Genomic DNA, 144,179 nt, shown 5'->3' on the forward strand with positions numbered 1-144,179 from the left:
TCAGATCTTTCTAGGGAGAGTATATCTGACCTCAACCTGTGAGCTAGAAGTGTCCTTTCTCTTTTCTTGGAGGCTCCTTCACTTATCAGCCTACCCCTCCAAGTTGCCTTCGCCGCCGCCTCCCATACGATATCCCGATCCACTTCGCCCGTGTCATTTAGCTCAAAATATTCTCTGATAGCCGAGGACATTTCTTCTCTAAAGACGGCGTCCCTGAGCAGGAAGTCGTTGCATTTCCACAAAGATTCCCTGGCCTTTAAGCCAGAGATGCTTAGGTCTGACCAGACCATATCATGGTCTGACCAACTGACAGGGCGAATATCACACACGTCTATTCTACCCATGAACTGGTGACCTGTGAACAGATAATCTATTCTTGTCCTTGTCCCATGGGCTGCTGAGTAAAAGGTGTACCCCTTTGCTCTTGGGTGACGTTCCCTCCAAATGTCCACAAGTCCCCTTTCCCACATCAGGTCTCTGAGCCACCATTCCGGGCCTCCCCCCACGCCGCCTGGTTGGGTGGCCCCCCCGCTATGGTCTAAATCCCGGTCCGCCCACATGTTGAGGTCCCCACCCAGTACCAGGAGACCTTCCGCCCTGCGCATCCCCTCTCCCATGGCCTTGTGGATGAATGCCTTCTGGCCTACATTGGGGCAGTAAATGGATACCAAGGAGAATCTGGAGTTGTGGAGATTACCGATACCATCAGAACCCTCCCATCCTCCCTCTCCCAATGGGAAACCTCTGTTAGTTGTTGGTGCCTGTGGATCGAGATCCCAACCCCAGCCTTTTTAGTGGTGCAGGACGCCCAAAATACCTGGCCCACATGCGATCCGGGGATGGCCCTCTCCTCACCCTTCACCAATCTGGTCTCCTGCACGAAGAGGATGGCTGTCCCTGCGTTCTTCATTCCTCGCCCCAGAAGAGAGCGCTTAGTTGGGGAGTTAAGCCCTTTGACGTTGAGTGAGCCAATTCTGATCATCTCGACCCGGGTTTCTCCCATGGTCTGCCATTACTCCCATGCATGGTGTTCATCGGCTTCCCGATTCGGCGGGAGCTGCCCTGTCCCCTGTTATGGCTGGATCCGAGGAGATCCCGAGAGTTCCTTCCTCCCTAGCCCGTTTTCCCCCCTCCCCTTTCCCTCCCCTGTTTGTGACGCCTGCCAACGGACAAGCCGCCATAGCCAAAACATGATTGTGCACCGCAGTTCTCTTGGTCAAAAAAAATCCTGTCCCCGGCCGGGGTTGTACCACTAGGGACCTGATGTATCCCAGGAGTTCATAATCATTTCATTAGTCTCCTCCAGCCTCCGACAGTGGGGTGCTGGGTTTTTTAAATTTTCTCCTGCCCTTTGTTTTCTTCTTTGTCGACCAGGGGCCCAACGGTCCCCTCTCCATTTCTGGTCTGGGCTGAGTTCCCGCTCCTTCTCGCTCCTCCGGACGGTCCCCCTTGAGCGCCTGTAAAACTTGCGTAGCCTCCTTATCACTGATCACCCTATAGTCCACCCCCACCCATTCGAAGGATAGGGCGAACGGGAAGGACCATCTGTATCTCATGTCCTGGCTTGTCAGCCATTGTGTGGGTGGACGGCACTCTCTCCTACGGGTGAGCGTGAGGGTTGAAAGGTCTTGATAAATATTAATGGTGTCCCCTTCAAAGATGAAGCTCCCCAGCCTCTTTGCCTTCTCCAGTACTTCCATTTTCTCCCTGTAGCGGAGAAACCTCACCACGATGGATCTTGGGCCTTCCCCCGCACCTCCTCCACCTCGGTGCGCCCTTTCCAGCTGGACCTCTTTGCCCTCCTCCAGTGCGAAGAGTTGATTGATTAGGCCCTGGACTTTTCTCCCCACATCCGCGGGCGTCTCCCCTCTCTCCTGAGTCACCCCCATAATGCGCAGGTTGTTTCGACGTTCCCTGTTCTCTAAATCGTCCATCTTAAGGATCATGTCCTCTTCTCTCATTTCCAAGTCTGTTAACCTGGCCTCATATTTCATGTCGAGGAGGTCCGCCTGTAGATGGTTGTTTTCCATCCCCTCCATTTTGTCTTCCAGGGTGTCCACTCTCCCCTTGAGGTCTACAATGGAGGCTTGTATATCTTTGCGGAGAGCCCTGATCTCCTCGAGGATATCCTTGAGGTCATCCCTGGTCAGTGCTGTCGGGGGTGGGTCCCCCACGGCCGGCATGATGACTCCGAGGCCCTCGGGCTGGGTTGGGGACTGGCGGCAAAACCGCTGGAGAGAACTGATAGCGCCGGAGAGTGGGGTCTGCTCCAGGATCGGGGCTAGGGCGGGCACCTGGGAGGTGGCGCCGCTGTGCAGGGTGCCCCTGGAACGTTCTAGAATCTCAGGTCCGGGATCACGGCCCCTTCTTGTTGTAGGGTGCTGCGTTTTCCTCTGCTCTATGTGGGATTAAGTCCAGGGCAGCAAGGGAAATCTATGGTCAGGGCAGGTGTTTTCTTATCCGGCTAGGTTCCTTGCGCAGTGCCAAGGCCTGGGTGTGCTGTATTCCACTTCTCCCCCGCCGCCTCCACTCGCCGTCCATACACCGTATAGCTCTGATAAGGTCGGGGGGGAGCTCCGGCCACAACGCCCACACCAACCTGCTTTCCCCCCCTTCGGCTCCTCACCTTATATTGGCGGCTGATTTCGGGCCGAGCCCCTCCATGGGGCCCGAGAGCAGCGGGAGCGAGGTCCCTCACGTGTGCGGCCCTCCGGGCCCGACTTTCTCCGGGTCCTCTGTGGTCCAGGCACCCAGGCTTTCACGCGGGGCGCGGCCGAGGAGCACCTGGATCGGCGCGGGGCAGTCCCGTCCTCTCTGGCCAGGGACAGGTCCGGAGCGGCCTCGTCTTTCTCCCCCCTGCGTTCTGGTCACTGGCCCCTGGTGTCTCGCTCCGGGCTGTGGACGTGGGGGCGCCTCCCCCAGCGCCCCGGCTTCCCTGATATTGTGGTGATTGTAGGAAAGGTAATTCCTGTCCCGCTGGTGGTTCCCGTGTGCCTCCAAGGGGCCTGCTCGGCGAAGGCGCAGAGGTGTCTCCCGGGCTGTAGGCGGGCTGTGTCTTTCCCGCTCCCAGCGACTCTCTCCGTGGTTGCGCCTAGGGAGGCTGGCGTCTCAGGCTGCTGGGCGAGTGGGGCTTACCACTTAATTTGAGGACAGTGGTCTCCTCTGGGGCTGCTTTAAAATCCTGGCCGGGGATCCTCGAAGCACACTAGGCCCCGCGGTGCTGATGGAGCGCAAGCTTATAGGTCCGTCATGTTCCGCGCCCCCTGGCGGTCTCCTAGGTTGCTATTTTTGATGGCCCTTCAATTTCTTTTCATGATAGGTGGCAAGTTGTTTGGTTGTTTGCTTGTTGGTGTGGCCAGCATGATCATGAAAGGTATTATGAGGTGATCGCTCCAGAGGATCTGAATTGGTGGTGCTGTGGTCATTAGGTTTGTGTTGGCGAAGATTGCGTGTAGTGTATGTCCTGCAGCGTGGGTTGCTCTTTCGACTAGTTGATATTGTTTCATTGTCTTCAGTTGTTTGGCTAGGGATTTACGTGTGATGGTGCTTTCTTCATCAAACCAGATGTTGAAGTCCCAGAGGATTATCAGTTGTTCTTTGTCGATGGCTAGGCTGGTGATTGCTTCCATGAATGTGTCCATGAACGGTGTATCTTAAGTCAGTGGTCTGTATATCCGGATGAATCAGAGGTTTGTTTTGGGGTTTGTTGATAGGCGGAGGATTAGAGATTTGCAGTTTTTGATGCATAATGGGTCTTCTATTTTAATTTTTAGGTGTTCCTTGTACGATTTTGCCAGTCCTCCCCCTCTTCTGTTTTTCCTGTTTGCTTGTGCGCACTTGAAATTGTCAGGGAGATTGTTATGGAATGTGATTTTGTAGTTGTGGTCTAGACAGGTTTAGGTGTGAATAGGATGTCGATTACTCCGTCGCAGAGGAGGTCGTATATCTCGGTGGCATGATTGGACATTGATCGAGCACTGATGAGATTGTAGTGTATCTTTTTGCTGTGGTGGGTTTTATAGATTCCTGTTTTGACTTAATGGTGTTCAGTTGGGGTGTTTCTATGTTGTTGCCGATCGGTTGAGGTTCTGTGGGGGGTGTTGGGGGGGCTGTTTCTTCATTGAGTCGCTCACTTAGGTTGATGGTTGGGTTGATGAGTTCTAGTGTGTCGTCTTCTTTTGTGTTTTGTTGTGGATTGTGGCGATGTCTATGTTCTAGTGATATATGGAGTGAGGGCATTGGCATCATATCTTTCTCTTCATGGATCCTGTCTTCTTTTTTTGCAGGGTTCTAGGAGGCTGATTTCTTGTCTGGACGTGTCAGTGGTGTTGAAGAGTCTCAGTTCTGCGGTTGTTGTGAGGTACGGTGTGAGGGATAGGGATTATTCTCTTATGAAGTTTTTTCTTGTGATTGTATTGTTTGCTGTGGTGCATTCCATGTCTGTGTCATTTTCTACTCGAGGTGAGCAGGGTTGTGGATCCATTGGCTTTGGTCCTTGTTCTGGTTCTCTTTGGCAGCGTCCAATTCTGTGTTGAGGTATTATGTTTCTTATTTTTTTGGGTGTTGAGTTTACAGTTTGCCGAGAAGTGGTCCGCTTGTCACATCTTGAGCCCGTAATTGGTTGTTATTCTCCTAAGATGCATTAGTTGAGTGCCATCTTTACCGTAGATGTCCACTAATTGGGTTGGGTTCGGGAGTTCCTTTGTCTATGGGTGGGTTATGTGGTGGGGTACTACGGTAGAAAGGTGTAGTGCTATTAGGTATGGGAGGACTATAATAGTAGTTAGTGAACAGAGAGATCCTATTGATGTTGTTCTTGGGTTTCGGGCGAGGCCTAAGTTTCACCCAATGGTCGATAGAAGACAAACAGCACGTATATTTGAGATTGTTCAGGGGTGGGGGGATAGTTGAAGGTTTTTAGTTTGACCGGTCATAGGTAGGACACTTAGATTGGGATTCTTGGATAATGGGAAGGCCTGGGTTTTACAGAGTGGCAGACACTCAAACACCAAGATTTCAGATACCCGGATGGAGGAAAAGAGCCTATGCGTCGCACAAATTGCGGATATAAGTGCACCTAGATTTGTGATTCCTGGACAGAGGGAAAAGGCCTATGGGTCAGAATGCAGATATAGGTACACCTAGATTAGAGGTTTCTGCATCGTGGGAAAGGCCTATGTTTCACCCAGAGCGCAGATATAAGTATACTTAGGTTTGAGATTCCCGGATAGCAGGAAAGAGGCCTATGCTTCACACAAATTGCCGATGTAGATATACCTAGATTTTAGATTCCTGGATAGTGAGAAAAGGCCCATGGGTCACACAACTTGGAGATGTAAATACACTTAGATTTGAGATTTCTGGATAGTGGGAATAGGCTTATGGGTCAACAACTTGGAGATGTTAATACATCTAGATTTGAGATTTCTGGATAGTGGGGAAAATGGCTATGGTTCATAAATAAAAGTTTATATAAAGGTTTTACATGTTAAGTTCGGATTTCTAGGCAATAGTTGAGTTAGTGGTGACTGAAGTTCTTCCTATCTTGTCCGTTGACGCTGGTTGACGGCTGTTCAGTTCTGGTTTGGAACTTGTGGTCACTGTCCGTGGTTGCTTATGCTGGTTACGGTGTGGTTTATTGGCAATCACTCAAGTTAGCAAAGGAGGGGAGGGCTTATGGGTTACCTAGCGTTGGCTCTTTCCAGTGTCATCCAGGGTGTTATGATCAAGGCACTGCTTACCTGTTCTTAGGGCCAGGCCTTAGTGACAGGTCTGGTTTAGGGATAGTGCAACTTCTTAGAGTTTTGTATTAGTGTTAGCAGACTGGGGGTTTGGGTTATGGTTGTTAGTGGGTGGCTGCCTGCTTCCGCTGCTGACACCTGCAGACAGAGTATGGAGCCGCCAACTGTAGGAGCCGCCGTTTGCCTTGAACCCCTTAGCCACAGGGGCTGGAACAGGCAGAAGGCTGTCCTGGGGCGACTCCCCAAATAAGACTCAGTCAGCCAATCACTTCCCTGTTAATGAACTTCCAGCCAATCACAGACCAGGGGAGACGGGACAAAGGCAGGCAATCACACTGAGCCGAAGGAGTTGCACACGAGCCCAGTAGCTTTTAAAATTAAACGAAATGGCCAATTCTTTGGCCACTTTGGTGGGGGGACCTCACCGCAGCTTCAGGGGACTCAAAGTTCCCTTCCTTTTTGTTGGAATAGTTTTTGACCAATTTACACCTCTTTCTGTTTCTTATTAGGTGGTGGCGGAGTATCTCATGTTCACATCTTCTTACATACCCGCCCCCTCATTGTAGGAAAAATAATGTCTTCAGTCCTCTCTCTGGAATATCTCATGAGCGTTACACTCAAACACATTTTGCTTGCAGACGAGGTTGCGCAAATAGAGCTTGAATCACTGCTGTAATTCCCAGCCACGCACTGTAAACACCTGCCTAACACTCCCCGGTTTTTAAGTAAGCAATTCCAAAAGCTAAAAACACTTGATTAAAGTAAACGAGGACAGCATGCGTGAGTGTGATGAGACGAGCGATGCGCTGTAGGTGTGAATTTATTACCCAATTAGCTCCTAGGAACATGTTGCTGACTAAATTGAGGCCGTGACCTAAAAGGCTCTGACTGTGGATTTTTTTGGTAATTATTTTTCGAGACGGATTCACGTGTGATGACAAGAAAGGGAACCAGACCCAGGCCCCATTAGGTCCCCAGGAGTTATAGCTGAAGACAATAATTAAACCTAAACATCAAGAGGTGGAAGGAAAGATCAGTTTAGCGCCTTTATCAATGGCAATTTTTCTTGTAGCCAACAACCAGTATGGGACACATTTTCAGCAGGGAGGGATTTAGCACAGTCTATGCTTGATTGGCTGTAATCCGGAAGTGTCTGTGGATTTACTGCCAAAATGGGTTATCTTTGCCTCCATTTGGTCTCATGGACTTAGGACAGGATTCTAAATGGTGGTATGGCCGTGTTAGCCCTCATTTTTGGGGTCCATGGCACTCAGTAGGTATTTTGGAGGATTTACCACAAGCGGTAATTCCAGCATGGTAAATCCTCTTATATTTTTTTAGTTAAAGTACAGGATTTACCTCCAGCTTCGCACTGGAGCTAAATGCTCCACTTCAAGGCCAAATTCGATGTTTATTGGTGCGGTAAATGCAGCAGTAATTTCATTACCCCCCAAAAAAGTGGCAGCAATGGAATTAACTTCACTTTTTTACCACACTGCAATGACTTGGAACGAGGCCCCCTGTAATATAAGAGGAGTATAAGTGTGAGATTTACCGGCAAGTAATAGGGCATACCTAATTTGAAACGACAGTGCAACGAGTCTGCAAATAATTATATACATTACAATTGAAGAATAACTAGATCCTGCTAAAATTGCTGTGACTTCATATCTTCCATTATATTGCTCTAAATTTGCAGGATGAATCTCTGTCAACATTATTCAATGCTTGAACCAGTTTGAGGGAAATTTAAAACACTATAATTTCAGCTGGTTGGACGTTTCTGTAGCTTGCAAACATTTCCTGCAATTTATGGCTGAAAAAAAGGTAAGGGTTCAAAGCAGGCCATGGCCTTGCAGAGGAGAGCAGGATGCTGTCGCCCTGCAGGAACTTCTTTTTATTCAATTCCAAACGCGAGTACCTGTCCAAGCTAGATTGCGGAAACAATACTTTTTCTATCTGTAGCGTGAGGAGACACAGAAAAAAGACTACAATATTTTTTTTATTTCCGGCACACGTACCTGTGTGCTGGGATTTGTAGCGCAAGCGGTTTGCTGATGCTAGAAATAGAGGTGTGTGCCTGCTTCCATGTGCCTTCGCCCGTGGGGGAGTTTGGGAGGGTACAGCTTCACTCTCATCCTTTCTGAACCTATTACTGCATCCTCAACGAGTGCAGGCTAAGGGGCAGGAGACGGAACCCGGGCAGCTCCTTAAGTCGCTGGGCGTTCTCTATTCTGAGTTTGTTGGCATAACTATCATGTGAGCGCCACATGTGCAGGTGTCTGTGGAGGCACCTGCCCCTGAATTCGAACCTGGATCATGACTGGGGACCAAACGGAAAATATTGACTCTAAAGAGGAAAAAGCAATCTTCAAATCTAAGTACCCCGGTCTTCCAAGGAGCTGATGACCTAATAGACTCTAGAACAGTTGATCCTAGGAGTTCTTTTGGTGATTCCCACCTGCTAATTAGTGAAATTCATCCGTTTTTGGTTGCACCTAGCACACCCACTAGGTTGATCTCAGGGGAGGGGGTAATTATTGATACCATTGACATCATTTAGGTAGTTAAAAGCCCAGTCGCTCCAATGTGCTCCATTGCTGCCAATATGGATCCTGAGCTTTCTTTGGGGGTTGGGGGATACGTTGATAGCTGCCCTGTCTCTCACGCCCAACAGGCTCAACAACTGTGCCTAGGAGGCTGTCTAGCGATGCTGGTCTGGCGGCTCCACTCTTAACCCACGCACCCGCACCTTCGGAACTATGCATAGTGATAATTTTGTTGGTCCCCCCCTTTGCTCTAGTTTGTCGAGAGGGTCACTGCACTTTTGGTCGAACTGAAACTTTGTCACCAAGAAGGTGTGGGGGGGCATATCATCACCAAAAATGATTACTGAAGAGTTTACCAATCAACTCCCAGCCACTAACCATTAGCGTGGCCAGCGAGCTCGCGTTTCAGGGGCAACTAATGCAGATTCTTTGGCCAGTACATCCAGTTCAGCAACTAACTCTATGAAAGTGGCTTTTGCAACCCCTGAGCAGAAAGAGGATCAGGGCCCTGGGACTAAGAAGTGTTGTTGTACTTACAGCACAGTGCTGTCTGAACTTCTCTTAATAAAGAAATCTTTTTTCCCTTATTGAAACTGCTGGAAAGGGAGTAGATGCAGGGAAACCACCAACTCATCAGGGGGGTGCAAAAAGGGCCTTAAATAATTTAAATGACCTGACAGTTGGACCCTGTATCCAAAAATCATGACCTAAGCCCCGCGAGACGAGTCGGAGAGACAGTGGATGCTGTGACGGGAATAATGCAAGGTCTAACAGTGCAATTGCTCAAGAGGGCAAGGGGATATCCTGTAAGTCAGTACAACCCAGCCCTGACCCCAAAGGGTCTTTGTATCTTTCTGCTCCCTTCCTACCGAGGCAGGCTTGTAGTTCAGAGGTAGACAGGATCCCTTGGGTAAATGTGATACCCGGTAAGGCAGCTAGTGTGCCGGCCCAAGATTTCCCAAATCTTCCTGATAAATCTAACAGGCCATTTGCATCATGGCCATTATTCTTGCATGGAGTTTCCAAATTGTCCTTGAAATGTTATGAACCCAGGGAAGCACTTCACAACAAATGCTTACATTGACTTCGATCTGTCGGGGTTGTTATTTTGTAACTAGGGAACAAATTGTTAATTGTATCAGGATTTCCAAAATGGGGCTGGATGTTACCGATTCTGTTGAGATAAAATTTTGAGACCCCAGAGTGGCCAGCGATATATTTAGCATTAATAGGTCATGCAATCCCCTGGTAAACAGCGCAATAGGACTGCGCCCATATTTTTGGAAAAAAACATTAACAGGGTCTCTACTGTCAGGAGCGAATGCAGTCCCTCTGGGGGGCAGGCCTGTAGGGTCTTTCCTCGCCCGTGGGCCCTAATGGCCATTGTTGTATTATTTAAGCCGATAAATTATTGTTTTACCATGAGATGATTTAGGATTCTAGGCCTATTCTGTTTATGCTATTTATCTGTGTTATTGATTGTAATGGGATAGTTTGGCGACGCATTATAGTTGCTGTGAAACTTTTATGGCTTTTTGCTGAAATAAAGTTATTATGATGATGAGATATATCTATATCCTGCTTTGAAGAATCAGAATAAAAATTCAACAGCAGGGTGTGATGTTCGTGATCGGGTCGATGTCCCTCGACGGTTGCCATTTCTGCGTCCACACATGATGCCGATCACAGTATAAATAGCATGCACTGCGCCATTGCCTCAGTTCTGTTTTCCCGCATGCACAGCACGCTCTCTGAGCAGTTTAACTCACCTCAGCGAATCTCTCGAGTAACGTCTTTATCCTTTTTGAGTAAAATGTTCAGGATGTCTATGCTGAAAACAGGCTTCAAGAATGTGCAGACTGTGATTCGAAGATGTTGATCACAGATCCACACAGGATTTGGCTCTGGTTCCTTGGCGAAGAACACAAAGCCATTGAGAGCGGCTCCTGCCAATCAAGGGCCAGCAAGGTCTTTACGGAGAGAAGATCGAAGCTCACCCTAGGTTGGTCGGTTTCAAGTCTCCGTCTTCCACACCTTCAAAGAGAAATTTTTCCGAAGGTAGAAGTTCCACCGGAGATGAAGAAGTCTCCAGAAAGTCCGAAGAAATGATCTCGACATTCTAAATCGTCAGGATCTAGAAGATCTTCCAATCATTCTTCCTCTTCATCGCCACGAAAGCAGTTGAAGAAACAACGGCATCATTCCTCATTCTCTGACTCCTCGCCTGACAAGCATCACATATGTTTTCTCGAAAAGATCTCTTCTGCGGCCGATTGGGAAAGTTTAAAGAAAAGATGATGGAGGTATTTTATAAGGCAACCCCTCCTGGTACCTCAAAAAAGCTGAAAAATGCTGCTAAACCCACTGCGTCTTCCAAGACTGGCAGGGAATCCAGCAAGGCTTTGACCCGCACTCCCCAATTACGAGTAGCGCGGTAAAAACGGGGTCATTACCGGCATGGCGGAACGAGTGAGTCCGTGCTCGTATGACGGGTGATTACGCGTGCGCGAGCACGCGTGAACCCCCATGCCGGTAATGGCCATACCGGCATGCCGCAAAAGGCCTTCCAACCCCCCGATAGCGCCATCACAGGACACGCCAGTACCGCCACCGCTTAGGAGGAACCCCTAAATACCGACCCGGTAATACCAATATGCTAATACCAGGCTCGTAATACCGGACCCGGAAATAACGTCATCGCGTGGGAACTTGAAATGGGCCGGTGGCCATCTTTAAAAACACAATCCATTGCAATCCTCCCAAACCACCAGTTGTTTCCTGGAGAGCTCTGTGCTAATACTTCCATAATGTTCAAGGCAACCCGGAAGACCACCCCCCGGCTGCGGAAACAGCGCTTTTCTGACGCTGAATTAAATATGCTAGCGGACACCTTTGCTGCACATGCAGATGTCATCAAATCCCAGAACTTGAAGCGTGAGGTGCAGCAGCAGAAGAAGGACATCTGGCAGGAGGTAGCCCGCAAGGTGTTGGCTATAGGAACCACCCCACGTAGTGTCAAGGACTGCAGGAAGAGGTGGGATGACCTCCGCCTGAGGGTCCGTAACATCATGGCAAGCAACAGGAGGGAGGCCATGGCCACAGGCGGGCGTCCCCACTCTCCTGCCAAAATGACCACCTGGGAGGAGACCGCAAGCACCTTCATTAATCCAGAGTCCATCGAGGGATGTGGGGAGATGCAGACGGGTGAAGCATCATCACCAGAAGGAGGTGAGTGACCCTGCAGATCCCTGTAGGGGAAACCATGACGTAGCACAAGTGATGTGAAAGAGAGTCTAGGCAAGGCAATGCATGTCCCAACACCCACATAAACACATCCAAGTCCAGATGGTGGGCCAAACCCTGCCAGACAAAATTCATGCTGAGTGCCAATCCCACAACCAACACACAGTCAACACACAGTCAACACACATGGACCGTGCCCATGTAATACATCACACAAACCCCAAATCAAAGTCATGCCACCTGCCATGCAGCAAATGCCAAAATGCCCCCTCAGACTACCCTGTGTGACACACCTGTAAGACATGAATGCATGATTAAATGAATAATGAACAACACCATAGTATGCTTCTGGCATGTAACACCATCACTGATGCCCTGCATCTCTTCTAGCCCCGCAGGCGCCGATGGAGAAGATGCCAGCCAAGACACCACCGTGAGGGCATCCACGTCCCGCACACAGAAAAGGGCTACCGCCACCACCACCTCCGGGGGAGCCAAGCAGGCCACACCTACAGCCAATGTGCCTGACACACCCGAGACACAGCTGACAACACCTACAGCCAGTGTGCCTGGCACAGCCGAGACACAGCTGAAAACACCTACAACCAGTGTGCCTGACACACTCGAGGCCCAGCAGCCCACACCCATACCAGTGTAAGGGTAGTCCCTAGTAGCACTGGCCACCACTGAAGATGACTTGGAGGAGAATGTGGACCAGGAGGGAGTCACGAAAGTGACATGTCCACCCATCCCAAGCCCCGTGTCCATCACCCCACCCCAAACTCAGCCCTCACCCACCTACAGCAGTGCTGATCCCTGCCTGCATGATTCGGACCTGAGCCACTTCCTGGAGGAAAGCACTGAAAATGCAGGCCCGTGAGAGCACCACCCACCACTCCTGCTCCCACCAACACCCTCGAGTCACGGCTGGCGAGGGTGGAGGCCCGACAGGAGTCGATGTTGGAGCTCCTGAGGCAATACATAGCAGATGGCGAGGACACCAGGCAGGGAATAGCCACTGCGATAGCGGGGACCACTGCCGCTATTACAGCCAACACAGCCGCAGTGAATGCATCGGCAGAGCTGATGAGGGACTGTCTGGGGACAATAACACAGGTATTAACATCCATCCTGATCCACATGCAGCGGCCATGCCTTGCAGCAGGCGTGGAACCTGCCACCGACTCCTCATCAGCCACCACACCTGCTTCCTCAGTCCCCACCAGCCCTGTGCGTCCTACCAGAAGGAGTGCAAGGCACACTGAAATGCTGCCCCCGGACAGCAAAAAGTCCTGCAAGTAGTGTGGGCCGACAATGGGAGTGGGATACATGGTTGGGGGTGAATGGGAGCATTTGGTGGAGTTTATTGGGGGGTTTGGAGTTAACTGGGGAGGTTTGGGAGTTCACTGGGGGGGGGGTTGGGAGTTCATTGGGAGGATTAGGGGGCGGGTTGTCACATTTTTGCAGTTTGATCCAATACACCCGTTGTGAGAAAAACATAATGGCTGGACATTGGTGATTTGGTGTGTATCCATTTATTGTAGGACGGTGTTCAGTGCCCAAATCCCAACATTCCCTGGGTGCATGTCCACATGGACCCTGTGTGTCACTGACACATGTCTGTGAAAGTCCCTGTGGTTCAGAAGTATTTGTGAATCAGTGATTGGCGTACTGCATGGCCATCCTGTGCATCACATACTGGCAGGTGTGCTGCTTCACCTCCGTCTCCATCCTCATCATCCTCACCCGGTGCATGCATGTCAATGTCAGGTGGCAGTGGTACATTTCTCCGGACGCACAAGTTGTGCAGCATGACACAGGCCATGGTGATCTTTGCCACCTTCTCAGGCCTGTAAAGGAGTGCTCCACCAGACCTGCTTAGGCAGCGGAACCGCGCCTTCAACAGGCCAAAGGTCTGCTCAATCACAACACGGGTACGGGTGTGTAGCCAATTGCACTCCTCTTCATGGCTGTTCTGTGGGTTCCGCACAGGGTTAAGTATCCACAGCCTCAAGGGATATCCTCCATCACCTGCAAGCATATACAAATAGGTGTGTGTTACTCTGAGCTGCCACCTTCAGAAATCACAGTCATGGGCGCAGCTATTTGGTGTGGACATGCACATGTCGCTGTACATATGCACGAATATCATCTAGATGCATACTGTACTGCTATGAGGTGTGGTAGTCTGGATGGCATTCAAAAGATGATGCAGGGTGAAATGATGCATGCTGAGGGGGATGTACTGTGGTTGTACGACAATGTTTAGCCTCCCATTTATGCTGTGTATACTACACTGTGCATGGACACAGTAGCCACATTGGCACAGTTGCAATCCTCTTTAGTCAAGCATTGCTTGACATACACGTGGTGGTCAGGTTGTGCGTCTTACATGTGGTCATTGATATGCGTTAATGGTCAGATGTGTGCCAATGATGTGTGCTGTTGGGGTTGGGGGGTTCAGGTCAGGTGTCATTAGTTCTGCGTGCATTCTCCACTCACCGTCCATTCCTACCCAGGTGGGGTATGCATTCCCCCCCTTCCAACCCAGGTGGGGTATGCATCGCAACACATCCCTACCCCAATGCACTGCCATGGCCTACTCACACAACTTACCAAGCAGCCAGGCAAGCTGTCCAGCATGTTGCTCCATGTTAAGGGGTAGTGTGGAGTTCTGCAGCACCATGGCATCATGTGTTGATCTAGGAAATCGGGCGCAGCAATGTGTGGTGATCTTGCTGGAGTCACATACCATCTGCACATTGATGGGGTGGTATTGCTTGCGATTGCAGTGCACCGCCTCTACGGCATGGGTGACAACCAATTCGACATGGGTGCAGTCCAGGGCACCAACACAATTGGGCATGCCTGCCAGTGCATGGAAGCCTACTTTGGTGTCGGCTTTCTCCTGGCCAGTCCGTGGTAGGGATATGTGTGTGCTAGCGTACTTCAGGAGGGAATCCAGAAAATGGGTCAGCATGCGTGAAAATAGTGGTTGTTAAATGCCATGCAGCTGGCCAACTGTGTGCTGTAGGTGCCTGTGGCCAGGAAGTGGAGTACAGACACCACCTTTAGTAGCGGGGGGATGGCAGTGCGTATTTCTATGAGGCTGGCAATGCCGTTGCCTATCATGCCCACTATGGTGGTGATGGTGTCCTGGTCCAACCGGTACAGGGTGTGGATCTGCTCAGGGGTTAGATTGAATGGACTGTGTCTGATGCGAGGGATTGGCGGCTGCCTACGAGGGACTACTGGCTGCACTGGTGGTAATTGCTGGGCCTGTCTCACCCTCCTTCTCCTCCTGCGTCTCCTCTGTGCTGCCTGTTGTTGCTGCTGTTGTTGTTGTTGTAGTTGCTGCTGTAGTTGTAGCAGTACAGGTATGTCCTCCAGCGCCATGATTGCAACAGCTAGTGGTAATATTTTGGTGTAGGAAGGGGTGTGGTGTGTGGGTGTACTCCTTTTATACTGGGCCAGACTCCATTGAGTCCACCTGTAGTGATTGTGTGCACCTGTGTCAGTTGGCTTGATTGCTGATTGCTGTTTGCGGGTGGTCCGCGATGCCTGTATGGCCGGCACCGCGCAGCCCCTGATTACCGCCTTCGGGATGGTGGTATTTGCATGTCCGCGTGGGTTGTGATGTCCTCCTATTACTGGCATGCCGGTATTTGCTCCCTGAAGGGGCGCGTGTACGCGCACATGCCGTTATGAGGGGGCACGGTATTGGCGGTGCCGGTATTGGCGGGTTGTCGGGTCGGAATGCCCCGGACCCGTTAACGATGCTGCTATTACCATTCCGCCTTCCTTTTTTCATTACCTCCATTCTCGTAATGGGGCCCCTAGTCTGAAGACCTCAAGGATGTTGTCTTGCGTAGCGTCGACCCTGTCAATCACAAATACTTCATTGAAGCAGAAAGCTTCTGTGACTTGCTCCTCAAAGTAGTTGAAGTTGAGGGGGCATTTCCACAAATTGGTCTCGGATTCAACTTTGAGTTTTAAACCCAAATCGAAGACTGATTTCTTCAGATCCTTTGGGTCCATCTTTGAAGAAGATGAGGAGGAGGATGACATTGTACCCTTCGGGAATTAATGATTTGGAACTCCCAATGTTCAAGAAGAGTTGGACTCAGTCTTAAAGAAGCCAGTGGTCTGGATACCTCTCCTTGGGTTGAATTTGAAACACCAGACATACACTCTCACTCAAATGTGGCTAAGGACATTACCCAGGATGACCACACAGACATTTTGGATAGGGGCCCTCTTAAGGAGCTGTGCTGCCCTTCCATACAATACTAAGGAACCCAATTATGTACAAATCTGGCAAAAACCTGATAAAAATCCTACTGTGAATAAGGAGTTGGTGAAGAAGTACAGACTTTCTTCAGTTGACCGTGACTTCCTTTCTAGGCACCCTTCACCAGAAGGTTTGGTGGTATAAGCGGCTACTTCCACCCCAAAGGCCGTCATTTTGTCTGACCATCCCCCCTGGATAGGGACGATAAAAATATGATGCACTGGCAATGGGTTATTCTCTGCTGGAAGCATGGCACTAAAAGCTATCAATACATCTTGTGCTCTGGCAAAATACACTTACACATTATGGAATGTAATTTCCCAGGTAGCAGAAAACATTCCTGAATGGGGGCTGAGAGATGGCTTCAAAATAATGGTAAGGAGGCTTCTTGCCAGTGCCTTCAGTCAAACCTTGATGCGTCAGACTTGGCTGGTGTTTGGGCTTGAGTGTGGTGATCAGGACATTTGAGTGGTTACACAGGTCTGGTTTTGCCCCCGATACCCACTCAAGGCTCCTAGACATGCACTTTGATGGGTCCAACCTTTTTGGACCAAAGGCAGATGACAGCCTAGAAATGTTACAGGCTACAAAAGGCTGCAGCAAAATCTTTAGGGGCAGCCATTTGTCAGCCACAACAACAATACACACCTATGCAGGCTTGGAGAGGTTGTTCCTTTCGCTACTACTGCTCTTTTTGCCAACGGGGAAGAGGTCAGGCCACTCAGAGAGGACAAATGAGATTCTCATGTGCCCCCAGAGGCTGAGGAAATACTACTCACACAGCCACCTCCTCACTGCCCTGTGCCATAGCCACATCCTCAGCACAGAACCTCTCCAAGCACTTTGCTCACAGGACCCGGTGGTGGCAGGTTGACCCAGCATCTGCAAGAATGTCATTTCATTACTTCAGATGCATGGGTACTACAGACAGCCGCCCAAGGGTACTAACTCCAATTTATACAATGAACCCCAGATTATTCCCAGAGCAAGCAATCTCTTCAGGAACCAGATCCATGTTTTCTACAGGAAGTTCTTTCCCTGTTGGAGAAAGGTACAGTGGAAAGGGTACTTGCAGCAGAACAATATCAGGGTTGGTACTACACCTATTTTCTGGTTCCCAAGAAAGGCAGAAGATTGCGACCCATCTCGAACCTGAGACACTTTAACAAGTTCCTCAGGAAGGGCAGATTCAAGATGGCCATTCTTTCACAGATCCTCCAGGCCCTTCAGCTCGAGAATTGGATGGTGTCACTCAATCTTCAGGATGCTTACTTTCATGTGCCTATTCATCCCAAGCAAAGAAAGTACCTGAGGTTTGCCTTCGGCCACTCTCACTATACATTTTGAGTACTGCCTTTCAGGCTTACCTCTGCCCTGAGAGTCTTCACCAAGTTGATGGCTGTGGTGGCAGCAAATCTAAGGAGGGGAGGGATTCATATCTTTCCCTAACTAGACAATTGGCTGATCAGAGCACATTCTCCCAAACAGGCTCTGGAACATCTCAACACCCCCCCCCCGCTCTCTGCACAAACTGGGCTTCTGCCTCAACTCCAAGAAGTCCTAGGTGACACCTTCTCAAAAGCTGCAATTCCTTGCATCGGTCCTGGACTCTTCCTCGTGCAAGGCTTCAACCTTCGAACGCAGGACTCAACATATCTTAAAGATGGTAATGAGATTTCACCAGCATTCAACTTTCTGAGGTTGTTGGGCCCCATGGCATTGTGCATTTTCCTGGTGTCAGAAGCCCACCTAAGGATGAGGTCCCTCCAGTGGGCCCTCAGATCTCAATAGTCACATTTCTTGAGCAGGATGACAGACCATCTCCTGTGGTGGGCTTGCAATGAGAATGTGATGATAAGGGAACCTTTTTGGCAACCCTGGCCGAAGACCAGGTGTAGGGTTACTATCACTGTGTAGGGAGGCAATGCAGCACTGATATCTGGACTCTACAACATGGGGTCACTCTGTCGACTGTTCATCTAGCTGGAGAAGAGAATACAGTGGCGGATGCTCTGAGCAGGCAGGACACAATCTCCCATGAGTGGGAGTTGGCTCAGGGAGTCCTAGCGATTTTTGCCTTTTAGGGGAACCTCTCAAGTAAATCTGTTCACGTCCAGTACCAATAGGAAGTGCAACTGTTCTGGGAATTTCCTCAGACGGAAGCTGTGGGGGACGCATTTATAGTGGACTGGGATTTTCCACTCCTGTACGTGTTCCCACCAGTCACTGTCATTCCTCATGTCATTAGGAGGTTGAGAACGTTTTGGGAAATCTATGATCCTGATTGCTTTGGATTGGGCAAGGAGGACCTGGTACCCGGACTTGCTAGACATGTCCATCTGCTCTCCATTATGTATTCCCAAGAGAGTGGATCTACTCTCACAAAAGGGAGGTCATCTTCTTCACCCAGGAATCATAACTCTGAACATTCCCACCTGGTTTCTGAGAGGTTAAGATTTAAAGGGCCCCATTACGAGTACGGCGATAATCCTGCTGGTGCTACTGGCGGTTTGCCGCCAGACTCGTAATATTTTACCTCGCCTGACTTCCCGCTGCCATCGGGAGATTCCAAGTCCGACGGCCCGGGAAGTCGAGTGCCAGGAAAATGTAAGTCCCCATTCCGATACGACTCTATGGGAGTGGAAACTCAGAAGCACCGGCACTGTTGTTAACGGTGCCGGCGCTTCCGTGAACGGTCTGCCTATCATTGCCGCTGCGTCCGGCAGGGTCAGAACTGTCGGGCACAGCAGCCACAGCAGGCAGACACGCAGTTTGCTGGTCCTGAAACAAGGCTGCTGGTGAGCTTACCGGCACCCTTGTTTTTGGACCGGCAAACTTGTAATGAGGCCCACAGATTGGAACCTGCCGGAAGATGAGTTGCTTTCGACTAGAAGACCAGCAACAAAAGCACTATACCGCTGCCGTTGGAACAAGTTTTGCAGCTGGTGTAGTGCTAAAGATAACATCCTTTCACTTGCAATACACCTGCAGTGCTTTCACTGCACCTAGCCCATCAGAGGCTTCAGGTGGCTACTGTCAAGGGATACCTGCCAGTGCTATCCATTTTAAAAACGTACGCCAGAACAAGTCTCTTACTTTAAGATGCTGATTGTCATATAATTCCTAAAAGGACTGACAAATACTTTCCCACCCGTCCCTTTTGTGGTTAAGTCCTGGGATTTGAGCCTGGTATGAACTTTTTTAATGGGAGCTCCATTTGAACCTCTGCATTCTTGTCCTCTCAGGTTATTAACATTGAAAACTATCTTTTTGGTAGCCGTCACTTCTGCTAGAGTGAGCTTCAAGCTTTGTCATGGAAACCACCATTTATTATATTCTCCAAGGAGAAGATAGTCCTCACGGCTCATCCCTCATTCCTTCCCAAGGTGGTGTCTGAATTTCATCTGACACAGAAAATAACGTTACCAGCTTTTTAGCCACATCCTCGCCGTTCTAAGGATGAAGAGAGGTTACACAGTTTTGACCCGAAAAGAGCTCTTTATTTCTACATTTCTAGGATGGCAAATGTCAGATAAGATGACCAACTATTTGTTGGTTATACCGGCCACAGGCTAGGTCAAGCCGTAACCAAACAAACTTTATCACGTTGGATCAACCTATGCATTTTGGAGTGCTACTTGAGGAAAAGATGTCCCTGAAATCCTAAGAGCCCATTTCGCCAGAGGAGTGGGAACCACTTTGGCTCTCTAAAGAGGTGTTCCAGTGCAGGACATTTGCAATTCCGCAACTTGGTCCTCACTCCACACGTTTTCAAAGCATTACTGCCTGGATACTGACGTGCCGGGACGCTCAAATTTGAAGACCAGTTCTGCACAATATCTATCAATAATCAGAAAATTATACAAAATCCACTTGTCCCTCCTGCATTCACAAAACTGCTATCGGAGTCTATCTAAGATGAGGAATCTGTGGGAGGACACAATCCATTATAAAAACACAATCCTGGGTAATGTTCTTTCTGGTGAATGTTCTTACCACAGATTCCTCATCACCCTCAGAGTCTGCCCCTCTGACTGTGGGTACTTCTCTCTTTTAAAGCCCATGCGGGTTATCTAATCCTGAAGACGGCTGAGCCGAAAGAGGGGACAACTAGGAACTGAGGCAATGGGTGCAGTATGTGCTATTTATACTATCATCAACATCACATCCAGACACAGGAATGGCAACCGCCGTGGGTCATCGATTCGATGCCACACAGCGTCCTCTGCTGTTGAAAAATTCCAGGATGAGGAATCCATGGGAGGAACAACCATCAAAAATAACATTACCCGGGGTAAGTAATTTGTTGTTCTAGCTGACCGTAATTTTGGCATCTAAGGGAAATAAAACTTAGTGACATACAGTGATTTTGTCAAACTCAGCAGCCTTAGAAGGAGTATCAGTAATATCCACAACCTCCTCCGCTTCCTCCTCACCTGAATCCTCAGAAGAAGTTAAATGGCAGATAGACTTCTTCTTGGTCTTCTTCTTTTTTGAGAAGAGGTAGGGCCGTCCGCGGTGGGAAGCCACCCTGGTTCCCTGCCAGGCAGGGAAGCAGGAGGCTTCCTTCCCGCAGGGACCGAATAGAAGAGGGAAAAAAGCAGACGCTCGAAAAAAACCTCTGTGAGTAGGAAGGCAGTTCAACAGGTCCGGGAGGTGAAGCGATGAATTCCTGCAGACCCAGTGACAGATGGAGGATGCCTGATGGAGCTTTTCTGGACTGAAACCCGAAGGTGAAGCAAGTCCTTCAAAAGGTTCTGGGAGAGACGGATAATGGAAATAATCCGAACGTTGGAACAGGAGCGTCCACAGGTACAAGCAGGAAGGGAAGACAGGAGGACCAGGACGGTGAAGGAACGCCGTGAGAAAAAGGTGAGGAAGACGGAGCGGCGAGGGGATGCCGCGAGGTAGAAACAGGAGAGAAGGGACGGCTAAGGGACGCCGTCAGAGAGCCAAGGGGCAGAGCGAGAAGCACGGATGAAAAAACACACGGAGCAAGCAACGAAGTAGATAAACAAAGTTGCAACGCGTCGAACCCGGAAGTGGGCGGAGATTAAGTAGTGAAAGCCAGAAAGACAGAGCAAAGACTAGAGCGGGAAACCTCAAAGTGGATAGAGAACCCAGAACATTCTAATGGCGCCGCCAGCGCCAGGCGTTCCATAGCCCCCACCGGCGACTAGAAACCGGCGGCATGACAGCATGCCCCCTCCCCATGGAGACCCCCCCAGGCTTGCCCGGAAAGAGACGGTGAAACCTCTGAACCAAAGATGGGGCATGGACATGAGAGACCGGTTCCCAGGAGTCCTCAGAATGGGGGTACCCCTTCCAATGGATGAGATATTCCAGGCGACCTCCCCGAAAGCGGGAGTCCAACACGGAGGCCACCTCATACTCCTCCGGGGGTAAAGCAACAGCGATCGGCACAGCCGGTATGGAGCGATGAGAGGGGTCCGGCCTATACTCCCTTAAGAGAGAGGAATGAAAGACAGGGTGAAGGCGGTGCATATGTTTGGGTAATGAAAGCCGATAGGCAACAGGATTGATCCTGCGTAGTATGGGGAAAGGTCCCAAGAACCTGGGAGACAATTTAGAGGGATGCAGCCAACGCGGGAGGTATTTGGTGGATAACCATACCTTAGTCCCCTTTTGCCAAGTGGGGAAGGGCAAACGCTTGGGGTTACTCTGATCGCAATAGCGCTGGCTACTAGCCCGTAGACTATCAACAGCAGTTTTATGGGCCTCTGTCAAAGTAGTGAGAAGAGAATCCACAGAAGGAACAGTAGAAGGAGCAAGAGACAGGGAAGGAGTAAAGCTGGGATGATACACATAGGAACAGTAGAAAGGACTAAGACCAGTGGCGCTGTGTACAGAGTTATTGTAGGCAAACTCAGCAGTAGGGAGAAGGCTAACCCAATTGTCCTGCTGGTTGTTGGTGAAGCAGCATAGATATTGCTCAAGGGTGGCATTCGTTCTTTCCGCCTGTCCATTGGTTTGGGGATGGAAGCCGGACGATAAGGCACGGTCGATGCCCAGCCTCTCACATAGTTCCCTCCAGAAGCGTGATGTATACTGCGAACCCCTGTCCGAGATTATCTTGTCAGGAGTGCCATGCAGGCAGAAAATCTCTCTGGCGAACACGGTCGCCATCTCAGCGGCGGTGGGTAACCCAGCCAGAGGTGTGAAATGGGCCATTTTAGAAAAACAGTCAACTGTAACCATGATGCAGGAACATCCCTTGGAAGCTGGCAGATCCACGATCAAATCTGTCGAGATAAGACTCCAGGGTCTTTTCGGTACCTCACCTTGCTGTAAGAACCCGATGGATCGTTGAGTTGAATACTTAGATCTACAACATATCCGACAGGAGCGAGCATACGAGACCACCTCTTTAGACATGTTAGGCCACCAAAAGCTTTGTCGAAGTAGTTCCAGTGTGTTCTTTACCCCCCTGTGCCCGGCCACAAGATTGTCATGACACCATTTTAGCGCAGTGCGCCGAGTCTGTGAATCGTTGTTGTTTGAATCCCAAACCATCCTGGATGGTTATGTCTTCCGAGCGTAGAGTGGTAAGAGGAAGACCATCAGACTGAGTGACTTGACGTACCTTCTCCAAGAAAGCATTGACGGTACATATGAATTTGACGTCAGAAAGCAACAAACTGGGAAGTTCCCTGGCAGGACAACCGGGACATGGTCTCCTGGAAAGGGCATCTGCTAGAATATTCTTGGATCCCAGCAGGTAGGTCAGAAGAAAGTCATATTGTGAAAAGAAATGGGCCCATCGGGCCTGGCGTGAGTTGACGCACTCCATATTCTGCAGGACTTTGAGATTTTTGTGGTCTGTTCTGATCTCGAATGGATGAATAAACCCCTGCAGAAGGTGTCGGCATTCTTCACAAGCAATCTTCATGGCCCGTAGTTCCTTCTCGATGACGGAGTAATGAGTCTGTCTGACATTCAAGTTCTTGGAAAGGTAGGCTACAGGGTATTCGAGACCAGCATGTTCCTGTAAGAGAACTGCCCCCAAGGCATCTGAAGAGGCATCGCTTTCCACTATGAACCTTAACCCTTGGTCCGGTTGCCGGAGGATGGGAGCAGAGCAAAACTTCTCCTTTAACAGTAAGAAGGCTTGGTCAGCTTCTTGAGTCCAGGAAAAAGGGTTGGAAGTTTTCTTAAGTAGTCTAGTAATGGGAAGAGCTGTTTCCGAGAATCCCTGAATAAATTTGCGATAAAGGTTTGCAAGACCAAGGAACTTTTGAATTTCCTTCACTGATCCCGGAGGTGGCCAGCACAAGATAGCTTCGGTCTTGGCTGGATCCATGCAAATGCCTTCCGAGGACAGTATGAAACCAAGGTAAGATACTTGAGGGACTCCAAAGACACACTTTTCTGCATTGGCTTTGAGGTGGTTGTCTTGTAGCCTTTTAAGAACTTGGAGGAGATGAGTATTATGGATCTGGGCGGTCTTCGAGTATATCAGAATATCATCGAGGTAGACAATAACACAATGAAAGAGAAGATCCGAGAAGGTTCGATCCATAAAGCGCTGGAAAATTGATGGCGCATTGACCAAGCCGAAAGGCATGACACAGTACTTATACTGTCCAAACGGAGTGCAGAACGCAGTCTTCCATTCGTCTCCATTCGCAGAAGATGGTAGGCTCTTTGGAGGTCGATTTTGGAAAAGATCCGGGCTCCCTGGACCGCCTCCAGAATATCCCTTATGAGAGGCATGGGGTAACAATCTCTTATCGTCACTTGATTGAGGTCCCGGTAGTCGATGCAAGGTCGTAATTCATCAGCGCCTTTCTTCGAACAAAAAACAGGGATGCCCCTGCAGGAGAGTGGGAGTGTTGTATGAGACCGTGTTGTAGGTTGGAGTCAAGGTAGTCCTTAAGTACTTTCTTCTCTTTGAGGAAAAGAGAGAACATACTTCCAAATGGTACCACCGCATTGGGTGCCAGGGTGATATGGCAATCCGCAGGCCGATGCGGAGGTAGTTCTTGAGGACCCTCATCATGAAAAACTTCCTGATAGAGAAGACACTCCTTGGGAATGTTGTTCACAGATAACACATCTGTCAGGGTATGAGGATCAGGCAGTATGTGTACAGTAGCAGCCAAGGGTTGTACTGAGCAGGATCTTTTACAAAAACTAGAAGAGAAAGACAATTGGTTCTTGGTCCAATCAATTGTAGGATTATGTTTCCGGAGCCAGGAAACCCCCAGAATGACGGGGAAATGAGCTGCTCGGATCAAGTCAAATTGGATGGTCTCGGTATGATGGAGCACCTTCATTATCATGGGAGAGGTGGCGTGAGTGATGAGACCGGAGCTTAAAGGCGTACCATCAACACCCTCAACCTTTTGGTCTTCTTCCTTCTCCATGCGGCTAATACCTGTCTTGTCTGCCCAGACGACGTCCATGAAGCATCCTGCCGCCCCGCAGTCCAGTAGCGCTAGGACTTCGAATGTCTGATGTGAGTGGTTCAACTGGACTGCGATAACCATGAGACGGTTGTCATCGGTGGCGCTGACTGTTGGTGTGATAGACAAAGAGACGTAGGTACCGGAATATCCCCCTCGGTAACTGGTCCCCACTAGTTCTGAGGTAAGGCGTTTCCCGACCTGCGGGGTGGTACATCTGGGCAATCCCTTAAGACATGGGTGTTGGAACCACAGTACATGCAAAGATTGAGGTCTCTGCGCCGCTCTCGTTCTTCGGCCATAAGTGGACCTCTAGTGGTTCCAATCTGCAGGGGCTCTTCTTTCGTTGAACCCGTAGGAGTGGGGCAAGACGGAGCTGGGTCAGCAAAATTGGAGACCCACGTTGCCTCCGACGCTCAGACCGTCTTTCAGATAGCCGGAAGTCGAGCTGGATGACAGTAGCCCAGAGTTCCGACAGTGTGGAAGGACGATTAACCCTGGCTAGTTCATCCTTAAGGTCTTCTCTCAGACCTCGAGGAAAGATAGTATACTGAGCATTCTCCTGCCAACCTGCATCAGCGGCCACCCTCTTAAAGCGGGATATGTAGGACAAAAGGTCCATGTTCCCCTGACAAATGTCTAGTAGCTGTTCACTGGCTACTAGAGTAGTCTCTTGTCGTTCAAACGCCAGTTTGAACTGGGCTGTGAACCCAGCATAATCTTGAAGGAGAGGACTGGCACTAGTTACCAAAGGGGCTGCCCATGACAGGGCATTCCCGGTCAGATTGGAAATCAGAAACCCTATGCGCGCTTGGTCTGCAGCGTAAGTATGGGGTCTGAATGTGTAATAGATCACACAAGCCTCCATGAATTCCTTGAATTTGTTGAGTGATCCGTCGTATTTACCGCAGGATAAAGGCTGGGAGGAAGGTCACTGCGAGTCTGCTCGAAACGGTCTAACCTCTGTCTGAGGGTAGTATTTTCCGTTTTGACTGCCTATAATTCCTGTGTGAGAGTATGCACAGCTGTGAGCAGTTCTTGCACCTGCTCGGGAGAGGCCATAGCTCTTAACTGTTGGCATTGCAAACTGTCAAACTCAGCAGCCTTAGAAGGAGTATCAGTAATATCCAACCTCCTCCCCTTCCTCCTCACCTGAGTCCTCAGAAGAAGTTAAATTGCGGATAGACTTCTTCCTGGTCTTCTTCTATTTTGAGAAGAGGTAGGGCCGTCCGCGGTGGGAAGCCACCCTGGTTCCCTGCCAGGCAGGGAAGCAGGAGGCTTCCTTCCTGCAGGGACCGAATAGAAGAGGGAAAAAAGCAGACGCTCAAAAAAACCCTCTGTGAGTAGGAAGGCAGCTCAACAGGTCCGGGAGGTGAAGCGATGAATTCCTGCAGACCCAGTGACAGATGGAGGATGCCTGATGGAGCTTTTCTGGACTGAAGACCAAAGGTGAAGCAAGTCCTTCAAAAGGTTCCGGGAGAGACGGATAATGGAAACAATCCGAACGTTGGAACAGGAGCGTCCACAGGTACAAGCACGAAGGGAAGACAGGAGGACCAGGACGGCGACAGAACGCCGTGGGAAAAAGGTAAGGAAGACAGAGTGGCGAGGGGATGCCGTGAGGTAGAAACAGGAGAGAAGGGACGGCTAAGGGAGGCCGTCAGAGGCCCAAGGGGCAGAGCGAGAAGCACGGAGGAAAAAACACACGGAGCAAGCAACGAAGTAGATAAACAAAGTTGCAACGCGCCGAACCCGGAAGTGGGCAGAGCTTAAGTAGTGAAAGCCAGGAAGACAGAGGGAAGACACAGCAAAGACTAGAGCGGGAAACCCGGAAGTGGACAGAGAACCCGGAACATTCTAATGGCGCCGCCAGCGCCAGGCGTTCCATAGCCTCCACCGGCGACTAGAAATCGGCGGCATGACAGATTTGCCCCACTAACACACTTCAGTCAAGTAGGAAAACTGAAATTTGAGCCCATGTTTCTTGTTTCCACATTTTACAATTTAAGTGTGAGCTTATACCTCACACTATCACATCTTTAGTTGTGCACCAACATATAACTCTGTATAGTTGTCTTTCAAAAGAAAGCTACCCTCTGTTTAATAAAGCTACATTGTAAGCATTAAATCAACCTAACAATATATATTAATTCTTAATAGAAACAGACAAAACACTAGTGCAGAATTGATACTTCATCCAGATGAGGTTCTTTATGGGTCAACACATAAAAAAGCGTGAATACAACGAACATAGAGGCTCTACCCATTTCCACAGTCCAGCCATTTGCTAATGTTTACACAAATACACCGATTAAAAAGAAACCGGGAGATTAAGGAGGACAGTGTGCAGAAAATGTCTTACCTTAGTGTTGGGCTGCAGTGAAATGAATGAGCAAAATGTAAACTGCATTTGGAATGGTACAGATTTCTCCTGCCATGAGTGTGAGGTGGGAGTGGAGATTAGTTACGAGCATCGGCCATTGTCTCCTGTTGCTGGTGTGTGCATTAAACGAGCCCAGAAATGCAGCCATCATAAAACATGGTGGGAGAAAGAGCAAATTAGGGAGGGATGTTTTAACAATTGTCGGCCCGTTCATAATGAGTGCGGGGGCGCCGACCCACCAGTACCCTAGTCCATTGTGGCGGAACTGAGCCACCCCATTGTAAACACTTAGTGCTCCCTGAGTTGCTTTCTGCAGCTGGGGGAGAGCTCCAGGACTGCCTTAAATTGTCAGCAGTAAACATGGTTTCCCTTTGACAGTTCAGTAGTCCCCAGCTCACATAACACATGAGTCATGCAAAGAACGGGGCGTTTTTGCTTCCCCAGCCTTTCATGGCCCGCTGTGGATGAAGGCTGGGGCATTGCAGGCTTGAATGTGTGAGGGGGTGCTCTTGCGCCTCCCTGTACATCCAGTGGCTGAGGGACAGCAATATGGAGGTGCTCCGGCTCTACTGCACAGGAGGCACTTTCTACTTCCTGTTTTATGCTGCGCGGGAGCCAGAGGACCTTCACTAAAGTAAATAGCCAGAGGCTAGGATGGCCCCTCACAGTGACAATTTGGATTTCTAGGAATGTTAGTCACTGAAGATGACCTTGTTCTTGCTTGCATTTCGCAAACATTTCTGCCTTGTGGCCAGCACTTGACAGTCAAAAGAAGCTTTATCATGGGTGCCCAGGAGTCATATCTGCTCTCCAGGTGCCAAAACCAACAGAGGACCCCCCACCCCCAACATCCCTCTGTAAGCTAAGCCCCTGGGAGCATGACACCAAGCCAGGAGCAGCTGTGGTCCTCTCGGCAGCCACACATTACAAGGGGCCTCCTTAGCACCATTGGAAGTACCACTAGTATAATTTGTTATGATGGTGCTAAGGACGCCACTTCTAATGCTAGGAAAATGTGTCCTGATGGTGAAGGTGTGGGCGCAGAGTGAACGCAGTCCATTTGAAAGAAAAAGAGGTCTCTGGCTCCAGGAAGGGTGTGGAGGTATGTGTGCCTAATTGGCCTAGTGCTGCCAGCGATGGGGGGAATGGGGGAGCAGGTGGCCTGGTGCTGCTAGCGAGGCTGCAACGATACACCTTGAAATGGACGATGGCTTGCTCTAAATCATGTGGCATATCCAGTGCTTCAAGTGGGTCAGGGCCTGCTGGGGCAGGGCCCCGGCAGTCTCCCAAAAGTGGGGTTGAGCCGGGGCCCTGCTGGGGCCCCCGGTCCCACCACAATATTAGTGGGATGCATTATCCCATCGCAGCCACAGCCGCGACGGGCAATGCGCCCGCCATTAGGTCAGGCAAGCTGACAGAAGTGTCAGCCAGCCCAAGCATCGCTGTAGCTGGCTGGCACTTCTGTCACTCACTGTAACTTCCTATGGTGACCTCTCATGCGAGGGGTCACCAGAAGAAGTTACTGTGCATTCATTTACCCAGGTCACCGAGGCGTCTTTAACCCTACGCGAACCTGGGGACTCCTCGACATATTTCGAGATTTATAAAAGATGGCTTGAAAAGTACACAATTCAAGCCATCTTGTATAAAGCTTTGCAGAAGGACAAAAACGCTTCGGGCTTTGTCTGTCGGGAAAGCTTTATAAAAGATGGATTGAATTGTGCACTTTTCAAGCCATCTTTTATAAACATAGAAATGTTTAACAAAGATGGCTTGGAAAGTACACAAACCATAAGGTACGCACACAAATATATAAATGCTATATATATGTGTGCATATCTTGCTAGGGTTTATGTACTTTTCAAGCCATCTTAAAGTACACAAACCATGGTAAGGCACGCAAACAAATATATGTAAGCATTTATATATATATCTGCTTACCTTACTATGGTTGGTGTAATATGCAAGCCAAATTTTAAAAACATAGAAATATGTTACATATTTCTATGTTTATAAATGATAAAAGATGTCTTGCATACTACACAAACTATAGTACTGTACGCATACAAATATATAAACAGACAGAGAGTCAGTATTGCCTTTGGAGCAGGCGGCAGGCCAGTTTGTCAGAGAATGTACAGGATGCCAACCATTTCCTCTCAGCCATCCAACACTTGCATTTAAGGGTGACGAGGTCTGAGTCGTGCCAGGAGTTGCACTTGATTTTATGCTTCATGCAAATCCTCATGACAGGGGCAAGTATGTTGAGAGTATCAGAGATAGCAGAGTGGGGCAGGGAAAGGACTGTGTCAGGGTGTGAGTAAGCCAGAGGTGCAGGAGGGGGAGAGAAGGAGGCGGTGAAAGCCTCAACCGACACACGCTTCATGGGACGAATGACTGAGAAAGTGGGTGGCAGTGTGGGGTTAGGCTTGGACTGAGGGGTAGAGTGAGAGAGAGATGAGAATAAAGGAGAAAGTGGTCACTCCAGGATAGAGGAGTGGTGAGAGGGTTAGGGAGGGGGAAGTCAGAGGAGATAAGAACATCAATAGTGTGCTCTGCAAGGTGAGTCAGGCTAGAGGGAAGAATAGAGAGAGAGAGAGAGTTGCAGAGGTCGCGAAAGAGTCTCGTAGTGGGACAGGAATCATCCAGGTGGATGTTGAAGTCTCCAAGGGGGAGGAGTTGAGTGGTCGAGGGCAAGAGGGAGGAGGAGAGGTCAGACAACTTGGAGAGGAAGGAGGTGAACTGACCAGGTGGCCGGTAGATAGTAGTCGCTGTGAGGGAGTGGCCAGGAGAGAGAGAGAAAGCCTACAGACCAGCCATTCAAAGGAAGAGTAGGCCTGCATAGGAATAATAGAGGCAGGAATCCACTCAGGGAAGATCAAGGCAACACACCCACCGGAGCGGTTGGATCTAGGCGTGGAGAGGATCTTGTAGCCATCAGCAAGGAGAGTGTCAAAGCTTGTGACAGAGCTGGCCGTGAACCATGTCTCGGTGAGACCAAGGGCCTCACACTGGGTGCCACAATTAATGGGAGAGGAGGAGTAAGGAGAGAGCACAGAAACTATATGAAGAGTCCATATGTCTGGTGAAGGAACGACAAAGTGGATGTCAGTGAGGGTCTGTCTGAGTAAGCGCTCGTGTATGTATCAGCGATAGGGAGGCCTGGGTTGGAGACGAAGGTATCCTTTTTGAACCTCTTCCTACCAGACTTAGTGAGAAGTGCAGGAAAGTCGATAGAGAAACAGTAGGAAAAGATAGGAGAAACAGAGAGCACCATGGGTGAAGTGGAGGGGGATGGGTGGGGAGTGAGAGAACAGCAGATGGGGGTGGAGACACAGGGTGGAAACATAGAGGGAGGGGGGTGCAAGCAGAAGAGATGGAACTTGACTGGGAAAAGCATGGCAGGTAAAAGCGCAGAGGTCACTGGGTGGCTGAATGTACAATAAAGCAAGGAACATGGAAACAGTGGTCACTGTGCACAGCTAGATACGAAATTAGCAGACTGGATGGAAAAACAACAGTGAAAACAACGTGCAGCAACTGGGCACAGTAAGGGGTAAAAAAGAGTGGAAGTCCAGGTGAGATGGAGCGAGGAGGGAAAGTCAGAGGTGTGGAAGTGATGGTCAGTGATGGCAACAATCCACAAGGAGATGAAATGGACCCAGTGTTTTCAGAAGGCACTGAGAGAGTGCATGGGGGCTAGCAACAGGCCCGCCAGGCCCGGCCAGGCAGCAGACAGGGGGCAGACAAGGACTGCCGGTCCACCTGCTGGTCCACCAAAGGCCAGATTTGTTGCAATGCTAGCCAATGGCAGGCTGATGATAGAGGTCGCCGGGAGGCTGCTTTGTAGTAGAAGAAAGTGGCGGCCATATTTGAATAAAATGCAGCTTCAAAACTTCCAACAACTCTTCAGGGAATACAAGACTTCTTTGTGTGCTCTGTGACACCTTTGTCACAATAATGCTCCTCTCCCTCTGTATATTTCACTCTCTCCGAAGGGAAGCCGTTGTTATAGTGGCAGGTAGAGATGAACCTATGGAGATAGTCACTGCAATGACTACACTCTCCCAGAAACTTTAAGGCTTTGTACACAACCAGTGTCCAGCCCTGAGGACGGAGCGAGCTCTGAAATGCATTGGCAAATAAGATTGGGACACAACATTGTGGATGTACAGTGCCTCTCCATGCAATTAAAGTAATTGGGAAACTTTGTACCAAAAGACTCATGAAAACCATTACTAAAGCTTTATGAAACTTAATGGGAACAATTAGTAAATGACTGCAGCCTGTTGAGGGAGCACAGCGTGAGCGTATCATGAACTAGAGATTCCTTCCTAGTTCCTTTTCCTTTAAGGGTTTTCCACTTCCCCTTTCTTTGACTTGTATATAGTGAGTTCACACCAACTTTCACCAGTTAAACATATGAGCTACATTTGCCACTGTCCATAAATCTTTCAATGGCCCCTGGTTGCAAATGGCAATATTGGTTATTTGGTAATTGCCTGTTTTAGCTCTTTTCTGGCTTAGGTAATGTATGTTCCCTTCTTTCCATATTACCCTGTTATAATGTAGGATTTCCATAAACTCACATTTATATCACAGTCTGTTGGCTTCTGTGTAATTTGGTTTCATTGCTTTTTAGAGCGTGAGTATTTCTCTCACTCACGAGTATAGCTTTTGCTTAGCTTTAACAGTGCGAGTTTCAAAAATTCTCTTCCAGTCTCTTTCAACCACACGTGAGCGTCTCTCACTTGCTGAACACTTTCCTTGCATAAGCAGATGAGGAAGGACCGCTCTGGGGTCACATGCAGGGTGTGGACGCACTGGGTAAGGCCTCCTCCTCTCGCCGCTTGCAGGATTCTTCTCCTCTTGACTTCTCACGTGGCGATAAACCTCTCCTTCGAGTTCGCCGCCACATACTCCATTGGGAAATGGAGCCTTCACTGCTCAAGAGGTTATTTGGTACACGCCAGCCACCATAAACCTCAAAGCTTTGAGGTGCACGCCAGCCACCTGTTTCGGTTTCTGGGAAGGGAAAACTTCTCTTGTCTTCTCTTCCTCCTGCACAGCCTCTGCAGACTCGAACACTTCCCACTGCACAACCTGTGCAATTCTTTATTTGAGAGGTACAGACCCTTTCTGGACCGACAGTCTGCATTTGCTATGGAATGGTCCCAGCGTCTTCTCTCTCCTCCCACAGTTTGCAGGGTCTGCCTACACCATGCTGCTTCTGCTTTCTGCTACTGCTGCTACTCCTACTGCTGCCCTCTTTGGACTGCACCCTAGGGGGCTTTTTAAGCCTCCCAGTCTCCCTCAGGTGTGGGTCATTTTCCTTAATGAACTGACCACTCCTATAGTACTGTGCCCCTTCAGCGGTCTTCCTCGTCCCAGTACTTAAAGGATTATGGGACTTGTAGTTCCTAATAATAAAATTAGGGTTTCTTGTTTTTAGGTTTTTACTTTCAAACTCCAATTTATTCTTGATAACATGTGTTATAGGAATAGCAGGAAGATTGGTTGTTAAACCTGATTGTATAGAAAAAGGCACTTCTGTAACACTGTTGTTATTTCTGACTTTCTTTTCATTGCCTACTTGGGTGTACGGGAAGTTCTTAGTTTTATAGTTTTCATGAACTGTAGCAGAATTTCAATTTCTTTCCAAGTCCAGGACTGTATGGGGGCTTTTACTCTTATTGGTGGGGAAATCTCGTGGTCCAACCATATGTTTGTTACACCAAGCCATGACAGACTTTGGCATTGCTTGATCATCCTCCATAAAGGATGCTGAATACCACTTCTCATCCCACAGATTCCTCTCACCCCCCTGGGCCCTTTCTCCTCCCAGGTTTTCTTCCCACAGAACACCACCTCGAAAGTCAGGATCAGAAAGCATCTGCCTTTTCCCTGGCCACCTGGCAGGAGACTTTAGGGAGGGTTTTAGTGAGAGATCCATAGGATTAATCACAATAATCAGAGGTGGTGTTTCACACGGCTCATCCTGATGACCAATGTGCTTCATCATCCACATGGATCCCCTTATGAAACTCATCAAATGACACAGACTTACATGCTGCACATATGCATATGACACTCAAATTATCTACACAATCACCACCAGCAAGCTAGAGACCAACCCCTTGTTGATTGCCTCTCACAAATCAATGCATGGATGAACAACAGCAACCTTTAACTCAACCCGGAAGAAATTGAAATCATGATCACGCCCAACAACCCTTCTATTCAACCGCCCATACCATAACTTATGGAATTGGAAACCAGTGCAGAAGCCTACAAAGTGGTTAGAAATCATGGAATCCTGATGGACAATGAGCTAATACTAGAACCTCAAGTTAAGGCAGTAATAAGGAAATGCTTCATCCACCTATGATCTACCAGGCAGATATTACTCTTTCTCGCGTTTCCACACATAACACTTGCCATTATCTGACTTCTTAAGTCAAGAATAAATTATGCCAACAGCATCTACCTTGGCATACCTGACAACCTCACAATCTTGGCTAAATATGTGGGGAATAAGTGGGTCACCTCACCTCAGACCTTGAGATATTGAACGAATGCATGAGGCGTGTGGCATGGAAATGATGAATGAATTCTACTCAATGTTGTAGCAAGAGCTTACATTTGCAAGTACTTCTTATAAAAATGAAATTTTAGCAGCAACAAGATACAGAGTTTCTTTTAGGAAAAACCATAAAAATAATAGTAGGTGCCTCTCTTCACATCTCGGTGTCATAGGGGAAGTAATCACCGGTATGAGACTCTGGCTGATAGATTTCACCCATCCTGGGTCAGGATACCAGGGATCTGTTTCACTCTGTTTCTGTAGAAGGGACTAGACCCTTCTTAATGGCAATTAGACCCACTAATTGTCCTAACAATCCACATCCATCTACTATAGTAAAAGAACGTGCAGAATCGTTAACTCCCTTTATATGTGAATTTATCAATGCTTCTTTTAAAGAGTGTCATTTCCCAGAGGCCTTGAAACAAGCCTGGGTGACTCTGATAATAAAATAATAAAATGTCCAACTTCCCACAAGCGTACTTTGCAAGTTACCGGCCCATAACCATTGTCCTCCTCCTTCAGTCACTTCAGTCTTGAGAACACCGCCGTGAGATCGTCAATCCAAATTTCAACCAGGAAGAGCAGTAGAGTTGGCATTGGTAGATGTGAAAGATGCCCTTCTCCAGATAATAGGCCTCATCACGAGTTGGGTGGAGCAGTAAAATGTGGTGGTAACGCTCATACTGCTGCATTAACCGCTCTGCCCAATCACAAGGATGGCACTGCCTGGACGCATTCATCTCCAGCTCTGAGCTGGAGGTGAATGCACCTGTGCTATGGGCATTTCCGGTGCTATTACCGGCAGGGAATTTGTGCCAGCTATAATTGCGCCACCCATCCCCATTGGGTCCAATGTACCCAATGGGGAATGGGGATTTACTGCCTTGCCACTACTTGTGATTCAGCGCAAATTGCGCCAGACCGAGTAGCAGTAATGCTAATTGCGTTGGGCCGTACCTCAGCGCAATTACCGTCGGGATACCTGTCACGCTCACCTGAATCTTCGCAGGAGCGATGGATTCCTTCGACCTCTGCTCTGCTCTCCTCTCACCCGGAAACCAACTCTTTCTCCCTTCACCGGGGTTCTATCTGTGAGACAAAGAATGGGTTTAGAATAGTGCCCAGACCCAGAGACTCTCCCTTGAGACTCCCCGTTGGTTCAAGTGCAGTGTTTAAAGGGGGGGCTCACCTCGTGTTTTAGGAAGATGGGCTCTCCGTCCTGGCTCTTCAGGGGCGCTATGGTGTGGGCCGGATGATTACCGTGCTGGCTAGAAGCTGTTCTCCTTGCTTGGCACAGCCGTTCCCCTTATGAGCGTCTGGAAAGCGTTCAAAAGTCCCGAATAAAGTTCCAGGGCCAGTTACTTCACTGACCCTTAGTGCATATAATGTCCAATGTCCTCGGATTTCCCAGTTGCTTCACTGGGTTCGAAAGGAAGATGTGCAGGTTTGTATTGTCTTTGTGGATATTGCTCACTGAGTGTCTATAAAGACTAACCTGTCTTTTTCTTGTGTTTTCTTTCCCTTGCAGATTGCCAAAAGAAGGTCCAACGGGCGGTGAAGATCAGAAGACCCGTAACTTGGACAGGCGGTGATGATCAGAATGACCGCGAGTGAAGAATGAAGCTGCCGACGCCGTCGGAAAGCCGCGGAAAGGGTGAGTAGAGACTGGCGCTGTACTAATGGTTCTGTTCCTTTCTCTTTCAGATGCAAAGCTCGTAGTAGCGAAGATGCAGGCCCAGCCGGGCGCCGGAACTGCAGGTAAGCCGTAGAAGACTCCAGGGATTGGGATCAGGTAAGCGCGTGCTCGATGCAACAGAGGAATACACAAAGCAAGTCTTGTTCTTTGGGCGTGGCTTTTATAGGGAGCCTCGCCCAAAGACTAGAGTGTTGCATTAGTTCTGGATTGGCCAAAAAGGGGTCCATGCTAGTGGAACAGGAAGTCTCATGTTATCCTATGGCCGCAGGGGTTTTCATTGGCTGACATGGATATCAATCCTGTTTTTGCTCTCCATGCTTTCACCCACAATGCACCTGCCTGTCTTCCCTTCTGCCTACCATGAACTGGATATGAGGGCGACTTGATAATGTCCCCTAGTCTGGTGCCCATGACAGTCCTCCCCCTCAAGAGCCTTCATAAGTGTGTGTTTCCAGGGCCAGGCTTAGTGGGATTGTTCTTGTGGAATTTGAGTAATAATCGAGGGGCATGAATGTTCTCACTTGGCTCCCATGACCTATCTTGTGGGCCATATCCCTTCCAGTCTTCCAGTCTACCAGTCGCACCATTTTAGAATCTAATATTTGTTTGACCTCATATTCTGGTTCCTCCCCTTTTATTACTATGGGGGCTGGCGGAGCTAGTGTCCTAGTCCCAGGCTGTACAGGTTTCAATAAAGAAACATGAAAAACTGGATGTATGAGCATTTGTGGAGGTAGAGTCAATCTCATGGCGACAGGAGTTACTACACTTTCTATGGTGAATGGGCCTAAGTATTTAGGTTGAAAATTCCTGGCCCCTTTCAACGCTATATACTTTGTCGATAACCATACGGAGTCTCCTGCATGATAGTTAGGTGCCTTTTGTCGATGGCGATCAGCATACCTTTTTTGTGTGTCCTTGGCTGCCTCAAGGTGCCTTACTGCATCTTTGTTTGCTTGTGAAATTCTTTCATGTAAGGTCTCGATGACAGGCATCTCAATTGCTTTAGGTGGATCGTATGTTGAAGTTCTTGGGTTGCGGCCATAAAGGATGTAAAACGGCGTCATGCCTGTGGAGGTGTGTATTGAATTATTGCATGCGTGTTCAGCCATCCACAGGATTTCTTCCCAAGAGCGTTCTGTCTGGTGTAGTAGACAATGGAGGTACTGCTCCAGAGTTTGATTGGTATGCTCTGTTTGACCGTCTGTTTGTGGGTGGTGACTGGTGGACAACCCGATTTCCATTCCGGCCAGCGAACAACAATGCTTCCAAAATCGTGACACAGATTGGCTCCCTCTATCGGAGATTAATATGGATGGAAATCCATGGAGCTTCACAATGTTATGGAGGAAAACTTGAGCCAAGACCTGTGCTGACGGAATGCCCTTTAGGGCGATAAAGTGGGCCATCTTGGTGAATAGGTCCACTACCACAAGGATGGTGTTAAATCCGGAACTGGGAGGCAAGTCCATGATAAAGTCCATCGATACTGTGTGCCAAGGTGTGGGTGGTATGGCCAGTGGTTGCAGTAAGCCAGCCGGTTTTGTCGTGAGGCCTTATGTTGAGCACAAGTTCCGCATGAGTTGACGGAATCATGAGTATCTTGTCGCCAATTGGGCCACCAGTAAGATCTTTCAATCTTTTCAATGGTCTTTCCCACACCTGGATGACCTTCCATTGGTGAATCATGGTAACTAACCAAAACTTCTTCTCGTAGGGTACGTGTTGGAAGGTAGAGGCGGTCTCGGTAACATGGTAAACCATCTTTGATGGTAAAGTTCACTCCCTTTCTTTTCCATGTTTCTAATTCCTCTATGGATAAACTTTCCTTTATCTTCTTCTTGAATGCCTCCCACGAAGAATCGTCCCCACACAGACCTAGGATCTTGTTCTCCGGGATGATGTCCACTGGATCGGGAGTTCTGTAGGCTTTATCCCCTTTGCCAATGCGCGATAAGGAATCTGCCTTTCCGTTCTTTACTCCAGGCCGGTAAGTGATCACAAAATCATATTCTGATAGGAACAGAGCCCAACGAAGCTGTCTAGAGGATTGTGCTTTAGCCGACCGTAGATACTGAAGATTCCGATGGTCCGTGATTATGGTAACAGTATGTTTGGCTCCGAGTAGATAATGCCTCCATTCCTTGAGGGCCTCCTTTATTGTAAGCAGTTCTTTATCCGTAACCGCATAATTTAATTCCGCTGTGAGAACTTTTTTGACCAGAAAGCCACGGGGTGTAGATGACCGGTATCAGGGTTCCGTTGGGACAAGACCGCTCCCATGGCTACACTTGAACCATCGGTCTCTACGATGTAAGGGAGGTCTGGTTGCGGATGTTGTAATACGAGGGCTGATGTGAACCTGTTCTTTAGAGCCCTAAAGGCTTCTTCAGCTGTGGGGGTCCATTCAAATTTCCGATGCTTGCGTAAGAGGGTGGTGATAGGATGCACCAGGTGTGAAAATCCTGGTATGAAGCGTCGGTAGAAGTTTGCAAAGCCTAGGAAGCTCTGCACTCCCTTTAGAGACGAAGGTGATGGCCAAGTGAGAATTGCCTCCACTTTCCTGTTGTCCATTCGAATCCCTTGTGGAGACAAGACGAATCCTAAAAACTCAACTTCGGTGACATGGAAAGAGCACTTTTCAAGCTTGGCATAAAGATGGTTTTCGCGCAGCTTGTGGAGAACAGCCCGTACATGTGATACATGCTCTTGTACGGTAGCTGAATAAATGAGGATGTCGTCTATGTACACAACGGCACATACATCTAGCAGCTCTCGTAGGACATCATTCATGAAGTGCTGGAACGCCGCTGGTGCGTTGCACAACCCGAACGGAATCACCTGATACTCATAGAAGCCGTACCTGGTGCAGAACGCGGTCTTCCATTCATCACCCTCCTTAACATGCACCATGTGGTAGGACCCCCGAAGATCCAATTTCGTGAACACTTGCGCTTGTCGTACTTGGTCGAGCAGTACAGGTATCAGAGGTAATGGGTACCTGTTTTTCACCGTGACCTGGTTTAACGCGTGGTAATCGATGCACGTTCTAAGATCCCCCTCCCTCTTCGGGACGAAGAAGAGGGGAGAGGCCGCGGGGGATTTGGAAGGGCGGATGAAACCATTTGTGAGGTATTGGTCCAAGTAGGCTTTGAGATGGGCGTTTTCCCCTTCCGTCAGGGCATATATGCGGCTACACGGAACCTTTGCCCCTGGTACCAGGTCTATCTGGCAGTCATAAGAACGATGCGGGGGCAGAACATTGGCTTTTTCTTTGGCGAATACATCTCGGGATTCCTGGTATTCGGGGGGTAAAACTCCCAACATCCCCAACACGGGGAGTGTTTTATGAGATGCTGATATAGGCTGCTCCGGCGACCGACCTGGCTCGTAACAGTGTTGGAAGCCCCTGGGAAAGGTTAATGATCTCCTACACCAGTCTAAAAGCGGGTTGTGTTTTGCAAGCCAAGGTATGCCAAGGATCATTTGGAATTGTGGCGCTGAAATCAGATCAAATGAGATTTCCTCCTTATGCCCGTCTTGACAGAGCATTAAGATCTTGGTGGTGCAACGGGAACCGGTCCTGACAGCAGCTGAGTTCTGTCGACCACAGTTACGTTGTCAATAATTTCCTTTGTACAACTTGGTAACCCAATTCTGTCGGCTGTCTCTATATCCAGATAATTCCCAATGGCTCCACTATCCACAAAGGCTTCTAGTGCGTGTAACCTGGAAGGCTGACGCTGTTCCACTATGGTCACCGGAATGGTAAAATGGGAGGTCGAGGGAGACTTAGTTGCGCTCAGCAAACCGACCTCTAAATTTGACCGGTGTTGGAGTTTTCTGCCTCAGTTGCTTCCTTTGCTCCATCCATTGCCCCAACCGACTTTCGGGGCGGTTTAGCTGGACAGTTACGAAGAAAGTGGCCGGATTGCCCGCAGTACAGACATAATTGCTGTTGCCACCTTCTACCACGTTCTGCTTTAGTGAGGGGGCCTCTAACTCCCCCTAATTGCATAGGTTCAGGATGTGCTTTCATGGACTGGCGAGCTGACGTCTCCTTGGGCCGCATATAGAATGTTCTGCTCTCAGAGCGTGAGCGGTCGGCTCTCCGGTTTTGCAAACGGTGATCTAGCTGGAGTGCTGGATCTATGTATTCAGCACACCCCTCGGGTGGGTTAACTACTTGTGCTAGGACGTCTTTCAGCTCCCCCCTTAGGCCTTGGTAAAAGAGAGTTGTACGCTTTTCTTCTGGCCAACCTGTTTCGGCTACCGGGCGATTAAAAGTTGCCACGTAAGCCAAAAGGTCCTGATTCCCTTGTCGTAGGGATAACAACTCATCATCCAAGGCCTGTCCTTGTGTACTGCGGGCAAAACGCTTTTCCAACTCACTTTGGAAGCCGGCAGAATTTCGAAGTAATGGATCGTCCCTATTGACTAATGGTACGGACCAATCTGCTGCATGTGCCCCAAGTATGACAACACAAAGGCCACTTTAGACTGATCAGTGGGAAACAGCCCTGGCTTACACAGAAAGTGCAGACAACACTGATTCATGAAAGTGCTGAATTTTCTGGGCTCTCCTGAGAACCTCTCCGGGGGCACCAGGGGTATGTTCCCAGGAAAGACTACTTGTACTGGGGCTGCTACGGGTTGGGGTGGTGTCAACAGCGGAGCCGTGGCTCCTCCCAGTAATGGAGCCATACCTGCTTGGCTCTCTAGCAAATGGCGAGCTATCTCATCCGTTTGATCCCTGTTCACTGCCAATTCTCGCCTTAAAGCGTTTGTCCCCGAACGAGCTGCATGCACCTCAGCTCTCAATTCCCCAAATAACTGTGACAGTTGATCTACCTCCGAGGTCTCCATCGCTCAGGCGGAGGTGTTTAAGGTAGGCTTCGTGTTCTGTCATGCTCACCTGAATCTCCGCAGGAATGATGGATTCCTTCGACCTCTGCTCTGCTCTCCCCTCACCTGGAAACTAACTCTTTCTCCCTTCACCAGGGTTCTATCTGTGAGACAAAGAATGGGTTTAGAAAAGTGCCCAGACCCAGAGACCCTCCCTTGAGACTCCCCGTTGGTTCAAGTGCAGTGTTTAAAGGGGGGGGCTCACCTCTTGTTTTAGCAAGGTGGGCTCTCCGTCCTGGCTCTTCAGGGGCGCTATGGTGCGGGCCGGATGACTGCCGTGCTGGCTAGAAGCTGTTCTCCTTGCTTGGCACAGCCATTCCCCTTATGAGCGTCTGGAAAGTGTTCAAAAGTCCTGAATAAAGTTCCAGGACCAGTTACTTCACTGACCCTTAGTGCATATAATGTCCAATGTCCTCGGATTTCCCAGTTGCTTCACTGGGTTCGAAAGGAAGGTGTGCAGGTTTGTATTGTCTTTGTGGATCTTGCTCACTCAGTGTCTATAAAGACTAACCTGTCTTTCTCTTGTGTTTTCTTTCCCTTTCAGATTGCCAAAAGAAGGTCCAATGGGCGGTGAAGATCAGAAGACCCGTAACTCGGACAGGCAGTGATGATCAGAAGGACCGCGAGTGAAGAATGAAGCTGCCGACGCCGTCGGAAAGCCGCGGAAAGGGTGAGTAGAGACTGGCACTGTGCTAATGCTTCTGTTCCTTTCTCTTTTGGATGCGGAGCTCGTAGTAGCAAAGATGGAGGCACAGCCGGGCACCGGAACTGCAGGTAAGCCGTAGAAGACTCCAGGGATTGGGATCAGGTAAGCGCATGCTCGATGCAACAGAGGAATACACGAAGCAAGTCTTGTTCTTTGGGCGTGGCTTTTATAGGGAGCCTCGCCCAAAGACTAGAGCGTTGCATTAGTTCTGGATTGGCCAAAAAGGGGTCCATGCTAGTGGAACAGGAAGTCTCATGTTATCCTATGGCCGCAGGGGTTTTCATTGGCTGACATGGATATTAATCCTGTTTTTGCTCTCCATGCTTTCACCCACAATGCACCTGCCTGTCTTCCCTTCTGCCTACCATGAACTGGATATGAGGGCGACTTCATAATGTCCCCTAGTCTGGTGCCCATGACAATACCGCCCAATTCATGATGAGGCCCTATAGATCAGGGTCACATTAGATTGGTGATGCTTTTGGATTTATCAACAACGTTCTTTGCTATCGACCATGCTATATTGTTACATTGATTTAAAGAGGTTGCCTATGAGTCAGACACGTCTGTGGGAGGGATGCATTCCATGTTATGGAATAGCATAACCCAAGTGAAATTTAACCACCAAGTTTCTCAAGTAGAAACAATGGATTGTAGTGTTCCTCAGGTGTCCTACATCTCCCCTATTTTGTGTAATGTTTATATGAAACCCCTTTATGACTTATTGGTTATGCATGATGTCATTGCTCAGAATTATGCAGATGACAGCCAAATCGTGTTCCAATTAGATGTGTACCCCGATGCTAATATAATGTATGTTCAACACATTTTTGGACTTGTCGAAAAATGAATGAGTGAGAAACGGTTGGGACTTAAGCAGGAGAAAACAGAGGCCATGTTTGTAGCTTATCTTTAGGAGAAGTTTTACACTCTTCTCTTTCATTGTTCTCTCAAGTGAATAAAATGCTCAGCACTTCTCATTATCAGTTAATGATTCTGAAACCTCTTTTGTCTGGGGAGCACTGTGCCACTATAACTCGAGCTATCAAGGGGTCATGTTTAGATTATTGCAATGCTCTATATGTTTGTATTACTAAATCTGCCCTGAACCGTATTCAAGTCATACTGAATTCAGCTGCACATATTATTCTAACACACTAAGATATACTCATATCTCCCTGGTGTTAAGAAAACACTGGTTGACAGTTAAATCCTGGATAGAGTTTAAACCTTTGACTATGGCCCATAAAGTCTTGTATGGCTTAATGCCCTAGTATATCCAGAAGGATTGGAAATTGTTTATTTCCCCTAGACCCCAGAGATCAGCCTCTTGCTATACTATGACCCTGAATCGTTTTAGGCTATTTAAAAGCCTGGGTATATCTTGTGCAGCGACTACTACCAAGTTGTGGGCTGCCCTACCAAAGGAGATTCAGTGTATTGAGAATGCGTTGACTTTTAGGAAAAAGAGCAAAACTGCTCTGTTCTAGATTAGCACCTGATTGGATTTGCCTGTTTTAGACGAGAGCTTAGATATCTGATGGTAGTAGCACCTCTCCCTGGATATAACATAACATAACAAGAGACTTCAATGGATCCAGAATGCAGCAGCAAGACTGCTTATGAGACTCGGCAAGAGAGAACACATCATGACAGCACTAGGAGGGCTACATTGGCTACCAGTCAAGAAAAGGATCTATTTCAAAACCTTCTCCATTGTTCACAGAGCAATTCACGGCCAAGGAGCAAAATTCTTGCAAACAAAAAGTCAATCTATAGACAAAATAGAACCCTCAGGTCTAGCAATGACATACACCTTAAGCTCTAACACTATTCAAAAACGAAATCTGGTGGCTCAGCCTTTTAAAACATCTCAACGAAACTCTGGAAGTCCCTCCCCAAAGGATTATGCAAAATAGAGGAACACCTGGAATTCAGGAAAGTAGTAAAAACATGGCTCTATAATATGCCAAACTAACTTACAACTTAGGGCCATTATCAAAGAGAGATACGAAATAGCTGACCAGGGCATACTGGGTCTCAGCAACCCAACAAGCTACCTGCGAGTCTGTGACTTATCCTCATGTCATGAGGATAGCACTTTCTTCCTCCACTAACCCATATTGAAACCCTTCATACATACCACCCAACATACCACCAAACATACAACACAAACCAACAATGTCATGCACACACTAGCATAAAACAGCAGAACTTCACACCTCCTCCAATAAATTAAACAATGGCAACACGCCAATGCACCCTTACGCCATGAGCACCCAATGCCTCTCATATGGACTCAAGCACTTGCACATTTACCAACCCAGACTATTTAGAAGCAAACCCAGACACAGGGCCTCATTATGACCCAGGCGCTAAGTGTTTAACGGCGCCGTAAAAGGCTGCGGCGCCGTTAAACACTTAGCGGCTAATTACGAGGTCCCTTTGCGGGGCCCGACCTTAACAGCTGGTTTTACCAGCTGTTAAAGAAGGGACCCGCAAAGGGACCTTGGTGCTGATTACGGTACTGCAATTTGCGGTACCGTAATTAGCGTCTTCCCCATTCCCATTGAGCCCTATGGGGCAAAAATGGGAATGGGGAAGGGCCATGGCGGCATGGGGAATTACCGCCCCACCAACCTCGGAATGGGGTGGTATTTCCCCATTCCGCCATGGCGGACTCCGTCATGGCCAGAAAACAACAGGGAAAGCTTATACAGCTAAGGTGCATGGTACACCGTGTTCATCCTTTAACCGTTAACAAGGTAACGTCTGGTAATACAACAAAAAACGGTTTTGTGGGAAGGTAGGTATTCAAGGTGCATCAAAGGATTGCAAAACAAATGAATCAATTAGAGTGCTCGCACTCAACACACATGAAAAGGGGGGGAGGACCACCCGACTCGGCGTACCTGACCCTAAGGAAGAACACCCTGAACCTGGCGGGGGTGCCTGTCCCTGGGTGGCGTGTGGTGTATCGCCTACTAAAAAGATATAGAGGAGAGTGCTGTCCCTCAACCTTCTATACTAATGGCAGTGTCTGGAAACAGACACGGGTCGTCCAACAAAAAACGTTTAAAACAGTGGTAGACTCCAGAGGGTAAAGCAGCATGCACCAAGACAATGAATAAGGTCTTGAGACTGCTTAATTTTGAACGTGGATCCAACCTGTGAATCAGGTCAACTGCTTACGTTCCGTCCAGAGTGTGCAACTTTAATGGTACCCGTAGGTCACTATGGTTTGGGTATGTAAGAGTACTGGTGGAGTGACCACTGGTGGGTAAATAAAATGACCAGCCAGGGGGCTGGAGGGCTAGAAAAGGCTCTTATAAAAATGTGTGGCTCACTCAGTAATAATGAGTGTGCTACAGTAGGTCGTTTCCAGAGGATTGTGTCTCTTTGGTAGGTGTATAAGAGATCAAACATGGGTCATGAGAGCCCTCATGACCGAAAGGGGTCGACCGGTTTCAATGGCGTAGGAGATTCAGGCCATCTTCTTCAGGACCGTGATTTGGAATACAAACGAGTTTGCCAAGTGTTCAGTGAAGTGCTGAACAGGAAGGAAGATGCTGGTGTCTCCTGGAGGGAGACAGAAAATGGGGGGGGGGGAAGGAAAAAGGGAGAGAGATGGAGAACAGTCAATGAGGAGGGTGGGGGGGGTGTGGGGGGTGGGGGGGCTGTTTGGGGGCACCAGGGATTTGGTGCAAGACGCTTAGGGGTGGTGCTTTAGACATGCCTTGAATGGAGCATGTGAGAGCAAGGACATTAATTAGTCAAAAATGTCAGGACTAGTGAGGGTGCCTGTGCACCAGTGGTGGGACTCGTCGCCAAAAGGAGGGGGAAAGGGGGTTGGGGGTGCCAGACAGGGTCGGTCATGAGGACTCCGTCATGGACCATGGTGCTAATAGCACCATGGTTTAGCGCCGGAGTCCTAATGAGGCCCACAGTGACCAGTTTTTCAAACTGAAACTACCAACCCCACAGCAAAAATACTCCTGCACTCTCCTTCTCCTCCCACTAACAATCCAACCCTCTCTTATTTTCAGATCTGCGAGAGCGCCAGGAGACCATGCAAATGGCAGCGGTGCACAGTATATTTCCAACTAATGTTACATCTGTCCTGCCATCTCCACCAGGGGGAAGTTTCAGTTACAGAGCCCAGACTCATCCCTCAAAGAACCGTCAGCATATAGTAAATCCATTCCAATTCGATCTCTAGGAGGCTATACATTGCAATCTCTTTCAGCTATTGATGCATTGGTCGTTAGATGGCAAATCTCTGATCTTTTTCATACCTCGGCTTCATCAAATGTGTCTGCAATGGCTGAAGGGTTCTTTAATACAGCTCCTTGTACTGATGCTGCACTGTACCCTTTGAAACAGTGGGTCTCATTCCGAGTCGGGCGGTAGGGGATATGGGCGCCAGTAAGGAGACCGGTGCCGGTAATCCCCTACCGCCCGATTCCGAGGTCCCCTAACGGGAACCGCTACCACACGTCCCTCATGGGTCCCGTTAGGGGACCTGACCGCTAATTACGGGCCTGCTATTAGCAGGCCCGTAAATAGCACCTTCCCCATTCCCATTGAGCCCTATGGGGGCTCAAATGGGAATGGGGAATGGTTGGTGCAATGGGGACTTACCGGTCCCGCCAGGTTTGGACAAGACCGGTAACTCCTCATTGCACCAAACCGGACACGGTCACGGTATGGGAGGCAGCCATGGAGCTAATTGCTCCATGGCTACCACCATACTCGTAATGACCCCCAGTGTCCTGGGGCAGGTAATAAAATAGCGACTGTGCGTGTGCCATGGAGCTTCACCAATCATTTAGTATTGTACAAAGGGTTCCTAAAAATAATAGTGCTGCCATTATTTACCAAACTAACCTCACCTGATATTTGAGTGCTGCATCTGTTTTCTTTGACACAAGGACATAGTATTGGAGTCTGGACATTGCCACTGCAATTTGTGATTATCTTCAGTAGTCAGGTCACTACACCTACATAGAAATAGATGGCAGTGGGCAGATTATAGTACTGCAAGTACCTATTGGGAGAAGAGCAGCTGCCATTCAACCATTATGCCCAGATTCTTTGACCGACTCCACAGGGACTGGTGGTGGGCCAAAATAAATAGACCATTGACAAGGCAGTGTGACTAGGTGTCGGCAGCCAAGAAGCAACACCTCGGCCTATTGCCACAGTGGAACCATTGGCCCATTTAGATTAGGCTTCTGAGTGGGCTGATTTACAAGTGATGCCCATGTTTTAGACATTGCTTCAACCATGGCGTGCCCATGTTTTATACATTGCTTCAACCATGGGATCCTATATTATATAAAATAATGAATATATGGCTATAAAGCCCCAGCGGGGGTAGGAGGGCGGACATAGATGCTAACATCTTGCCAGCCCGAGCCATGGCAGTGAGTGCTGTGGCGATGGCTGTGGGCTGTTTCTGGCCATGTCTGCCTCCCCTCCCCCAAGGGGCGTGAAAGCCATTTGCATCTGGGGTGAGAAGAGAATGGCTTTCTTTTTTTTCCCCTCTGGAGATTGGCTGCTGTAAGCGACGCCAATCTCTGAAGGCAAAAAAGAAAAAGAAAATTAATCCAAGATGGCCACTGCCATAGAGAAAGGGGACTTTGAGGCGGTGGGGAGGCAACAGGACGATGCTCCATAGCTGTTGCCTCCACACATTGCAACAAAATAAAGATAGCACCACCCAGGATGGGCTTCGGGTGGCTGGAACAGCGGGCGGGGAATATGTACGATTGGCTGAGCACCCTCCCTGGGTGCACATGCTTATTATTACGTTAAATCTGGTAGTTCACTTGTAAGAGAGAGAATGTGTAGTGACATCTATATGTGTGTGTGATGATGTACTGATGGAATAATAATGTTGCTGCATGGCGTACGCATGTAGTATGTAAGGTTTCCACAAACAGACCGTATAAGGTTGACATTTGGGAGAAGAGTCTTGTTGGGAGAGGATATGCCGCTGCCCAGCTATATCTATGACGCTTGTAATTGCCACCAATGCTGGAGCAGAATCAAGCAAACTCAACCTCGCCACACGGTATTGTGTTGTGAAGGACGTCAAACCAACAGCAATATCTTTTCAGATGCTTTACCATGTAAAAGTGTGGTCATGAAAAAAGGATGGGGCACTAGGCTTGATTGGATGATCAAACATCAGGTGTCTGTCATGCCATCACCATCGTCCTGAGAGGATGACAAAACTGATTGGTATTACGCTTATTTCTCCTCCCCCTTCCAAGGGTTTGGCTGGCATAGTTGGTTTAACTATATATAAGGGTAAATACAAATACATTTTTCACAGTTGCGCACTTGTCTCTTCGAAGATTCTAGCACACAAGATATTAATGACTTTCTTGTACAAGATGATTTGTAGTTGCAATTTATTAACAGCTTGACTGTTTCTCTGTAGCCCATTTGTATTTCGACTTTCTGGTCGTTTTCAAGACTTTGCTCTATGCAGTCAATTCACATGATAAATTATAAAAAAATAAACAATAGTGTCAAAAACAGTAATAAATAATGAAATAAACCAATTATACGTTAATTGACATTATCATTCAATTTCCAAATTTCATTATTTGACAGAAGTCGAAAAGAGTTTTGGAACATGAGATGAATGTTTTCTCATGAAAAAGGCAATTTTTGTCTATAGGTATCATTGCACTTGGTTTAGACAAAGAGAATGTTAAAAAACAATGTAATACCGTCTTTGAGAATTGGTTTTACAGAATTTGGAATAAGATTAGTTGCTCACCCGGGCCGTGGTTTGATTAAGTGTGAATTTGACTTAATGATTGGTATACTAGAAGATTCAGAACCCGTGTGGGTGAACCACTCTTCATTAATCCAACCATTTGGTGAATCTTAATATTTTATTTATTTTTAGGAATATTGAATATTCTTTATGATGTACTGCATCTGGTGAACCTGGCGAATCGGAGTCTTATTCATTTTTAGGAATATTGAATATTCTTTATGACAAACTGCATTTAATTTATCAACTGTAACTTTAATAACTGAACAGCAGAGCTGGAAGGATATAATTGGTAACGGAGCTCTTTACCATTTTCTTTATTATCTTAATTTGTTTATTTTGATTTGCTTCCATTTCCCAAACTCTCCTCAATTTCTGTCAAATTATGAAATTTGGAAATGGAATGGTAATGTCAATTAACTTGAACATGACCAGAAGGTCGAAACACCTGTTGGCTACAGAGAAACAGTTCAGCAATTAATACATTTCAACTACAAATAATCTTGGACAAGAAAATCATTAATATCTTGTGTGTTAGAATCATTGAAAGGACAAGCGAGCAGCCGTGAAAGTGTATTTGTATTTATTATTAATCAATAGGTATTCAGTGGGTTAATCTCTACTTTCACAGGTGTGCAGCTAACCAACCCATTGACTATTGCAATCAGTAGCTTACCACCTACGCGCTTCTTCTATCCATACTTAGCCCACAATATTTTATCCCACTAAATATAGCGCCTTTACAACTCGTGCTCAGGGCCATTTAGACAAGGCCATGCTGGAAGGTGGTGACGTCTGCTGGTGATTCGCTAGCGCCTGTGGGTTCCTTAGCTTGTGCCAAGTTGACTGAATCATGTTGGCAAAGGACAGAGCCACTCCTCATTGAAGTGGGTTACCTGCTTTCCTTGCATTCCCTAATCTGGCACCACTGATTGACAGCTCCAATATAAACGTTTGCAAATAAGTGATTGTACTCATTCAATCACTCATTTACTGACTCGCATTTAGATAGAACGGGCTGCAAATTCCTATCTGAACTTCCTCAACCAGCTACTTCAGCCTTGAACAAATATGATCCTATTTTTTCCTTTCTTTGCTCCATTTTGTGAACCTCCAAAGGGAGTCGGTGGGAGGCATGTGGAAAGATTTCAGCCAAGAGTCACGGTTCATGGATACGTTGCTGTGACTGCGTTTGTTGGTAGACTGCCTTGACAAATAAACCACAGTTTCTAAGTTAGTGATCTAAGCGCTGGTGACATCAGACTGTGATGAGGCGATGAGAACTGTCTGGGCTTATAGGGATTCCATGAAGGGGTGAAAGAGGGAAAAAAAAGGAATACCACGTCAACTGGCACAGGAACTCAAAGATGGGCACAACTTCGGAAAGGGCAGTGGCTGGGACATGCCAGTCAATGGGGTCTAGTCTACTAGAGGAGATCTCCTGTTGAAGTTCTGAAGTCTTATTGCAGAAGAAAGAGATGAAATCATTAACTTTCCTCTGGGAGGGCAGAACTGGATTACGGATACAACTAGGGGCGAGTCCACGATCTCAAAAAGTGCTTGAGGATTATTATCACAGTTTAATCTGAGTTTGAAGATATTCCTTCTTAGCTCTTACAATGATCTTCTTATAGGCTTGTAAGGCAATTGTTCAGTTGTTAAGGAGTCCAAATTAGGCATTTTCTGCCAGATTTTCTCTTTTTATCGAAGTAGTCAAGAAGAACCACAGGGTGGATTTTTTTATTTATAAACTCAAACAAAGAGGGGCAGGGAGATTTCAGGCAGAGGTCAAAGCAGGCTGACAAGTATCAAAGTTATCCGAACAGGATTTCATATGTGAGAAGGGATTAAAACAGGCAGAGCATGTGCACCTGCTTTATATATTCCTAGAGCAGACACATTGGTTTTAGTTGCTATAAACAATGCTTTGTGCTTGCTTACATTTCTTTTCCCCTTCTGTTTATTCTACAGCATCGTCTGTTTGGTTAGGTGACACAGTTGTGTAGGGGGAGGAGTACCATTTCTTGTTTCGAAGGTTTCCTTTAAAAGTCACTCTGCTTGTTAGGTCTAGCTTGCTCATCTGCTGCAACAGCTCAATCACATTCTCCCAAACTGTACAAAATAAGGGGGAACTTAAGCCATCACCCCTCCTCCTCCTGCCGGCACAATGGCAAACCTCAGAATATTTAACCCTTTTGAAAAACACCATCCAGGGATGGTGATTAGCAACAACCTACTTCATTTTTAGGTTTGGCCTGAGAACCCCTCAGCTTACTTACAGTGATCTTGCAGCAGTGTGCAGATGTGACTGGTGTCAATCAACTGCTCAGGGATGCAAAAAGAGAGCATTATGTTAAAAGCTCTGTTACAGTGCAGGACAATTATTTTGTAGAAGTTGGCGCATCTGTAGCCCTCATTCCAGGGTTGGAATTAGCGCCATGACTACCACCAATAACGGGACCGTATCCGGTCCCATTTAATGGTGACTTACCGGTCCAGTCCGACCTTGGCGAGACCGGTAAATCCCCATTGAAAAAGCCATTCCCCATTCCCATTTGAGCCCCCAATGGGGGTCAATGGGAAGGGGGAAGGCGCTAATAACGGTACCGCAAATTGCAGTACCGTTATTAGCTCTGAAGTTCCTTAACGGGCCCCGTCCATAACGCCTGGTAAAACCAGGCGTTAAGGAAGGGACCCGCCAAGGGACCTCGGAATAGGGTGCAAAGGGTGCAAAGGGGTTACCGGCACCGATGTCCTTAACGGTGCCCGGTATCCCTTTGCGCCCACCTCGTAATGAGGTCCTGTGTATGTTGGGGAGAGAGTTCTCGAATGTTGCCTTTGCAATATTCTCTTGTTTCCATGCTGCTCGGTAGACTGATGCTGTTGCTACTTGTGGGCTACATTCCAGTGTGATCAAAGACAGCAGGGCACCCAATCCGGAACAATCGGTTGATGCGTGGAACCCTCTATTTATTGTAGTGGCACATGTTCACTCCCAGATGTGTGTTCTTTCAAGATGGTGTAGTTGCTTCCATGGAGTTTTTACACATCTGCCGGAGGTGGGAGGTGGTGGCTGTTGAGAACATTGCTCCTGTTAAAAGGGTTACATGTCTTTATACGGAAGTCTTTTATAAAGAATGAACATATCTAGAATATAACTAACATTTTTATAGATAATGCACTTTTTGGGGGGCGGGTCCCCCATTCCATTGTTTTCCACCCCTAAAAACCCACCCCAACCGTTTCCCAAAAATATTTAACCCTTTACCCCACCCCTAAATGCATTCTCTATAAAAACGTTCGTTATAAAATATTCGACATATGTCCATTCTTTATAAAATATTCGATATAAAGACTGCATACCGTTAACAGAGGTTGTGCTATTTCTGGTTAGTCCACTGTATTTTTTTCCAAATTAGAATAAATTGGTGCATGTAGAGAGCCCCATTTCTGAAAAATGTAAATTAAAGTGGCCATGCGTATTCGCACACCACTTCCCGGCCAATCAGCTCTCTTCCCCTGCCCGTTTGTAATCCATCCTGTATGGAAAAGACAGCATGATCTACAGTAAGAAACTAGCAGTATCTAACCCCAATATGGCTTCATGGGAGTGCAACTCAGATCTGGATGATTTATGGGACATGCCAGATGCATGCGACCACAGAAATGAAGGCACCCATGAAGCCGGAAGCCAATCAAGGAGCTTGGAATCTGGTAGTTGCAGCTTTTTGAAGTGGAAACAATAACACTCACTGGCAACGCCCACTGCTCTAGCATTGCAACTGTAGAGGGAAAGTACTTTTTGTGCCAAGATCGTACACTATACATTTACAAAGTCAGACATTTTGGCTTTGCAAATGTTTTTGTATTTCCCGAGGACACCACTGGGATCTAAATTCCTGACATAGTGTAATTAGCGGGGATGGTCCCAACTGATTTGATTGGTCAAAAAAGATGAGCATACTTTCCAGTGGGATGCATCATCATACGAGCTACTGCAGCTGGAATATCCATACAGTTACTGTCATGATATATGCACTTTATTCCAGAGGTAGGAGGGGTGATATGATATGGCATTTATAACGCGCCTGCAAAAGGCTCACACGTTCAAGTCCATATTGTACCACCAGGCAGGCTCGAAAGCACATACATACAGAGTTAGCATTGCACAGCCATCGTAGACAGTAAATTGTAGACCACCACAGTGTGCAAGTAATTTTACCACAATGCATGCTTCAGGAGCCGCTTAAGCTGTTTTGGAAGCCTCCTGGCTACCTGGGTTATGTGGTGGTCCGACTGGAGCTTTCAAAAGAGGTTGCTGGTGCCAACCAGAAAATCACCCTTCTAGCTTTAATCGGCCACAGAATTTGGGTTACAGAGGAACAGCAAGAAAGAAAGCTCCCTCTGTGAGGTCCAGCATCAACAGGTAACTATAGATCATGAGCCATTGAGAGTTTTAGCTATGCTTGGAAGGAGTTCTCGAGCTTGGTGTAAGCCATGCTTCAACCTTCATTCAAAGACATTGTGGCCTGGGTACTGAGATTCTGGTTTGGAGACTGTGCACTCCAGGGGAAGACTAGCGATCGGTTCTCTGTTCATGATGTGGATTGGCGCTACAACTGGACAGCATAGCGCATGTGTGCACAGTGGGATACATCTGAAGGAATGATAAACTTCAAGGGCAACGAGGCATGATGCCGCACGAAGTATGACGAAAAGGATATCACTTAGCATAGCTTAAGATAGATTCGATCTGTTCATATGTATTCTGGTCATGTTCAATGGAATGGGATTTAAACAGTGTGCATGACCCATGCCAAGGAGACCTTTTGTATATCCCCAGCACGGTTACATGCCTTATTAACAAATCCTTAAATAACAAATGAAAATATAACGAAAGATAAAGAACGACACGACTAATAAAATTGTTTTGTCTGTTTTGGGGGAGGAGGGAGCCCCCAAACTTCTGTTGGGGGGAGGGTGTTCCCCCTCAAACCTCTGTTTCCCTCCAGCTAAAACCCACCCCAACCGATTACCCACAAGATTGAACCCTTTGCTCCACCCCCACATATATTTTCGTTATTGTTTTCCTTATTTATTTTTCGTCACACAGTCCATTGTTATTTATTTTTCGGTATAAAAACTGTATACCCTCCAAGCACAGAGACACTGATCAGGGGCATTCTTTAGAATGTCCAAAGAGAGAAGGTCATTGTGAACTCATTGTTTGGAATGAACCTTTCCGCTAAGCTGTACCCCTTTCTATCATGAAGGCCTGCTGGAGTTCACAGTAATTAAGTTTACTTGGTTGGAGTGTTCTTCCTAAAGAACAGACTAATTATAAGAGCTCCTTTCCCCGTTATGTCAGCTTAGGGTCTTCATTGACTGCACCAAATCAAAGGATACTATCCTCAAGGGCAGTTAGGTTCAAGGAAACCTCTTTATGCTATTGTTATACCCAGTGCCCAGCTTGTTTAGTGAGCCACTGGCGCCTCTCTGTCTCAAACAAAATGCTCAAACCATGACATCATCCATCCCATGAATGAAGTAAACACATAAGCACTGTGCCTCGTTGAAACAATGTTGGATGCTATGCTCACCAAATATTGCCAGGACATGGCGGGTGCGCACTATATCAGAAATGTGGAAGTACACATTCTGTATGGCCAATGCTATCTTCAGATCAATGCACAGAGAAGGGCACCAGATGTGGGCTGGTAAAGGGGCAGTCCATCACCAATCCACTGGAGCTCTGCAAGCTGGTGAACATAAGGTGGCATGGCAGAGGTTATACCATGCAGCAGCTCATTCCATATGCTCCTGAACTGGATGGACCCCAGCCGGCCCATAAGACTGGGGGTCTCCAAACAGCCCTTTAAGATGAGCAGCAGCACCCTCGAGATAGATGGGGATGCAGATTCTTACTCTTGCACCAAATAATAACGACAACTCAATAGTTTGGCAAACGGAGTCCGTTTAATGACAAGTACAAAAAACGTTCAATGAACATCGGCAACCGCTTGATCTTCCTTCTCGCTTAAACTCCAATTAATGTCAGAAAAAGCACAATACCTATACCAAAAACTCATCATCATTGACGTGTAATCTTAAAAACCTAACATGCAACTTGATTGGTTATAGGAAGGTAACTTTAGCAGAGGTACTATATCTGTATATGGTAACAGGGAGAGGGGATTGGATAATAAACGTCAGGTGGGGCAACTAAGCCCTTCCTTCAAACTGGCCACTGTAAACATCACTAAAAGTACGATGTCCCATTGGCTCTACTCTCTATAGGACCCTAGATTACACGGTCCACTATGATTGGGTTGGCATCAATCCCACTCATACTTTTCTACTTGTGCTTAACAGCATGCAGAATAATCAGTCAGGTGCAGGGAGTAAGTCTGCACCCCAGCTTCCCTCCAATTATTTTACAATCATCCATCACCTCAGTGGTCATGTGTCAATTACTGCTTTGTAGTTTGGCCTTGAGTCTGCTTCTTGGTGTGAGAATGTTAACGAGTATGGGTATGGCAGGGCTTCATGCGTAGGCGTGAAAGTCTCATCCCTTCCTACCTGTCTTGTCATGTGATTCAGACACCGTGAAATCAGCCTCTTCTTCAGGCATTTAATTCTGCCAGTCTTCTACCATCTGCGGCTTATCTCCGACTTTGCTGAACAGGATACTCTGTTCTTTTTTTCTTAATTGTATCCATTACTAGCATATTCCAGCCTGATACGACCTTGGCTTCTTGGCATGGTTACCTTCAGCTGGGATTCTCTCTGTCTTAATTCTTGATTTGTTTGCTGCAACACTCACCTCTTGAGAACTTTAGTAACCTCTGTTCAATTCTGCTCATGTGCGTAGTGGATTTTCATTCATCTACAAAGTGCTTTTGAGGTAGATATATGTATAGTTGGCTCTTGCCGCTATCTAGTTTACTACTAAGCATAAGCAAGCTTTATGATTTCTTTACTTCTTGCGGTTTCTTGCATCTGTACACGTTTAAACTAACTTAATATCTTCATCGTGCATATGGCATAGGTTTATGCATCTTGACATCAATTTCTTCATCTTATTCTCAGGATGGCACTCATCCATGGTATCTCGTCTCTTTATCAGTATTCTCAGGTCATTATATATTTTACTTGTGCGTCAGTCTGATGTCTCATGACATCACCATTCGTCTTCCTTTAGTATTTTCTTGGCTTCTTCAGGAATTTCATTCTGACAACTGTCCTTATTTCTTCTCTGTAGATATGGTCTTCTAAATGGGTACTTTACTGCCAGGTTTGCTTAGGTGTCAGTACTTCAATAGGTGGTGTTACTCTGATAGGGACTGGGCAGAGCCCAACTGTGGCTCGCTGCTGGTTTATCTGTTCTCCATACGTCACATATTTTGGTGTAAACGTTCCTGGCACTTCGAAAGGGTTGGCTGGAGTGCGGATGATACCTGGCACTTCCTCTTCACTCCCTGGCTACCCAAGCCCTGCAGGGCATGCTATGCAGATACATTGCCACAACTCACCCAGCACTTTGCCCCTGGATTCAAAGTGAACTATTCCTAGTGCCATAAACCGAATACCTATTGACCCACATAGGTAGACACTGCTCGTTCAACAGAAGACATACTGTACATAGGCCTTCGGGTTTGGGGGGTATTATAGGCAATCATCATAAATATCTGTGTCACGGTTCAGGAAGATTCCCCAATGTCAACATGAAATTGTTGCCCATGAATGTGTTTCATGAAATCTGAGTTAATATCGCTGATACCGTTATTGCACACATTCAAGTGAAGATTTTTTATTTTATTAAGCTTGGGAAATCACGTACATTTTCTAAAAAGGTTTCCCTAGAGACAAATTAAAGTATGGATTCCCAGTCTATGTGTTGGTGGCACTTGTATGTAGTACAGGTAAGAGTAACCCTAGAGTGGGTAGAGATGAGGCCTGTTAGATTTGAAGGAACAATTAATGCCCAGCTTTTCAATTCTGCAAGCCCCTAGGCAGGCTATCTAAGGACACACATCCAGGACACCATCCAAGTCATCCTTAATTCGTGTAACGCGCCTCAAACAAGTGTAATGTGTAAATTAGGGGTATGCCCTCCACTCCCTGCCTCTTATATATGTTCCCACTTTTACCCCTCCACCCCAGTATAAATCCTTCAATCCAAGAATCATTTTATATAAAGGCGCCTTTCCCTAGAACTGCCTCATTTAAAAAAAAAAATCCTGTTCTTCAATAAATACAATAACAAATGTGTGTGCAACTGGTAAGAAGGAACCATTCACTGCTGAAGAAGTAGCCACTGGACGTAGCAGAACAGATTCATAAAAGCAGGAAGTAGATATCTAATGTTCTTGAATGCTTGTGATTCACACTTACATCTCTAGGGCTGTTTACGGACCCCAAGAAAGTGTGGGTGGTTTTTGATTGACGACCTCCAGTTTGTGCTAAATAATCCCAATGCTTTTTAGGGCTTTCAAATGTTTAAGATGCGAAGATGCAAAGGAGATAAGTGTCGGATCTGGATGTTAAAATCTCCACAGGTGTCCTAGGTAGCCCCACAGATCCCCCCTAGACGGTCCTGCCTACTACCCATGTGATCAGTGTGGTACTCTAGACTTGTAGGGGAAAGGGGAATAAAATAAACCTGTAAATGGTTACAGGACGAAGCAGAAGATGGGTCCTTCCTCTCAAAGGGGAAAAGGTGAAAGACAGTTGAGAATTTGATTAGGATGCCAAGTTTAGAAAATTCGTAACCTAGCGCTCTTGTGAAACGTGAGCATATCCACCATGTTGGGTTGGGAAAACAGCTTTCCTGGAAATCTAGTTACGGAATTCTTAAGAGATTCTCAAACACAATATAACCAAGACTCACCCCCCACCCTGGATGAAACAGTTAATAAACTAGAAGCATTGCCTTCACTACAGCACCCATATTTACTGAACAATCCTGGCTGTTCTTGGCCAGCGCCAACCCAGAGCGTTGCCTCTTGTTCCCATCCCAGCCACTCCAACACATTTAGTGGAAGAATCAGCACCAACGTACCTGGTAATAAGTCATTCTGTCACTGTGGGCGACGTGTTTTCAAATACACTCACATGCGTATGGCATGAAACGCCCTACTGGAACTGGTGCATTGGTATGTAGCGCTGCCATAGAATCCATCGCTTCATGTATGTGTGGTGCGCAGTGGGGCTATGATATGATATGACATTTATAACGTGCCTATACACAAGTGTTTCAAGGCACGACGAGGCAAGGGAGGGGAACAAAGAGAGGACATGACAACGATCTTACTAGACCTAATGACATTGAGATCGCACAAGTGCAGGGGATAAGCCTGATATTACAGAAAGGAAGAATGACGCACAGGCAAGGTCACTCCAAGTGCAACAGTGTTTTCTTTGGATGCAGCAGGGTATTTCCTAGGCAGGTGACTAGTTTTCCTCAGGTTGGAAAATGGGCTGACACTCCCTTTTCTTCTCCTGCTGTCCCATCTCTCCCTTCTTCAGCTTCTTTGCTTCCCCCTTCTGCCTCCTCCTTGGCTACCTTGCCCTCTCCTCCTTCCTCTCCTGCCCCCCTCTGGCTCCTTCTACACCTCCTGAGGGCATACCTCGGATTTGTACGCCTCCCTCTCCATATTGCCACTTCCAGCTCTCGCTCAGCCGTCAAACACTCCTCTGACATCTGTCGCCTCCTTGAAGAACTTGGCCTCAATGTTATCGGTCTCACTGAGATATGGCTCACAGCCGCTCTGTCACAAACTTTGACACTCTCCTCCCAGATGGCTACAAGATCCTCTCTGCACCCAGATCCACCCGGTCTGCAGTGGGAGAAGCTCTGATCTTCCCTGAGTGGATTCCTGCCTCTGTCATCCCTATGCAGACCTACTCCTCTTTCGAATGTCTTGTCTGCAGGCTTTCTTTCTTTCTCCCAGCCACTCTCTTCCCATGGCCACTATCTATCAGCCACCTAGTCAGATCACATCCTTCCTCTCTGAGTGGACAGACTTCTCCTCCTCCCTCCTGGCCTCAACCACTCAACTCCTACTTCTTGGAGACCTCAATGTCCATCTGGATAGTCCCTGCTCCTCCTCTGGACTCTTTCATGACCTCTGCAACTCTCTCTCTCTCTTTCTCCCCTCTGTCCCGACTCACTCTGCAGGGCACAGGCTTGATGTTTGGATTTCCTTTGACCTCCCTCTCTCCATCCCCATGACCACTCTCCTGGAGAGATCACTTCCGCCTTTCCTCCCATCTCTCCCTCTCTACCCCTCAGGCCAAGCTAACTCCAATACTGCCACCTACCTTCTGGGTCATCTGACCCATAAAGCGTGTCTCTGTGGAGGCTTTCACCACCACTTTCTCCCCCCCCTCCTCGTGATGACTCTCCCCCTGAAACTGCCCTATCTATGCTCTACTCTTCTATCTCTGATACTCTGGATGTTCTTGCCCCTGTCATGAGGATCCACCTAAAGACAAAATCCAAAGTCCAAAGCCAAGTGCAACTCTTGGTACGACTCTGACCTAGCCACCCTTAAACACAAGTGTAGGGTTGATGAGAGGAAATGGTGGGCTTCCTGTGCATCCTCTGACAAACTGGCCTGTCGCCTGCTCCAAAGGCAATACCGGCTCCTTATCCAAACTAAGAAGAGAGCCCACATCCAAGCCCGCGTCTCTGTGGCATCTATCAACTCAGCCAAACTTTTTAAAATCTGCAAGGAGCTGGCTTACCCTGCTGCAGTCTCTACCTCTCCTGTTGCCTCCCAGCCCCTCTGCAATGCCCTTGCCTCTCACTCTCTCTAAAACCCAGGACATCCTATCCACCCTCTCATTGTCTCCACCTCCTCTCCCTGCAAACTTTGACCCTCCTGCAGCCACCCCCTCCCCCCTCCCTCCTTCTCTTCCTTTTCTCTGTTCTCCCCTGATGAGGTCTCTAGACAGGTCCGATCTATGAAAGTCTCATCAGAACAGGTTCTTCCCTGTTCAACTAAAACCATAAAGGACCACATTGACACTCTTGCTCCTGCTCTGGGTGATTTCTGCAACCATTCCGTCGCCTCCGGAGCCTTCCCTTTCCCTCTGAAGCACTCCCTTCTGCACTCTCTTCTGTAGAAACCCACAGCCGATCCCTTATGCCCGGCTATCGCCCAATCTCCATCACTCCTTTCCTGGGCAAACTCCTGGAAAAACTGGCCATCTCCCAGCTTAATCTTCACACTGACTCTGTTGGCTGTCTCATGACCATCAGTCTGGCTTCAGAGCTGCCAAAAGCACGGAAACTGCTCTCCTAAACATCCGTGAAGACCTGCTCTCCAACCTTGATTCCAAGAATCCTTCTGTCCTCATCCTACTTGATCTCTCTTCTGCCTTTGAAACGGTTAACCATGCCATCCTGCTCAACAATATCCGTGATAACCTGGGTATCACCGGTCAGGCCGTGGCCTGGCTGACCTCTTTCCTCTCTGATCAACACTCTTGGGTCCAACTGGGGTTGTTCCTTTCCTCTATCTCACTTTCTACCTGTAGTGTTCCCCAGGGGTCTAACCTCTCTCCCTGGCTTTTCAACCAATAACTTACCCTCCTTGCACAATGCATTGCCGCTCTCTGCTATAACTTTCAGTGGTATGTCGATGACCCTCAGCTTGTTTTCAGGCTTCCCTCTGCCATCTCTTCTCCTTCTCTCATCTCCGACTGTCTGTCTGCTATCCAGGAGTGGTGTGCCGCCAATGATCTCTGCCTTAAGGCCAGTAAAACAGAGATTCTCCTCATCGGCACACCTGCACCCTCCTTTCCTGTCACTCTCTGGCTGGCCTCCCTTGGCCCTCTTCCTGCTCCCACCTGTATCGCTGAGAACTTTGGTGTCATCTTCGATTCCACACTCTCTTTTTCTCCTCACATCTCCAACGTCTCTAAGAAGTCAAATTACCAATACACCTCCTCAGAGGTATTCTTCCTTTCCTCTCCTTCCACCAGAAGCTTACTGTCCCTACAGCTCTGGTTCTCTCCGGGCTGGACTATTGCAACAGCCTCTTTATAAATCTTCCAGCTTCTACACTCCGCCCTCTGCTGCTCATCCAGAACAGGACTACAAGACTTGTCCTTGGCCTCAAGCCCTGGGATTGTATCTCTCCAGCCCTGAAATCTCTTCATTGGCTCCCAGTGGCTGCAAGGATCAAATTCAAGACCCTCTGCATTGTCCAAAATGCTTTCTGGGGCCTGGGTCCAAAATACCTTCAACTCTCCCTGCGTAAATACCTTCCCACTCGAGCTCTTCGCTCCACCACCTCCAACTCCCTCAGGGTCAGTCGCTTCTCCAAGCAACGAGTTGATGGTAATTTTCGTTCCTCGGCAGGGTCCTTCCTCTGGAACAGCCTCCCTGCCACTCTGAAACTTGAGGAGAACCATCCCTGGTTCTGGAAGCACCTCAAAACCTTCCTCTTTGCTTCTGCATTCGAACTCCCTCTGCCCTGTTGATCGGTTCTGCTTCGGCAAAGTGCACCTGGTTACCCTCTGATTTCTGGCCAAGGTCCATGCCCACCCAGCCACTCACCCATACTGACCCTGACAACCTTTTCACTTGGGTCTGTATCTGTTACCCTACAGTCCCCCTACGTGCACTTACCAGAAAACCCTGTCTGCGCTCAAAAACCTGCACTTGCCACCCTGTTGGCTGCACTCATTTTTTTTGTGTTGTTTTTATCCCGTGCTCAGCATTTTCCACTTCTCCCCTCTCCCTTGCACTCTCTCCCCTCCCTCTCCCCTGCTCTCCCCTCTCACAATGTCACTGGGACTAGTAAGATCGTTGTTTTGTCCTCCCTTGTTCCCCTCCTATGCCTCGTCATATAAAATATCATATCATAAATACCTCCCTTACCGTTCCTAAGTGACCACATAAACACAAGAGTATGAATGCAGGTGAACTCCCATTGGGATCAAAGAGGGGGGAAGGGCTCTGACTGCAAGTGCATGTCTGTCATTTTACCCATTGTTATACTCAAAAGTTTTCAGCCGCATTTTTAAGCCAGCATTCTCTTTGGTGATACTCTCTAGTCTCTCAAAATAGAGGTGTGACTGCCGTGGTGAAGGGCATGCTTTGTGAGTCCTGTGGGGGTGGGTGTGTGGCACAGCGGCAGTGGTAACGCGTTCAGGATATGCCCAGTGTGCAGTACTTCCAGGGCATATAGCTGCGGCCCATGCCTGGTGAGCTGATTGGGCAGTGGGTGCAGGGTATGTCCTGTGCGTAGTACCCACAGAAGATGATTTCATGCGTGAGGCCATTTGTGGTGCTGTGAATGAGGAAACCATGCCGGGGAGCGGGGCGGGGGGGAAGGGGCGGTTTGGGAGCGGTGTCTTCTAGGCCACCGCAAAGCTTTGACTGGGTCCGGAAATATTTTCATACTTTGCTATCAAACACAATTTATTGACACAATATGAAGTATAACAATGATGGAAAATAGACAAAGGGCGACTTTCAGAGCTGCGCACTGCTGCTTTCCACATATATCAGTTCGACAAGCGGCTCAGGATGAAATGAGCCAGCTCAATTTATCTTTCTGACCAACTGGGGCCCTTTCCATGGGGTGCAGAGGGCCTTGTTTCCATGGATACGCAGGTACAGTGCTGGCGGTGTCACTTGGGCTGCATTCGTGGTCTGCATGTAATGAGCCTTTGACTGTCGCTTTATTAAATGGCTTCACTGCTCTGCTGAATGAGATCCCGTGTAAGCCGTGGACATTATTTGCATAACGTTGCCTTCGGAAATGAGAGGCTATCAACAAACTTGCCCTCTTCTTTTCTCCCCTTCGAGTTCCGTGTCAGGCCTTTCAGCAGGCTTGCGTGGCACGTGAAAGTACCTCATTCCGTTTCTTCTCACCTGGTCACGGTGTCTCTCTTTTTTTTTTTAACGACCTCATATTGCCGCCTCCACTGTTGTGCTTGGGTGTTTTTCATTTTCGCAGGGGCATAGCTGAACATATCTGTATGCCTCGCTGACAAAAGAAAGGGGGTGCCTGCCTGGCCTGTTAATCGCTGCAATCATACGCACATTTAATACGAATGAAGGTGACGAACGGGTGAGCAAAGAGAATGGAGGAGGCACCCCGATAACCGGGGCAGGGGCCTTCCTCCTTCCGCTCTCTCGCCCCTCCCCCCACAGGGGCAGGGGAGAGGGCGGCAAGGTGAGCAGAGGAGAGGGCGCCAAAAGCCCACAAAAGCCCGCGAAGGGCAACAAAGGAAGAAGGAGGAGCTGGGGCTACATAAGCGGCGGGCGCCCGGCACAGGAACACTTGCAGCTCGTCCAGCAGCCGGGCGCCCGCCAAAATCGGAGGATTTCGTTTTCGTTTCCAGTGGAGGACTTCGTTGTTGCTGTTTGGGAGGCTGTGATCCCGCGATGCTGTGGCTGCAGGAGTGCTATTTTCGACACAGAGGGACGAGGAGTGGCGATGTTGGGGCGATGGCCAGTGAGGTGTTCCAGCGGGGAGATTTCCAGCGAAGGAGTGGATGGTGTTTCGGCGGGGAGTGTGCTTCGGGTAAGGAGCGGGGTGGAGATAGCGCCATATGCGCGCCGTTGTCGCTTCGGAGGTAGCTGGGTGCGCTTCCGGATTAATAGGAGAATGGGGTTTAAGTTTTAGCGCTTTTAATGCGGCGGCGGGCGCATATGGGGTTAACTCCGTGACGGGCGGTCTCCTCGGTTCATAACCCCTGTGCTAATGAGTTTGGCAATGGGAACTTCCACTCGGGAAGAAACGCGGTTTAGCTCGTGATGAGTGCAAGTGGAAAGTCCCCGTTACCTGTGTGCCGCTATGGAAACTCTGTGTTCTTGGGAGGGAGCATATATACCAAGGCACTTTAGTCTTAAGGGCAGTCCCTTGGTTGCATGCAGAGTCCTTCCTTGGATTGAGAGATTGCGGCCTGCTCCATTGTTGTCGGCAGGGGGATTCACGGGCTGGCAGGCCATTTATACATTGAAATCTTCAGCAGTTTGCATGGGTCGATGTATAGGAATAGGGTTCTAAGTCGGATTTCAATTTGGCATTAAACAGGATTTTTATATTGAAATATGAACTTGTGAGTCATGCCGCCCACATGTGTTTGCGAGGTGGGCTGGGCATCTTGCCTGCATGCTGACTGTGCATGGCGAGGGATTAGGTGGTTACTTGTTCTGTAGCTCTTTGTGCCTTGCTGTTTCACCATGTTGTGGAGCTTGTGCACGTCTTGAGCTGTTTAGAGGTCAGGTGGTTCTCCTCCATCTAGTGGTGTCTAGGTAGGTGTGGGGCCAGTAGTGGAATGGGTACATGCACCTATGTATGAGAATTGGAAAGCACAAGGCTACCAGGGAAGCAAGAGAGCGCTGTACACAGAGGAAACGCACTCTCGGTTACAGGCAGGAGGAGCAGAGGAGACTTGCAGGGAACATTCAACGATTGGCGAGATGTGGCGGCGAGCCCGATTAATTTTTGTGCTGCAACACAAGCAAACCTAAACGTTAAATCAGCCTCGGTGGCACAGTCAGTAAGTGTTGTTCCTTGTACCTGATAGGTTGGGGGCTCGCGCCACTGCTCCAACTTCAAAATTCTGAAAGCGTTTCGAGAAAAAATTACAATTTTTTACCGGGAGGCTAGCTCAGCGGCAGCGTGCTCGACTTGGAAACAAGAAAACACGGAGCAACACAGGTTCGGTCCCTGGGTCGCCCTTAGAAACATCTGGGTATTAAGCGCATTATAAATAACCTATCATAATACTAGTTGTCACCAGTTTCATGTATTATGTTTGGAATTGTGTCCTGATAAAAAGGAAAGGGGTGTCCATTTTACACTCGGGCTTGGTTTTGGGTCACGACATCTCCGCGCTGGGTCTACGTCACTCCGGGGGTATGTCCCTCCGGGGTACGCGCTCGTATTAAACGACAATAAGGGAGCTGGTCGGCGGTCGATCTTATGGGAATTGCTGCAGGGGTTAAGGTTTTAGGTGCTTTTGATGCAGGGTGTCCAGTCCAACAGCTCAGTCGGGCTAAGCTGCGTTAGGGCATTCGTTGTGGAACTAAGTAGGAGTATACAACTAAGGAAGAATTGTGGGAGTAGTGGTCCGATTCGCACATTAATAAGCGCTGCAGCAGAACTTGCGGAGTAAAGTACATATGGCACCTTAGGGGCCAGACGTGGGTACCGGTCTAATGCCCACCCAGGTGGCACATTTTGGGGAAAGTTGAAGTTGGGAGCTGAGGTTGTCCGCAACATGCAGATCAGGCAGGTGGTTTCTGTTAGCACAGCACTGGGTGGGTCGGCACACACGAGTGGTCCCGGTGGCCTAATGGATAAGAAACTGTTCGCCTAATCCGGCGGTGGTTCGGGGCAATCTGGTTTTTAAGGCGGCATTCTTACTTTATAAGGAGGAGGATAGCTCAAGGGGTAACGTGCTCACCTTGGGAGCAGGACGGTACAAAGCACTCCAGGTTCGTCCGCGCATAGAGGCCTCTGGGTATTGAGCATGGTATGAGTAACCTAACATAGTTCATACACAATTATTAAGAGGCTCTAGAAAGGCGGGCATGACTTCTTCCATTACGGTTGTGCGGGCAGTAGTAGTTGAGGTCAACTGGTTTAGTATTGCAGGCACGGGAGGGCGTCAAGAGAGTGACAAGGCGTAGAAGCTACTATGGTGTGTTACTTCACTGTGCGAGTTTTGACCAGTTACTGTACGGTAGTCGTTAAATTGCACAACTTACGACACATGTTACTGTCAAACGCCTCCTTGGGAACTATTTAAACTGTCGGTACGAAAAGGAAAGATCTGACGCATGCAACGGCGGGACAAGCAGATACGACTCTCCCCAAGGGATGGGGGAGGCCTCTGGGCAGGGACTACAAAAGGGCACTATAAACAGTATTGAATGACGCCTTACATTATGTGTGGGAGCGCCACGAGGCAGGTAGCACCCAGTGGCGCTACAAGGATTATGGCATGCCGCTTTCCAACGTTAGGGGGTGCATCAAGAGGCAGGGGGGACAAAATATGGTTATTAAGCACTATGGCTGGACTCTGGTGTCGGGTGTCAGAGCGCCGCGAGGCAAGATGGTAGGACTGAGTTGCAGGATGGTGCGACATGGGCACAAATGTGGACTAAGAAGTATAGCAGGGACGTAATAGCAAAGTGCGGGGGAATTTATGATAGGGCAGTTGTAACGCACCGGTAGGCTAGTGTTTTAAGGCGCGATTTTGTGGCAATACGGTGCCTTTACAAGTGAGGTCCAGGTACGGGCACAGCTTTAAAGAACTGCTGCAATACGTGCGGGCTGAAATGAAATGGGGCCAGTGGCCATGTTTAGGAGTTTGCGTCTAATGTTTTGAGCCCATTTGGGTGCATTATGGGAATGGTAGTTGGGCACAGGATTGGTATCAGATTGGCTTTTATTCGGTAAAGTAAGGTATGCCAGACGCAGTCATGCCCCTGGCCGGGGCTTAGTGCCTGGTATATCTGCTAGACTAAGTCCCGGAATGCGTTTAGGCATTTGCCATGCGCATTTCTAAGTAAGGCGGATTCCATGCAGCTGCTACGCATTGGTCAAGGTGCTCTCTATTGTTTGGAAATGGAAAAATGGCGGCTTTACAGTGAAGACATTTTCTGTCATTACACAGGCATGGGATTGGTTTTTCAAAAAACAAAAGTAATCAGTTGGTTTCCAGTAATGTCCTCACGAATAATGGGGAAGACTTGCTACGAATAGGGATTTTCGGACCATTGAGGCTAGTAGGTGCAAACATGGTGTAAGTGCATGGCCACGGGATATGGTTTCCCGTGGTATTACTGTACATTGATGGTAACAGGTGTATGCACAAGGCCATGGATATGGGGGTATTCACTAGCCATCGATGGTAGCAGGTGCAAGAAGGGTGCATGGCCAGGGGATGGTGCCTGGCGTACCCCTTAGGCGTATACACAGCCCACAACTGTTGGGTTTGAGAGATGGGTGCGGGGATATCTCCTGGGTTGATCGCCTTGGCTTTACGTCAGGGGGGCATATGGCCAGGCGATTGGGGGGACAGCCCCGGGTACGGTTGTGTGGGGGGGGGCACTGCTGCGCGTAGTGAGTCACTGGTCCCTCCCCCGGGATAGCACGATAAGGGCACGGAGGTAGATGGATACCTTTGTAGGCGGTCATACTTGAGCAGAAATTGGTGTCTCGGTATAGGGTATAGGTTAGTTGACCAGGGGGTAAAGGCTGCTGGGGCGCTCAGGTCAGTTGCGGGGCCACCGAGGTGGACGCACAAGAGGGCATACCCTGCAAGGCGGGAGGTCCAGGTTGGGAACATGGTGGGGTACCTTACCACGGCATGACCTAGTAGTTGCAAGGGCACCAAAGCGTGGGAGATGGCTCAGGCTATCCATTGGGCTGCTGAGGTGGCCACGATGGAGACACATCGCAATTTATTGGGGATTGTGTGCACGGGTCAGTTAAGTTGGAACAAAGATAACACCAGTATGAAGTGGCCAGGGGTGAAGGTTGCTGGGGCACGCAGGTCAGTGGCTGATGCACAGGAGGACATACCCTACAAAACAGGTTGTCCAGGTTGGGTCATGGTGGGGTACCTCATCACTGCAGGGCCTGGTAGTTGCAAGGGCAGCGATGCGGGGGAGAGGGCTCAGGCTATCCATTGGGCTGCAGAAAGTGGCCACGAAAGTTACTAATACACATCGCAATTTATTGGGCTGACGCACAGGGGTTAGTTCGGTGGAATCAATATAACATTACTAGTATGTAGCAAAAGGGGGATAAGTTTTGAGCCAAAAGACAAGTCAGTACGTACAGTAGCTTCGTGTATAGACTCCACTACTCGGGAGTTGGACTAGCGCCTCTTGGGAGCCTAACACGGCAGGGGCGTCTGGTGGTGGCAACGAGGGCTCCGCTTCCTCGAACAAATGGCTTTCTCTCAGCCCGAAAACACCTGTAAGGGCAGGGAGGTATCAGGCACGGAGGGTGGAGAGAGTTGTGTCCACGAAGGGGATGGTTGGATAATGCAAGGAACAGAAGCGGACCAGCGCCTCTTGGGAGCCTAAAAACGGCAGGGGCGTCTGGTGTCGGCAACGAGGGCTCAGCCTCCTCGAACAAATGGCGCTCTCACACCCCTAAAACACCTGCAGGGGCAGGGTGTTACCAGGCACGGAGTGTTGGGAGAGTTGGGCCTAGTAAGGAGATGGTTGGAAGAGAAGGAGGCAGTTGGCTTCAAAGCAGTGGTAGAATCAGGAGCCGGTGGTGCGAGAGGATGGAAATGTGGGGTGGGACTGAGGTACCCCAGGATCAGGCACAACTGGCTAAGGTGACATCCCTGGTCAAAGAAGGATAGAAGGACGGGCACCGGGCAGCAAGGTGTACACGGAACTTCTAGAGCTACAAACTAGGAAAAGGGGGAGCCACGGTGGGCGGTAACCCACCTTTGGCGTGGCGGGTTGTGGCAACCTATGATAAGACAAAGACTCCGAATGAGCCATTGCTAAACCGGAAGGGGCTTCGCCCATTCTAGACAGCGCCTCCTGGGAGCCTAAACGGCGGGGGTGTCTGGCGGTAGCAATTGGGGCTCAAACTTCCCCCCAACAAACGGCGCTCCCCCAGTCCGCAAAGACCTGCAGGGGCAGGCGGTTTCTCAGACTCGAAGGCCTTGGGGGAGTTGTGCCTGCAAGCAATATGGAGGTAAAGGGGGAAGCAGGACGAGGAGCAGTCGCCACACCTTTTGGAACTAAATTTTAATACCTGTTTGCAGTGGTTATGTATATGTAAAAATAAATCTGCGGCCTTGTTATGCCAAAACAAGAGAAATGTCTCATGAAGCACTTTACTGGAGGGGAAAGGAAAGGGGCTTGCAAAATGAGAAATGGTTGATACAAATGCCCAGGTTATGAAGGTGACGAACGGGTGAGCAAAGAGAATGGAGGAGGCACCCCGATAACCGGGGCAGGGGCCTTCCTCCTTCCGCTCTCTCGCCCCTCCCCCCACAGGGGCAGGGGAGAGGGCGGCAAGGTGAGCAGAGGAGAGGGCGCCAAAAGCCCACAAAAGCCCGCGAAGGGCAACAAAGGAAGAAGGAGGAGCTGGGGCTACATAAGCGGCGGGCGCCCGGCACAGGAACACTTGCAGCTCGTCCAGCAGCCGGGCGCCCGCCAAAATCGGAGGATTTCGTTTTCCCACCCTCCCACCCTACAGTTATGAGGAAACCTGGACGTCGTTGTCGCAGGATGACCAGGCGGGTTGTGGCAACCTATGATAAGACAAAGACTCCGAATGAGCCATTGCTAAACCGGAAGGGGCTTCGCCCATTCTAGACAGCGCCTCCTGGGAGCCTAAACGGCGGGGGTGTCTGGCGGTAGCAATTGGGGCTCAAACTTCCCCCCCAACAAACGGCGCTCCCCCAGTCCGCAAAGACCTGCAGGGGCAGGCGGTTTCTCAGACTCGAAGGCCTTGGGGGAGTTGTGCCTGCAAGCAATATGGAGGTAAAGGGGGAAGCAGGACGAGGAGCAGTCGCCACACCTTTTGGAACTAAATTTTAATACCTGTTTGCAGTGGTTATGTATATGTAAAAATAAATCTGCGGCCTTGTTATGCCAAAACAAGAGAAATGTCTCATGAAGCACTTTACTGGAGGGGAAAGGAAAGGGGCTTGCAAAATGAGAAATGGTTGATACAAATGGCATAGCTAATGGACAAATGCCCAGGTTATAGCGCCTGCTGTGCTGAGTGGCTCCCTAACACCGTATCACAACCTGGATTGAACAGCAGCAATTTGCGATAGGATGGATTTCGAATGGTGAGGAGCCGGTCCACTGTACCTCAGAATTTAGCTGATGGGTTGTCCCCCTCTCTGCTGGGCCCCAACTTTATTATTGTGGTGGGTGATTTTAATCTTCAACTAGAACCTCACAATGATTTTATAGGAATTTGGGATGAGCAGGATATGGCTTGGGATATTCCATCACCCAATGTTTCCCCCCCTTGTCATGTGCATCATCTTGCCCTTGAGTCTGTGTGAATTTAGTTCAAAATGAACTTACAGGCTTGTAAAGGCCGTTTTAACAGCGATCAGCCGGCCAAAAAAACCTTTCGTGGTACCAATTGGAGTTCCCTTATTTATTACATATTAGTCTCAGGGAAAGAGTGGACCAGGATTGGTGACTGTGACCTCCGAGAGACTAGAAAGTGACCATCATCCCCTGGTAGCAACAATTGGGGGAAATAACAAGGAGGTGGCTGGTGCCAAGGTTCATCACACTGCCCAACCGCTGGTATTAACCGGTCATTCTCGTAACGCGGTTAGGTGAGCTAACTTACTGAAACAGGATTTGTAATCACCCATTTATGCGGCCATCCTGAGTAAAATCGCTGCATTTGGTGGTTCAGACTGCAATGATAACATTGTATTACAAGAATTTGCGCAGCTTAAAGTGAATTTATTTCCCCTTGTATCTCTTCCTGGCCGTGTTGCAAAGAAACACTCGCTGATAAAGGTTGGCTGGTTGGTGGGATGCTGCCTATTATAGTTATAATGCTAAAAGGGAGATTGTGTCTTGTGTAAATAGCCCATTGGGGACTAATGAATTGCTTCTGCGATCTCTACGATAGAAATACAAGGATTTAATTTGGAGGAAAAAAAGAGGTGTTTGTTACTGAACAATTGGCTCAGTTGCATGGTGCCTTACAATCAAGGGATGCTTGTTCTTTCTGGAAGTTGGTCACTGACAAGAATTGGAGTGGGGAGAATGCTTTTCCCTGCAATATTGGCGAGGTTGAATGGTGCACCCGTTCATCGAACCTCTACCAAGATGAAGCGTAACCTTCTCCTAGTGTGCCAGTTTATAGACCACCAACTCCTGCCGCTTTCCGATTTTCTGTTGGTGATGTGGTCACTGCCCTTAATACTTGGAAAAACAATGATATGATCTGATCCCTGTAGATTTGTTTAAAGATGAGATAGGGTATGGGCCCCTGCATTGTCCAGACTATTTAATGCTATTTTGTCCAGCGGAGAGATGCCAGGCTCTTGGCGTAGGGTGAAAATAGTGCCTATATACAAAAAAAGAGATAAAGAATCTCCAGCTAACTATTGGCCTATTTCCCTCCTGTGTGGTGTTGGCAAACATTTTGGGAAGCTTATCCTAAATCTTCAGGAGTAGGGTGAACATGAAGAAGTGATTAGCTACCTGGAGGCTGTGTTTAGGCCAAATAGGGGCGCAATAGATCACTGTTTTATCCATTTTCTGAAAATGGCCAAATACCCTATCTTAAAGAAAATGTATCTATTTGTGGTCTTTTTGGATCTAAAAACAGCTTTCGACACTATCGAGAGAAGTTTTGTGGCAGATATTGTTGAAACGTTGAGCCCCCCCCCTATCTGGTGGCCATCAAACGCTCATTATATTCTGCTAACAAGGCCAAGGTTAGATATGGGTCGGGGGGTGAGCAGGCCCAGGAGTTTGGGGTAAATGTTGGTGTAAGGCAATGTTGTGGCCAGGCCCCCTTTTTATTCAATGTATATATGCAAGAAAGTATTGATGCATTGACACGAGGGTGCCATGACTGTCCAAGGATGGATGCCGATAATTATCCTGCCCTTTTTTACGTGGATGATGCTGTCCTTCTGGCTACCACCCCCCAGGGTTTGAGACATGCTCTGTCTATATTTGATCGCAAATGTACAGAACTACACTTGTCATTAAACATTGCTAAATGCAAAGTGATGATTTTTAAACCTCCACGTGTGAAAGGGAGATTATTAACACTGAATGTTTGTGACTCCACCATTGAGCAAGTTACTTATTTTGACTATCTCGGCCACAGGTGGCCAAATCAGCCTTATTCTTAACTAAGTATTTGGGTGGTACTTTGTCATTTTGTGTAAACATGGCAGAGGTGCAATCTCGCCAGCCTTGGAATTATTCCACAAACAAGCAATACCTTTGTCTACATATGGCTCAGAATTGTTGGGCCACTCCAATATTTCTAAACTATTTGTGAGAACACATTTTAAAATAAATTGTTGCTTTTGCCTCTGTCTGCTGCGACTGCCCTGGTCCAGCTGGAACTTGACAATAATCGAGTATTGGCTCAGATTTCATTCTAGATGATATAATTCTGGGTGAGAGTTTGGACTGGCGAAGGTCTGGAGAAATACAGAAATGCTCTGTCCTATGTTATGAGTTTAACTGGGGGAGAAGCTTAAATTGGCTCGTACACGTAAAGTCATGTGTTCTTCAGCTGGGGATAACTGATTATTGGAACAAGGCCAAGAATACTAATGCAAGGGATGTGAGTATCCTGAAAACCAAGATGAAGATGATAATGTATGAGAATTTGATAGTCCATGGCAAGGGAGCTGCAGAGAGTTGCTCTGCAGTCAACATAGTCTCCCTATCGCTGCTGTTGCTGTTTCTTTGTTACTGCCTTTTACTGAACAGAACATACAAATGATCATTGTCATTGGAGTTTGTTTGGATTTGCCTAATCTCTGTCTGATCTGCGCTTACCTGCTTGGACCTGTAGTTCTAGATAAGGGCCACAAGAATGCGTCAGCACGCGCATCTGTTGCCAGAGAGTTGCAGAGAGTTGCTCTGCAGTCAACACACTCTACGCGGGAGAAGCGGGTGAAGTACATTCTGCTTGCCTATTTGCTGCTTAATCATACATCAAAAGCGAACATTGAGCTTTCATTGGTGCACTACAGTATCATATTGGGAAACGAGGTTTACACATAGCTTGTTATAACCCTTATTCAGTATCTTTGGAAATTAAGACCAGACCTCTGTCTGCTTTCTCAAGACTTCTTTAATCTTTAAGGCTCTGTCTGTTGGCTGTGAGCTGCATTGCAAATGATTTATTACGGGAATGTGTGCAGGAGTATGGAAGCCCATAGCCCGCCATAGCCCATACTAACCCCCAGTAGCACTACAATCTTAATCAGCCATGCTTGAGATGGACTCCAGAAGATCAAAAGAGCAGGTGATTCAAAGGACGAGAAGCCAAATGCATCTCCCGAAGGGAACGCTTCCTCCACCTTCTGGAAACATGGCGTTATCTGGCCTAGGGGGAGGGGGGCCCGCTGACGGCTGCCAAGGCGCCAGAGTTTGAGAAGATCATTACTGCTGAGTACTTTAATCCAGCAAATCCATATACAGTAGGGGAAGTAGCAGACCCCGATTCCTCACCTTCTCCCCCCATACCCCTATGTCTCGGCTTCACATGGACAATATGAGGATACCGAGCCCATTGATGCTGATCCCCCGATTTCTATGCCAGCGTTTGTTAATCATCAGCTGTCCTTAGCCTCACTTGATTTGTTAACCATGACTGTGGGCCCGGTTATGGCCGGGCAGAACCTATTGACTACTGCAATGTTCCACAAGGCCTACAAAGAGGAGATTCCTCCCCTGCAATTGTCGTCACACCCGCCCCACACCCTTTTATGTTGGCCCCATCAGGGTCTGTAGCCTGTTTAAGCTTGACCCCCTCAATTGGCCGCCCACAGTCCCTTGGGCGAGGGGGCACGTGTATCAACAGATTGCGGCCTGAAAAATTAAGGTTCTTTTTTAAGGGTAAGGCTACCCTCCCTCTCATGAAAAGACTGCCACCGCCACCAGAGAATCATGATATGGACAAAGGAAACACAGTGCCGTAAATATCTTTGAAAATGAGCCTTTAGACAAAGTATTGTTGGAAAATGTGCACCTATTGGAGTCGTTCTCTGAACAGAAGGAGAGCCCTGTTGCGGGGGAGGGCAAAAATGCCTCCACCGTTGAGCTCAGTAAATCCAGAGCAATCCATGGGGCCACAAAATTCAGATAAAGGAAGCCCAGCGTGTGGCATAAACCCTACTTTGGTTCAGAAGAGAAGGTTTGTAGAGGACATTCAGGAGGTTGGGAGAGCCGGTGTGGATGGGGACTCTGCCGTAGCTGCATCATGCTCTGCCAAAGACTCAGAAACCAGTGCAATAAATGTCAGATTAATTAAAGATATTTCTTCTCTATCATTATTAATTGAAAATAGATGGAAAGATCAGATGAGAACACAGTTAAAACTGCCACAAAAAGATACCCAGGACTTGGGTTCTCCGGAAGATTTATATGGACAGCACAGTAACCTCAGTGCCAATATTTCTGGTAGAAAGTCCGGCCTAAATACCAACTCATCTAGAGAGACGCTTGAATCGGTCTCTGGCTCTTCTTCGTCTTCAGAACAGATACAACGCCCCAGTCCTTACAAAGCTTTTAGGCTAGAACAAAAGAAGAGAAGAGCCCCAAGAGGCAGAGACAACTCAACTACGCTACAAACCCAATGTAGCCTAATGTCGGCCTTGACAATCTCCCTTGCACCTTTTCTGAAGTTATACGAGGCCATAAATGACAACTATAAAGACCAAGCCACTATTCTGGCCATGACCCACTGAAAGCTGATACAAATTGAGGCGTTGTCCACTCCCTGCAGAGCCCTCTAGATAAAGAACTTACATCCGAAAGTGTCCTGAAAAAACTCTTTGGCGACCACATTTCAGAAGTGGGAGTAAATAAAAAACTCCAACTAGAAGCGACAAGATAGATCCTTAGATGGGGGAAAGCTCCATCTAAAAAAACACTTAAGGGAATCACCAAAGAAACACAAACATGTCCCCTGGACTACAATCTTGCCCCAAAGAATCTGCCATAGGGGCCAGTCGTTGACTTGACAACATCAACAGTCACAATCAAATCTGTCTCCGCTTGATTAGAAAAAGATGGGATAAATCCGGGCTCTAGTGCCACACCAGGATACCCTGTGTCTGAAAATCGAGGGATACTCGCCATGGGAGTTGTAACGACAGATAGTAGCATGATGATCAGTGGGTAGGAGAGCCCACCCCTCGCTAACATACCGGTTGAGGAGGTAGAGGTTGAGGAGAACACCTATGAACTCTTCTACTCAAGAAGAAGAAAGAAGAAGATGGGGAAAACCATCCCTACTATGGCCCTGCCCCAGCAACAGAAAAAACCCAAGAATCAACTGCCAAAAAAAAACAGCTAAGTCAAATAGTACTCAATGCTTTATTCGAAACCTCAAACCCCATTTGCCAGAATTGGATCTAGTAACGAAGAATCCACGAAGCAAAATCCAGCAAAAAAGGAGGACAAACCCTAATTGATGCTCTTCTGAGGACAACACAGCAGCTGGTTCGGTGGTAAAAGTGAGTCAGGGGATAGTGTAGACTTATTCAATTGACCAGGATCTTCTGGATCTTTCAGTGTACAAGAAAGAAGATGGTTACGAGCCGACTGCTCCACCACCTCGGCCATTTACTAATCTCCATTCAGCAGCCCCCACAACAATCAGTTTTTTGACATTGGAGGAGAGGCGCAGAAAGGTGGCGGCTACTGTAGAAGATGGGGATCGAGCTCCTTGCCGATCCGTGGGAATCGCCACGCATGAGATTGATCAGACCATTAATAAAGCGATCCCCGGGATGACAAACCTCGCTAAGAACAATGTGGAAGGAGAGACCTACCAAAGGTTCCACGGTGGGACGGCGACTCAAAGATCCCCACCAAGGTCACAATGCACTCCCAAGGAAACTAATAAGGAGCCTTATTCCTAGCCCCATAAAGAGAAAAGAAGCCCTAAAGGTTACAGCTGTTCAATTCAGAGGGGAAATACTAAATAACTTGTACTTGGACAGACTACATAGGTCAATGACAGGCTTTACTTTACTTTAAAGATGTATATTGTGCATGAACAACAGAAACACCAAAAAAGAATCAGAGACCTAAAACAAGAGAACCAGGTAGGGAACAAGCCAAGAATTAAACAAATAGAAAAGTTTCTTATTGAAAACCTCAGTCGACTTAATGCTCCTGAGTTCCAGAGGCAGACTATTACATGCTCTAGTGGCTGCATTCTGAAATGCTCCCTTTGTGGCTTTAATAGTCCTGCATCTGGGGAGAATCAACTGGTCCGTATTTCTGGGTCTCAAATTTCTCAAATGTCATCTGCGTAATTTGTGAACACCACCTCGCTTGCTCTAAAAGATGTTGTAAAGACAGGGTGAAATATATGAATCCTGAGGGACGCCAAATTTCAGCGTCATAGGCAAAGCCTCTGCCTCCTCATAGTAAACTCTGCAGTCCAGATTATTCAAAAATGAGGAGACAAATCAGATGCTGCACATCAGAAATTAGCGATGTCCCTCAAGCTGGTGACTATGATGGAGTGATACACCAGTTCGAAGGCTGCTGAAAAATCCAGCAACATCAAAATAGATGCCGCTCCCTTGTCCACACATTCCAGCAATCTGGCTTGAAGTTCAAGCAGCTCGGTTTCAGTCCCAAATCCCGGCATGAACTCTGATATGACAGGGCATCTGACATAATCCGCCGTGGCTTCCTCTGCTGGTACCTTCGATGGACTCTCTCTTTTAGTGGGAATATCTGCCTTAATTTCACACAGTTTGCCGTGCATAGCATCCTGGATAGCTGAGCACCAGCCAGCATCCTTAACAACACAACTAGGATCTCATGTGTAAGGCGTTTCCTGCTCCTTAAGTATTTTGAAAAGTTTCTTCACGTCAGATTGGGCTGTCTGGCTTCTCCTATTTAAAGTATTTTTTTATTTGCCTAAACAATAGCTGATTTGTAGGCGTTTGCCGCTCCTTTATAGGGTGTCAAAGTTGACAAAGAATTATTAGATTTCCACTCATAAAAATGCCTAAAGCTAGAAGCTTTAAGTATCCTGAGTTCTGTGGAGAACCACACATTGCTATTTCGTACTTCCTTATGAATTTTCTTTTTTAAGGGTGCCAGAGTATTGGAAATATTATCAAAGTAGATGAAAGAAGATTCAAAATCTTCTCAACTGACTTTGAGTAAGAGGAATTAGCAAGAGCTGGACCCAAGAATGGTTCAATGTGCTCCACCGTTAGGTTCTTCATGTTTCTGGCTAAAATCACTTGAGTATGGGCTCCCTTCTTTTTCACAGGGAATTCTGAGTGCATCATAAAGTTCACAAAATAGTGGTCTGATCACAGACAGGCCGAAACTCGGAAATGTTTTGTAACCACGTTAAGTGTAGAAACCCAGTCAAGGATATGCCCCTTACAATGAGTAGGAACGTGACCCTTCTGTTCAAAATCTATGTTCGATAATACTGTCTCCAACTCTGCCGCTGAGTTATCACCATCCTGCCCTAGCCAAAGATTAAAATCCCCCAGAATTAAAAAACATCTTGAGTTTCAAGAAAGGAAGAAGATAGATAAAATATTGGCAAAGAATTGCGTATGAATCGCACACAGATCTTGAGACTTTTATATCATATCCCATCGCTGGAGGCATTCGACACCAGAGACATTGCCGCAGTCGAATTCCCAACTCTTCGAAAATTCGACTATGTCTGTTTGCACCTAGATTCAAAAATTCTTTCTAGCTTGCTCTTGGAAGCTGCTGATCTTTTTTGGCCCCTGGGTTTCAATATAAGCAGCAAAAGGCTCTATCGGGAAAAAAAAACAGCCCATTCAATGATGAAAGAGATTGGTCCCTGAGACCCAGAAGAGATCTTGAGGGGAGGGTGTTCCCCAGAGGGAAATTGTATCACAGTCTGAAACAATGCCATCAGGGAATATAAGCCCGATCAAAGTTACCTTTGATCAACAAGCAAAGTCTAAAAGCGTTATAGTTGTGCACCCATCTAACAGTGGCAGCCACCAAGAGGAAGAAAACTGGGGTTGGGTGACTGGCACCCTTAACTCTAAGAGGACCTGTTAATGCCAGGACTCTGCCAATTTTCGATCATATGGTTTTGAGCTCATGGAACAAGAGGGGTTTAGCCATCTATTCAATGACACAGCAGGAGGCTTTGACGATTTTGACATTTTGTGTCTTCAAGAGACTTCGCTATCGGCAGTGCCAGAAGCAAAGGGATTCCACATTTTTGTAAACCCTGCCATTAAAAACGGTAAAGGCTGACCGATCCCAGGCCTCTTGACATTAATCAAAAAGGATTTGGGTTTAAAGTCAGCTAAGTCCAGTAACCAAAACCCTTACATACAAATCACACTATTGGAATGGGATGGGACGAGTAAAGACCCCTCGTCCCACCTGGCAGTCCTCAATATTTATTGGAATCCACGGGTGTGGGAGGACGTGGTTTTTATGAATTTTATAATGGAGGCGGTCGATGACCTTTTGATAAACCTTGTTAACCCGATGATAATAATCTGTGGGAATTTCAATATGAACTGTTTAAGCTTAGAGAAGAAGGTTGGGGAACTTGTCTCCATTTTAACTGCAGTAAAAAAGAAAAGGTCTAGGTCGACATCTTGGATGCAGGAAGTCACAGAGCGAGATTTCCATATGATGAATGGCCATACGCTGGGGGACATCCCACAGGGCTGCAACATGGAGTAGAGGGTCCCACAACTCCACTTTAGACTATTACTTAGTCTCCCCGGGAACCGTCTCCCTAGTTAAAAAGTTGAAGGTGATCACTATGACACGCAGCGATCATGATCTAGTACAGCTGACATTGGCTCAACCGTTTTGTAAATGGCTGACCCGTTGGGATGTCAATTTACAAGTGGTGCATGGCAGAAATCACCTTCGTCTAAATCGAGATGAGGTGGCTTCTCTGAAAAAACACCTGTTGGCAGATTTGACCAAGTATAAGGTAAGAAGTGATTATGTATCGCTCTTGAGCGATTACTGGGAGTCTAAAGGGGTGGGAGCAAGATGTAAATTTAAACCAAAATATCCGTTCGACCAAGACATGGTGGCCAAAAGATGAGAGCTGAGAAGTGACATCAGAAGACTAAACCTCATCCAGGTGTTGGACAAATGCAATAAAATTAAAAAGAAAACAACAATATAAAATGTGGCTCCTGTCACGCAAAGCTATTACATCACAGCTTGATTCAGAACAACTGCTTAAAACATTGTTGGCCAAGGATCTTAGAGGCCTCTGGCTGCTGTTAAATGATACAGGGGGCCCAAAGAGGGCCCTTCAGTCCAATTCAGTAAGTGAACGGGTCTAGGTAGTGTTCTTCAGAGCTCTATATCAGAAGCAATTAACATCATGGATTCCAACCATGTCCACTCTGTCCATCTCTAAGGAAGAGATTAAGGACCTTATCCTGAAGGCTAGTAACTCTACGGCCCGTGGGCCTGATGGTTTCTCCAACTAGATGCTTTAAATAGCCCTGTAAGAGTGGGCTGAATTTTGCATGATTCTTTTTACAGAGATTATGTCCTGCAGGGAGACTCAGAATTCCTGGAAACAAGTAGTGGTGATCCAATTTTTTTAAAAAGGGATCAGAACTGACCGGAAAAACTACCGCCCCATTGCGCTCTTGGATATTCTATGGAACATCCTGGCCTCTTTACTTTTAACAAGTCTGAAGAAATGAGTTAAGGATTTGGGTCATTATGACTCAAGACAAACATGCTTTGTAAAGGAGGTTGGATGCAGCATAGACCTTTTACTGTTGAACATCCTAAAAATCAGAGCTTTGAGGAAGAAAATCTACACCGCTTTTGTTTATTTCGTCCCAAGGTTTTGCCAGTATTGATCGGGACCTACTGTGGTTAAAAATGGAAAAATTGAATTGCCCTAAAGACATCCCCCATAATATTGTTATATACCACCAATTCGATGCAGGTAAGGCTAACAGTAAATGGACTGCTTTCCGAAGAAAATCCTACTTCAAGAGGGCTAAAACAAGGCTGCCCCCTCGCTCCAGAACTTTTCAATTTGTTCATCTCTGATCTCAAAGGGGTGCAAAGGGGGGGGAGATGTCTTTCCTCCAAGAGCAAACAGTGAACAGATAGGCTGGTTACTCTATGCAGATGTTTTAATTTTTCTGGACCGGATGTAGATTGGTCTGCAACGGAAACTGAACGCCTTACAAAAATATGTACAGTCTAACAGTCTAAAAATAAATGTTTCCAAATCTGCAATTTTGGTCCTTCAAAACCTAAAGGGGAAGAAAAGACAAAAATGTATCTGGTGCTTGGAGAACACACCAATTAACATGTTAGACAACTCAAAGTACCTGGGAATTGATATAAATTCAAGTATTTGTGATGCTAAACGTGCATCTGAACTGAGATCAAAAACCAGGAACCTGGCTACCCAGGCTTGTGTGATCCTTAGGAAATATGGAAAGTTCTCCCTGATCCCAACCCTTAAATTCTACAAGCAAAAGATAATCCCAATCCTGACGTATGATGGGGAAGTGTCTCTGAGCCTGCCGTGGGATATATGGCCAAAATTGGAAGGGCTTTTCTAGAGGAAGATCCTCCGGTTACCACACTATACTCCTGTAGCATTGATAAAACATGAATTGGGACTTGTTTCTCTATATGCTGTGATGACCTGGAAAGCTCTCCTCCTTTACCGTAAAATACTAATGGAGAACTCTCCTTCTCAGTTCAAAGTCTTGAAAAAAAGAAGACAGTTTGCTGGGACTGGGCTTTAAAAACCTGGGCCAATCATTGTACAGGAATACTGACAGAAATAAAGGTGAATGAAGAACTGTTGTTATCCAACCCTGAAGCGGTTAAAAGGAAAATCTTGCTCGAGGACAGGATCACAACAGTAAATGAAAAAACACAATTCAGTATGTCCTGTCTCGCAAAGATATGATCAAAGCCTTACATGTTGTACCAATGTATTTGACAAAATGTCCCTGCCCCCACACAGAACGGTCTTCATGAGGTTCAGATTTAATTTGTTCCATACTATAGAGATTCTAATTAAACAAAACCAGGAGGAGCAAGGAAGACAGCCCGTAGATTATGTAGTGAGTCAAGAGAAACGCGAAAGCACTTACTCCTTCTGTGCCCAGAGTTGAGGGACAATAGAACAACCTACTTGAGTAGGTTGGTGAGCGCGTTCCCAGCTAGAAGCGTGTGAAGAATGGTGGTTTGAGTTGGAACAGATCTCAAGCTGATATTGACATTAACAATGTTTTTAGAGGTCATTTAACCAATTAGGAAAGGTCAAAATTATGCAGTGATTTTAAAGAGGCCTCTTGTAGGATTGTTTGGCGTGTTTTGGGAGCGCGGAGCGCAGCACCACTGCACAGGATCAATGTATAGCATGTTTTTGAAGTGCAGCGACACTGCGTGGGTTTGATGCATTGATATAATGTGGTACAGCAAGACATGTGTTATTGAGCATTTTTTTTATGCAGCGCCACTGCATGGGTTTAATGCAAATGCTTCAAGCTATGTGTTGCCAGTGCAACATATGGAGATTTAAATGAAGACAGGCTACACAGGTTAAAAACAAACCATTTTCTCATTTAAAAGCGCATTTTATTTTTCATATTCAAAATGCACACAATTTTTTTTCTTTTTACCTGAAATTCCTCTGTTGCAGGAGACACATTTGAGGATTAATGAACTAACCTCATTAACATAAAACTAACACGCTAACTCATTAATAATATAATGTGTTCTACACTGCAAAATGAGGCAGGCTGAAACTCATTTTAAACGCACATTCAGATTTTTTTTCTTTGCTTCTATCTGCGCTCTGTCCACAGTATTTGCAGGAAGCAAAGACTCGAATAAGCAGGAAATCAGTTTGGTTACAGTTGCAACTGTATAAGCCAAGCCATTGTGTGCAGAGGGTGGATAGGGCATGATAGAATTTTATTGGTTAGGATCCTTTTGTAGGAGGTAACCAGAGTTTTCTTGTATAATCTCTGGGAAGAAGCTGAAGAGAGACATCTTGACACAGCTCGGAGAAGGACTGGGTTGATAGCTAGGGATGCCTGATTCCTAAAGCAGATTCAACTTGGTTGCAGAGACTGGGATTTCCAGTCAACAAGTCCCAGTTTGAGTGACAGCAAATGCTTGTCCTTGCTGGGTAAACCCCTCCAGAAGGCGACCAGCCAAAGAAGGTATATGCTGAACAAGCCTGGTAATTATCTCGCTGAAGTGTGGGGGCTGAGTGTGTGTGCGAAAATATTCAGTCAGTGTAGGAAAGGAGATTCCTGTGCTTTACCCACGTGTTTAATGTTACAAATTGAATTCTTGTTCCCCACCACTCTCTTCTCAGTGTATCACAAATAATGTTGTTACTGTGCTATTTCATTTATTTCTGTAAAAAGAGAGAGATTGTGTTTAAATGCAACTTTTATAATACACAAAAATATCTGAAAGCAGACGGGTGGTGTGTTTTATTTTCTCTTTCCTTTGTGCATTTACCAATACAGTGCTGATGATGTGGGGAGATGTTTAGACAGTGCAATTGTCATTTTTAAGGTAGCTAAAAATAAGATTTGGCTGCAGCTGTGTGCACAATTTCATTCAGTATGAGCAATTATAACTGACTGTGTGTGTTATAGTCTGCCGGAGGTCTATGAGTCGGCAGAAAGAGAGGCCCTGGACATAGCTCACCAAACAAAAATAAGTTGGTGATAGATACCGCATGATAGCTCGCTGCCGTAGATAAGACAGCGAGAAATTGCCCATGGTGGCACGCTAAAAATGAAAATGTGGTGTTCCTGAAATGCAAGCCTGAGGTCTCTCTAGTGATTACACGAAATTTCTAAACAAAAATAAGGGGTTCTGGATATTGGGGCCACAAATAAAACAAAGGAATTATGCTCACCAAAAATACCACCAACCACGCATACCAACCACGCATACCAACCATGCATGTCTGTGTACTGAAATAATGCATATCCACTGCATTATTATTATACATAACCCAATCGGAATACAAGGAGTGATTGTTGCTAAATTATTTTTTAGCAACAGGCCCCAAATCTACACAAAATACCCAACATATTTATGGTGCGTTGCAGGCCGGGAAAGTGATCACAGAGCACCTACTGGGCGTGGCAAGTGTGTCTCACACTGCCATCTGTACATTAAAGGGAACCCATTTCATTATAGCAGTGTGCTACTAAAAACGAATTTCAGAATGTCACAAAGGGAAACCACATTCTCAGACTTAGTGCAATATTTAGAGGCAAAGTTGTTTGCACGTGGGACGTGGTCATCAAACAGTACCTTAGAATGGCATGACCGCATTCAGGGTGAGGTGCAGAAAGAAAAACTAGACAATATTTTTGCAGAAGGCAGCATAATTCAGGTCTGCCTTACAAGATTATTGAATGCAGCCGATAAAAGTGCAGAGAAAGACTGTTTAATACGGCTATGCGCCAAAATATGGTTTATTTTGAATAGGTCCCTGCGAATGCAGGAAAATGATACCCAGCTCATTAACAGGTTAAAGACTGTATTAGATGGGGCAAGTAAAAATCAGGAAATGTTAAGAGCAGAATTGGATGTATGCCAAAAAGACATGCAATTAAAATGCAGAGATTTTGATGCTCAGTTGTCCAAAAGCAAGAAACAATTTGAGGATAGTGAGCAAGAATTGGTACACTTAAAAGCCTTAGTGAACCACATTAGACAGGATAAAGATGAGATTGTTTCAGAAATGCAGATTTTACAAAAAGAAAATTTTGAAAAAGAAAGTGATCTCCAAGGTGCAGAGCAAGAAATGGTTAAAATGATTCAAGAAAAAGACAAGAGAAACAATGAATTCAATCAATGCCAAATGCAAATGTGCGACATGCAGGAGGTAATAAATAAAATGAGTGATGAAAACAACTATCTGCAAAATGAAGCACGCAGGCTCCTTAAAAAGTGCAAAGACTTAGAACAACAAATGTGCATTCCCAGGTCCCAGGAGAGGCGGCAGGGTACTACATTCAATGGAGTGGAGGTGAATTCTAGTTCTACCCAAAGAGCTAGTGCTCCAGTGACTGGGCCGGTGACTGAACTTGGTTGCAGCGCCCTTGGGGGATTTGATACTCCCATTGGGGGCAGCCACCAATCCCATACACCTGAAACCAGGATTGAATCACAAAGTAGTGCAATTCCATGCATTGCAACAAGTAGCCCCATAAAAATAATGAAATCCATTAAAGCCCTGATCAAACCATTTAAAAAGGGAGGTGAATGCTGCATTGAGGATCACTTAGAAGCGGTTCATGACATTTTTAAAGCACTCCAGATACCTAAGGAACAGTACAGACAATATTCTCATTTAACTTTAGATGCCCCGACGGCCAGCATCATAAGGGGATTAAATGAACAGCAGAATATGACATGGGTGGAGTTTGAAAAAGAAATTAGGCGTCATTTTTCTCCTTTTCAGTCATTGCAGGAGGCAAAGAAAGTCGCTTACCCAATCACTGCTGGGCCTAATACATCCCCTCGCCAATTTTTACAAGACTTAAAAAGAGCATTTTCTCGCTTTGATGTATCTTTTGACCAAAATTCCAATGAGTTTAAAACTGCATACTTCTATGGGCTACAGAAAGACATCATATCCCAATTGGTCCGTGAATTTGACCGTGACAAGTCCTTTGAATGGACTGTACATCAAAGCACAAAACTATATGAGGTACTCTATTGTCAGGGTAGAGAAAGTGATAAAATGAAAGATACTAGACCTAAATCTAAAGAACCCTCAGCAACAGTGATGGAAATCAGGTCAGCCAAGATGTCCCTTGAGTCTGCCCAAAGTTCAGGTAAAAATAATTTGGCACCTGAACAAAGGGTGAATCAACAAAGGTGACCACAACCTGCACCAATGTTTCAATCACATGATCCTAGTAATAGGGAGAGTTACATTAGCCCTAGGTACTATGGAGACAGACCATGGGCAGGATATCGGCCTGATGTGTCAGGTATGAATAATAATCAGAGACAAAGCCAGGATCAAAGAAATGATGGTCCCTACCAGACATTGGGGACACAGAGCAGATTTGACCCCAATACCATGATATATGGTAATCAGGATAGGTCCCGATATGTGGATCGATTTGCTAATAATGGGAATCAACATAGGGGCCAGTACTCACAACCTGAGAGACAGGACATGAGGCAGAATATGAACTACACTCCACGTCAGTACACTGATTCCCCACCAGGGGACTATAATCAAAGGATGGGCGCACCCCGCTCCCCTCCTCAAATGAATCAAGAGTTCAGGAACCATCCCAATAGAAATCACTCACCTGAGAGGTATTAGAATAGGTCCAATCAGGGGGAAAGCAATCAATATCGATCTAGGCCACACAGAGAGGATTCTAGAGAGATGGAAAGATTCCAGTGCCTTGAGGCCCAAGTGAAAATGTTAGCTGAGCAAATAGGAAAGCTCTGTACAGTGCAAAAACAGCCATCCAAGGAGGGGGCTGATGGCCATAGCAATGACCGGGGGGCGTCTGAAAAGTGACTAAGTACTCATGATACCTGTGGTGCCAAAAAGACAGATTGCCCTGATGTAATTTCGCATGATGACTCTGAGATGTCTAATGATTTAAAAGTGGAAACGCCAGTAAATGAACATGTAACAGAAAGTGCAAACACTTCTAAAAAAGAGGTACGGTTTAATCTAGAGCTAAATCAAACACTGAAGGTTTGTGCAAATGAGAAAGAAACACCTGAAATTCCAAAAGAAAAAAGGGACAGATTTAAGAAAAATAACTCATGCATGGGGAATACCAGTGAACAGGGAGTAAGTGGGGATGCTATAGCTCCTTCCCTGGACAGTCAAAATGGTGAACAAACACAGACAGAAAAAGGGAATACTCAAAGGGAGGGTACAAATCAATCACCTGACGAATTCTTTGAGCCAAGTATTTTTGAAGAGGCTGAAAGGGCTGGTGCCACACTAAATGATCACAAATGCACAGAATTAAATAATGACAAATTACTAAATGATGTTGTTACACATTTTCAGTTGGTAGGTTGTAATGTAGTCCCTGATGATACCCAGATGGATGGGCGAACAGTGGCCACACTCCAAAAAACCTCTAATCATGGAGAAATGAATAAAGTCTCTCACGCAGAAATGGGTAAAAAGGAGGGAAAAACGTCTTTCCATTTACCAATGTGCTTAGCCAAAAGTGAAAAAGGCCTGAGAAAGGTGAGCCCTGAAACCAGTAAGAATTCACACTGCTTGTGTGTATTAGAGGAAGTTGAGGACAGATAATATGCACCCATCACTGTAGAAGAAAAATGCCAAACATTTGCTATGATTGACACTGGCACAAAGGCCACAATTATGTCCAAGTAGCTGGTAAAGAGTATCAATGAAGGGAGACCCCCAAAGAATCAGATCACAGTGAAGGAAAATCAAGGTCCAGTGCATAATTTTAATGGGGGGAGCAGGTGCCCATCATAGGTGTAACTGAGGTTGACAAAAAAATAGGAAAGCACAGAATGAAACAAGAGGTATTGATCACATCTATTTGTGAAATGCCATTTCTGATGGGGACAGATTGCCTGAAAAGATTGTCTCCTCTCATAGATGGGGTGAATGGAGTGCTGTGGTCCTTAACCAAAAAACCATTGAGACCTAAGAAACTAAAATCACAAAACAGCAACATAAATGAATGTCACACCGTTGGCAAAACAAATGATGCTGTGGAGGTATATCTCCAGAATAGTTGCATACCTAGTGTCACTGTTATATTAATGTGTCAAGACAAAATGCAGAGCGACAATGAAAGACTACCTGTACAAATATACTTGGACCCAAGGAAAAATTGGCAGACTGCCATAGATGAGCACACATTATGTTTTTATTTAAAAGAGAAAACAATCAAACAGAATATTGCTCCTAAAACAGATTCAGAAAAACACATTACCACTCTTGCTGAAATACACATGGAAGATGAGCAACCATGGGTTCATGTTGGTATAAATGACTGTTTTAAAACAATAAAAGCCACTTTAGCGCTTGAACAGGAGAGGAGCTTCATTAATGAGAAATTGTTGCAAAAAATAATGGAGAGGGAGGAAATCCCGAAATTTAGGATTAAAAACCAACATGTTTCTGGGTTGGACAGTCCAGACTTTGAAAACCGAATTGCAGGCAGATGCATGCTTAAAATTAGCATTGGGCAGAAAACAATTTACCATAATGTATGGATAGTGAGTGGAGCACAAAATGACTTTTACATGGGCAATGACATCATGCACAGAATGTGTACGGTGTTAGATTTCCTTACGTCTAGGTGGCCCGGCACCTCAATTTGAAGACAAAAGAAGGGCTTATCATTGTGCACAACTGGTTCCTTATGCAATCAAATTACAAATGAGGAAAGATACTATTATTCCTGCATTTACAAAACAGTTTGCAATAACACTGAAAAGCAAAAATGGACAGCAGATGAAAGACTCTGATGCATTTGTATGCCTGAATGAATCCATAAAACAGCAAGGCCTGGATTATGAATACATTCCATTGGTAGATATTGGTGAAGGATCTGTAAAAATGATGGTAAATAATAAAGGTTGTCAGGATATTCATTTAGGGGAAAACTCCCCATTATGAATGGCCATACAAAAATCACATTATACGGCAGATTTAAATAACATGGTGATTGGAAATATCCCTGAAAAGTATGTAGATGCCAAGGGTGAGTTGCCAGAACACCTGGACTCTCAGCCCAAAGGAATATTTAAAATTCATTCTGTGTATCCTTACGATTCAAATGAGACAGTGTGCTGCCATCAAGAGGATTGCATAACATTTAATTTAAATGAAAATGAAACAGAAAATCAGCCCATTGAAGTGGAAGCTGATATGCCAAAATATTTAAAAGTGGCAGCTTTACAAAAAGACACAGCCACACAGTTAGAGGAAAGTGCCGAGATTCCCTTACCAGAAGATTTTCCAGAATTTTCCAAAATGGTAGAAGAGCAGATCTCCTTAGCGGATGCATGTGACAGCGATAAGGATAGAAACAATCTGAGGGAAATATTTATGGAGTTTAAGGATGTATTTGCAAAAGATGCTTATGATTGCGGTTTAACTGATTTACATGTGGCCACACTACCAGAAGGGTGTAGCAGAAGTCCAGTATTTGTACGCCAGTATAGACTACTGCTGGCATGTTTAGAATCATTAGCAGAGATTATAAAGAATTTGGAAGCTCGGGGAATCATCAAGCCCATTCATAGCACATCCAATACACCTATTTTAGGTGTGTTAAAGCCAAATGGTCAATGGCGGCTATGTGCAGACTTGAGGGAGTTAAATAAAAGAGTACCAGTGTCCAGATGGCCATTGCCATTCATTGATCAGGGCTTGGCTCAGGTACATGGTTCAAAAGTGTTTACCACATTAGATCTCACCTCTGGATATTGGTGCGTGCCATTGGCAGAGGAGATACAGAATTTATTTTCCTTTACATTTGACAGGACTCAATATGCCTGGCTTAGAGCTCAGCTCGGGTACATCAATAGTGGGAGTGAATTTGGCATATTTTTAAGAAAGGCCATGCCAGATGCAGCGGAAAGAGGAACCACAGTTTATGTGGATGATGTCCTGATAAAAAATGAAAGTCTGAAAAGCCATTTTGATGAAATAAGACATGTGCTTGGCCAATTGCAGAAAGCAGGCGCCAAAGTGTCTTTACAAAAGCACAATGGTGCAAGAAAAAAGTGAACTTTCTAGGCCATGAAGTGACTGAACATGGGCTAAATCCACAAAAGAAGAAAATAGAGGCCATACAAAAACTAAAGGACCCTAAAAATGTGAAAGGGGTAAAAAGTTTATTAGGGATGACAGACTATAACAGAAAGTTCATTGAAAATTATGCTGAAATCACTCAGCCATTGACTAAACTGCTTAAACTGAATACACCCTGGATATGGGAAAAAGAGCAGTCTGAGGCAGTAGCTAAATTGAAGGAATGTCTTGTAAAGGCACCATGTTTAGCATATCCCATAAAGGGTAGGGATTTCTTTGTAGAAATAGGGTTCTCTGAACATTGTATGTCAGCAGTGTTATCACAAAAACATGATGTGAATCACAAAACCATTGCATATGCAAGTAAAACATTTTCCCAAGTTGAAATGAAATTCAATGAATGTGAAAAGGCCCTATTAACCACTGTGTGGGCGCTACAACATTTCCGCCCTATTGTTCAGGGAGAAAAGGTGATTATTGAGACAAATCATCAACCTTTGCAGTTTTTAGAGAGTAAACGAATTAGGTCAGGTAATCTAGCGCAGTGCAGAATCACTTCATGGACGCTGGCAATACAAGGTTTTCCTGTAGAAGTGAGATATGGACAAAATAAAAAGAGCCCAATTGCTCAAGGGTTAGCTGACTTACATGACTGTGCAGCTGAACAAGTATCAAACGAAATAGAAGTGGAACCTAGTTTGCAGGAATTTGAACAATCACCACACAAAGCTTTTGATGAAAAAACATGCAAGGATCTGCCAACTGTATATGTGGATGGTTGTGCTTTTCACATTGAAAATGACAGTAATAAACAATTAGTGTCAGGAATAGGGAATGTCTGGTTGAAATGTGAAGGCGTCCCCAGTGTAGGGATGAGGATTGGAGCTAGAAGCAGTCAAGTGGTGGAATTGGCGGCCATTTATAAAGCAATTGCTACTGCAGTTGATAATAAATTCAGTGAAATTGTCCTTATGACTGATTCTGACTATGCACGAAATAGCTTTGTGGAGTATTTACCTGGCTGGAAAGCGAGAGGCATGGTTACATACAACAAAACGCCACTTAAACATGGAAAAATAAGGTTTCTCCTGTAGTTTGTAAAATTTTAAAGACTGAAGGTGAAACAACAATAGAGCAATTTGTGCACGCAAATCAGATTAAGCCATGCCATCCCAGACACGAGATCAGGCAGCTTGAGCATGTAGAAACATATAAAGTCCCTTGAACGTACAAAGGTGGAGTGACTATGTCTAGTCAGGAGGCAGTGACAGAGAAGTTAAAAAAAAAAAGATGGTTGAAATGGTATATAAACACTGTAGTATATGTATATATATATATAATATTAAAAAAAATAGAAGCGGAAGTTGCAGAATGAAAATGCATTAAATATTGAATTTTGTTTTATGTATGCTTGTTCTCTATAACCTGTGCTTAATTTCAGAAGGCGAAAGGAAAAAAGGCGAAGTATTTTAGAAGGCGTGTTTTATTTTGGCAAAAGGGTGAAATTAGTATTGTGCTATATACTTAATCTGTTTCTTTTCTATTTGATTTAGAATATTAACATATTTGTACCGGAGGTCACGGGAGACGATGGAGTCCTGGAGTCCCCTGGATGAAGACCAAAAGATGCCTGCCTCCGGGTGGAGGTGAAGACAAAATAACCGGAATGCCAAAGAAAAGATGACTTCTATAGAAAAGGATCCAAGAGTACCAAGATGAAAGAGTCCTCGAATGAACCAAAAGAGGCAGACAAGTGTCCTGGCATATGGAGTTCCACGTATTTATTATTTTAATTAATTGTTTTAATCTGTTATGTTAATTATTTGTTTTAGTTAGTTGTTTTATTTTATTATTTTCAATTGAATTCAAGTATAAAATTGGAACACTGGACTATGGACACTTCCATTGGGAAAGCAAATGTAGAACATTTTATAAGAATTGATGAATTCAGATGAATTTTAATATTATGTTTATTGAACAGTGATTTTTCAATTTTCATCTTCACAACAAGAATGTTAATTGTATTGGATTGTTACATTTTGAAAAGAAGAAAAGAAGCAGGTTGTTTTTTAAAATTGGCTTGGATTGTAGCCAAGTTCTAAAAAAAAAGGAGGGTATATGTAGGATTGTTTGGCGTGTTTTGGGAGCGCGGAGCGCAGCACCACTGCACAGGATCAATGTATAGCATGTTTTTGAAGTGCAGCGCCACTGCATGGGTTTGATGCATTGATATAATGTGGTACAGCAAGACATGTGTTATTGAGCATTTTTTTTTATGCAGCGCCGCTGCATGGCTTTAATGCAAATGCTTCAAGGTATGTGTTGCCAGTGCTACATATGGAGATGTAAATGAAGACAGGCTACACAGGTTAAAAACAAACCATTTTCTCATTTAAAAGCGCATTTTATTTTTCATATTCAAAATGCACACAATTTCTTTTCTTTTTACCTGAAATTCCTCTGTTGCAGGAGACACATTTGAAGATTAATGAACTAACCTCATTAACAAAAAACTAACACGCTAACTCATTAATAATATAATGTGGTATACACTGCAAAATGAGGCAGGCTGAAACTCATTTTAAACACACATTCAGATTTTTTTTCTTTGCTTCTATCTGCGCTCTGTCCACAGTATTTGCAGGAAGCAAAGACTCGAATCAGCAGGAAATCAGTTTGGTTACAGTTGCAACTGTATAAGCCAAGCCATTGTCTGCAAAGGGTGGATAGGGCCTGATAGAATTGGATTGGTTAGGATCCTTTGGTAGGAGGTAACCAGAGTTTTCTTGTATAATCTCTGGGAAGAAGCTGAAGAGAGACACCTTGACACAGCTCAGAGAAGGACTGGGTTGATAGCTGGGGATGCCTGATTCCTAAAGCAGATTCAACTTGGTTGCAGAGACTGGGATTTCCAGTCAACAAGTCCCAGTTTGAGTGACAGCAAATGCTTGTCCTTGCTGGGTGAACCCCTACAGAAGGCGACCAGCCAAAGAAGTTATATGCTGAACAAGCCTGGTAATTATCTCGCTGAAGTGTGGGGGCTGAGTGTGTGTGCTAAAATATTCAGTCAGTGTAGGAAAGGAGATTCCTGTGCTTTACCCACGTGTTTAATTTTGCAAATTGAATTCTTGGTCCCCGCCACTCTCTTCTCAGTGTATCACAAATAATGCTGTTACTGTGCTATTTCATTTATTTCTGTAAAAAGAGTGAGATCGTGTTTAAATGCAACTTTTATAATACACAAAAATATCTGAAAGCAGACGGGTGGTGTGTTTTATTTTCTCTTTCCTTTGTGCATTTACAAATACAGTGCTGATGATGTGGGGAGATGTTTAGACAGTGCAATTGTCATTTTTAAGGTAGCTAAAAATAAGAATTGGCTGCAGCTGTGTGCACAATGTCATTCAGTATGAGCAATTATAACTAACTGTGTGTGTTATAGTCTCCCGGAGGTCTATGAGTCGGCAGAAAGAGAGGCCCTGGACATAGCTCACCAAACGTAAATAAGTTGGTGATAGATACCGCATGATAGCTCGCTGCCGTAGATAAGACAGCAAGAAATTGCCCATGGTGGCACACTAGAAATGAAAATGTGGTGTTCCTGAAATGCAAGCCTGAGGTCTCTCTAGTGATTACACGAAAAATCTAAACAAAAATAAGGGGTTCTGGATATTGGGGCCACAAATAAAACAAAGGAATTATGCTCACCAAAAATACCACCAACCACGCATACCAACCACGCATACCAACCACGCATGTCTGTGTACTGAAATAATGCATATCCACTGTATTATTATTATACATAACCCAATCTGAATACAAGGAGTGATTGTTGCTAAATTATTTTTCGGCGGTAAGAAAATACTGCCAGGCCCCAAATCTCCACAAAATACCCAACACTCTCTTTGTAAACCCTTATTGACCTTTTAATATGTATTTCATTGCATTTTTCTTGTTCTTATGATTTTAACTTTATCTTTGATTTTGCATTTTGGTTTGATTATGTTTGTATGTATTGTTTTTGAATCTTGTTTGCTTTACCTGTAGTGAAAGTAGGCTAATGTTGAAACATGTTTATTTTTAGATTTGATGTCAAACCTGATGTGTGGCAAAGGTTTGAAATAAACCAAGCTTGGACCTAGCAATTTGGTAATTGATGGATAAAGCACCCAAGGCTGCGAGAATGATCTCTCCTTGGTCCGTATGACTCTACATTTTTAACAATTTTTAATTCTTTAAGTGTTATGTGCTGTTTTTTATTACTTGTTCATGTTCTATTCTTTATTCTGGTGTTATTCTACCATGTCATTCTGTGCATTCCTCTACCCCAAACGCTGTTATTGCTTTTGTATTAAATATTCTGTCGTTCTATATTAATTGTATCTTGGAACTTGAAGGTCAAAACCGAATAAAAGTATGTTTGACTGAGTGTAACTCAGTGGTCAAAGTGTAACTAAAAAAGTTGTGAAACTATGCTCCCATCTGCCCCGCCTCCCTTTACCGCCCTGGCTTCCATGCTCCACGCAGACCCCATACATACTCACCCTCACCCACTCCACCCATAACTCCAACCCCATAAAGGCCGGGCCCTAGGATTTGCGGGGCCCTGGGCAGCAAAATATGTGTGGGACCTCCATATTTGAATCGCAGCAAATTATTTCACAAAATTAGTCTTTAATATCCACAGGAATCAATTAAACTGGCAAAGTAATTTTAACTGTAAATATAACTTATCAAAGCCGGTAAAGCAAAACCTATTTACTGGGAATGTATTAAAGCAGTCAGAGTAAGCAATTCTGCAGGTCTTCAAAAGTTATCAATATGACTCTTGTCCTCCAAAGAGGGGCAAGGCTCATTAACATACACACAGGGACTCAACGTATCTAAAAGTGAAATACGCACATTCCATTCAACTGGCCTTCCCTGATAGAAGAACATTCGCAGAACATTGTCTTCAAAAACAACTAATTGTAATTGAGGATACATGTAGGTTGACAGCATCCCCCCACTTTTTTCACAGTGTGGACGCTCTCCCCCTTGGGTGTTTTTGAAGCCAGAATGCAAAAAAGCTGGTTTGCTAAAGTGTTCGTCCACCAGGATTTAAACCCAGGTCCTCAAATTCTCTGGGCACACACTTATCCACAACACCAAATGAAGGAGTCTTCAAAGCACATGTCTTGTATTCATATTTTACTTTTAATGGAATATTTCAATATAGATTTTTGGGTTTAAAAGGAGTGCACCTTTTACACTTTGACAGCCACGTTATAAGAAAATCTCTATCTGGTTATTTTTGGTTATTTATTATCCATTATTTGAAAGACAATGCTTATTTGTATTGTGAATTTTCTTCTGTTAGGGAAGGCCAGTTGAATTAAATTTGAGTATTTCACTTTTAGATACGTTCAGTCCCTGTGCGTATGTCAATGAGCCCCGTTCCCCTTTCTTTTTTGGACTAGAACCTTATTGATAACTTTTGAAGACCTGCAGAATTGCTTACTCTGACTGTTTTAATATGTTCCCAGTAAATAGGTTTTGCTTCGATAAGTTATGTTAACAGTTAAAATTACTAATCGTCAGATTATTTGATTGCCACGGCTATTAAAGACTCATTTAGTGACATCACTTTCTGCGATTCAAATGTGGTGCCGCAAATAATACACTTGGGTTGCTTTGGTTAACTATCAGTCTGTTTGGCATCTTTCAGGAGTCCATGTGTCTTAAAAGCTGGTGAATAGTATGTCTAGTCGCTGGTGAGCTTGTGGATGATGTGGGCATCTTTATTGAATGGAGCCATGTAGATGTTGAACAGGAGAGGATAGAGGCTTCGTCACTCCAAACAGGAGATTGTGGGCACATGACAGGAAAGGTGGTGCGTTTACAGTCCGGACGGTGAGGAAAGAAATGATCCAGCGTGAAGCCATTTGTTTCACTCTTAGATCCTCTGATCTTTTCAGAAGGATCCCATGCAGCAGAAATGTCCAGTAGGAAAGACGTACAAGATGATTTTTGTATTTGTGTTGTTTTCCAGAATGTCCTTTATCAAACGTGATGTACATGCAGTAGCCTTTGATGGTCTGAATCTGTGTTGTAATTCGTGGAAGAGGCGTTAGCTTGCAACATCTTCCTATAGCTGAACATTAATAAAATTCTCCTGCATTTTAATGGCGACCAGTCTGTTGAAACCTGATTGGTAGGCTTTTGGGTTGGTGGGATCCACCATGAGATTTTTTTAATTGACGCTTGACTAAAGACATGTGGGATGACCCTTTGTTTGATGAAGGTAATGAGGAGGGCTTCAAAAGAGGGCTTTATTCAAAGATGCTTCAGTATTGCTTTTCCGACATTGGGCGTGTCCGGGTCTTCTGGTGCGCCTACTGTATGGCTAATGTAGACCATGATTAGGATGTCAAGAAGGCATGAAAGACTGTTAGTGCTGGAATAGGGGCTTTGTTCTGTGCTGTTTCCATTGCTAGAATTTTTTGTGTTTTTCTTTTCTGTCCAGGTAATTTAATTTTGTTGCAGAAGTGCGTTGCAATGAACCACATAGCTTTTGCTGTGCTACAGACTGCAGGTATTTTGAATGTGTGGAACATTTTGAAGACTTCTTGATGGCCGTGTTGTGCTGATTGGATTCTGTTTAAGGAATGTGCTTTTTTGCTTTGCCTTTTTCTGGTGGTTAGAAGCAGAATTTTTAGAAGATAGGCATTTTTATCTGTAATTTTCTTTGGCCCTCATTACGACCCTGGCGGAAAGCGACTGACCGGACCGCCACAGCGTAAATAGCGTTTCCGCCATTGCACGATGGAGCAAAGTGCGGCCCATTCCGACCCATCGGGCACGAGCACCACGCCATGGCGGAAGTGCAAAGTCCGCGATGGCGGAAATGACCCCAAAACGGCCCACACCGCCGCCGTACGGCGCCCTAGGTGCAATACCGCCACCCATCATAGCGGACACCGCAGTGAGCGCCAACCGGAAAGTACGGCGACCGTAAATATACGGAAACGGAAGTAAAAACATGGGCCCGGAACGGGAAACAACACCCCGTACACCTATAAAACCACTAAATACACACAACCACTAAAAACACCACCCTGAGACACATCCCAACCCGTCATCCACCCTAGTGAAACCAAGAAAAATGGGAAAAGTAGCGAAGAAAGCGTGCGACCGCAAGCGGCAGGTCCACTTCTCCCGTGAGGAACTCACCGTGCTAACAGAGACCCTCCAGGAGAATGCCGCCGCCGTCTTCTCCACGCAAATGACCAGGACGGCACTTGCGAACAAGAAGGCCATATGGGCCCTGGTGGCACAGCGGGTAAGTGCGGTGGGGACCGCACCCCGCAACCCACAGCAATGCAGGAAGCGGTGGGACGACCTGTGGATACGCGTCCGTAGCATACTTTCTGCCAACCGCAACATTGCCACAGCCACCGGGGGAGGGTCGGAATCACCCATCAAGCTGACCCCCTGGGAAGAAATCTGTGCCTCCACCATTGGAATGGAGAGCATAGAGGGAGTCGGAGGGATGGAGAAAGGAGTGCAGACATCCGGAGAATCAGGTAGGTGGCCCAAATAAAACAATGCCAAAACCACAATGTACAATCATGTGAAGTACCACGTGCCCACATAGTGCAACAGAAACACATGGCCAGGAGAACGTCCACACACATTGGCCTGATAGCGCACTTTAAAACCACAATAAATACATAAATAATTAAAAACCCCAAAAACACCCACTACACGTGCAGCAGGCACACCCTAACTGCAGGCTGCCAAACAACTGCACCCTCACTCCACACACAAATGAAAGCACCTCCAAGGCCCCGACCCAAATCACCCTCAGGTACCACCCCAATGCATGTGATACATTGCCATTCCAATTCCCACAGACCCATTAATAACGCTCGCCCTCCTTTACTCCACCACAGGGTCCGATCCAAACGACGAGCTCCAGGACACCCCTACCAGCACACCTGCAAAGAGGGCCAAGACCGACGGCCAAAGACCCTCCACCTCAGCTGCACGCATCAAGACACGGCAGCAGCACATATCAAGTGGCAGCACACAGGAGGGAACATCAACAGGCACCCCAGCAGCCAGCATGCCCACAACAGCACCACCACAGGTCCCCCCAATGGATGCCACAGAAGGTACTGCCTCTGGTGGCAGCAGCACCATAGGTGACACCCCATTAATGGCAGCATGCTCCGACACAGAAGACGGGGATGTCGAAGTCAGATCCATCCATGACCTGTCCCAATCCCCCTGTCTGTTCCATCCCGTACACCATGAGGATACCACGCAGGGGCACCCACAAGACGACGACTGGCCATCCCCCACAAGCCCTGTGGCAGGGCAACATGAGGCGAACAGCCCCTCTGTGACACCACCGCAAATGGCCATGGCCCAGCAGAGGCAACAGTCCCTCGACCAGTTAATCGTGCAACAGCAGCAACTGGCCACGCTCCTCAAGGACCATGCCGATGGATGTGGGGGCATTAAGGCAGACATAGAAACATCAACTGAGACACTTAGGGCACAAATCGAGAGTAGCACGGAGAGCCTGAGAGTCCAAATGGAGAGTAGCACCGAGAGACTGAGAGTCCAAATGGAGAGAAGGACCGAGAGCCTCAGGGGGGAACTGCATGCGACGTCCAAAGACGTATGTGCCGAACTTGCCGCAGTGCGCCGTGTGCTCACTGAGCTCTCACAAACCCTTAGGGACATGCATGGACGTGAGCAGGCAGAGACATCATCCGTTGCAAGTTCCGTCCAGGGCAGCCCCCAACGTAGATCTGGGAGGAACCTGCGCTCCACAGGCAGGGGTGCCCCTGATACCCGCAGAGGGGGCTTGCAATAGCGACTGCCCACTGACAATGAGCATCTTTGGACACTGGTGTTCGGGGGGGAGGTAGGATGGTGGAGGGGGTGTGTTGGGCTCACTTGGGTGGCGGGTCGATAGGGTGTTCAACATGATATCACATATGCCATAAACAATGCACGATCAAACAATGAGATGTGTGGACAATGATCTTTGTGTACTAGGCCATCATAGGCGTACAGTCCATATTGTGCATGTACCAGACACACACAGTGCCACGAGTCCCGTGTCCATGTATCAGCCACCAGGCGTGAGTGCTAGAAGCATGCATCTATGAGATGCTAACGAATTTCACGGCCCTCCTGTGCCTCGCAGACTCCTTGAGGTGCTGCCACATCCCCACCCTCATCATGACCATCTTCAGGTGCTTGCAGTTCTGCGTCAGGGGGCATGGTTGTAGTCCTCCTCATGCTGGTCCCGTGGGTTCCGGACTGGTGTGAGGAGCCATCTCTTCAGTGGATATCCGGCATCACCTGTATGTGGACGATAAACGAATTATGTGGAATGCCATTGCTACGTACGCACCCCCCCCCTTCCTGCCAGGTCATTGCCGCATCACATACCCCACATCATCATGCATGAAATGAGACTCACCGAGTAGCCAGGATCTGTTCCCTGCGTGTCGCTCCATGTAGCGTGGTATTGTAGAGTTCCTCAAGACCATAGGATCATGGGTTGATCCAGGGAATCGGGCACAACAATGTGTAATGATCCTGTTGGAGTCACACACCATTTGTACATTCAGTGAATGAAATTGTTTTCGGTTGCGGTACTGGGCCTCCATGGCATGTGGGACGACCAATTCCACATGGGTGCAGTCGATGGCACCAATGCAACCCGGTATGCCGCCAAGTGCATGGAATCCCACTTTTGTGTTGGTTATTTCCTGCTCCGAGCGTGGTAGAGAGATGTAGTTGTCTGCGTGCTGCAGGAGGGCATCGAGCACTTGCAATAGTGTCCGTGAGAACAGTGGCTGAGAAATGCCATGCAACTGTCTGACTGTGTGCTGGTAGGTGCCTGTGGCCAGGAAGTGGAGTACAGACACCACCTTCAGTAGGGGTGGGATGGCGGTTGGGCTATCTATCATGCTGACAAGGTCAGCCTGTGTCATGTCCACAATGGCGGCTATGGTGTCCCGGTCCAAACGGTAGAGGGTGTGGATCTGCTCAGCAGTGAGGTTGAACGGATGTGCTCGGAGGCGTGGGATTGCGGGCTGCCTGCGTGGTGGTAGTGGCTGTGCTGGCAGCCCTTGCTGGCCCTGCCTTGCCCTCCTCCTCCTCCTGCGTCTCCTCCGTGCGGCCGGTTGTAGTTGGTGTTCGTCTTCTTCTTGGAGTTGGAGTACTTGCAGTGCTATCAGGTCCCCCAGGGCCAACATCGCGAGTCCTGCCGGTAGCATTTCGGAGTGGTTGTGGGAGGAGACTGGGCGTGCAATTTATGTGTTTTCAGGCTGTATGGCCTCCACCTGTGGTGATTCATTCCACCTGTGCAAGCTGCTCTCCCCTTTGGGCGAGCACGTCCCGCACACAACGCTGCAATTCGAGGAATGGCATCTTGCTATTACAATCATGTATTAGTACCCGATGGCCGTGTAACATTGGTTGATATGTTCATTCGGCTATGGTCCCATTGTTTCACATGCATTCTTTGCAGTCGCGAACAGACTTGTGAAGGGTCAGTGGAACGTAGTACTCGAGTAACGGTGGACCCTCATGCATCACTGTACCGAGGTTCACCGACGGGTGGGGCGTGCCATTTGTGAGTGAAGGCAGTTGCCATTTTGACACACAGCCGCACTAGATGGTTTAATTTGTGATTTCAAGCGGCCACAGATGCCTTTTCGACGTGATGTTGCAAATGAGGAATTCGAAGGGCGGCGCTTTCGGTCTTCAGCTAGCGGCGAGGAGATGCCCACAGGTCTGACTGCAAATATAACGTTCTATTGTTCAGTGTCCTTGGGACAGGGGCCATGGCGAGGATGCAATGATTGATATGAATAGTTTGGGATGCGCAATAGCGAAGTGGATGATGAGGAGGGACGTTCCCAAATACATGTTACTTCACAACACTGGAATTACGGGCTGGGGCACAGTGGATTTTGCAGGCTGCATAACGCACAGACTCAATGGAATTCTCACATGTTATGTGAGTATGGTAACAGGCGTTCTCATTACGGGATGAGGGAATGATGAATGGATGCATGGGCAGATGATTTGATACGGTGTTTGCCATGTACAGGGCTTCTTAGAATCTGTCCGCCTCCCCTGCGCTATGTGATGCAGGGCTGCCATAGTGGGACCATCGTCTATCTGGCCTTGTTGAGCCCTCCCTGTCTCGACGCGCCTTCAGACACTTGTGTCCATGCACGTTACCAATCCCATCTGATGGATTCTGTTTTCACAGACGCATGCACAGGTACACTCGTTTGTGATGGTGTTTTCACCTCGATATGGATAGTTATGAGTCGCAAGTGGTTTTGGGGTGGTGATGATCCTTTGGAGTGGGCTTGCATGCATATGGCTGTGGTTTTAGTGTGATCATTGAGGTGAGTTGTTCGGATGTAGTTCTGATGGCCATTCTATTCTTTTTCTTTTCTTTTGGTTGACAGGTATCTCCTCCCCTTTTGCCACTGCCATCTGTATGCCACTCCTGCAGATGGCTTTTACTCCCGACACCTGCTGCTTCGTGTTAATCAGTGGAGCAGCATTACGATCTTATGGGACGATCGCCAATGGGCCACATGCCCTTACGCAGTACTAGTGGCTCGGAGCAACATTTCGGCCTTTCAGCTGGACTAGTGCCTCCCTATTGGGACGGCCCTGCGGTTCTAGGCGCTTCCATGTTGCCTTTTCGTACGGAATGTAGCCCCTGTGTACCATGAAGGAACAGGGCGTCACACAAGAAGTAGCTGGTCATTTCTTGCGGATGCAGCCCACAATGGTGAAATGTGTTTTGGAGTTCATGGCCTAATGGCTGTATGGGCTTGGTGAATTTGTTGTGCATTAAATTTCTATTCTGATATGGGCCGTGTAGCGTTCTTCTTTGCAAGTGATGTGGCATATTCCTATTTGGGGAGCGATGTATTGTGAGGAGATCTGCATTGGGTTCCAGCTTCGGAGTATAGTTGCGTGGTACTGTGCTGGGCGCGTTTGCCTACGAAGCCCAGTGAGGTCAGGGGTGAGGGCTGCCAATATGACTGTTTGGATGATGTCATGCTCAGGGGCGGGGGATTAGGTTTTGTGTAACAGATGCCGGTCAGCCAGGTGGATTGGTGGAATGATGTGATTATCGGAATTATGCTGCCTGTGTTTGCGTGCGTTTCTTGGTGGGAGACTGAGGTCATGTCCATTGGTATAGCTTCTGTATTCGTGCCATCTGTGCCCTGCAGCTCCCATTGGCCCCTCTTGTGATTCTTTTGTTCGTTGGCATGCATGGGTGACTTGTACATTTCACTGGTTGCATTGTGACTTCGTTGCACCTACGGGGAGTTGTACTATGTGGCCAGGGAGCGGTGTACAGGCACTCAGTGGGGCCGTTTACGGTTGATTCGCGATGCCGTACTTCTCACCATGGCGGAATGGTACTTTCCGCCGTGCTTGATGGCGTTAGGTACATATCCGCTAGGGTCGGAATTCGCGTACCCTTGCGCCATGGTGCTAATTACGGTTTGGCATAGCGCGCGCGCGCGTACTTGGTGCAGTTAGCGTTGGCGTTCACTACGGTGTCACTAATGGCATCGTACTTTACGGTGACGGGTCATAGTCGCACCGAGCGCTATTCGATGGCGGTATTGCATTTCCGCCATCGTTTTTCGCTTTCCGCCAGGGTCGTAATGAGGGCCTTTGAGTCTTTGGTTTTCTTTTTAAGGATGTTAAGTGTGTGTGTGAATCATTTGTGACTTATTTCTTTTTGCTGAATTTAAAGGGTTTCTCTTGAACCAAAATGTCGAGGGTACTATTAAATTATCATTTTCATCCAAATAATTTATTTTGGCAAGTGCCCTTAAAAGGTTTACATGTGAATACAGAAAAAAACTAATTATCTTTCTATAAATATATTTCAGGGACATGTGTGGATATGTGTGTGTGTCTGTTTGAAATGTTCACCATACTTCCCAACATGCTACAAACCTGAAATCTGGCATGTGGGTAGCTTCCACGGTGTAGACAATGTAACAAGTATACCATTTCCCTTTTTTGGAATGTTTGAACATGTAGACAATGTAAAAAGTAAAGAAAATAAATGTTTTCAAATGTATTCTTTTTTTTAAGCAGTCTGCAATGCTTAGATATGAGTGCGTGCCATTTCGAAATGTTCAGCATACTTGCCAACATGCTACAAACCTCAAATTTGGCATGTGAGTAGGTTCCATGGTGTTCTGCCTTAGTTCTGAGTTTATTGTTCCTAAAGTTCAGCAGTTAATTGTTCCTAAACTTTCCACACTGTCAGCATTCAAGCTGGCATTAGTTGAACTCACTTTTAATGTCATGCGGGTGACACAAAAAGGTGCTTTTGTAGTAATGTGGGTGAAAGGAAACGGTGTATGTCTCTTCAAAAGTGTCTGCAATGATGTTGTCCGTCACATCGTGGGGCAAATCTCTCATAATAATCATAAGAACTTCATTTCCGACAACAGTTGATGAATGTATGCCAACACAACAGTACTAAGCTTACATGTTTCAGCCGAACACATACGGTATGGCACTTCAAGCTTACACGCTTCAGCCCTAGGAATTGCTGTGTGAAGCACAGGTGCATCTGCTAGTACAGTATAAAAGAGCCACAAATAAATAGATACATATTGTAAGCATTTCGTGCAATAGCAACATTTAATTGTTATGCTCCTTCTGAGCCCAACGTTACACTTCCTATATTCCAGGCCTTGTAAAGGCACTTCGACACAGCAAAAATCACCTTTTTACAGGCTGTTAGTTTGCAGAGGTCTAGAGCATTAGAGATACTGCGTATGTTAAAGTTTTGAGGAACAGGTTTCAAATATGCCTCTCTCAGGCGTTTGTAACCAGGGCATAAAAAAAGGAAATGGACCAGCCTTTTACAATCATAACGGGAATTTTGGCATAGGTCTGTCTTTGACCTATTCTGTTTGTACTCTAACAAGACTAGTGGTAGAGAACCTAAACGTAATCTGAGGTAAACGAAACAGCAAACAGGGGGAGTTATTTGATCTAGGTATTCTTCTTATCTAAATGACTGTTTTGCTGCCCAGCATAGTATGACACTGAAGAGTGCCAGGTTTCTGCCCTTCACTAGTGCCGCATAGGCCTGTTTAATCATTGGTGTTGCTTTTTTACGGATACTATGGACCTCATGACGGGTCCAGCGGGTAACCGCAGAACCTGCAATGAATTACCGGTGCCTGACTTCCCGGTAACACGGGGGGATTATAACCCCAGCGGCCGGGAAGTCAGGCACTGGTATGTTTGTAAATCTCCATTCCCATAGAGTTTTATAGGACTCTATGGGAATGGGGATCATGGAAGCACAGCACTGTTCTTGATGGTGCTAGTGCTTCCGTGAAAACTCTGCAGGCAGGTGCCATCCCGCCCGCCAGGTTAGCCCTGCCGGACGGGACGGCACCCGTCCGCAGAGTTGTAGTATGCCAGTCCGGAACCAATGTTGCAGCTAAGCTTGCCGGCAAGATGTTTCCGGACCGGTATGCTTGTAATGAGGCACTGTTTCTGTTGTACCAGTAATCTTCCAGACCTATGAGTCTTAGGGTTGATTGATATGGTTACCCCAACCCAGCGACTGTCCTCCTTGCTGGCCCAGCAAATCTGATATGGCCTCTCGATATTTGCCTGAATAGGGTGATGACCACACTTGTCCCAGTATAAAATGAGTCTGAGTGATATTTTCTCTGTGATTTTATTCCCATAGTTCTGCCCCACACAAAGCTGACGCCCTGTCTTGAATACTATAGATTTTAAGTGCAGGTGTGAGTGTGCCACTTTCATGATTGAAACTAAATTTGGCGATTGCTTTGTGCGACCTTTTTAAGGGCGGCAATGATTTGTCTACCTGGTCTCTTCATTTGCCAGAACTCTTGAACCGTAATAGTCAAAGTTATTTCTCTGTTCGATTTTGTGCCCTTCTATTTTTATGTCCAATATGGGCATTTTCTTCTGAGAGGGGTAGTAGAGCATAGATGTGGCATGGTTGTAGTTAATTATTAGGTCATTACTTTTACACTCTTCGTTAAAAGCATAATCCTGTTTTTTCAGGCTAGCAGAGGTAAGAAAGATTAAATCAGCGTCATCTGCAAATAAGAGGATAGGGATTTTGTCTGAACCTAGCTTTGCCAGCTACAATTACATCTATTATTCTATTTATAAAAATGATAAAAGGGGTGTTAGGGAGAATTCTCATAAATGGCTAATTTCCCTTACCTAATGAGTCCCTCAGCAGCTTTGCTTGATTTCTGGGATTTATTTTTTTCACCTGGTAAGAATGTGAGCTTTTTTCCCACTCTAACATGTGTTTTGCTGTGTGTGTTTTTACCATTTGTGTGATCTTGGGCTCTGGAGCCGCACCTACTCCATGAGCATCATGTTTATGTGTGTTACACAGCACCTTCAGTGCAGTGACACAGGGTTGTCTTTTAGACTTCCCACTGACTCAATTATTCTGGGACTGACTACTGTCTCCCAGAAATATGTAAAGTTGCTATTAACTTTATGTAGTCTCTTTAAATCACAGACCCAGTATAAACCATCTTACATGGAGTATTAGAAAGGGTTAATTCCTGTCCCTTTTTGTTTGTCCTTCTTGGAGCACTGTTTCGCTCCCTTTACATCAAGACTTGGCTGGTGGCAGTGGTAACTACCCTAATTTTTCTACCGCGGTTATCTTATATAACCATGGTATTGTTTTAGGCTATTATATTAGCCTCGAACATAAACCCGCTTGACCAAATACATATTATGTTGTCTCCGGCTGGGTTTATTCGCCATTTCTTTTTGTTAAAGTCTTTCTCTTGTTTCTCTGCGTGCCAAACCGGGGTTGATTCCTTTGTTCGCCGTCTTTTCGCGGGCTTCTGCATAGAAGCCCTTCTTAAGGCAACTGAAAGTCTGGGTAGGCAGGAAGTGACTGAGGGGTCTTAGGACCCCTGCCATGGGTTCCCTTGGTAACCCTAGTCACACTACTGTTTGATTGGCTGGGTGACTGTCCTTGCCAGGACAGCCACCCTGCTGTGTGATTGACAGCCAGGCTGTATGAATGGGGGTAAACTGCATAAAAAGCAGGTCTCTGGAACTGGAAAGGCAGAGTCGCCACTGGAACAAAAGAACCAATGAGGAGCTGATGAAAGAGGACCCCTTCAACGACTGAACCGCCCGGTGAAGCCTTGCTGCAGGTCTGAATCTTCAGAATCCGACAACAGAGAAGATCCTCCAGGAAACCTCTTCCCTTGAGCTGGTGGGACCAACCAGTTCGCCCAAACTGCAAGCCAGGACCCTGCCTCTGGTCGAATTCACTGTACAGAGCTACAGTCTTCCTACTTCTTGTCAGTCTGACAGTCGATTCAGTAACCGTGAGCCTGCAGGAACTACCAGGAACGTCCGCCTCAGCTACAGCTTCCTCTCTGTTTTAAGGTACTGCGCAAATCCAGTTGATGTTTCGTTCAGCCGCGGTGAAAGTATTTGAAATCTTTCTCCAATCCAAGGGCTTGTCCTTCTCTTCTTTTTTAACTAACTTTTCTACCGACCACCTCGTCCGGAATCCGTGGCACGAACTTTACCGCGAACTACCCTTAACTGTGTGATCTTGTGCAAAATACTTTTGTCCTATTGACTTTGGCCCTAAGCCTTTTCTACCTGATTCTATCACTGTAGTTCCTCTTGCTCAATTGCCCTGAGTACTTACCTGTTGGTGTGGTCAATTTCTATTAACTTTGTCTTTCCCTCCCTTTTTTTTAAATTGCTGGAGTGCCATTTTGCTCCCACTTCATTTTGTGAGCTTAACTTGTCTGGAATTTAAGGGAAGTGGTTTGGTATATTAAGAGTGTGATTTTTAAACTGCTTATAATAGTGTAATGTTATACAACTGAAGTGTAAAATAAATGTATATTATTTTACTTGAAAACCTTGAGTCAGTGTTTTCCTGAATCATAGTAATTGCTGTCCTTTGTGTAACTGTTTGATACTGCTCACTTACTCTTGAGTTAAGTCTGGCTGCTCAGCCATCGCTACTACTTTACTGTGTAGTACGGGCTTGTACCAAAGGTGAATTTATACTGTCACTTGTAGTCTTAATTGTGTGTGGTTTTCCCAAAGGGTACTGAATTTAATTCTGCCTAATGAGGGGTAAGGGTGAGAACGCACCCCTGCCATACACGCTTGTCGATTTTAAATGAATTGGTGATGTCTCCAGGTATGCTCCATCTGACCATTGCCTTATAGACCCGATATAAACTCAGGATAGCGTGAAACATTTGAGGTGGAATATTTGCATCTTTTAGGGCTGCCCAGAGTTTGCACCTTGGGATCCTGTCAAATGCAGTTCTTAGATCTACGAATAACACATTTTTTTTTAAAATTCCATGTATATTTGGACAAAAAGGTATAGCCTAAGGCATTAGTCGACCGTACTCACTCTGGTCTGGAATCCAGCCTGGAGATGGTTTGTAATATCGTTCTCAATAACCCAACTTGATAGGTGTGATAGCACCGCCTGGCCATAATCTTTCCTGCAGCATCTACAAGGGATATTGGCCTGTAGTTCGAAGTCTCCTCCTTTCCCCCTTTTTTGTATAGGCAGACTTTTTCTGCCATTGTTCAAGAGGTATGGACTGAGCCAGGGACGTCATTTCACCAAAATGCCAGGGGTAGCGGAAGTGACATCACATGACCCTTGACCTCTGGTGACATCACAGTAAGTGATGTCATTTAACCCCACCCCAAAGTGACATCACGGAAGCAATGGAACACAACCTTTTACCCCTTGACAAAACAGGAAGTGGCATCACATAGCATTGTTCCTAAGTACACTATGATAAATATGGTTACAATATTGCTGTAACGTGATAGACATTTCATACAAGATTGAATCACCATATCTATCGGCAGAAGAAAACATGCTATAACTGCAACTTGTGAAAATCAAAATACATAGTCCAAAATGGATGCTTATTCTACTCTAAATGCTTTTTGGAGTATTTTGTCTGAGTTGTGAATTTGAGGTGTTTAAGAACAGACTAAATCAGTGACTCATCCTCTGAAGTGTGCCTGAAATAAACCTTTAATGAGTCTAGCAATTATTGTATAGAATTCCCAAAAGAAAAATGATTTGTTATTCCTGTTCCTCCTTATTTAGGGTCACTGTTCAAAGTGTTACATTTGTGGAACCCCCTGTTTTTTTTAAGAAACCTGAACAAGAAACCAGCCACTCTAGAACAAAGAGCCCCCTGGCATTGGCCACAGCCCAGGATCTTTTTTTAGGGGTAGCAAGGGAGACCTGAGGGGTCGCCAGTGCGACCCCTGAATGACGTCCCTGGACTGAGCCTATCTCTAGGGCTGCTTTAAAGACCACCATTAATACAGGACCCCAAATGCTGCATTCTGATATGTACAGGTCTGCAGGGATTATATCTGGGCCTGGTGCTCTTCCTGGTTTCTAAGAAAATATTGCATGTTTCACTTCTTATAAGGGGAATTTCAATGGTAAGTGCACATCATCGGAGAGCCTAATAGCAATCACATCATCCTTTGCACAAATAGTTATGGAGAAAGAATCGTTAAAATTGGCATATATCTGTGAGAAGTGATTATACCATGCTTCTGTCGATCACATTACGTTTCTCTGAGTCACTTGATGTCACCAGCCTCCAAAAGGAGAGGCTATCCTTAGCAAAAGCTGCCTCACTTAGTTCCTGCCATCTATCAGAGGCATACTATTCATTCTTCCTCTCTGCTGACTCCTTAAATGAGCGTTTTAGGTATCTGACTATATTTCTATCTAGGTTTTTGCTTTTTTTAATTCCTTCATTAGTGTTTTTCTGGCAGTCCTGCATTCTAGGTCCAACCAGCTGTCAGCATCGGTTGAAGCTGCTTTGATTTGCTTCCATGGACAAGTAAGCCAGGGACTGAGTTACATAGCAATTTTTCCATAAAATGATAATGGTCTCATGATGAGGTCAGCGGTAACACTGTTTCCGCTGCATGATATACCAGTGCTACTGGGATATTACAGGTGGCTCTGGACCAGGATGTTAGGCGGCAGAAACGGTAGGTCCCCATTCCAGTGGAGTCCCATTGGATTGCATGGAAATGGGGACACTGAAGCACCGGCACTGTTGCTAATGGTGCTGTTGCTTCAGTGAAGACAGTGCGGGTAGGTGAGACCTGCCGAGATCAGACCTGCCCTGGGATCCATGGCCCCTACCGGCATTGTCAGAGTTTCTGGACCGCCATGCTCATAATGAGGCCCAATGTCTCTATCGCATTTGAGTTGTTATGAATGAGTAGGTTCTTGAGCAGTAGTGACCCTTTTATAGCACAGCAATCTAATGTTGCCTATTTTAGTGAGTGCCTAGAATTCACTGTTATGTCAATATTTGTATGTAGAGCAGGAGCAGCAGGCATCAAACCTTATTATTATTCCTCTCCACAACAATCCCAACATGAGAACATCACTTTCCAGATGTTCCTACATTTTAAATCTTTTAACTAAATGCCAGTCCGTAGTGGCCTTGAATGAAACTCTTTGCAGGAAAAGGTATAAAAGGACTTCGTGCTTTCCAGCAACGCATATAACTGTATCAGTAAATGAACATGTCCCAATGTGTCCATCATTGGGCCTCATTCCGAGGTTCGCGTTAAATGACTGACTTTACCGGCATGGCGGAAATACCGTATCCGCGTTGGTAGCAGGGCGTAATTAGCACCATATTCCGACCTCGCGGGCACGAGCTTTCCGCCATGCCGGTAAACCCCCTAGCGCCATACCGGTAAAGGGCGCGTCAAACCCCTTACCGACAACAACCGAGACGTAACTAACACCATCGCCCTCCACCTAGTGCGTAAATAGCGGTGCCCGTAATTAACGATGACCGTAAATTACGGGCACCGGTAAAAACCGCAAACGGAAATTACGTCATCGAACAGGAAAGGGAAGCATCATGGCGGCCATCTTTAAAATCACAATCCATTGCAATCCTCCCCATACAGGACTCGTGGGCATATTGTGATAGGCAAAATAGACTCCAGAGACCAGCATCATGCAAAAAGCATTAAAAAAGGGTGCTGCGCGCATCAGGAAGGAGAAATTCTCCCAGGATGAGCTCCATGTACTCGTTGATACTCTGCATGAACATGCTGAGATTGTTTTCAGCAGCGACATGCGCAGGCCCACCATCCTCAGGAAGAAGGAGATATGGGAGCTGGTCTCGCAGAGGGTGAGCGCTGTCGGAAACACCCCCCGCAGCACGACGCATTGCCGCAAACGCTGGGATGACCTCCGTCTGAGGGTGCGGGCCATCCTCTCAGCAAACCGCAATCTGGCCCTAGAGACAGGAGGAGGCCCAGCCTCACCCATAAAAATGATGCCCTGGGAGGAAACATGTGCAGAGATGATGGGCACAGAAGCCATCAAAGGCGTTGGCGATATGGATTGCGGTGATTCTTCATGAGCTGACGCAGATGAGTGCCATGAGTGTAAACAGTACATGCATCCCTAACGCAAGTCATCGCCAAGGGCTGGTCAAGCAGTCACATCATGTTTGGGTAAACCCCCCCCCCCACCAATGATGCCGTAACAACTGGGACCCAGGATGATGTCAGGTGCAAGGCTGACACCCATATTGGGCATGCCACACAAAAAGCTGGTCAATGTCAGTCACCACAGTACTCCGCCAACATGAGTGACCCTGCCGACAGTATGCTTTTCCCATCCAAGCAAAGATCACAGTCCCACTCAGCACCCAAATGTCACCAAAACGCTGCTATCCCATCGTAATACCATTGTATGGAAGTAATTCTGATCCCCAGATCATTGCTCATGCTGTCTCTCTCTTGCCCCCCACAGGCACCGGTCATGAAAGTGAGGACCAGGAAGGCCCCCGGACAAGTACCTCCCGCGGCACAGGCAGGGGACAGCACACACCTGCAAGCAGGAAAAAGGCACATGCCACACCACCTGCCCCAGCAACCCCCATGGAGGGTACACAACCCCCATCCGCGGCCCTGGACATGCCTGCAGTTCTGCGGGACACATGCCCCACGTTGCACTATGAGGAATCGAGTGCGTCAGGGGAGAATGCTGCCATGTGCATCCTCGATGTGCCAGGCAGCACATCACCAAACACCATCGACAACGTGGAGGAGCCCAATGACTATGTACAGAGCCCAGACACTCCCTCGTACAGCCAGGTTGCCCATAGCGACCCTGGGTCGGGTGACGGCCCAGGGCTCACAGGCGAAGGGGATACACCTGTCTGTCATGAGCCCACTTCCCCTGCAGGAAGTCCTGAAAGTCCTGCAGGCACAACAACACGGAGCCTGCCAACCACGGCCATGATAGAGGAGTTCCTCCGGGACAACTTTGAATCAGGGTCGGTGCTACATAATGACCTTCAGGCCCTGGGCGAGATCATCAATACCAGCACAAACCGCATCTGTGAGATGCTTGGCAGGATTGCTGATGCCCTGGAGGCAGCACCCCCCAGACCACAGCCCCAGCAGGAGGAGCCACCCTCCCAGAGCTCCTCCACGCAGACCAGCCCGCTCCGTAGGTCACTGCACACGATGCGCCGGAATGGAAGGGATGCCCCAGGCTCTGGCAGTGCCCATTGACCGTGCAGCCACACACATGTGGCCAATGCTGCACTGATGGGAACATTGTGGGGTTGTTGTGGGGGGAGGGTGAGGGGGTTGAGGGTGTGTGTGGGAGTTGGGGGGGAGGGTGAGGGGGTTGAGGGTGTGTGTGGGAGTTGGGGGTGAGGGTGAGGGGGTGAGGGTGTGTGTGGGAGTTGGGGGGGAGGGGGAGGGGGTTGAGGGTGTGTGTGGGAGTTGGGGGGGAGGGGGAGGGGTGTGAGGGTGTGTGTGGGAGTTGGGGGGAGGGGGAGAGGGGTGAGGGTGTGTGTGGGAGTTGGGGGGGAGGGGGAGGGGGTTGAGGGTGAAGGATCTGTTGTACACGTTTGGACATCATCATACAATACACAGTTTGGTCTATCCTACAATACAGAGTGGACATTCATTATTGTGCATGTGCCTTTTAATGTCTCACAGTGCATGTAGTACATGTATCCCCACACCCAGTGCACAATGCCCTGTCATCCTCACCCCCTCAGCTGACTTGTGATTCAGAAATATTGCTCGATCAATGCTTGTCGCACGGAACGTCCCTCCCGTGCATCGGCACCATGTTGCTGTTCTGCCATTCCTTCCTCCACCTCCTCCTCCTCCTCATCTGGTGGCAGCAGTCCTACGTCAGGGGGCAGTGGCACGGTCCAACGGATGCACATGTTGTGCAGCATTACACATGCCATGGTGATCTTGGACACCTTCTCGTGGCTGTAGATGAGGGCCCCACCTGACCGGCTGAGGCAACGGAATCGTGCCTTCAGAAGGCCCAAGGCCTGCTCTATGACCACCCGTGTACGGATATGAGATCTATTATAGTCCTCCTCGTGCCTGTTTTGGGGGTTGCAGACCGGGGTCATGAGCCACGGTTTCAAAGGGTAGCCAGCATCACCTGCATGAGAGTGGAATGAAGGTAAGTGTTAGTACATTCATGGTGGAGAACTGTGCTAGTCTTACATTGCAGCGGGTGATGACTGGCTATGCACACATGTCCCTGGATACAGTCAACCCATTAGTGGTCCGGCCATGTGTGCTGGCCAATGGAATGATGGAGGGGGTAGCTTCTCCCTGATGGGTCATGGTGCGCACTCATGTCTTGTTGCATGTGCATCGTTTATGCATGCAGCAGTGTTGGACTGCATTAATTGATGACTTGCATGAGACCTGCTGTAAGGGTGTGTTGGTAGTAGTTGGTAGCATACCCTTCATTCAGCGCTGATCCCTATCATGGTGATTGGCAGCTATCCTATGGAGGTGCTGAACCAGTCACACGCAGTAGGATCCCTGTCAGACTAACCTCTATGCACTCCCATGGATGATTGTCCTTTGTGTTGAGATGCAGGAGTCAGCGACATGGTGCTATTGCACTGCATGGTGCACGATGGCCTTACGGTGTGTAAGGTCCACCGATGAGTGGTGCATGTATCGTGGTCTTTGGCCAGGGTAACTGTTTGTCAGGTACCATTAGGTGTTGGCTCGTATTCACTACTGTGTGGTTAGGTGGTAATGTGGCGTGCCACTTGTCATGGGGGACAGTGTTCTGTGAGGTGCACAACGTACAATAGCGTTGTCATTCCCTCCCGGTGGAGTATGCATCCCCCCCCTTTCCCTCCCGGGTGGAGTATGCATCCCCCCCTTTCCCTCCCGGGTGGAGTATGCATCCCCCCCTTTCCCTCCCGAGTGGAGTATGCATCCCCCCCCTTTCCCTCCCGGGTGGAGTATGCATCCCCCCCCTTTCCCTCCCAGGTGGAGTATGCATCCCCCCCCCCTTTCCCTCCCGGGTGGAGTATGCATCCCCCCCCTTTCCCTCCCGGGTGGAGTATGCATCTCCCCCACCCCCTTTCGCAGTGGGGTATGCTGACAACCTACTCAGAGCCCCAATGCACTGCCATGGCCCATTATGGTTACTCACCAAGCAGCCAGGTACGTTGTCCGGCATGTCGGCTCATGTAGCGTGGTAGTGTTGAGTTCCGCAGGACCAAGGAGTCATGAGTTGATCCGGGGTACCAAGCATTGCATTGTGTGATGGCTTTACTGGCATTGCACACCATCTGGACGTTGATGGAGTGGTATTGCTTGCGGTTGCGATACGGCACCTCCATTGCATGAGGAACCACCAATTCTACGTGGGTGCATTCGAGGGCACCTATGCAATTTGGCATGCCTGCAAGTGCATGGAAGGCAGCTTTGGTATCATATATCTCCTGTGGAGTCCGGGGGAGGCATATGTAGTCCCTTCTGTGCTTGAGGAGGGCATCCAGCACTTGGTTGAGTATCCGGGAAAATATTGGCTGTGAAATGCCATGCATGTGCCCCACTGTATGCTGGTAGGTGCCTGTGGCAAGGAAGTAGAGCACAGACACTACCTTTAGTAGAGGGGGGATGGCAGTGCTGATTTCTATGAGGCTCACTATGTCGGTATGTATCAGGGCCACTATGGTGGTTATAGTGTCCCAGTCAAGCCGGTACAGGGTGTGGATCTGCTCTGGTGCGGGGTTGAAGGGGGTGGCACTGATGCGGGGTATTGGGGGCTGCCGGCATGGTAATGGTGGCTGCACCGGTAGGGCATGCTGGCCCTGTCTCACCCTCCTTCTCCTCCTGTGTATCCTCTGTGGTGGTTGCTGTGGTTGCTGTTGTTGCTGTTGTCGTAGTTGTTGCCTTGCAAGCAGGGCCTGCAGCTCCAGGAATGCTGCTAAAATTGGTATCATCTTGGTGTGGGTGGGGGTGTGGTGTGTGGGTGTGCTCCTTTTGTGCTGTGCCAGACTCTATTGCCTCCACCTGTGCTGATTGGGTGCACCTGTTCCTCTTCCAAACACTGATCAGGGTTGTTAACACCTTCCCCGCGATGCCGGTATTAACGCCATGGCGGTAAGGTACTTAGCGCCCTTGTGGAGGTCGTTATTTCCGTGTTCGCTTTGCTTGGAATCGGAGATGGTTTACGCCTTCCCGTTATTTCCGCGATGGTGTGTCGGGCGCGTGACACTGGTCCGCTATTTACGCAATCGTAGTTTACGGTGGCGTAAATAACGGTGTGGTGGGTCAGAATGGCCCGTAACTGTAAAGGAAGACGTTATTCCTTTACCGGCCTCGTTTTTCCCTTAACGCCGGACTCGGAATGACCCCCATTGTCTTGTAAGGGACAGCTGTCGTGAGGCCTTGTCAATAGGAATGGTAGGGGTGAGGCTCTGTAAGTGTAACTTCCAGCAGTAGAGCCGTGGTGAACTTCTGCTCTCTCTCATGGTCCAGCTGTGTCTGCAGGCTGCTCGTGCCCTGCGCCTGCATCTCGCGATGATATTTTGGTAATATGGAAAGGCAGCAAGCAATCACTAAAAAACTATCATGCGTTCCTCAACCACAACGCCTTTAATCTAAAACTAACCATGGAGGAAAGTGAAGAAAGGATTCATTTCTTGGACTTGGAGCTCTACATACATAAAATCCAAATTCAATTGACTCTCTATATAAAACCGACTTCTGGAAAATGTTACATGCCAAAAGTTTTCACCCTATACATATTATTAATAATATACCATATGGAGAGTATGTGAGAATTAAACAGAATTGCACACAAAATGAGGAATTTGAGACACATCTGTCAGCAGCCACACTTAAATTCAAACAAAGAGGCTACTTCAATAAATCTTTGAAGAAAGCACAGGAAAAGACAACATTGAAAACAAGGAATGAACTGTTACAAAACAGATGACTGAACAAAAATACAAAGATCATCAAAAATTGAGATTCATAACAATTTATAGCGCAGAAGCGCACCAATTCAAACAAATACTTCAAAAACATTGGCACATTCCAAGAATGGATGCAGATCTTATACCGCACTTAGAAGACTCTCTGCCTATCACATATCGCAAAGCTAATAATTTAAAACAAATTGTGTCACATTTTGAGTCAAGCAAATAATCCAAAGGAAAAAAAGAAATTGTGGGAAACCACAACACTCACAGGAAATGTCAAATGTGGCAATTTTCTGAAAATGGTAAATCAAAGGAAGTGTTGCCAAGCGGTCGGGAACCCATGCTCAAAGATTTTATAAACTGCAACACAAAATTTGTTGTGTATGCCCTAAAATGCCAATGTGCACAACTATACATTGGCAGCACAATACATCCACTAAAGGTGAGAATAGCAGAACACATACGAACATTTAAAAACAAAGATCTCAGATATCCATTGGGACAACATTTCGCAGAACAGCACACAAATGCACAGATTGATAAAATCAAATTCTTTGGATTGGAACACACAGAGACACCAGCCAGAGGAGGCAATAAAGAAAAACTTTTAAGACAAAGATAGGCTATTTGGATATGCAATATGGATTGTTGTAGTACTGGATTAAATTTCGATACAGAAATTAGCCATTTTTTATAATCAGGATTTAATTCAAAAGACAGCTAACATGATCTCAATGAAGAGCATCACACTGTGTAATGTGATTACAAAATAGCTTATGAGTAACCAAGATAAGCAAAAGACAAAGGGCCTCATTACACGGATGGCGGTAAGGATTTACCGGTACCGGTAAAATACCGGTACCGGTAAATCCTTACCGCCTTACTACGAGGTCACTTTGCGGGTTGGGGGATTTAACGCCTGCTTTTTGCAGGCGTTAAAATCCAACCCGCTAAGGGACCTCGGAGCTAATTACGGCACCGCAAAATTGCGGTGCCGTAATTAGCGCCTTCCCCATTCCCATAGAGCCCTATGGGGCAGAAATGGGAATGGGGAAGGGCAATGGTGGAAGGGGGATTTACCGCCCCTCCAACCTTGGAATGGGGCGGTAAATCCCCTTTCCGCCAAGGCGGTGCCAGTATTTTACCGGCATGAGCCATGGCGCTAATAGCGCCATGGCTGACCGCCTACCGTGTAATGAGGCCCAAAGAATCTGTAAACTGCTACACCAATGGCCAAGAAAATAGCGATCAATACAATGATTCATTTTATTTTATTTTTATTTCATTTTATATCAATATTATTTCATTGCATTAATTCAGTTGAAACATCCTCATTATGATCTCATAAGAACATGTATTATCCAATTGATAGCAACATTAAGGTCGTGTTTGTTTTGCTTTATATAGTTCTATTTATTAGGAATTACTTGGTTCCACCAATTTACATTTAAATATCATCTCAAATCCATCATTCTTGATTATATTGATGATTAAATCAACAATTCTTTTTCATAACAAAATTGCTAGCATATATAGCCATGAGACTGCCGCAAATGCGACTGTCAGATCTATACTGACTCAAAATGGAGTCAATCACACGATGAAGTCAAGCGCACGTTTTTTCACATACGTACATTGTGACGTAGCTTTAAATTTGGCCATTTTGAATTTCGACGTCCTCCGCTCTGAAAAATGAAAATGTTAAAGCAAGAAGCAGCCCAGACGGAATTCCTTTGAATAATAAGGTGAGAATAGACTAACAGTTAGTCCACTTCAATTTATAGCGATAAATCAACACAATATTTACATTAGTTTACTTCACTTATTTCATCCATAATAGATAATTTTCAATGGAGCAACATGATGATGTTTTGGACTATTTGAGTCACACTAAATATTGAAGATCAATGTCAAAATCAGAGAACATTGTAACAAATCATGATGTACTAGAAAAACATCATCAGCCAGTGGGCTTTATGAAAAAGATTTTTTATGGTCCAATATGACACAGAACTGCCGACACTTGTTTCGACCCTAAACAACGGGTCCTTTTCAAGGCAAAACTGTTTATAATGTGAAAAGAAAATCACATAGCAACATATGCACATAGTACATGTAAGTCAGAAAAACAAAAGTCAAATTGGATAATTGTTTTGGTCAAAATATGGACAACAAAGGAAGGGATGGGGCCAGAACCCGTCAGGAGAAAGCAAAAAGAATGCATATGGGTGGTGACAATAAGAAACAAATGATAAGATACCATATAGACAATATGAAATTAAATAAGGTGTTACCATTGGAAATCAGACATTCGACAGTCAAGTGTTCGATATAGCAATCATAAAAGGGCAACACAACATATAAAACAGACAATGAGCTGAGCACCATGATGTTGCTCATAGTACAGTTTTGACACGTGTTGTGCCGGATATCAAAGTGCTATGTATAAAACAAGCTATGTTACGTGGCCTTAATTCCTACTTGGTGAATTTTCCTTTAAAGTCTCAAGAGCCAGCATTAGAGTGAAAGAATGAAGTGGTATTCAAATGTTAAAAGCCATCTCCATGTAGTGCTCATTTTCTAACAGAAGTAGATTCCCAAATAAGAAAAGACAGAGTGGTGTGCCAAAATTCAAACTGTCCATCCCTTTTCCACCTGAGTGATCTCATGCAATGGTCACAAATTATGTGAGTACCCTTTTCCCAAGGTGTTACAGGGCAACTCCAAAATATCTGAAAAAGTAGTAGTATTACCTTGTTATTGAGGCAAAGCAAATGGTAAAGGATGCGAATTGCGCAGCCCGTTTGGGCGATGCAAATAGATATGAACCATATCCATATGGGGAAACACGTGTCGGGGATGAATATATCGATAATATACACAAGAGAAATGCATAAGTAATGTTGAAAATTGACTGAAGAATGAAATGAAATTCAAATTGGAGCGTGTGATACAAACAAATGGTTTTTTGAATTCGTTATGTTCAGGCACTGGACAGCCTAAATGCAAAAAGTCATTTGTGCAGCTCCAGCAGTACTTATCACTACAATCAGTTTTTAAATATAAAACAAAACTACTTGCCAAAAGTTGATATAGGCTGCTAAGTTTTGAATGTATTTCGCGTGTAGTCTCACAAGATCTTGCAGTGGCGAGAGCTCACAAGGCTACGACGCTACACAGTCCCTTGCAGCTATCAGAACATAATCAATATGTGCAAATAGTATAGTATTATGGGTGTAAGCATCATCTTGATAGTATCTAAGCGCCCCCACCAGGAGAGGTATAGTGGAGACCATTTGGATGTTAGATCCTTGAGGGTGCCTAGTAGTGTTTCAGTATTGAGTTTGATCGTATTAGGGATAGTTGGGGCAAAACGAAGACCTAAATATTTGACAGAGCTACTGCACCATTTGAGGCCAAAAGTGACAATATCATGTTTAAGGCAGTATGGATTTAGGGGCATAATTTCTGATTTCTGCGTATTAATTTATATCCTGAGACCTGATCAAATTGCGATAAAACACTCAAGAGGTTGGGAATGTGAAGTTTGGGGTTTTTCATTAAAATAAGAATATCATCCGCATATGCAGCTATTTTATTTATTGAAGCACCGACTTGAATTCCCGGGATGTTTTTGTTAGATCTTATTAATTCTAGAAGTGGTTCAAGAGAGAGGATATATAGTAATGGTGAGAAGGAGCAACCTTGACGCCTTCCTCTTAGTAAGGGAAAGGAGGAGGAAGTTTGACCATTTAAGTAAATAGCGGATTTGGGGGCAGAATAAAGCAGTTTGACCAGTGAAATAAATTTTTCACCGCACCCATGCCAGCATAGAGTTTGAAACATAAAATTCCAGTCAACACGATCGAAAGCTTTTTCCGCATCTAATGCAATGGCCGCATAGCCTTGAGTGTCTTTTTTTTCATTGGCTGCAAGGTTGATGGCATTTAGTAGGAGTCTTTCATTAGAGGATATATTACGTCCTTTTACATAACCTGTTTGGTCTGGTTTAACTAAACTTGGGAGTGAGGATTCGATTCTATTGGCAAGTATTTTGGCAAAATTTTGCTTTCATTATTGATGAGGGAAATGGGTCGATAGTTGTTAGGAAGAGTAGGGTCCTTGTCAGGTTTTGGAAAAATGATAAGCAAAGCTTCAGAAAAGGATCCGGAGGAACATTTTTGTGAAATGAAATATGAAAAAAGTTTTTTGAGCTTAGGTGATAAGGATTGAGAAAATGTGTTATAGAATTCTGTGGATAGTCTTCTTTGTGCTGTACTTCTAGCAACATCCTGTGAGATATATAACTTACTGCCATGCCAGATTAGAGATTTACATTCTTTAACTGTGGAGATGATAAGTTGCAGTTGAGAGTATTCCAAAAGGTAAAATATTAGCGTTCTTGGTGGCTGACGAGATGAGGGAGAGACTGAGGGTTGGCCAATCCTATGAGCTCGTTGTATATTAAAAGTAGTTTCCAAAGGCAAATGTAGAATGGCCGGTAAGAATTTTTGTAGGAAGACAATGGGTTCCGTGCCCTCAGCTCCTTCTAGTTTGCTTTCTCCCAAAATCTGGTGGAATACCATCTGTAACAATCATAAACTGGAGATGTGCATGGCCAATAATCATAACACAATTCCTAAATATAATGCTAAATGGTATTATTTCACCAGGTATCTTAACTGTTTTAATGCAACTGCTCATGGTACATGAATCTACACCATTATATTTGCATCATTATCCATATTTCCATACTTATTTTGAAATGCTAGAACTTAAGAATGTTTGAAATGATTAGTTTATTTTGATGAAATAATCCAATATACCCATTCTCCCCCCTATTCTCTACCCTCCTGATTCTTATATGTCTCTTGTCTGTCTCCCTGTACGCCCCCTAATCTCTAAATTCACTACATATAAGTCACTCTTTGCAGACTTGTGCTACTATTAATTTTATACTACTTGTTATATTAATGCGGTTTATATCTACTATAGTTCATATTATATTCATAAGTGATTTTAACAAAATGATTCAGCTATATAGAAATACTATTATAAGTGACCAGAATCATTTACTATGTCATTTCTTTGTGGTTTTTGTTTTATTCAAAGTCTGTAACGTGTCGATATCTGTATCAAAATCAATATTTTAACAATAAAAATCATTAAAATAATTAAAAAAAAGAACATAATCAATATGTGACTGTATATTCTCCATCACATAAGTTGATTCATCGGTTGATCCCCAATTATGCTCCCATTACAGGTCCTTAATTTGGTGTTAAGGATTGCACAGGCTAATTCCAGGGCCCACTTCTGTGTCCTGCGGCGTGTGGGTATCTAGTGTGGGTATACCCCAGGCTAAATGTTCATCACTTACTATCGCTTCTAGTGCTTTCAGTGGTTCGTATTGTGTGTTAAAATTGCTGACAACTGTGAGTTTAATGGAGGAAATGAAGTTCAACGCTAAGTTGAGCATTACTATATCATCATCGTTATCATTTTTATTGCAACAATTATAGATGTCACATATGATTGTGTGACAATCTGTACCATTACCAAAGTGTAAGGCCTGAATATCTTTACTGTTAATTTCTTGTATCTCATGCTCTTTGTTATTTTTTTTCCAACTATGTTTTTATTGTTTTTTGTACATGCAAGCTTAACGATACATCTTCAAGGTAGTCTCTCGCAGCAGGCATGCAAATAAAGGGAAAGCAAAAGAAGAGAGAAACATAACAGGAAGTAATGTAGACATAATAACCCAACAACAGGACGAGTCTCTGGGGGTGGGGTACGGGGGGCGAGCAAGGCCAGTGGCAGAGCAGAGGGACAGCTGATTGTCACATTTATTCAGGTGCGGGACTCTGTCGAGGCGCAGTCCTTCCAGGGTTCTGGGGCGGGGGAGGAGGCCTGGCATTAGTCTGTGGCTACGTGCTGGTTGCGATGGATCAACCTGTCCTGCCCTCCTCAATATGTGTTCTTCAGGCCTGATCCCCTTTCGAACGGAGGTTGGGGGGCTGCCTCGCCAAGCCCAGGTATTTCCGTATGTATTCCAGGAAGGGGGACCAGACCTGTTCAAACTTGGATGTATTGCCTAATCTTATGGCTGTGATGTTTTCGGCCGCCACCGTTTCCCAGCATTTCAACCACCACATTTGTATAGCGGGGCCCTCAGGATTCTTCCAGAGCCTGGTGAGGGAGATCTTTGCGGCCGTCAGGAGCTGGATACATAAGTCCGCTATGCGGCCTGTGAGCGGGAATTGGCCCTTGCCCGTAACTCCTATGAGGACGAAGCCTGGGTCCCACGGGATTGTAAGGCCTGTTATCCCCTTGATTTGTTCTAGGACAATTTCCAGAATAGAGTTGACTTCGGGCAGGACCAGAGCAGATGGAACAATGTGCCCAGGTTGGGGCAACCCCTCCAGCATTACGGGGGTATGGCCTGGTCGAATTTGTTCATAGCCTCTGGAGTGCGGTACCATCTGTAACACACCTTGTAGGTTCCCTCTCTATTTGTCGTGCATATTGAGCTCTTGTGGGCTCGGGACCAGATCTGGTTCCATTCCTCAGTCTCGATGGTTCTGCCAATATCTTTTTCCCATTTGAGCATATAGGGTTCTTTTTTGGTCGGGTCTGTTCTGCCCAGCAATTTGTATTAAGTTGATATTTTCCCCTTTGAGGGGCTCGATGTAAGTGTTCGCTCTAGGGTGGTTAGTTCGCTGCCGTCAAGTCTTTTTGGCCGCTCCACTGGGTAGCCAGTGCCTGAGCTGGGCATATCGGAATCTCTCCATCTTGGGGATCTGGAATTTGGCTTTACATGCCTCAAAATTCTGCACATTCCCGCTCTCAAAGAAGTCCGCCATAATCCTCAGTCCACTCTCCAGCCATCTGTCAAAGTTGTTCATAACCATCCCAGGAGAGAAGTCCGGGTTGCCCTAGATTGGGGTGAGCGTGAGCGGGCCCGTCGGGCTCCTGCATTTCCAGAGGCGAGGTGCCTTCTTCCAGCTTAACACAGTATTCTACGTTGCCGGTAGTGGGCCTGAGGTCTGGGGCTTGCTGCGATCTTTCATGTGGGGCAGCGCATCGATCGGGGTGATACTCCAGTCCTCTTCCAGCTTCAGTGCCCTGTCCCGGTTGGTAGTTGTCACACATACGAAGGCGTGCCATAGCTGGGCCGCAAGGCAATACCTTGCCACGTCTGGGATCCCCAGGCCACCTAGCGCAGGACCACGGAGCATGATGTGTCTCGGAATTTGCGGTTTCTTACCCTCCCATACATATTTCAGGATGTCTCTTTGCAGTTTTTGCAGGGCTTTTTTACGAAAGGTTGTAGGGAGAGCCAGGCAGAGGTAGAGTAGCCTCGGGAGAAGGTTAAGTTTCAGCGCTGTGATGCAGCCGAACCAGGAGATTTCCTGCTTACGCCAGCATCCCAAGATGTCTCTGAGTTCTCTGATCAGCTGGGGGAAGTTTGCTTTGTAGATGTTCTCAGACTTACTTGGGATCTGCACCCCCAAGTAGCCTATCTGTGTTTTAGCCAACGGGATCGGAAATGCGGCTAGTAGCTGCTCCTTGAGGCTCTCCGGCACGTTTATGCCCATGGCTGTAGACTTTGCAATGTTTATCATGGACCCCAAGGCTTCTCTGAACTCCTCCAACTCTTGCCATAGGGCCTGCATGGAACCCTCTGCATGGGTGAGTGTGAGCAACATATCGTCCGCATTGAGGGTCATCTTATAGGACTCTCCCTTGAATTCCAAACCCTGGATCGCTGGGTTGTGCCGGATTCTGCTGGCCAAAGGCTCCATGGAGAGCGCAAATATAAGCAGGGAGAAAGAGCACCCTTGCCTGGTGCCTCTGGTGATGCCGATTTTCCTTGAGCTGGCTCCATGCAGTCTCAGGTGGGTGGACGGGTGCTGGTAATTGGCGAGAGCCCATTTTATGAAATTTGGACCGAATCCATAGTGGTGAAGCATTTCTCCTATGTAGCCCCAGTCCAACATGTCGAACGCCTTGTGTGCGTCCAGCGAGAGAGCCCGTCCTATTCGCCGACTCGATGATATCGATTGTTCTTCGAATGTTGTCCTGGGTGTTTCAGAGTGGGATGAACCCCATCTGATCCGGGTGGATGATGTCTGGGAGGATGGGGGCCAATCTTTTAGCCAAGATTTTGGCGAATGGAATTGGCCCTTGGCAAAGGAGGCTATGACTGGCAGGAGCTTGTGGAGGAAAGGGCATTGCTCCTTGTTGGGGCTGTAGATAGCAAGTAGAGTGATCAGCAGTTCCACCAGGAGGCCCCTGAGCAGCAGGTATCTGCCCTCTGGATCCTTTTTGGTTGTGACCTGAGTCAGGGGTAAGTTGCTGCTGATTGGGATAGCGACCCCCCTTTTCTTTTGCTTTGCCGAGGCAAAGAAGCATCTCAGATAACTTCAGAAGTTTATGCGCTTCTCGTCTGGTTCTATGAGATGAGTTTCTTGGAGGAAGACGACATCCGAACTGAGCTGGGCTAGTCTGTGTTCCACAAGTTTCCGATTCCTGGGGGTGTTCAGGCCCAGGACGTTCCAAGTCATTACGTTAAGGATCTTATCCGGGGACCCCATCTGTAGCCCCTATGAGGTGGTGCTTTGGCGACTCCCCCTGCATTGTTTCCCCCTTGTCCTGTTTGCCCTTCTTCTGCGATAACCCCCCCACCCTGCATACCCTCCCCGCAACTGCCCACCCCCATAACTGAGAGAACTTCCGGACCAGCCATCAGCCAACGGGGCAGGCGACCGGTCCAACGCTCCAAGTCAATGAGAGGCAACAGTGCCTCATGTGTAACCAGTGCAACTGAAGAGGGTTGCGGCCCGGGACTGCCCAGGTCATGCCAGCTTGCCAGGCTATCGGGGATCTGCTGATGACGTAGAGGCACCCAGAAGCGCCAGGACGCCGAGACAGTGAGCAACCCATACTGGGTGAGTCCACTGGGGGCCCGGGCCATTGCTGTGTTTGTAGCCATCTTGGGTCCTTCATGAGGCCTCCACCTAGCATGGGAGTCGGGGTTGCCGGGGACCAAAGAGCAGTGAATTCCGGGGCCTGGAGGGGTCGTCCTCCGGCTCACCCATATTATTCTTCTTGCTTTTGGCAGGGGAGCCACAGCGTCTATGTCACCTCTCAATGCAGGACCAGGACTTTAGAGACTCCCGCTGTCCCCCCTCTGGTTTCTGTGCGAACATGTCAACCTCGTCCGGCTCCTCCTCAGGGTTTATGAAGCATGGCGCTTCTCTGGTAGTGAGGATGTGTCAGGTTTTGCCTTCCCCTGTGAAGGACAGGGAAGTGGGAAATACCCAACGATATGTGACCTTCCTCTCACAGAGCCACGCAGTTAGTGGCTTCAAGGCTTTCCTCTTCGCCAAGGTGACTGCAACTAGGTCTTGGTATAGAGAGATTACGGCATCCTGGAAGAGTATGCAGGGGGAACTTCTGGACTCGCGCATAATCTCTTCTTTGATTTTGTAGGAGTGCACCCTTACTAAGACATCCGGAGGGGAGGCGTTGCTTTGCCTAGCCCTAGTTCTATGCACTATGTCGAGTTCCAGGGGTGCCCTATCTGGAAGGGTTAGGATTAAGAGCAGGAGGTCAATAACATAGGACTCTAGTTCCTCGTATGGGACTGTGGGGGGGATTCTCTGCAGGCAGATGTTGTTGCGCCTAGATCTGTTCTTAGCGTCCTCTTGTTTGAGCTAGAGGGCTTCGCACCAGCGCCGTAATTCTGTTCACCCCCTTGCCGATTTCAAAGTTCTACTCAAACAGGGTAGTTTCTATTTCTTCAGTCCTAGATTCTATTTCTCCCACCGGCTTGCCTAGGGTGGAGATCTTGCCTTTCATTTCCTCAGTCCCTTTTTGATATTCTTTGGTGATTGCCATGAGGAGGTCTTGGAGGTCCCCTTTTGTAACCCCTTGCGCTGTTTGGTCAGGACTGAGTTCCGCGTGTGCCCCGAGCTGGGTTCTTCGGTGCGATCTCCGCGTTTGGATTTCTCCATCATAGTCACCGAAAATAGAGAGGTAATGTCTGATTGTTTGGGGGCCTGCAGTTCCTGGATATTCTGGATTGCAGGGTTGCTTGGCGCCTGGGCAGGGGCTCCGGGCTGGGAGCTCCCCGAGCTGTTCACAAGGTGAGGGGCGCTGGACTGTGCAACCAAGAGGCGGGCACCCCAGCTTCTGCCCGCCTGAGCTGCAGGTGCCCCTGATTTCCCACCCCAGGGGTGCAGGACGAGGGTTTAGAGTAGTGTGGGCATCCCAGGCTCTGACTGCGGAGGGTGGCCACTCTTATGGCCTAATAGGTGCAGAGTCCAAGGGCTTGACAGTGTCCTCCGAGTAGCGGGGGACAAGGGGAGGGTGAATAGGGCCTCCAGCCCTCCGGGACCAGCCACCGATGGGGGGGGACCAAAGCCGCGTGTTGAGATGCTGAAGAGAGCTCCCAATGTTCAGTGGGGCTGTCAGGCACTTGCCCCGAAGCCTGCAGTTGAGACGCTGTGATTGCAGACCTGCAGGTAAGGGGGGGAGAAGTGACTACCCGGCCCCCACCCAACTCCCGGCAAGTGTCAACCGGTTAGAATGCGCTGGGGCATCCGGCGTGCAGAGCAGGCCCCCCAAAAGGCAAAAATCTATTGGCAGTGGGCTTCAGGGGCCTCAGTGTCAGGGGTAGCAGAGGGGCATGCCATGCAGAGCTTGGGCCACCGGAGAGTATTGCGAAACAAATGCAACGGGTGCTGTCCTATCTCGGACTGTGGCTCCGATGAGATGTGGAGAATAGGGCCAGGGGCATCCCCCTGCCAGAGCAAGCCCTGCAACAGGAGTCCAGGGGTGCCTCAGTGCTGCAGGCCCAGGTCTTGGGTCAATGGGAGCCACACCCGAGGGACAGGGGTGGCCCGTTGGTGCAGATGGGCCCCTGGGAAGTTGCCTCCAACCACCGGGTAATAGGCAGTGTTCCTATTGCTGGAAGGTCTTCTAGTTGCAAATGGAGCAGGCGGGCCCCTCGCTGAACGTAGTAGCCGCTCCGGCAGATCCTGCTTGGCACCGCTCAAGCCGAGGGTGGGGAACCCGGGACACACCCCCGGCAGGCTGCCGCCAACAATATCGGAGTGGGTGCTTTGCCCGCAGTGCTTCCACTTCGTTCCTCCCACCGGCGGCCATACCTTGCACCCCGCGCTGGTCCAGGGTCGCAGGAGCGGGGCTGGCAATCACCAAGAGCAGGGGGAGCCCGGGGCAGATGAGGGGCTGGAGTGGCGAGGGTCCTCACATACCCCGGTGCGGTCCATCAGGAGCGATCCGCCAGCTAAAGGGGTGGCAGGAGTGACTGCGGTCGGCCAGTGTCAAGCTCCCTGTAGAGCAGACTTAGGAGCTCCTTCATTGGCGCTGCGCCCGCCATCTTGGGTGTGAGGAGAGTGCCGCGGCTCCCGCTCAGCCAGAGTCCGGCCAGAATCGTGAGATTCCGGCAGTTCCACGGGCTACCAGCTGGCTATTGCGTGCCAGAGCCCTTCCGAAGCCGAAGACACCGAACAGATTTGCTGTAGGTTCACTTTCACTGGGGCATATTAGCGTAGGCGCGTGGACACGGCCGAGAGCTCTTAGAGAGCCAGACCGACCGTCATGGCACCAAGCCACGCCCCCCACATGCTCTTTGTTAAGAGAAACGCAGACCCATCTTGGCAGGCCTAAACTCGGCCGCCATCTTACTCCCTTTGCAGGTGGAATATGGTATGTTGCACACCCTTGTAAATGGAGCTTAATTAGGGCCCAAGTCTCTTGGAAAGAGATGACTTCATGCTCTCTTATAAAATAACTTCAGTGCTTGTTCACACAATGTTTGGAGGGCCTGGCTGTATTCCATGAGATAAGCTTCGCCCTTATAATATTTATAGATGTTGGCTCTGCATTTTCAACTATTAAGGGTCAGGACTGGCTTATAGTCTACTGACTCCAGTCCTTCCTTGTCCTCAGTCTGAGTAATCAGCCACGCTCATCTGTGTTGCCTTTCTAGGTTGCGTAGATATTCCTTCATGTGTATAATTGGCCATTTGCATCCCTTTGCTGGTGCCTAGGCAGGATATTACTACATGCAACTATTTTGTGATTCTTTTCCAAGCTGCAGGGCGAAGTTCAATACGAGATCCCCGGCCATACTTGCCAACATTCTGTGACCAAAAAAGGTGTAGGATTTTTCAAGTTTCAAAAATAATAATTTGCGTAACAATGACATCACAGAAAAAAGCAAATCTACATTGTAGGAACCATTGAAGCATTCTAAATTACACAACCCATCAAACAGCAAAACAGCAGCCTGGGCAGTACATATGTATTCCTGCAGTGCAAGTTGAACACTGAATGACATGGAGACTGATAACCCTCTCAGTCTGATAGGCAGATACTGTTACGCTCTGCTACTTGCCTTCACTGGTGGATCACCTAAGGGTTGTGCCAGCAAGAGTGCAGGACAGAGTCACCTAGCTGTCAGGTGACTGGATTGGTCTGAGCCCAATCAAAGTAATCACCTACCATCCCACTGTAGAGACAGACTAATTAATGTGTTGTATGCTTTGTCCCATACATCACCTGACACTGTAAAAAGTAGTAGGATCTGTCACCCAAATCTGTAGGCTGTAGGACTGCTTAAAAAGCAGTAGCCTACTGCCTAAATCTGTAGGGTTGGCAAGTATGGATCCGGTAGGAGGATACGTTCTATGCTTCAGCGCTAGGAGGATACGATCTATGCTTCTGCGCTATTTCAGCATCTCAAAACTCAATGCAGATCAAATCCCAGCCATTGGATCCTGGGATAGGGAATCTTGTACAGCGCGCTATGTCGTTGCGTATTACTGATAAACAACTCCGAGTTGAGTGTAACCAGTACATGCATTTGTTTGTGAGTGCTGTAGTGTCTTCCTTGGTGGTGCGGCCCAGTTTAGGGACTTGGTGCGTGAAGACCGTGTCATTTTTGCGAGTGTGTGAAATGTTGCCGCTAACTGGGGCTTGGAAGGCTCTATGGTTTTTCGGTCATTCGGATTCACGCAGTGTTTAGGTTGTAACTGATAGTGTATACTACCCTGCTCATTGGGCAACCCCCTCATGTCTTTGAGTCTGGTGTGGTGGCAAACCTATCTCTTTTTGATTCTGAGTTACTTCAAACTGGCATAGCCATTGGTCTGGGTAATGTCTATTGGCAGTACTAGATGCTATGTGCTGGCTGAGGGACATTGGCAGAGTTCACTTTTTACCAGCAAGTACCGGATCAGCTAATTGCCTCTGGGCCTCATTAGGACCCAGGCGGTAAGGGGTTTACGGCGGCGTAAACAACGCCGACCCTTACCGCCTGATTCCGAGGTCCCTTAGCGCCATGGAGGATTTAACACCTGCTTTTAGCAGGTGTTAAAATCCATGGCGCTAAGGGACCTTGTTGTTAATTACGCCTCCGTAATTTACGGTGGCGTAATTAACGCCTTCCCCACTCCCATTATGCCCTATGGGGCAAAAATGGGAATGGGGAAGGGTAAATGGGGATTGGGGACTTACCGCCCCGCCAACCTCGGAATGGGGCGGTAAGTCCGCCAACCACCATGGCGTAAACGTAGTTTACGCCATGGTGGTAAAGGTACGACCCAGGCGGTAACTTACCGCCTGGGTCGTAATGAGGCCCGCTGAGTCTTTTCTTGCTGCATTATATTGTTCAATGTTTGGTGTGTTGGAGTGATCATTGTGCATGCTAGGTGCTCTACAATGTGCTTCTTTATTCAATTTCAATTCAATAAGCTTTATTTTTGACAAACAAGCCATAAAAGCAATCTTGATACAAAAAGTAAGAGTCGAAAACAGTATTAAAACACAGCCAGTAGATGCAACCATCAAAAGGTGCATTTAACATCATAATCCCATTTGCTTTGCCCATTTGCTTTGCGGAAACACTATCAAACAATCAATGGAAATTTCATACGCTGATAGATCGGCAGTAAATGAAGTTAAAAAAGGATTAATTCATTCATAGATCGATGGCGCAGCACTCTTTCACACTAACTCATTTCGTAATTGACCTGATACAAGGACAAGCTATTTACAGCACTAAGATGAGCATATCACCTACTGTCCAACCGAATTGTTTTGGGTGCCTATATGTGTTTTTTACATTAAATGTTTTTCACGCATATGCTTCTCAAAGTCCATGCCCTCGTTAGGAAATGAGAAACAGCAAAAATCAAATCAGTTAACTCAATTATTTTGCTAAATATGTCTGCTGTGTACAAGGTTCTTATTTGATGATTTAAGAGGCAGGGTTTGAGGTTTATTAATCTAAGTTTCAAACGTGTGCAAGAGTTTCCCTTGTTATACTATACTAGTTGATATACCTGGCGTTTCCCGGGCTTTCATTCCCTCATAGGTACAGGTAACTGTGCACAATTTGGTGCAGATTGGTGAAACAGTGTGGAATTGTATAAGGAACAACGCTTCACCAAGCCACAAAGACACAAACAACTTTTGACTTTTGCTAAAATCTGGGGAAAGGGATGGGGTGTTCAAATGTCATGTAGCCTGTAATGTGCGGAGGGTCCTAACAGGTGACTCTTCAAAATCTGGTGCAGATTGGTGAAATGGTGTGAAATTGTACAGGGAACATGCGCAAAGCCACAAACCGGCCCACACATTTTCACTTTTGCTGAAATTCTGGGAAAGGGGTGGGGTGTCCAAATGTCATGTAGCCAGTAATGTCCGGAGAGCCCTAACAGGTAACTGTGCAAAATTTGGTGCAGATTGGTCAAACGGTGTGGAATTGTGTAGGGAACATACGCAAAGCCACAAAAGTACAAACCCAGTGACTTTTGCTGAAATCCAGGGAAAGGGTTGGGTTGTCCTAATGTCATGTAGCCAGCAATGTTTGGAAGGTCCTAACAGGTGACTGAGAAACATGTGGTGCAGATTGATGAAACAGTGTGGAATTGTATAGGGAACATACGCAAAGCCACAAACCCACATACCCACACACCAATTTTGCACTGTTGCTGAAATCCGGGGAAAGGGGTGGGGTTTCCATATGTCATGTAGCCAGTAATACCTGGAGGGTCCTAACAGGTGACTGTGCAGAATTTGGTGGTGATTGGTGAAATGGTGAGGAATTTTTATAGGGAACATACGTGAATTAACAAACCACATTTTCACTTTAATATATATAGATGGACAATGTAAGGAAGGAGTGGGCCGGTGGAGGAGCCCCCCCCATACATTTTATGCGAAAGGGACCAGTTTCTCTTGTACTAGTGGGGGACGCCGCCATTGCCCTTCTGCAGCCATAAAGGATAAGGCCCTGGCATAAGCATAGGTGGAGCTATCACACTTGGACTCCATTTTGTGTACCCTCAACTACAACTTTGGACTAGGCCGCATTCTGGTATTTTGAAGTCTCCTCTCCCCTCAGCAGCGCTGCGCTCACAGCGAGCACTGACAGCCCTCCACCTTTTTCCTCTGCGCCTTTGCCTCCCAAGTCCCTTTCGCACGGATGCTCTGAGACAAGATGTTGCAAAACAAACAAAAGTATTCTTCTCACTCTGCCTCTGAGATCACGTTCCTGTGTGTGATGGAGCAGAACCATGACTTGAAGTTCATCCATCTCAACAAACCTGCTCTTGCATCCCTCACCTCGCTGTTAGAAAATTACTGCTTGTTCAACCTTGTGCTCCTACAAAGCTATTCTTTTGATGTACCAGAAATATGACCTTTCCTGGTTGACCACCCTAAAGTATCCCTAATAAAACCAGACCTCTGTCACAATATATTCTGTCCTAAACTAACATATGTCATTCCACCCCCTTCCCGCTCTGATGTGCCAGACCTGACATCTATCAATCCCGACCCCACAGGTTGTCTCAGGGGCAAGAACCCCATATCCCTCACCTCGCCAATTACCTAAAATGGGATAGGGTAAACCCACATGTACAATTTATAGGCCTCTAATATTTACTGAAAGGTATTGTGATGCTCCTTATTTACTGCATGTGTAAAATAAGTGAATAAGTGTGTAGATTAGCCTAGTTTGAACCATCTGCCTCGTCGACCTGACCCAACCTTCACCTTGCACGGACTGGCCCAGCTGAACCAATCCCATGGAGCTGGCCCGTACAGAACTATAGGTGTACCTCCTTTCTAACCAATGGAACTGTAACTTGTAGACCATATAGAAATCGTCATGGATGACACTGTAACCTTTTAAAACCTATTATTTCTGTATCGTTTGCCAGAGCGCTCTCAAAGCAGCAGAGTTCTCTGGATGCTGAATTTTATATAAAGCTTTGACAACTCGCAACCCAATCTCTTGGTTTCATTCCCTACTGGGATGTGTCCTTTATTCGGAGTTCTTTGTTGGTGAAGTGGGGAGTGAGCGCCTTCATTTGGTAACCCCCAGGACGTGATTGAGGGGGTGCACCGAGAGACACCCCCGTGTCATGTGGCGAGATCCAGGACGCCGCCCAGCAAAACCATCGCCGCCTATGGCTGACCAGTGCTCGACACAAAGAGAGGTTCCAAGGGTCCGGGCCATTGCAAATACCCAATTGTTCACCAGGGCGGGTCACGGCTTGGTTGGGGTGCGGCCCCAATTGTGGAAAGACCGTGAATGGAGGCTCTCGGATCACCCCGGACACGTGAGTGTTGGTTGCGAGAATCTCAAAGAAGGGAAATTAAAAAGGGTAATGGGTGTAAGGATAACGCTGAGAAACTAGTGGGGAGTCAGAATTAGGGCTTAGGGCTTGTGTGAGTGTAACTGGTAGGCTTTTCTTCTCTTTTCTCTGAAAGGGGGTGGAAGGCGGCGCCACATAGCATTGTCTCGACCAGTGCAGAAAATAAGTAGAGATAAAATAGAAACAATGTAGGAGTCTTGTGTAGTGAATAGACTCGGGAGATATTAGCAGACTCTTTTTTTTGTGAGCATAACTCTTTTAGTGGTCAGCCCGAAGGGGCTCAGGGAAGGGGGGCAGGGAGAGTGAGTGGGAGAAGACTATGATAGGGTGAACCAGGATAGGGCAGGAGTACAGCTAGAACCGAAAGCAATTCTATGTTATATGTTGATTGCCGTCAATTGTGTTGGTGTGTCCAAAAGGTATATCTGTAACAGTTATATATATTGAATTAGTATAAAAATGTGTTTTCTGTTTACATGGAATAGAGAAGGTGTAAGTGAAAAGGTGTTTGTTTAGACTGCCAACATTGCACAGTGTTTCTTGAAATATTATAAGTTTAACATAGTAGTTCTCAACTATATCTTTGACGAACAACACCTACACAAGCGACCCCAATAGGGGAGCCATGGGGGGGGAGACAGACCATTAGCCCATATTTGCCAGCACCTCCCCCTGTATAGTGAGAAGATTCAGAAATACCATGATCAATGGCTCATACAGATAAAGGGAGAGGGATCATCCCAAGTATTACCAGAGGGAGGGTAGTTTCACAAAAGAATATTAGATTTGGTGACAGCCCACTTGCTAGCGAAGTACCGGGGGAAGCAACTTCAAAATAAGCGCAACGTATTAGATCTCTGGAGGATGGTCTAAGAAACATCCCCTACTAATGGTACAGAGAAGGAGGTGTCAACTGAAACAACACCACCCCAAGGAGGAGAGGGAGGAGAATCAACTGAGGGAAAAGTGGTAAAAACAGGGGAGGAAGAACTTACTTGGCTCTACCCACTGTTAAATAGGCCTGCTGCGGGATATAGTGACCCATCTTATTTGCCTGCACCCAGCGCACCTTGCACTCTCACAGCAACAGCCCCACCTCCCTGTAACCCAAAGGGGTTGTATGGGCCCACGAGCGCCCCTCCAGTAAATATTGCATGCCTCACTAGTGATTTAGAGAGACAACTTGCCTACACACAGATGAAGTTGACACGATTAAGAGCATTATGTGACCAAGGACAAATGTTGCCTGGAGGAGGGGAGGCACCATCACTATCAGTGGGCGGGCCAACACCATCTCCACTCCCGTCAGGAAACGCATCTAGTAAGCCGGAAGATGAGTGGAAATCTGGGGAGTTTTTCTTCCATCTCAACAATACCCCTATAAAATAGTACGGGTAGAACAAGAGGGCAGCCAAGCAGGAGAGGAACAAGGCAGTGGAGAATCGGGCAGGGAAATAGATGAGGTGTGGAGAGATCTAGATGAGTATGAGGAAGGAGCATCAGTGGCAGGGATGCCCTTGCCGCTATGAGAAGAGACGTAAAATGGGGTAGTACGACAAAGGTGGCAGGGGAGATTAAGGAGTAGGTTGGGAATCATGTTGCTGAGTAAAGTGAAAGGAGTAAAAGTAAGTAAGAATAGAAGTAAAACAAAGCTGCAAATGCCTCTTATCCACAAGGGAGCAGGGAGACCCCATTACATACCTTGGGCACAGATGGACAAAAATAATCTGTTGAAATGATTGCCCCCACTCTCGGGAGGGGCGGGAAAATGGATACGTCCATTTGAAAAGAACACTGCAGGGGTCCCGCTGGCTATAGGGGACATAAAGAGCTTGTTAGTTAGTATCTGCGGTGGGACACCAAGCAGATGGGGTGTGGGTGAAGGCAGGTTTCCCGAGAGTAACTATTGTGATTGCCATGATGGGTCAGCCTTTAACAATGGAAGTGCCTAGGTGTGGGATGCACTGCGGAGGACCTTCCCTGATAGCCCAGATTTACACTTGGTAATGCAATGCACCATGGGGGAGGAAGAAGAGGCTGTGCAGTACATTCCCTGGGTGCAGGACCTGTGGAGATTGGAAACGGGAACGGCTTGGGACCAATCAACCTCCCTTTTCTACTTTATCATTAAAATAGGCCTCCCAAAGGAGATACAGAAAGCCCTGGATAAAATTGCTGGGATAGAAGCCAAAGGCTGTCTGGAAATTCAGAGCATTATAGTACACCACTGTAGGCGGATCAAAGAGAGAGAAAAAGAAATTGCCCAGAGGAGGTTGCAGAGGATGCGAAGCTTGTACAGAATAAACTGGTGAAGGTCGCTGCGATTACTGCAGCCCTGCCCACAGAGAGATAGGGAGATGGGGAGGAGGGGTCAGGAGGCTTTCTGGCAAGGATGGCAGCAACCTGGTCTGCAAACGGACAGGAGCAATGGGCTGGTGAGGAGTAATACGAGGGCCCCCAATAGCAAGGAAGGCCTACAAGAGGACGAGGTGGGTACAGGGGGCAGAGAGGGGGGTTTGGAGGACAGGGAGGTAGGGGTTTTGGAGGACAAGGGGCTCGGGGAGGGGACCAAGTGACATGCTGGAATTGTGGAAGGTGAGGAAATGTTTCAAGGGAGTGCCGCGCCCAACCAATGGGATATTATTAAGGGCTCCCACCCGCTGGAACTGAAGGTTTCTTACACAAAAGATTTGAATATAACAGTGGGAGGAAAAACAGTGCGGGCACCCCTGTTATACCACGAAGATTCACCCATAAACGTGCTGTGGCGGGACCTCCTTAGCAAGCTTAACATGACTATCTCCTTTACGGAATGAGGAATAGTATGCTCCACCACAGGGGTATGGCCAATAAGAGCAATATTAATGATCTGTACCATGACAAATGAAGTAGCAGTATGCGGGGTGCCCATGGATGTTGACATGTTCATCTATGGGATACAGGTTATAGCTAGAGTGGTACCTGAAATAACGCAAAAAGAATGGAGGGTGCCGTCTGATTTTGTTTTCCGCCCTGTGGTAAGCCCAGAAATTGTGCCCGGCACTACCCTCTCAATTGACTTACAGGGGGTACAGGTATCGGCCAAACGTATTGTGGCAATAGGACTGGACACGCATGGATGTGAGTGGAGAACAGTGTTGTGCACTGACCCAAATATAGCGCTACGAGACATTACAGCTGAAGAGTTGTTCACTGACAGTGACAGTGACGGGGAGATAATAATAGAAATATGCGTACCATGTAATGATTCAAAATAAATAACCCTCTCATGGCCAGTGTCAGTGCACCACCTTTGATTTTTGATGATGATATGAAACAAGTACCACCAGAGTTATGGACAACTGGGCCACATGATGTGGGGCTCTTACAGGGGGCGACACCCATAAAAATAATGCTCAAACCTTATGCAGTACCACCTAGAGTAAAACAATACCCGCTATCCTGAGAGGCAGAAGAAGGAATAAAGGAAACAATAAATGCGTTACTACAACAGGGCATAATTGTACTGTCAAATTCACCATGCAACACTGCGATTTATCCTATAAAAAAGGCAAAGGGTGGGGCTTGGAGTATGGTCCAGGACCTCTGCCCTCTTAATGACATCATACAAAAGGAGTTCTCCTTAGTGCCAAACCCTGCATCCATTTTATGCAGCATCCCAAAAGAATCAACGTGCTTCACAGTTGTGCATCCAAAGAATGCCTTCTTCTCAGTGCCACTCGACCCCAGTTGCCAATACTTGACAGCATTTACCCTGGGGGGAAAAGATATGAGCATTGTAGATTACCCCAAGGTTACTGTGAAAGTCCCAGTATATTTAATAGAATACTACATGAAGATCTTGGCAACATTGACATAAAAAGTACAATAATTCAATATGTAGCCAATCTGTTAATATGCAGTGACAGTGAAGAGCAATGTAGAGCAGACTCAATAACATTGTTGAACGTACTAGCAACAAAAGGGTACAAGGTGGACAATGGAAAACTGCAATACTGCTTAGCAGAAGTATTGTATCTAGGGAAGTTAATTTCAAAAGATGGTAAAAGGACTGTTCCAGACAGAGCAGCAGCAATACGTCACACCCTAATGCCCAAAACTGTGAATGACATGCAGAGGTTCCTTAGCATATGCAATTATTGCCGTGCATGGATACTAGACTATGCTGCATACACAGGCCCCCTTCTCCAAGCACTGAAAGAAGCCCAAAAGAACAGCGCCCCAATAAAATGGACACAAGAGATGATCACACAATTCCTTAAACTACAAGATCTCATCATGACAGCACCCGTCCTAGCGATCCCAGACTATGATCGGGAGCTTTATTTACTCTCCCATTGCAATGGAACACTAATGACAGCAGTACAGACACAAAAAACATCATTAGGCCATAAGACATTGACTTATTACAGCGGCACATTCAACTCAGTTATGCAAGGACACTTCACGTGTGAACAAGCTCTCGCTGCAGCAGCCTTCGCGATAGAGAAAAGTGCCACCATATTGATGGGCTGCTCCGTAACACTATTTGTTGAGCATTCTCTGTTTGCCATACTAGAAAGGTCAAAATCCACACTGACCATGCAGAAAGCAACTGCATATGAAATAATAATCTCAAGCCCAAACATACACGTTGTACGCTGTAAGACTGTAAACCCAGCGACCTTCATCACAGAACCCTGCACAGTAGAAGACATGCAAGCACACGACTGTGCTACATATGAGGGGGAAGGCGACGAGATCCCCAAGGCCAGTGAAAATGTACTAGAAAGTGGTGAGATATACTTTGTGGACGGTTCAGCATCCATTGACTGTGAGACAGGAGAAAAATAGGTAGGGGCAGCCGTAGTGAGAATAGAAGGGGACGAATATGAGGTGATCGTGCAGAATTGCCTCCCCTTATACTTTTCCGCACAAGCAGCAGAACTAATAGCCTTAATTGAAGCATTGCATACATCCAAAGGATGCGCAGTGACAATTTACTCTGACTTGACATATGTGACAATGACGGTGCACTCCGGCTTGTCACGATGGCGACGAAGAGGATTCAGAAGAGCAGATGGCTCTCCTGTACAACACGCACAACTGTTGAATGACCTAATTGAATCGTTAGCAGAAACATCAGTAGTGGCCTTAGTGAAGTGCCAGGCTCACACAAATAACACAGACACTATCTCACTCTGGAACACAGCGGCAGATGCCGCTGTGAAATACGCTGCATATTTTGACTTTCCCCAAGTAGTAGAATGTGTAGGAAAGACACCTGCACAAGATGACAAGGAAGTAGGGTATAGTGCCACACCCATAATTCAAATAATAGACTTACAGAGATGCACCCCAACAGATGAGCAAGAAATATGGACAAAAAGAGGGTGCAAACAATCACCCACAGACATCCTCTGGTGTCAGGAAATGACAGGAAAGGTGGTAATATCGAATGAGTTATTGCAAATTGCATTCCAACAGCTTCACTTCCCTGCACATGTAACAAAACAACACATAGCAGCAGACATTCAAGAGGACTGGTTTGTTCCCAATCTACAGGAACACTTAACTAAATTGATAATAGAGTGCACCACATGCCAAAAAAACAGTTCATGTATGACCCTCAGAACACTGCGAGGGACAGTGCCACGCACATCAGCAAAATTCTGAGAATTACACATTGACTATGCAGATATGGGAGAAAGATGCAACGGGGCGAGGTATGTCATAGTTGTGGTATGCCCCTTTTCCAGTTGGGTAGAAGCCTGACCTCACGCACCCCCAGACGCCAAGTGTGCAGCCAAATTTCTAGTAAGGGAGGTGTTCCGCAGGTGGGGGATTTGTGACGTGATCCATTCAGATAACGGCACTCACTTTGTAAATTACCTCTTCAAAGAAGTAACAACATTACTGGGTGTTAAACACAAACTTTGCTCGATTTATCACCTGCAAGAGAACAGGATTGTGGAGAACATAAACAGCCTTCTTAAGAGTAGATTATCAAAACTGTGCCACTCCCTGAAAAAGAATTGGGTGTATTGTTTGCCTCTAGCACTGTTCCAGCTCAGAACACAGCCAAGTAAAGACCACCATTCGTCCCCGCACAAAATCGTGATGGGAAGGCACATTCAAACGCCACTATCACCGGTAAGATTAGCCGCAGATGCTCACAGAGCCACAGTGCTAGGGGATGAGTTTAAGGAATATCTTACCCAACTGACACATGCTGTGTGAAGCATAGCAAAACAAATAGAACCCCCATTTACACGAGAAAATGAAACAGATACAAACACTCCAGCATCAAACAGCCCAGCATTACAGTTAATGCCCGGAGAAAGCATGTATGTGTGCAGTTTTGTGAGGAGATGGAACTCTCCATGATTCCATGGCCCCTATGAGGTGGTGTATTGTACACCCTCAGCTGTAAAAGTTAAGGGGTTGAAGTACTGGATACATCTCTCAGATGTAAGAAATGCACCCAATAGCACAGCACCCCATGGTGAACATTCACACAGGAGCAAGATAGTGCGGTGCCATGAATTAAAGAGTCACTAAAGCAATATGGGGTGAAAGGAAAAGGAGAAACAGAAATGTAAATGCAGAAAATGTATAAGGGCAGTGAGGATTAATAAGAACAATATATATATATATACATATATATATGTATATATAGGTTTTATCCTCCTCTCGCTCTCACACTCTCTCTCTTTCTCTCTCTCTCTCTCTCTCTCTCTCTCTCTCTCTCTCTCTCTCTCTCTCTCTCTCTCTCTCTCCTTTTACTAGTGGGGGGCACCTCCATTGCCCTTCTGCAGCCATAGGGGATAAGGCCCTGGCGTAAGCAGAGGTGGGGCTATTGCAAGACACAGTTGGACTCCATTTTGCGTACCCTCAACTCCATCTTTGGATTAGTATGCATTCTGGTATTGCAAAGTCTCCTCTCCCATCAGCAGCGCTGCACACACAGCGATCACTGACAGCCCCCACCTTTTTCTTCCCGCGCCTTTGCCTCCCAAGTCCCTTTCTCACAGATGCTCTGAGACAAGATGTTGCAAAACAAAGTATTCTTTTCACTCTTCCTCTGCGATCACTGTCCTGTGTGTGACCGAGCCGAACCATGACTTGTAGTTCATCCATCTCAACAAACCTGCTCCTGCACCCCTCACCCCCACTGTTGGAAAATGACTGCTTGCTCAATCTTGTGCCCCTGCAAAGCTATTCTTTTGATGTACCAGAAATATGACCTTTCCTTATTGACCACCCTAAAGTATCCCTAATAAAATCAGACCTCTGTCACAATATATTCTGTCCTAAACTAACATATGTCATTCCACCCCCTTCCTGCTCTGATGTGCCACACCAGACAGCTATCAATCCTGACCCCCACAGGTTACCTCAGGGGCAAGACGCCCACATCCATCACCTCCCCAATGACCTAAGATGGGATAGGGTAAACCCACGTGTGCAATTTATAGGCCTCTAATATTTACTGAAAGATACAGTGATGTTCCTTAATTAATGCATGTCTAAAATAAGTGAATAAGTGTGTAGATTAGCCTAGTTAGAACCAGCCGCCTTGTCGACCTGACCTAATCTTCACCTCGCACGGACCGGCCCAGCTGAACCACGTGATGTCCAACCTCCCGCCAAGTCATCAACCAATCCCGTGGAGTCGGCCCGCACAGAACTATATGTGTACTTCCTTTCTAACCAATGGAACTGTAACTTGTAGACCATATAGAAATCGTCATGGATGATGCCGTAATCTTTTAAAACCTATTGTTTCTGTATCGTTTGTCAGAGCGCTCTCAAACCAGCAGAGTTCTCTGGATGCTGAATTTTATATAACGCTTTGACAACTCTCAACCCAATCTCTTGGTCTCATTCCCTACTGGGATGTGTCCTTTATTCTGAGTTGTTTGTTGGTGAAGTGGGGAGTGAGCGCCTTCAACATCTATCTGAACTAATCTTCCAATTGAATGTAAAAGTGCCTGGCAGTTAAGTACCTACTCTTAATTTTAACAAAAATGCGTGTGCATGAGGATTTCTAACTACATTCAGGTATTTCTCAACTTTGACTTTTAAAGGTAAGTAGCCAATAAGTAGACTATTGGTTCCTGGCATAAGAGATGAAGATTCAGTTCCTCAATCTCGGCTTTCAGTGTAACTCTAGCATTAGCCTTGATCGCACTGGTGGATGTCCACTAGCTACTGCTTCCCAGGGACTTGCAAAGTTTTTTAATGTGCAGAAACCACAGTAAAGATCTGCTATTGGGGATCCTCAGCAGATCTTAAGTGGCTTCTCTATACTTCTCTGCCGATGATATCCAGAGACGGAATCAAAAGAAAAGGGCACTGGTCTTCAAGATTAGGTTGATTCCTAACCAATTGAGTTCTAAATGTGAAATTGAATTGGGCGTTGATCTTGTAAGCCATAAAACTTTTTTTAGAAACACATTTTCACTCACCCTAAACTGAGCGTCCGCTGAGGGTCCCCAGATTTCTGTTCCATAAATGGCTGCCTATCTCGCTTTCATTTTGAAAACTGTCAATGTAGGTCCTACTGCTCTCGGGCTATGTTGTTGAGAGAAGTTTGCTATGACTACTAGAAGTCGTTTCAGTGCGTTAACTGTTTAGTCCTTGTGCTCAGTCCATTGCCCATCACTGGCTAAGCACGTCCCAAGGTAGTCAAAGGATTGCACCTCCTGAACCCTTTCACATTTGATCACTAAATTAATTTTCCTGGCGTATGACTTGTTATTCTTCTTTTCGACCACTGTTTTAGTTTTGCTTAGCATAACACATCCCAAAAAACTTCATTAACCAATATCTTCAAACTACTTATGGTTTTTGTAATAGGTACTGCATCGTCTGTGAATAATAGAATTGGAATTCTCTTGTCAGTGACTAACGGGGTGTCTCATTAATGGTAACGAGGTGGTGGCAATATGATTAATGTAGATTGAAAGTAGCATAGGGGCCAACACACAACCTTGTTTTACCCCTTTTTCGACATCAAATTGATTTGTGCATTCACCTTGTTTGCCCCATCTCACAACTGCAGTGTTGATTGAGTACAGGCAAGTTATAGCCTTTAAGAGTTCCCATGGGATCTTATGCCGTTGGAGAGTCTTACATTTTTCCTCCCTTGTTAATCTGTCAAAGGCAGTTTTTAGGACCACAAAACACACATGCAAATTGATTTTCTTGAGATTCATATATTTTTGCAATATTAAAAAGAGTCTATAGCTTTGGTCAACAGCACCAATTCGATTTGGGAAACTGTCTTGTAGACGCGTGATAAGATTTGTACTCTCCAGCCACTATTCAAGTCTGCTTAAGACCAACTTCCCCAAACGTTTGCCTGTTGAATCCAAGAGGGAGATTGGTCTATATTTCTCTGGGCTATCTCTCCCTCCTCTCTTATGAATTGGGACAATTATCGCATTTGACCAGGACTTGGGAAATAAGCTGCTTGTGCAAGAGACATTAAAGAAAAGTGTTAAGTATGTGGCCCAGAATTCTGTTTGGTGCTTGATCAGATTTATTCAAACTCTATCCGGGCCTGGGGCTTTTTCCAATTTGAGTGAATGATTTGCTGTAACTACTGCTTTTTGGGTAAAAGTTAAAGAATGATCAGTAACTGGATGGTTGAAATTCTGTATTAAGTCGCTATCAAAAAGCTGACACAGTGCCCTGTCTTCTCTGTCTAGTTGAACCATGCCCCATCTGGTATACAGCTTTGCAGGTGTGTTTAACCGGAATTCGATCCTCTTTGGATGACATCCGAAGGCTTTTCTATCACCATCCTCCACCGCTTTTAAAAGGTTTTCCCATTTTAGTTCAGAGAATTAGTGTTTATTTCCATCTATGAGGCTTTTATAGATTAGTTTAGCATTTCTATGGTCTCTATAATACTAGGGTCATTCATTTTTCTTAAATACAGGATCTCACTTTATGCCTTACGGCAGTCGCTCTTATACCATCCCGTCTTCGGAGAGATATTGGTCCTGTTATGCTGGGCTTTCCTCGGGGGAACAGTGCCTATCCTTCCTGTGGTCTGTTTATGTGAGTCACACAGATTCACCTGATGTTTGGCGTTTCCTTCTTGTTCAATTAGTTCAGTCAAACATTTAGCACAGGTGAGTTGGGGATTGAGGGCCAGAGTACCTTTGTTGTCCCTGTGCTGGCAATTGCACTTGCGCTGCCCCTGCGGGCAGGCCCTGTGTGCCGGCCTCCCTCATCAGCTCAGCATTTGTTTATTCTGTACTCTCCCAACCCCCCGTTTGATTCGGTCTCCACCTGCTCCAGGCTGATAAGCTTTGTGGGCAGGAATTTAAAGCATGCTCTTTTGTTTAGGTTTGGAGGGCTTTGTGTGAGAGGCCAGCACCTGCGTCCTTACAATACTAGTGAAGGCAAGGGAAGTTAAATGTTCTGGCCATTCTCAGATACTTTGCAAGGTGGCCAAAAAAATCCAACAACCCGCAGCCATAATAGGGTCAGTATGACAGTCTTGAAGGGTAAAGGCGACTGGGTTCACATCCATAGTGGGGGTGGTTGGAAGCCAGGCACTGATGAACTCCTGAGCTAGCGGGGCATGAAAGGTACAGCTTGTTGGCGTGTCTACCTACATCAAGGATATGAAAGAGTCAAAGTGTTAAAAAAAATGACTATGCTAATATCTGGACATCCTTCACTGAATTATATGGTGACTCTGACGGCTGATTGTGTTAGGGCTCTTGAGTATGTGATTGCGTATGACTGGTTTTGATTAGTGTGTGTATGTTGTTTAAGTGTGGGGTGGGGTTATCTTTATTATATATTGATTTTCTTAAATTGTGGTTCTAATTATGCCTTTTTTACTATGATTTCTGTAATATAGTAGAGACTTGCATTGAGTTTATTCTAGTGTTTACTACTTGTTTCTTTAAAATATAAATATTTTTTTTAAAAAAACAAACATTAAAAAAATGAGTGCATTTAAGTCCCCCAAGCCCGGCCCCCTCCCTTCTCCACCGACATGTACCCCGCTGACCCCATTAGCAACTTCACTCCCCTAACCTGTTTGACTTTGACTACAATAAACATGATATAAATCATGTCCATCAATCTATGCAAAACGTGCACCTAAGTGCCATGCTGAGGCCACTTCGCTGGCGGTGCACTTTATTAAACCAAAAGCAGAAGAACCTTATGTGACTCCCTACCCCAGGTGCGTTTCCTGACTATCTAAAAAGGATGCCAGCCTATTTATTTAAAGTGATTTGTACATTCTCCACATCTCACGTAGTAGATGCAAGGCGCTTTACAAAGAGTCAAATGATGCATGGCAGTTCACATCCTGGGCAATTGCGTTTACAAATCAGTCTCTCTCAATTCTCTTGCAGAACGATGTGCAGCCTCAGGACAGCTTTGTCTCTGGTCAACTAGGCACCAATGGAAACAACCTCAAAACACTGCTCCAGGGAACTCTGCATTCAGCCATCCTACCCTACCAACCACTGGGTGAGCTCTGGACCATGAGGCATCACCGCACCAGCCAAAGGCATTCTCAACTGAACACCTAAAATTGGCATGCACACGTACACCTTCCTATACACCCTCCTTGGACATTCTTTCATCCGAGCTTTCATCCTCTCAAACTGGATTATGCCAATAACATGGACCTGTGAATGTCATGCAATCAAATGAAAAGGCTGCTAAAAACATCCTCATTTCTCAGCTCAAAGCTTCATACCACAGTCCCCATACTATGCAAACCCTCCAGCTTACTATGTTATTTACATTTGTATTTGTATTTGTTTAATATTTATATTGCGCACCAAACCCTGAGGTAATTGAGCGCTTGAGAACTTAGAGGTTACATACATAGGAAGGCAGGCAAATTACAATCAAGTGTAAAGACAATGGGCCTCATTACGAGTTTGGAGGTAGCCATGGTGCTATTAGCGCCATGGCTGCCTCCAATATCGTGTCCGGGTCCGTGCCCTGTGAATGAGGAATTACCGGGTCATTCCGACCTTGGAGGACCCAGTAATTCCTCATGCACAAAACCATTCCCCATTCCCATTTGAACCCTTATAGGGTTCAATGGGAATGGGGATGGAGCTAATAACGGGCCCGTTAATAACGGGCCCGTTATTAGCTCCTTGGTCCCCTCGCGGGACCCGGAAAGGACGTCTGGTTTTACCAGACTTCTGTTCCGGGTACCGCTAGGGGACCTCATAATCAGGCATCCCGTAATGAACGGTGCGGTCGCGCACCAATAAGTAAGTGGAACACTGGTTACAGGTGTGTCAGATAACAGGAGAGGAAGTGCAGTAAACCAGTTAAACAACAGATGAAGAGCGGTAACATCACTAGTCAGTGAACGGACAAAAGTTGATGACGTCTTAGTGATGAGGCATGTTGCTCATCCAATTTTTTATGCTGGCTTTAAAGGTGAGGAAGGAAGGTTCCTGTCTAATAGGGATGGGGATGGAGTTACATCGTTTGGCAGGTTGGACAGGGAAGCTGGCTCCTCCGGCAGTTTTGAGATTGAACCTTGGAACCACCAGGCTATAGGAAAGAGAAGATTTGGTCTTACGTGCAGGTTGGTGTTTACAGATTTTATCTGCCAGATATTTCGGGGCTGAGTTAGTGAGACATTTGTGCGTGATGGCCAGGGTGCGTAGTGTGATTCTGTCACAGATGGACAGCCAGTTGGCGTTGTGTCTGTGACTGGCTATATGGCAGGATCTAGGGAGACTAAGTGCAGCACTCAGTGAGTTATTTTGGAGTACCTGGAGTCTATTTAGATTATGTTCAGAGGAACCAAGGAATAGTGTGTTGCAGTAGTCAAGTTTAGATAAGTGAGAACACCTTGAATTCCACATCCGCATCACAAAATCAACAACCTATACATGTCCCTCTACGTTCAGCAGCAGTACCATTGCAATTTTTGGCAATTCAATGCCTACACTACTTAACACTGACACCTGCATATTCTTTATGTAGGCAGACACGCCAACAAGCTGTACACTATGTTGTATTGTATGAGGTGCTTAGTGGAGTCGGAAATGTCAGAGTGCCGACCTATCCACGAAGATACGAGACTCACTGTTCATGCGAAATGATGAATGTAAGCAGACACACATACGGACACATATTGAAAGGTGAGAGTGCCGCGCGCACAGTGTGGCGTGCGTGTCGCAGAGGGGCCCTTCCTGTGAGTTCTCTCTCTTATTACTCTGCCTCTTCGCTGTGGGAAGCCAGAGCAGGATATAAAACCAGTGCCTCCCCCACCTCATGTAGCTCCTTGATGGGAGCTGAGCACTGTGAAGGTGGAGCAGCCATTCACTGGCTTACATTTAAAGTTTACATCGATTTTGGTGGCTCTCACATGTGAGACAAGCCATTTTTGCAAAGGTTAAAGAATGGCAGGACTTGGCATGACAAGAATTGTGGGATATGTAACCGCCATCAGTGGCAATGAGCGGCATGAACACTGCTGCAGCAGCATGTTTTCCTGCCCCCCTCCATCCCAATAGTTCTAGTATTATTGGCAGGAAAGTAAGACAGTCCGATAGGCCCCGTATGCCACTAGTTGTAGCACATGCAAGGTACATTGTAGCTTCAAAACAAATGCGTATTAGATACAATTACTGTAAAATTGCAATATACATCTTAAACTTTTACTTGATTAAGTGGTTTCTTGACATGTGATAATCAAACAGGCTGTTGGTAGGAACAACATTAGTTGTCTTATGGGTAATCCCTTCATGATCAGTGGTGCTGGATTAAGATAAAATGATTATGTCACTGATTTAATTGCTTCTGTGTGAAGGATTTCACTTCCGGCTTGCCTGTGTTAGTCGCTTCCAAGTCAAGGGTCACTTCCGTTCTTTTCCTTCAGGAGCCTCGCAGGCCCGTGTCCAATCATGCTTCGCTAGCTCAGGAGTTGATCGGGGCCTGGCTCCCAACCACTCCCACTATGGATGTGAAATCTGCCGCCTTTACCCTCCAAGACTGCCATACTGGCCCTATTATGACTACAAGTTGGCCAAAAAGATCCAACATCCTGCAGAGTATTCGAGAATGGCCAGCAAATTTAAACTTCCCTTGCCTTCACTAGTATTGTAATGACGCAGGTGCTGACCTCTCACACAAAGCCCTCCGAACCTAACCAGAAGAGCATGCTTTAAATTCCTGCCCACAAGGCTTATCATCATGGGTGTAATTTTAGAGGGGGGGGGCAGGGGTGTTTGTCCTCCCCAACTTTCTTGGCACACCATTTTGTCCCCATTCATTTGGCTGGGGCACCTTTTAAACAGATGTTATGTCCCCCCCCAATTTTTTTCAGAAAAGTTACTCCACTGCTTATCATCCTGGAGCTGGTGGAGACCAAATCTAAAGGGGGCTGGGGAGAGTACAGAACAAACAAATGCTGAGCTGATGAGGGAGGCCGGGCACACAGGGCCTGCCCGCAGGGGCAGCGCAAGTGCAATTGCCAGCTCACGGACAACAAAGGTACTCTGGCCCTCACTCCTCAACTCACCTTTGCTAAATGTTTGCTCCTTGTCGGGCTGCTGCTCAAAGAATGAGACAGAGACACAGGGTCTCCACTTTTTGAAAAAAACGCCAGGTTCCACTTCCTTGCGGCTGGTGTCACTTCCGGCTGCTTCTTAAACAAAACCGAAGAGGTACCATGCTGGGGTGTAAATAAGGTGTCCAGCCCCTCCCAATTAGATCCCCCTGTGGGTTCTCTTGGGGCTTACATCGCTACGGCACTAAAGTGAGGATTTAGCGTGACAATATGTGCCCACAGGGGGCATATATGCCACCCTAACTTTGCACATATGTAAAATAGATATGTTACACATTGCACGTATGTCATGCATGTCTGTGTTTCCTGCCAATATGCACTAAGAATCAGTGATGAATGCTGAGACTCTAAACAGGTGCAGTGTGCCATTATTCTCCATTTATCCCTGTACACATGAAGGGCTGTAACCACAGCATTAAAATCTCCCAGTACAGAACATGTGGAGCAAACAGGACACACCATCTGTTGTGTTCATTTAAACCTTATCGACCTCCCAATAAATCCTATAAACGTCACGCAGCTGTCTGCAAGCATCCTAATCGGGGCCCTCGAGGTGGGTCCTATTCCAAGTTTTTCTTTCTGGATAATGACATTTACGTAGCGTGTGGGGGTAGCTTAAACCCCAGGAGTTACATTATATTTTTATTTTGGCTTCTAAACATCCCACAATATAAAGGATAGATTT

The 144,179-nt window shown here is 46.7% G+C and overlaps 1 long non-coding RNA gene across 1 annotated transcript; it reads left to right on the plus strand.

Moving 5' to 3' along the window:
- The first annotated feature begins 61,016 nt into the window (after positions 1 to 61,016).
- On the plus strand, positions 61,017 to 90,093 carry LOC138472380 (uncharacterized). Its single transcript, XR_011268595.1, has 2 exons — positions 61,017 to 61,865; positions 88,391 to 90,093. It is a non-coding gene; the product is annotated as an uncharacterized lncRNA (long non-coding RNA).
- Positions 90,094 to 144,179: the final 54,086 nt, after the last annotated feature.

Source organism: Ambystoma mexicanum, chromosome 8 (assembly GCF_040938575.1).
Source record: "Ambystoma mexicanum isolate Mex_15411 chromosome 8, UKY_AmexF1_1, whole genome shotgun sequence".
NCBI lineage: Eukaryota > Metazoa > Chordata > Amphibia > Caudata > Ambystomatidae > Ambystoma > Ambystoma mexicanum.